At 35.8% G+C, this 144,179-nt stretch overlaps 1 pseudogene; it reads left to right on the forward strand.

Annotated features, from left to right (window-relative positions):
* The first annotated feature begins 12,527 nt into the window (after window positions 1-12,527).
* LOC118983244 (elongation factor 1-gamma-like) lies at window positions 12,528-107,970 on the forward strand (annotated as a pseudogene).
* Window positions 107,971-144,179: the final 36,209 nt, after the last annotated feature.

Here is a 144,179-nt window from a genome sequence, read left to right on the forward strand (position 1 = left end):
GGGGTAAAATATTCTGTAAATAACAAGTCCATTTTGTCCAGAATGTTATTCAATGACATAATATCTTTGTTGAATCTTTGTTTGGAAGATCTATCCATTTTTGACAGTGAGTGTTAAAATACCCTATGACGACTGGATTGCTGTTGATCTTGTTCTTGAAGTTGTCCAATATTTTCCTTATATATTTAGTGCTGCTATGTTGGGTGCATATATGTTTACAAAAGTTACATCCTGTTGTTGGAACACTCTGTTAAGTATTACATAGTGACCTTCTTTCTATCTTGTTATGACACTTTTTTGAAGTCCATTTTGTCTGATATAAGTATTGCTCCCCCAGCTTTTTTTTTTAAGATTTTATTTATTTATCTTTAGAGGGGAAGGGAAGGAGAGAAGTATCAATGTATGGTTGCCTCTCGTGAGTCCCCTGCTGGGAACTGGCCTGTAACCCAGGCATGTGCCCTGACCGGGAATCAAACCGAGATTGTGTGGTTCGCAGGCCCGCGCTCAATCCACTGAACTACGCCAGCCAGGGCTCTGGCTGGCTTTTCCCAGCTTTTTTTTCCCTGTCCATTTGCTTGGATTTTTTTTTTCATTCCATCACTTTCAAGATATAAAGGTCTTTTGTTTTGAAGTGGGCACATAGAATATATGTGGGTCATGTTTTCTTATCCATTCAGCTACCCTATGTATTTTGATTGGAGCATTTAATCCATTTATATTTAAGGTTATTATTGATAGCTATTCACTCATTACCATTTTTACCCTTTGTACCCATGTTACCCACCTCTCTCTTTTTTTTCATCTTCTTAAAGCAGTCACTTTAGCATCTCTTGTGATGCTGGTTTTGGTACAGATGCACTCTTTCAGTCTTTTTTGAGGGGCAGCTGTCTGGGAAGCACTTTATTTCACCTTCTATTTTAAAACACAGCCCTGCTGGTAGAGTTGCCTTGGTTGCAGGCCTTTGCTTCTCATTGTTTGGAATATATTGTACCATTCTTTTCTGGCTTATTGAGTTTCTGTTGAGAAATAAGCTCATGGCCTTATCAAAGCTCCCTTGTATGTTATTATCTGTTTCTTCCTTATTGCCTTTAAGATTCTTTCTTTGTCTTTAAATTTGTCAATTTAATTATGATGTGTCTTGGAATGGGTCTCTTTGGGTTCATCTTGGTTGGGACATCGCATGCTTCCTGAACTTGTATGATTTTGTCCCTCACCAGGTTAGGGAAGTTTTCTCTCATTATTGTTTCAAACAGGTTTTCTACCCCTTTCAGTTTTTCTTTATCTTCTGATATTACTATGATGCAAATTTTGTTGCGTTTCATGTGTCCTATATGTCTCTTAAGCTATCTTCATTCTTTTGTGCCATTTTTTTATGTTGTTGTTCTGCCTGGGTGCTTTTCCCTATCTTGTCTTCTAGTGAGTAACAACAGTGTTAAATGTATTAATTTTCACAATTCATTATTATGGGGTTTGTAATTATAACATTTTTATGTCACTTGTTTCTTTTCCTTGTCTCTCTATAAGGTTGTTTTTGTTACTAGAATTCATACAATTAAACAAATAACAATTAACAAACACATTTAAATTATATTTATAATACTTTTAGACCAATATTTTTACGAAAAGGCTCTCTTTTAAAATTTTTTTCTTACCATACAAGTATGAATTCAAAAGCTGAGAATAATTTTTATTTCAGAAGTTTGAGAAGAAAAATAATATCCATAATAAAGCATCATAAATAAGAATATAAAGAGTAGGGAGAAAATAAGGTATGCAAAAATACATATCTATTTTGTTCTCACTAGTCAAACTTCAAAACCATAGAATTTATAAGAAAGTTATTTTTTTGTTTTTTTAAAAGATTTATTTATTTATTTATTTTTAGAGGGGAAGGGAAGGAGAGAAGGAGAGAAGTCTCAATGTATGGTTGCCTCTCATGAGTCCCCTGCTGGGAACTGGCCTGCAACCCAGGCATGTGCCTTGACTGGGAATCGAACCGAGATCTTGTGGTTTGCAGGCCCACGCTCAATCCACTGAGCTACGCCAGCCAGGGCTATAAGAAAGTTTTTAAGATAACTCTGTAATTTTGACTCTCTGTAAGCTAAACATTTAAACAAAAACCTGACTAAAGTGATTACCAATGATTGCAAAATACCAAAATTTTAAGTGACAAATTTTAAGGTTTTCCAAAATTATAAATCTTAGTTACAAAGTTCTTTCTATATAATATATTAAGAAACAAGTTCTCCCTGACTTCTATTTTGTTGTTCCCTATGAACTTACTTATTTTATTAAGAAATTTTCTATTTTCAAAATAACAATTGGAAATGAAGAAATAACCAGAAGCCTCTTTCTACTTTGACAATACAGTGCATTATTGATTATTTCAAATATCCTTACCTAACAAGACATTTCTTCATGTCCATACAACTGATATTTAAAAATACTTATAGAATTAAAAATCAGTATGGAAAAAGAAATTCAGTTGCACTGATAGTGAAACCAAACATGGTAAAAGCTATAAGTGATTTAAATAAATCACATAGCATATTGTGTTTGCATTCTTCAGTTGTGTGATCAGACCTCAATGTCCACAGTATGCTGTAACAGAATCACAGAAAAATAATGGTCAACTTTCATCATTACTCTTCAGTTGAAGACAATCTCAGTGACACATAAGGGATTTTTGAACTGCTGTTTGATAGACTCAGAGAAAACATTAAAACAGTTTGGATTTTAATAATAATAATATTTATTGAGCAAAAGAAAGCCTTAATATCATATTTTTGCATAATAATATGTACCTAATTAACATATATATCTAATAATTTGTAGAGAAGGTAGTTCAAATCCAAGGTTAAAGAGTATTTTTATGTAATTCTTTGTAGCTCCAAGGACATGCAGAAAAATTAGAAAATGTGTATTTATAATGTAACTATATATAACATGTATATAAATGTATATGCATTTAACATATTTGTAGGTGAGATACATATCATATAAAATTGTGATACTGCATATTTAGTATATTTATATACCTTTATACACACACACACACACACATATACATGTACACACATATATGCAGGAAAAACATACACACATGTATTTATATATTAATGAAGGCAATAGTTGAAAATTGGATCAGTAAATATTTATAAATTATCTCCTTTAAGCATATCTCTGTTGTTTTAGTAATACAGATCACATTACATTAAATACACACCTTTGGTCTTAATGTATATTTTAACATTCACCTTCGAAATTATTTATTTCTACATCTTTTTTTATGTAGATTTACTTTAATATTAGATATGTTCAGTATTTTTTATCTACCACAACATGACTTCTTTCAGTAGCATTCTGTATAATGAGGTATCTGAAAGTATACGTTTAATTGAATTTTTATATTAATAGACATATAGCCATGCTTCTATAGCTGTATCTATCAGCTGGTGTTTGAAAGTAAAATTTATGTTATTACCAGGTGGGTGCATGCCTATTTATTATACATTTTTAATTAATTACTTGGGTAACTTCAAAAACATCTTTTTATTTATTACTACTTTCTACTTCCTAAATAGAAAAATAAACCATTTTTTAGAGTCAAGGTAAATATTATCTTAGATTAGCAACCTTAAATAACAAAATATAGGATTTATTCCACTACTACATGTATTTTCTAAGTTAATTATATATTATCTTACCTAACTCAGTCATGATCTCTCCTTGATCACATAATAGAATGCCATTTTGATTGAGCCTCAGTGACTTTTTCTGAAGTTCCAAGAACATGCAGAAATATTAGAAAATATATGTGTAATGTAACTATATATAACCATATACAAATTTACTTTTGTTTCTTTATTTTTATATTTCAAGTTGTCAAAAAACAGTTATTATAACTCAGGATTATACCTAGAGTCTTCAGACATGTGTTCCTTCTTAGTACCTGTTCCCGTGCCCAAAAAGAGTAATGGTAGACTTCTCTGGGAAACTTATAAACAAATCTACTTTCATTAGCACCACAAAATAGCTGAATTCATAACTAATTACTCGATCGGTTTAGTTGTGCCCGACATATTCATTTAGAGGGAGTCTGTTTGACCTCAGTGGGCACCCAGGCATTTCCCCATGCTCTGAGTAAATGTAAAACCTAAATTCTGACAACAGAACGTTCTCTGTTCAAAGTGAAAATTCAAAAAAAAAATTGTTTTTAACTGTCTCCAAAAGAAAAAAAAAGGTAAAAACATTAGGTTTTTCTTTTTCTGCTTATTTTTCAAAAGCCTATTTATTAGGAGGAAAATTAAAAAATGGGTTTTGATTTCTATATTAAGGCAATGGAATAACCAACATTATATTTGCAGGACCCTTGAAACTGAATATTTTTAGTTATTATGTAGAGTAATATATAATTTAATTTATAGAGTCAAGTTTTTATTTCCATTTTGATTATGCTATCTTCTATAAAAAATCCTATAATTTAAATACAAAAAATAAAAGTTACTTAAAGTTTTCAAATTATTCATGTTGTCTGTTTTCTTTCAATCTAATAATTGTATGAAATGCACAATATCTAGAGAATTCTAAAAAATATCCTGTATTCTAATGTTCTTGACAAATTGCTACAAAGTAAAAATAATAACATTATATTTAGGAATTAAAATCTAACAGAATACTTATATAGTAATAAATACTACTTTCTTATATTGATATCTGAGTCTTCATGAATTCCCACAAATATCTCTTTGATCTCCACCAAATCCTGTGTGGTAAGATGATATATGAGAGGGGACCCCACAAAAACAGAATTATCTTCTGGAGTGTGGGCCCCTTGTAGTACAGGCTCCCCCAGTAGGTGAAGGTTCTAAGAACCCATTTGTAGCTGTGTACCAGCTGGTGGTGTTGTGAGAGGCTGTGTTTGGCTTCAGTGAAGTTTTTTTTTTGAAGACTTTTTCAAAGATGGGCGATTTAGGAGTGCATCTGCCCACACAAGGCTGTGTTCAGCAGTTTTTGACCAAAAATGGCATGACCTCCATGTTCTACCCTCCCTATTGACCTGATTACACCCCAAACAACTTCTTTTTTTCCTGGATTGAAAAAGCCCTCAAAGGGAAACATTTTGCTGGTGTGAATGAGGTGAAACAAAAAACAGCAGATGCACTAAAAAGCATCAAAATCAATGGATTCAAAAACTATTTTAAGCAATGTAAAAAACATTTCACTAGGTGTATTGCATCAAATGGAGAATACTTTGAAGATGGCTGAAGTTTAAATATGTAGGAATAAATATAATTTTTTTATAAATAGATTCTCTTTTTGGGGGTTTCCCCTCATACAAGTGAGCAAAATGTTAGGTAACACACCCCGCTCTTAAATCCGAGAATACTGGGCTTCCTAAGGTCCTGCTCTTACAAATACTGCAAACACCTTCCAAGAGGTTTACCTTCTCCTAGAGGTAAAGGTTTGATTTCAAAATACATTCCGGAAAATTTAGGTAACCCCCACAGATTTTCATCTTGAAGTTTTGAAAACTTCTTAAAAAAATAGCAACAGATTTGCTAATATAAATAAGGATGAAACCTTTACATTTAATCTACTCCAAAAACCATAGTTTTGTAAAGTTGTGTAGGATGTTATCTAATACATGCCCTTGCCTTCAATTTAGATGGTATCATGACTAGTCATCCTTCCAATTATGGGATAGATATATATCCATAAGCTTAATCATACACACACACACACACACACACACACACACACACACATATAGCAATATCATATAGCCAATAGGGATAGGTAAGATTTACTAAATATACTAAATAGGCTCCAGGCTAACAGGAGTTCTGAAAAGTTTTACAAAGGAGTTGGTATGTCTAAAAGAGAATAGAGGTAGTCTTTAATTGTTCTGTTTCATTTTTTTTTTTTAGTGTTACCATTCCAAAGCTTGAAAAACAAATACATATATAAATGGTGATCTTGGAGCACACCAAGCCCTATTATTCTTTATAATCTTTCTAGCAACTGAGATGGATTTGCACCAATTTGTTTATTATTATAGTCTTGGTCCCATTTGTTTATAGCTCAGTTGTCTAGGTTAGATATCTGTGGTATCCTTTGTATAATATGTTTTTTATTTATTTGATTAATTTAAAATTATAACAAAATATATGGGAAAATAATCAATGAATGGATCTTTACATTCAGATCTATGCTCTACTGTTATATTTCGAGAAGCATTCACTCTAAATTAATATGGCCTTTCATTCCTCAGCTCCATATAATTGTATTTGGTTAAAAACATTTATCTGACATAATATATATTCTTAATTTAAAAAAAAATTTGTACAGCATCTGTTTTCTCAACTAAACTGTAAATCCCCTATGGACAACTTTGCTTCTTTTCTTTGTTCCTCTATCAGCACTTAAAATGACATTTGTTGGATCATGGGAATTCAGTAAGTATAGAAGAAATAGATAAATAGAAATTTATGTAGTTCTCTTCACATCATTCTTTAACCAATTTCTTTATCAAACCAAGGTTAACCATTTGTTGTATACCCTGCCATGATTTCTGCCTTTGGATACACTGTTGTTGTTTTTAGTTCTTTGGTTTTTAAGGGCATAATTCTGTTACAGTAGTTAGTTAGCAAGTTAGAAATTAACCAAAAGGGAGGGAGGGAACCAGTCAGAAGCAGATATTGTTTAATCCTGATTAAACTGTACAGTCCACCCCTGTGGAATCTGCCCTGAAAATAGGAGGAAGAAGATGAAGCACTAAGCCCACTATCAGTAGCTACCCAAAGGTTGATTACAAAAAGAAGGAGACAAACCTGGTAAAATCTGTCAACAAGAGCTGATAGTATAAGCACGGGAGCTCAGGAAAGAGCTTGGACGGTTTGAAAGAAAGCTTGCTCTCTCCCCAGGCCCAAGGAAACACAAGGAAGCTTAACAAAAGGCCCAGTCTCTTTTTAGCAACCTCTAGACCAACCCGCAGCACAGATTAAGGGCAAGACAGAAATGGAGACTAAGCTAGACTCCTAGAACGCCACTTGGCAGGGTAATCGCCAGGCAGCTCTGGGCTGTGGCCCTTTTCCTGGGCTTGGTGGGGACAAGTGTGGACCTGCAGGCCTGGAAGCTGGATTTCCCCACTCAGTGAGACTGACTAAACTACCACGGATAGATGATGTATAAGGTGTGGTGTAACTCAAGGCGGGAACCGACCGACCAGCTGAGCGCCAGGGAAGTGCTTCATTGAATGAGGCAGCCTTTTCAAGGGCACGCTAATAAATCTTGTCACTGTTGCTTAAATTCATCCTTTGTGACTATCGCTCAACTTCCATTCTTGGGACTATTTCCAGATGGTGCTGGGACAAGCTGTATACTCATTTAGTTAAATATATCTACGAATTCCTTTTATACTTACTAAGGTATAAATGTCCAAGGTGAAATTTCTGGGTGAACATGAGCTGTTAATTTTAATACATGTTGATACATTACTATTAAAACTGTGGCATTTTATGTTTCCAAGAGCAATTTATGATAATATTTCACCACAGTGCCTTCTTTGAAATTATTTGTCTAACTGATACATGATAAACATTATGACAACAGGTTTTAAAGTCCTATTTCCTATCAACTGGTTACAATAAACTATTTTGTAGTGATCAGTGGATAACTGTCAAAGTTATTGATCCCACACAGAGGTTAGAACTATAACTTTGGCCCATCATCACCTACTTAAACTCAAAACAGATTACATAAGGTTTATTAATAAACTCTAGAAAGTTTACTTATGGCTATCTGAGATGCAAAAATAAGTGTACCCTAAAATGAATATATATTAAAATTAAGCATACTTTTCTCAAGTAAAATTAGAAGGTAAACAAGAATGACCACATTAATTTAATTATAACATGCTCTGCATATTCTTATTTGTACCAGTCAAAAAATTAGTTTCTATGTCTCAGACAGAAATATCCTTTCAACTAACATAAAATAGTTGAGAAAAATATTTAATTCCAAACTGTTTTCAGTAGCTGATATTTATCAAAGGTGTTAAATATAATCACAAGGTCATCTCCTGATAAGCTGTTTTAGGAAGCAAATCCCTTTTCTATTTTTTCTATCTGTAAGAGAATTTTTTGAGTGATTCATCCAGATGAAAACCCTTTTTCCCACTTCAGTCAAGAAAAATTGGACTTTCATAAGATTATTGATTATATCCTGCCTCCCAAATTGTGAATATTTTTCTTTTTATCATTAATCTATAATTTTTCAGTTTTTCTTCATAATAGCTTTACTCACAAATGTTTCAACTGTTCTTATTACCTATAGTGTTTGTCAGGTGTTTCATATTTCAGATACTTTTTGAGATGATTTTTAATCTTTAGTCTTATAGGTTCTCAGAGTTTGTAATTCATTTCCTCTTTTTTGGTGGGGTGGTTTCTGCTCTATCTAATGAACCAATCTTAATTAAAGGTTTCCGAGGGTGTGAAAGTTCACCTAATCTTTGTTATTCTATAGTCAACAGTTAGAATGTGCACAGTAAGGGGCTGTCAGATGATAAGGTGCTGGGAGATAACTTATAAGTGGCTTCTCTGCATAAATAGACTACTTTGGTTTTCCTTTTCTGAGTGGACTTGACTACTTGATTATTGTAGCAGTCCTTTTACTAATAAATATTATTTTAAAACATTTAAATGCTGTCATATTGTTCAGATATTTATGTTTTGTCTATTAGGATTATCTTTTAGAATGTTTATAAACTACTTATAAAAGTGTGAAACTGGATATTATAATTCATTCATTATAAGGACCTAAAATGGATATTATAATTCATTCATTATAAGTGCCTAAAATGGCTGCCCTGGCTGGTGTAGCTCAGTGGATTGAGCTAGGGCCTGCGAACCAGACGATCGCGGTTCAATTCCCAGTCAGGGCACATGCCTGGGTTGCAGGCCAGTTCCTGGCAGGGGCCAGTTCCCAGCAAGGGATGCATGAGAAGCAACCATACATTGATATTTCTCTTCCTCTCTCCTTCCCTTCCCCTCTAAAGATAAATAAATAAATATTACAAAAAATAAGTACCTAAAATGAGCCATTTTTATTTCTAAGAGGATACTATATTAAAGAACTGTAGATAAGTCATATTCATAGTTAAGACTTCAGATAATTGAGTTAAAGGTATTTAGATCAGATTCAATAAATAATATATTGAAATTTATTTCTGAAAAAATGTTAATATTTATTTTAATGTTAGTCACTTTGCAATGATCATGAGAAGTTGTGATATTTACATTCCAACTCTCCAGCTCTGGATACAGTTTGTGAAATGTAATATTGCAGTGTTTCCTAGTTCCTTTAAATTAGGTCTATACTTCAGTTGATTGTCAAGGGCCTGCAATATCTGGTCACCACTGTAGTCATTTGCTTCTCCCTCCTTCATCCTCCACACCCACGTATTCATAAAATTGGATCTTTCTCTCTCTTCTCCTTCTCTGCTGTTTCTCCCGAAATATAAATTACCTAATCTCCAAGTCTTGACAGATTTTGAAGGCTCGGTTCTAACCTGGAAGTGCCAGTTTCTCATCTCTCTAATTGGCCTTCTGTACCACTGAAGGATTGTCTAATGTTAAAATAACACTTTTTTCCATGTTACTTACATCCTATTATGAATTGGAACTTAACTAGCTTTCTGTGGTATTCTATTCCTGGAGATAATAAATTGTGGGGAAGGAAACTGGACGGAAAGAGGATGATCAGGGTCCATGCTATCTGGCTGAATGGAAACAACCTACATCTCTGGGCTATTTAATTGTTTATGCTGCTGTTAAGTTGCTAGGCTATATACCTTAAGATTGTTTAAAAATTATTCTGGGAAAGTATTATAAAAACACATGATTGAATATAATTTAATTTAGATAAACCCAGAAGCACAAACCATAATGTGGCCATTAATGGAATTTGAACTGTGCAGAAAACCAACACAAGCAATATGAGAGCCATTTTTACTTAATTGCTTCTGGCAGTAATAAATATTTGAAAACCTAAAAAATCAAAAAATGGTCAACATCAAACACTCATATTTTATTGCCAAATAAGAATTAAATGATTCCTTAAATAAAACACTTTAGCTGCTTAGCAAACATATCCTCATCAGACACTTATTAAATGTATAATTATGAAAAATTCTGTCCAATTATGGTATTAGAGTACTATATTTTCTTTACCTTCTAAAATGTTACAGTCAAATTGCCAAAGTTGGCATACACAAAGATACTATCAAAATGTATTGACCAAGTGCAAATACTAAATTAAAAATTAAATTAATAATTTTGTTTTATGGTTTTTAAAATTAGAACTAATGTGCATAAAAGAGAGCACAAGGCAGTAACAGAGAGAAAATAGAGGTAAAATATACCCCCTTTCAAAGTATGTTTACTTTGTTTTTAAAAGACAGGAAATAATTGTTCTTGCTAAAATATGTATGTACTCTTGGGCCTGCATTTATTTAAAAATCTGTGCCCTCTGTCTCTCAGTATTAACTTTTTCCAGTAGAAGCTCCTCTATCTCTCTCTCCCCTTTATCTTCCTTCTCTCCTTCCACCTGGAATTATTTTGTATAGTTTGAATTCCATGTTTCCTTGGTATTTCTTCTTGTTGTTAATACTGCTTTGTTCATCTTACTCTTATGTAGGCAATTGCTATATAACTTCTATTTTGACTGCTATAGAGCAGGAAAATTCTTCTAAAGTTTCCTTGCTGGCATGTCAGGGAACTTTCTAAGGCCTGTTAGACTTTTTTCTGATGTGTTGCTGAGGGGCTGGGTAAGATGTACCACTGACTTTCCTAAAAACGAGTGTTCAAGGAGGTAAGCTGAGCTTGTGCACTTAAACAAAAGTTTATTAAACACCTTATAAAAAGAATCATTAGGGAATAGTATCCGTGTGAGTAGAATATGCTGTTCTTTTTTTTATTTAATTCTTGTTCAAGTACAGTTTTCTGTCTTATATTCCCAGCCCTGCTCCCCCCAGTGCTCCCCACCTCCCTCACATTTCCACCCCCCACCTTAGTTATTGTCCATGTGGCCTCTATACTTGTTCATGTGAGAGTATGCTGTTCTGATTTTTGAAATTTGAGTCATGAGGCATTTTTATTTGTCTGTATATATAAATATATACATATTTATATATGTATATATATGTGTGTAGATATGTAGATATACATATATATCAGATACATATATATCATATATATATTCATATTCCCCATCCTTCATACTTCTCAGTACAAGGACCACATATCCATATGCCTGTATAATACTTATACCATAATGATGATTTAAGTATGTGTATGCTTTTTTGTATATCTAAAAATATTTTTGCACATACCTTATTGGAATAAGAAAAAAAGACTTTTGTGACTTACCTTCAGTCAACCATTTTTATCAAAAAGACAGCTGAAACTTTTCCAGCAGAGAGATTCTATTTGTTAGCCACACACACTTAAATCCTACTGCAAACAAATAAGTACAGTGGTACCTTGGCACTCATTGTCAATACACGTTGGAACTCACAGTAAGTACCAAAACAGAGGAGTAATGAGCAAATTTTCCCGTAAGAATAATGTAATTAGGCATAATTTGTGAAAGTTCCCCAGAACTTTCACATTTTACTGGGCTACAAGTAAACAATGGGTTTCTTTTGTAATACAGACCTTAAAACTAAGCAGACATGGATAAAACAGCAATTAATTACATACAATAAGATAAAATTGAACGTCACTTGTATAGGGAGGAGTCCGTGGCATAATGAGATGGTGGTGCTGCAGAGAAGGGGGAAGAGGAAAGGGGTTCATTGTGGGTCAGAGGAGGAGTCCTCTTCCAAGACAATTTCAGGCAATTTCCCGGGGGTTTCTTCTGTTTTCTGTTTCTTGGCTTCACTAAACATGTTGGAGACTCAGATTTAGGAAGTTTCCCTAAAAACCTATCGGGAGAAACTTGCTTCTTTCTATTTTTCAAGATGTGCTAAAATTGTATATTATCTATTGATTAAACAGCTCCACAGCTCAGCGTGATAGAGCTTTGTCTGGGTGATACTTTCCCACAAAGTTTGGAACTTTAACCTGTTTACCACACATTTCTTTTATCAGTGCAGTGGATGCTTCCTCCCTTCCCTCCTCCTCATCTGAAGAAATTGCCTCAGCCACTCTCTGTTGCTGCTCCTTTTGAAATTCCTGTACCTCATGAGAACTGAGCTCTGCTCTGTGCTTCTCCACTAACTCTTGGATATCTTCATCATTGACCTCCAAGCCCATGGACTTGCCCAGAGACAAAATATGCTCCATCATTGGACTACCAGGATCATCCTTAAAGTCTTCAAAGTCCCTTGGAGTTACAGTTTCTGGCCACAGTTTCTTCCAGGCAGAGTTCATGGTCTTGTAAGAGACTTCATGCCAGGCCTCATCTATGAGAGTAATAGAGTGGAGGACATTAAAATATTAATTTTAGTTAATTTAAGTTCTGGGATGCTCCCAGAACTGTCTGAGTGTCAACTGTGTATCCAAGGTTACTTCAAAACACCTCTAGAAAATAACATTCATATAGAGGCTTTTGAATTTGCAAATGACCTGCTGGTCCATGGGCTGGAGCAGAGAACTCGTGTAAGGGGGCAGGAACTTCACGGTTATGAAACTGAACTCCCAGTAAGTCATCCTCTGAGCCTGGAGGGCGAATAGGAGTATCGTCCATAATTAACAAAGCCCTCAGAGGCAGTTTGTTTTACTGCACATACTTTTTTTTAAAGATTTTATTTATTTATCTTTAGAGTGGAAAGGAAGGAGAGAAAGAGAGAAATATCAATGTATGGTTGCCTCTCGTGAGTCCCCTGCTGGGAACTGGCCTGCAACCCAGGCATGTGCCCTGACTGGGAATCGAACCGCGATTGTGTGGCTCACAGGCCCTCGCTCAATCCACTGAGCTACACCAGCCAGGGCTACTGCACATATTTTTTTTCACACCGGGGCCAAAACTCCATTCATTGACTGCAAAGAACTGCCTTGTCACCCTAGCTTTAGCACTGGCCCTCCACATCACACTTGCTTTTTATCACATTATCGCTCTTGAAAACTCATGGATTTTCACTGTGATACCCTAGTAGAAGCTTTAATTTTAAATCCCCAGTAGCTTCCCCACACAACAATAGAGTTAGCCTGCCTTTAATTGGCTAGTGCCCTAGCAATGCCTCCTCCTCTTGAGTGAGGTAGGTTCTGTTAGACATTTTCTTCCAGCACAAACCAGTCCCATCACAGTTAAGCACTTGTTGGGGGACAAAACTTTCAGCTGTACATAATCCTTAAACTCAGTGACATAGCTTCTGGCAGCTTCTTCGTTGGCACTGGCTGCCTTTCCATGCCTCACTACACTAGGAATGCCAGTTCTCTTTTTAAATTTAACAAACCATCCATGACTGGCTTTAGACACTTCAGTGCCCTCACCACTTATTCCAAGCTTATCTTTTAACAGGTCAGCATGCAATTGCCTAGATTTCTCACAAATTATTGCCTCAGAAATTCCGTCATCCACTATTTTCCATTAATCCAGATATAAAGCAATTTTCAACTTCTTCCAATATCTGCGATTGTTGCTTATTCACAGACTTGACTCCTTTAGCAACATTTCTTGCTTTAATTGTTTCCTTATTTCTCACTATTGTTGAGATTATTATTCTCAGCATCTTATACATAAGAGCAATATTGATATTAGTCACACCTGCACCACTCTCATACATTGCTACAATCATTTTTGAACACATGATTCTTTTCTTTTCTTTTCTTTTCTTTTCTTTTCTTTTCTTTTCTTTTCTTTTCTTTTCTTTCTTTTCTTTTCTTTTCGTTTCTTCTCTCTTTTCTTTTCTTTTCTTTTCTTTTCTTTTTTCTTTTCTTTTCTTTTCTTTTAGAGGAGATGGGAGAAAGGGGAAGAGAGAAACGAGTGTGTGGCTGCCTCTCGCTCACTCCCTTCTGGGGACCTGACCTAGCCTGCAACCCAGGCCTGTGCCCTGATTGGGAATCCCACCAGGGTGGGGGAGGGGGACCCTTTGGTTTGCAGGCTGGCACTCAATCCACTGAGCCACAGCAGCCCGGGCTCTTTCTTCTTTTTTGGTCGCCATTCTTACTAACTGCCTTTTAGACTTCGTGATATCACTCTGAACCTTTTTGTGACCCATTATTAACACTTACAATGCACAAAATTACAAGACAGTGATGATGAATATGTGGGGGTTCTCCACAGTTGTTGAGCTATGGTGAGACTGACATGTCAATCTCTGTTTCATTGCAAAAGAGGGGTGATGAGTGAAGAGCAAAGGATGAGCGACAAACTTTCTCTTGCTGGGCAGTGTTGTGCTATAACTCATACAAGTTATAGCAAGGTGCGACAAGTCCCTAGCAAACACTGAGTGCTGAAACACTTTTTTCTCATCAAAATGCAGTAAGCACAGGGTTTGATGAGTTCTGAAGCTAACGACTACTGAGTAATGACTATATATGGTATTTATTTTACTATGAATCTGTTGATAAAATTTAGAGTCATTTGGTAGAGCTAATGAATATAAAACAAGAATTCTAATATAAAATATATTTTAAACCAGTTATTAAGTAAACAAGCATACTATTTTAGCTGGAATATGTGATATTCAAACAGTATAACAACGTAAATACTTTGAATCCTATATCAGAAAATAATAAGAAGAAAATATCTGTCATGTATAGACATTATTTTAGTGGCAATCTTAATGTATTTTTATTAAAACTGCTTCATTTCAAATATTACATTTGGAAATATGGTTGAATCTACACAAGTTGAGATGAATCCGATGATTACTCCAAAAGTTGTGCATATTCAAGCCAAATGAAAATATATAATTAGCTTGGATATAATACCTAGATAAGAGATATAATTTAGCTTAGATAAAGATCAATGAAACTTCAGAAAAACTTGCAGTACAAACTATCTCCAATATAATTAGTTTATTGTTGTGGGCACTAGCAAATTTTAAAATAGAAATTTGGTAGCAAATCTTAACATCCATTTTATCTAGTGCTAAGGCATGGAATGAGATTTTCAGCTTTAAAATGACAGAAACTTCTGGAAGAATAAGGCATTTTGATTTATCCCTGAAAATCCTTGTCATTTTAATCACTGCCGTGTGACTGCTTTAATCTGATCCACATGTAGATTAGATGCAGCATAATGAGAGTCAGAGAGGCAGGATGGTGGCACTTTTTCCCTTTTCTTGCCAGGAGGTATATTATACAAGACCCTACAGCTCCAACAGGGCCCATACAAGGCTTACAGCATAATAGTGATTAAGTGAGGGCCCTGAACCACACATTCAGGCTTGATTTACTGCTTGGGCCAGACAACTCCTTTTAGAATGTCTAGAACAGCAGGCTGTCCAGTCATATGCATAGCAATGAGTTCTATTTTTAAAACCCTTGCTTCTCAGCAAGTGATAAGTATTGTGTCTCTACAGATTCACAAATGAAAGCATTGTCCTGATTAAAAAAACATAAGAAAAAAATCTTCACACATTGCTTTTGCATTAACTCACAAGCAAACTGAAGGGTTCGATGTAAAATGATAGAATTTTGTTTCAAAATTTACAACCATACATTAAAATTATTCTTAAAAATAAAAATGCAAGCTTTGATAACAAATGAATGATTGGTTTGTTTTTCCTGTTATGGACTACTTAAATACTTACACGATTAAAAGAGTGAAAACTCTTTAGTTGTACTGCATAAAGTTCTTTTATAGTCTTAGTGGATAGTGGTAGACACTACCTTTTATAATTAGTTGTCAAGACCCATCCTTTTGGGAAATTTTCATTATTAAACATCCCATGCCAAAAATAATCTCTCAACCTTGATAATGGTGTACGCCAAATTGCTGATGGAAGCAGTGGTCTGTATACAGTAGACACACACACACCAATGTATAAACACATGTAAATCTCAAATGTAGAGATGAGTTTATCATACCTTGATTTTTCAGGACAAGATTCATAGCTCTGGACTAAAAAAAGACCCTTAATTCTACTTTGATTCTTCTTTTTCTCCATCTCCCTATGCACCCACTTTTATATGATCAGTGATATGCAGTAATCATATAAAAGTAGGTTTATTTACTCTACACAAATTGTAGGGTCTTTCATCAAGATTGTTTTCTCTTCTTAGCTTTTACAACACAATAGTATCCTATAATAACCTATCCACTTTGTTATATGTCAGCAATAGCATCTCATATACCTCACCATTTATGGCATGGGCACCAAATAATCACAATTAATAGGGGCAGTGAACAGTAAGTGGAGCGCTTTATCTAGGTACCAACTGACCCAATAGCAAGTCTATTGAAAGAAAACAGTGTATAATTTCAGTAAAGATTGCCATATTTAATTACAGAAATTTGGTTTTATGTGTTGCAACTATCTTACCTCAGCTTTTAAATTATCTTCTCCATTCTGTAAAGAACCTGTTAATGAATAGAATTTCCTAATGGTTCTTAGTGGTTCCTTTATTATTTGCATTTTTATGTTTCATGTAGAAAATCTTCCCAACAATGAGGTTCTAAACATGGGACCCTTATCTTCTTTCAAAAAAATTGTAATTTTTGCTTTTCATATTTAAAACACAATCAATTATAAATTGATATGTGTATATGGTTTGAGAGTCTGATTTCAATTATTTTTCTTTGGCATTCACTGTAAAGTAAAAACTCTCCTCATTGATCTTCAACAATAGATCTATTATAAATACTTTCCCTTTATATGTGGTATTGTCCTGTCCTTCATGAGGGAACACCACTGATGCATCTCTGTAAGTATCATGCTTGCTGCTCTTGCTGAAGCTGCTGTTTAATGGTAAGCACTCTATGTAGACATAAAAGTTCTATTTATAGTTTGCTAAGAATTGTGGTTTTCTGCTGGCTACTGAATTTCATTATATACATTTCTATATATGCGACACAATCACATATATATTATCTTTAGTAAGAAAAAAAATGACTGTTTTTCTAATGTTAAACTTTCATCTCTGAAAACTAACTCATTCCCAACTTTGCCAAAACCCCTTATATATATGAAGTACGTCCAGAAAAAGTGTGTCCATTGTTAATATAATGAGAACAGTTTATACAACATTGATGTAACCTGGCAGCCAAGGAGAGTGGACTGGAATGGGCATGTGTGAACAATGACGACTTTATCTAAAGCCCAGATTTGACACCCTGGGACTTCTGGCTTTTCCCCAAACTAAAAGCACCTGTCCATCTGGTAAGTGCAAAGGAAACAGGTCTGGGAAGGGCAAAGACTCTAAGAAGGAGTGAGGATTGCCCGAGTTTTGAGGCTGTGAGCCAGGGTCTGGGTGATGATTGGCCGAGCTTTGGGAGCCATAGCTTTTGGACCACTGTTTCTGAGATTGGTTGGCAGAAAACTTGCTTGTGAGCATTTGTTTGGAATACCAGAGTTGTGGGTTTAAGTGTTGCTTAACAGTTTGCAGTTTGCCTGAATTTTTCAGGCCAATAGGGACTGTTCTGTGTTGGTTCCTGGAGAGAGCCCACTGGGTAGAATTTAGAAGACTGGAATATGTATAGCCGTTTCCAGTATCTTAGGAGATATTTGTTTATTATTGTAACACTGTGTGGCCTAATTTTCAACTGTGGGGGAAAGTGGCCTCTAAATAGTCCTCTGAGTTACTGTACCATCATGCAATTGGAACAGTATTGCCAACAGTTAGACAAATGGGACAGAATCCATTATGTCAATGCATTTATGCCATTGCATTACAGAGTTTCACCAGGGATGGAGAACCCCTTGGTGCAGAGAAGGAAAGTTGTCTCAAAACCAATCCCTGACGGTAAGACTCAGGAAGAAAAGGAAAACAAAGAAATGTCTTCTTAACGTCCTCAACCCAGGAGACGCAGGGTTAGTAGCAGGAAGACCTCCCCCATCAACACCACCTCCACTAGCTACCCCTGAAGCAAGACCCAAAGATTCAATGGATCCATCTCCATATGACAAGGAATGGGTCTCCCCATCAAAAATCCATCAGGGCCCCTAATTAACTGAGGGAACAGAAAGGCTCTGGAGTGAGACAGTTCCCTTTAAGGTAACATCCTAAATATGGAGTAAGTCAGGAGGGCCAGCCCACTGACTACTATTGGGCTCGTACTCCATTTTCCACCTCAGGCTTACCGAAGTGGAAGAATTCCAACTGCTTATATAGGGAGAATCCTCAGAAAATGACAGGTCTTGTTGCCTCTATTTTTACCACTCATTGTCCAAACTGGACAGATATACAGGCTCTCCTTAACACCCTGGTAAAGCAGATAAAAGATGGCTGGTTATAAATAAGGCTAATGAGGAGACTCAATGCCTCCACTACGAAAATCCCAATAGGACTCCAACTCAGCTGGGACAATCAGCTTGAAAAAGCCTGACTGGGACCAAAATAGTGGGAACCTAGGTCTCCTTAAACATTACAGAAAGTGCATTTTGAAAGGGCTTAAAAAAAGGGTATCCAAGCAAGACATTTGGATATGATATAGGCCCTTCAGAAAAAAACAAATGAAGACCCTTCTGAATTTTTAGGAAGGATCTATCAGGCCTATAGAAAGCATATGTAGACTGACCCACCGGCATCGGAAAATGTGCAGATGATGAATATGACTCTTATTGGGCTAAGCGCCCAGGATATCAGAAACTCCAGCATTAATACACGCCATTGGAAATAAATCCTTACTAATTGATGAACATAGCTTTTAAACTTTATATTGTCCAGGAAGCAAGGAAGTTAAAACAGGCCATGATGTTCTTAGAAACAGGGTGGGGATACCATAAGAAGAGGCAGTGCCCTAAAGGAACGAGGAAAAGCCCACTAGGTACCAATAAATGTGCCTATTGCAGAGGAAGACCACTGAAGCAGGGAATGCCAGAAACTCAAAAGGGAGAATGGAGACGATATAAACCCCCACCGAGGGTTATTCTGAAAAGGAGAGGGCAGCCTTGTGACAAATGAGGAAACCCAGGGGCTCCCTTCGACATTTCCTGACCTATTACTGTTTCCCCACGGAAGCTCTGAGCACAGCTGACTGTGGTGCACAAGCTAAATGATTTCCTCGTACATACGAGAGCTAGCTACTCAGTGGTAAATACAAAATTAACCCAGGAAAGTTCAGGTGCAGTAATGGTTACTGGAGTGACTGGACAATTATAAAAACAGGCATCCATCCCTTCCACCTTTCGAATTCCAGTTTGGGGATCAAAAGCTTATGCACTGTTTTTGCTACATGCCAGTCTGCCCTATTCTGTTGTGAGGCCAAGATTTTCTTTGTAAACCAAATGCACAAATAACTATTTCTACTGAAAAGCAGCAATTATGCATAGATGTACCCCTCTTTCTCCCCACATTTGAAGTTCTTCTGGCTGGCCTAATAATCAAATTAACAAAGACAGATTATCAGGAGAAAGTCAAAGTTTAATGCATGAATAGGGAGTTCACATAGACATGATAAATCCATGAATACTCCAAAGATAGTGAAGCAATATTGGTTATACAAAATATTTTGGACAAAGGAGAAAAGGGGGAAGTGTGATATTAGATTTCAGAAGGGAGAATAGATAACTGACAGGTAGTTGAGGAGGAGCAGAATGCACAGAGGATACGCCTTGCCCCGTGACTCAGAAACGTTGGGGCTAGTTAGAGGGTATCTGGTTAACTGGCACTCGCCTGAAACCCTCTTATTCTGACATACGTAATTCAAATTAGGCTAAGGCAGTGTCATAATATCTTCTTCCTAAAGCAGGTTCTCTGTCTAAGTCTTGGGCAGAAAAAGAGTGGGCGGATGGTCCAAGGCTATTTCTGAGTCTTTCACTTCTTAATAAGCAGCCAAAAAATCAATATCCCCAAAAGGAACACCAGGGTGGCAGAATTTTGGTCCTTTCACAAATTATATCACCTCGTCTAATCATTTAATACGTTTCACAAAATTGTGTCTAATAGTAAAAACAACAAAAAAAAAACAATATAATTTGTCCTCATGAAAACAAGGTGGTTTCCTGGTCTCCCAAATATCAGTTCAATGGGTCAAGATGTCAGGGCACTAAACGTGGTCTAACCTATAAAGCAAGCTTTGATGTTGGCCCGCTGTGGTATCATTAGACTAGTTCTGAGCTGGGGTTGCCCTGCCCCTCCTTGCATAGCCTGGGATGTCTAAGTTCTTGACTCACTCAGTGAAGAATTCGAGAATGAGTGCAAGTGAGAGTGAAACCAAATTTGGTTTAGGAAGGGAGGAAAAGAGGCCAGGACATGGGTTCCTGGAGACAGGACCAGGGGGTGAGCCTGGGCCTGGCTGCTGCCACCCCATCTTCCCTGCTTGCAGTTCTCACGGGCACCGTTGTGAAAGAAGCACAAGTCCACGTCTGAGTCTGCTCGGGCCGACTTGCAGGGAGTACACACCAAGAGAGTCAGCTCCCACAGCATTTTGTGTTTCAGGTTCTGAACTCTGTGGTGCCAAATTCCATCTCTGCCTTTGGGTTGGGAGGATCCTTGTCTTTGATACATGGCCCATTCTGGAACAATCTCTACTTGTGGTGTCAGTTTTCATCATAATGATGGTATAGTGAGCTTTGAGGTCAGTCTCTGGTCAATTTATGCCCCAATTCAGATGGGTCTGGTTGCAGCCAGTCTCCCTGTTCCGCTGAATTCTGCCAACTACACAGAAGTTTCCTGCCACCAGCTTTTTTCCTTCAATGAGGTGCTGAGGTGGGGACCTTGGTGAGAAGATACAGCAAGTTATCAGCCGGTGATGCCCCTACTTCTTCATCCCACTTGTCCGGCACTTTTTGCAAATTCTTTCTGTCCTTCAACACCATTGCTTGAAATTGCCGAGTTATACTAAATTATTTCAGAGAAGACTGTCAAATAGGATAGAAATCTCTAAATATAAATGAGGAAAATATTGAAACAATGTACAGAAAAAAAAGTTGACCCTGCAGAGATATGACAAATGGTTAAATACATAAATAATGGATAGACAGATATAAAGATAAAGAAAGATAGAGAGAGAGAAGGAGAGAAAGGAAAAGGAAATTTAGATGGATGGGTTAAAATGTGGGGAGCAAGAGAATGAATAATCTAGGAGTATAAAGTTGTTAAAATAAATACTGCCTATTTAGAATCCTGTTTGTTAGAGAAATTAGCAATAAACATATTTTACTATATCTTCTAAAATCTATGTCTATGTGTAGTTTTCTATCATAAGTATTCTAAAATAAAGAAGTCTATGTGTGTGTGTCTTTCAGCTATTTGCACGAAGCTTGGCATGTTAACATGTACACAATAGGGGATCAAGACATGTTTATAAGAAAATGCTAGAAAAATTGCCAAACATATTTAATCTTTTTACTAAAGTTTACCACTTCCTTCTCTTTATGTCCTTATTGAAAACATGTCTTTTTACTGAAGAAGGGCACTTTCTCCCACTTACTAAAATCAGATCTTATTTGTAGCACACAATGTGGAAAAATGAAAATCTCTTCCCATAATTCACCCCATCAATTGTCCATTATTCTCTGACCTTTTTATTCTTTGAAAAATTCTACACTTAACATTTTCCTCTACCCCAAACCTGCTCACACACATTTAGAAAGCAAATGCTACCTAAAGCCAGTCTCTGGAAGTTCTGTCATTTCTCTAATTCCAGTCCTGCTAAATTGGAGCTTCACTTGGCCAAAATCATTATAAAATAATTTATTTACCCCTCTAATCTCATCAAGAGCACTGAACTCTGATCATAACATCCTATATTTTATTTTTCAATTCTTCAATTTCAGTTAGATATTTCAACTATGATAGTGCTTTTTTTGGCTAGTATATCATCCCCTCCTGAATTCTATACTAGCTCAGATTCCATGACTGGTCATGAAATTGCTCTATAACAATCATATTTTGCTCTCTTATACCTCTATCCTTCTTTACATCTATTCATTAAAATTTCAAACCCCAAACCATTTTATCATTTATTCAATCAAATATTATACATTTTCCTCACACTGAATTTTATCTTTCTAAAGTTTAAAATTGCTCTTTTGAAACATCACCAAAATATATCTCACCAGTATGGTTTTTCACTTGGGCTCTATTTTTCTTTGGATGCGATTCCTACAACTTTTACCGCAAGAACTACCCAATTTTTAAGACTCAATCCAGGATTCATCTTGTTCAGAACGTCTTCCAAGATCATCTCTAGAGGGAAGACTTCCCTCATCTCTATTCCCATAAACATTTTTTTATAATTGCATTGTCTTATTTGAGTCTTTTCAGAAGCAGGTGCTCAGAATAGGATTCGAGGACAGTTTTTATATCTGGGAGGTAATCCCAGGAAACTCTGGTAGTAGGCTGATAAAGTGAGACAAGGAGGAAAGGAGTCAATAAAGGTATATTTTTCAAAAAGTTATCACTTTGTTGGCTGAAGATTAACTCTCCTTGGGAACCTTCAGTGTCAATTTACGACATACTGACCGAGTTATCCAACTCCCATCAGTTGTGGGCAGAGTGTTGCTGGGTGGAAACTATTAATTCCCCGGCAACTCTGACATGGCTATCACTCAGGTAACAGACTCCAGGACCCAGAGAGACACACTAGGCAACCATTTGAAAGTAACTAGTACAAATCAGGTACTGTAATGGAAGGGAGTTGCAAACTCTAAAGGGAATATGAGTTAAGAACCAATGGATCAGTTACAGGCTTTACATGACATTCTTTTTCATTATTTTAAAATTTATTATTATTGTTAGTGAATTTACTAGAGTGACATTTGTTATAAAATTACAAAGGGTTGGGTGTATAATTCTAAAATACATCACTGAGTAATGTATTGTGCGTTCACCACAAGTCAAGTGTCCTTCAGTTACCATTTATCTTCCCATTACCCTCTTTTACCTCTCCATCCCTCTTCCCTCTAGTGATCCTCACACTGCTGTCTGTGAGGGCTTTTATTATTTAATCCCCTAACCTTTGCCACCCAGCCTTCTAATTCCCCTCCCCTCTGAGAGCTGTCACTCTGTTCCCTTTCCCTATGAGTCTGTTTCTGTTTTGCCTGTTAGTTTATTTTGTTCATTAGATTCCACATGTGAGTGATATGGTACTTCTCCTTTTCTGACTGGCTTATTTAACTTAGCCTAATACTCTCCAGGTTGATCTATGCTGTCACAAAAGGTAACATTTCCTTCTTTCTTATAGCTGAGTAGTATTCTGTTGTGCAAATGTAGCACAGCTTTCATTCACTCATCTACTAGATGAACACTTGAGTTGTTCCCAAATATTCTGTTATAAATAACACAGCAATGAACATAGGGTGCGTATATTCTCTTGAAGTAGTGTTTCAGGCTTCCTCAAATATATTCCCAGAAGTAGAACGGCTGAGTTATAAGGCAGTTCCATTTTTAATTTTTTGAGGAAACTCCACACTGTTTTCCACAGTGACTGCACCAGTCTGCATTCCCACCAGCAGTGCACTAAGGTCCCATTTTCCACATATCCTCACCAATACTTTTTGTTTGATGATTTATTGACAATAACCATGCTGGAAGGTGTGATGTGAATATCTCATTGTATTTTTGATTTCCATATTTCTGATGAGTAGTGATGTTGAGCATTTTCTATATGTCTATTGGCCACCTGTACATCCTCTTTGGAGAAATGTATATTCGGGTCCTTTGTCTATTTTTGAATTGGATTGTTTATCTTCCTGGTGTTAAGTTGTATAAATTCTTTATTTTGGATATCAACTCCTAATTAGATGCATCATTGGTGAATATGTTCTACCATACAAAGGGGTACCCTTTTCATTTTGTCAGTGGTTTCTTTTGCTGTGCAGAAGTCTTTTAGTTTGATGTAGTCCTATTTGTTGTTGTTTTTTCTTTCTTTCCATTTCTCAGGGAGACATATCAGCAAAAATATTGCCCCAAGAGATGTCTGAGATTGTATTGCCCTTAGCTGTCTCTCCAAATGTCCTCCAATGATTTTAGTCTGTTCTACCTTCCCTCTGCTGAAGCCCAGGGTGAGTGGCTATAAATGAGATTTTGTGCATTGTCCCTTTCAGAGTGCCTGTGTCTCTAGCAGCCTCCAGCCTCTCACTAGCAGAGAGAATCCCACTGATTTTTGCAGCCATATGTTATGTGAGTGCCTCTCCCCAGCTCTGGTGCTCTGGGCTGGAGAGCCTAGTGTGGGGTCAAGACCCTACACTCATCAGGGGGAACCTTTGCTGCTGAGATATCCCCTGGAACCTCAGCCATCACCCATGGAAATGGGATCAAGTTTTGTCACATCTCCTTCTTTATGACCAGTCTCAATGTGGCCTCTTCTGTAAATCCTTGATGATAGGACTACTCTTGAGCTAGTCTTAAATTGGTTGTTTAGGTTTATCGTCCTATATTTTAGGTGTAATTCCCATTTGATTCTGGGATAAGGTGAGTGTAACATCTACTTATTCTGCCACTATCTTCACCTTATTTTAATATTATTTTTGTGTGCTTATCTTCTGACAAATTACAAAATTCCATGAAGGAAGGTGTGTGTTTGTGTGTCTGTATTGGTGCATATGTTTCTTACTGTGTATCTTTGCCTTTCTATCAGTTAGTTAGATAATAATGAAATAAGCGTCTGTCACACAATTAAAAACCAAAATTTTCAGAAACAATTGGAGTCATAGGTAGATATGATTTGCTTCCTCACACAACCAAAAGAAGGACAACAAATTTAAAAGCCAAAAACAATGAGAAATGCCAGAAAATCAAACCATATGGAAATCTGGCACTGAGGAGTTAAAGAGGAAACATTCATCTAGACTGGTAAGAGGAGCAGAGACATACAGCCAGGGCTCAGAAGGCATACAGCAAAGCAACAGACCAGACCAGGCAAGGTGGGCAAGGTGGCAAGGAGTGGACTGGGTGATCCCATATTCATGTGTGACTAAGCCAGGAGGAACAACCAGGGAGTGAAAAAGACAACATAACCCAGGGTTTCAGCATGAAAAACTAAAGCCTCAAAACCCCTGGCTGTAATAACCTGTGGGGGGTTGTAATGGTGGGAGAAACTCCCAACCACGTAGGAGAGTTTGTTGGAGAGACCCATAGGGTTCTAGAATGTATACAAGCCCACTGACTCAGGAATCAGCAACAAAAGAGCCCAATTTGCTTGTGGGTAACAGGGGAAAATGACTGATTGCCAAGAAAGTAACATTGTTCCCTCTCTGACTCCTCCCATACAGCACCACCACACAGCAAAGTGGATTGCCCAACCCTGGTGAATACCTAAGCTCCACCCCTTACATTGTAACAGGTGTACTGAGACAAAACAATATGACTCAAAAGAAAGAACAGATCAAAACTTCAGAAAAAAGAACTAAGCAATGAGGAGATAGCTGGCCTATCAGATACAAAGTTCAAAATACTGCTAAACAAGATGCTCACAGAAATAACTGAGTATGGAAACAAAATAGAGGAAGAAGTGAAGGCTATGAAAAGTGAAATAAATGAAAATATACAGGGAGCCAGCAGTGAAGGGAAGGAAACAGGGACTCAGATCAGTGATTTGGAACAAAAAGAGAAAACAAACATTCAACCAGAACAGAATGAAGAAACAAGAATTCAGAAAAAATGTGAAGCTTAGGAACCTCTGGGACAATTTTAAACCTTTCAACATATTGAATCATATTGGTACCAGAGGAGAAGAGGAAGAGGAAGAAATTGAAAACTTATTTAAAAAACTAGTGAAGAAAATCTCCCCCAGTCTGGCAAAGGAAATAGACTTCCAGGAAGTTCAGAAAGCTCAGAGAGTCCCAAAGAAATTGGACCCAAAGAGGAACACACCAAGGCACGTCATAATTACATTGCCCAAGGTTAAAGATAAGGAGAGTATCTTCAAAGCAGCAAGAGAAAGGGAGACAGCTAACTATGAAAAAGTTCCCATAAAACTATCAGCTGATTTCTCATAAAAAGCCTTACAGGCAAGAAGGGATTAGAAGGAAGTATTCAAAGTCATGAAAGGCAAGGACCTACATCCAAGATTACTCTATCCAGCAAAGCTATTATTTAGAATGGGAGGGCAGGCAAAGTGCTTCCCAGATAAGGTAAAGTTAAAGAAGTTCTTCATCACCAAGCCCTTATTATATGAAAGGAAAAAGAACTTACCTAAGAAAAAGAAGATCAAAACTATGAAGAGTAAAATGACAACAAATGCACAATGATCAAAAACAGAAGCTAAACAAAACAAAACAAAACAAAAAACTAAGCAAACAACAGGAACAGAATCACAGAAATGGAGATCACATGGAGAGCTATCAGTGAGGAGGAACAGGGGAAGAATGAGGAAAAAGGTACAGGAAATAAGAAGCATGATTTGTAGGTACAGTATAATCAGGGGACAATGAAGAACAGTCTAAGAAATGAAGAAGCCAGTGAACTTGTATGTATAATCCATGGCCATTAACTAAGGAGGGGAGGGGAGTTACAGAGTGAAGGGGGGTAAAGTGGAGGAAAAAATAGAACCACTGTAATAGCATAATCAATAAAATATACTTAAAATAAAATAAAAAACAAAATGTTCAACTCTTTACCTGCAAGTTTATTAAGAACGATACATTAAGAATTATTATTTTAAGAACCAATATTAATTAAAAATATCATGTTATAATGATAAGTATACCTAAGCAATAGTACAAAGATATTGGAAGATATCTGGAAATTTCACTCAATAGAAAAAAATATAAGGCTTTGATACTTTTTGCACCTTGGAAAGCAAAAAATATTGTTATTCCTAAAACTTGTTTCCTTTTTTTGGTCATTTTTATTTTCCTTTTTAAAAACTGAATTTATTAATGAGACATCGGCTGATAAAATTACACAGGTTTCAGGTGTACAATTTTATAATACAACATCTATATATTGTATTGTGTGTTTACCACCCCAAGTCAAGTTTCCTACTATAACCACTTCCTCTGGTAATCACTATACTGTTGTCTGTGTCTATAAAGGTTTTTTTTTTAATTAATCCAAATACCTTTTTAACCCAAACTCACAACTGTACTCCCCTCTGACAGCTCTCAGTCCGTTCTTTATCTAGAGTCCATTACTATTTTGTTAGTTTATTTTATTCATTATATTCCACATAATTGAAATCATATGTATTTTACTTTTATGATTGACTTATTTCACATAGTGTAATGGTTTACAGATCCATCCATTCTGTTGCAAAGGTAAGATATTTTCCCTTTTTATAGCCAAGTAGTATTCCATTGTATAAATGTACCACAGTTTTTTATCCACTCCTACCAATGAAGGCGTGAGCTGCTTCTAAATCTTGAGTATTGTATGAATAATGCTGAGATGAACACAGGGGTTCCTATAGTTTTTTGAAACAGTTTTTTCAGGTTTCTGTGGGTACCTCTCCAAAAGGGCCACTTGAAATGACAAATTAAAAAAATATATGGGTGATCTTCAAGTGATTCTACTAAAAAATATAAAATAGTTCACAGTTAAAGCAGATCTATCCCACATCATTTTGTCTAAAAATTATAAAGAAAAACTCTTGAAAAAATTTTAGTCAAATAATAGAAAGAAAATTTCCATTCTGATATAATGTTGGTACATGGTATATTGTGAATACAATGAAAGAACAAGAGTAAGAATGAGTGGGAAGGGGGGATGGCTTGGGTGCGGGAGTTTGGTGGGGGGGAAATGGATACAACTGTACTTGAACAACAATAAAAATAGTTACAAAGGGAGTAAGAATGAGAGAATGTATTAGGATGGTAAAACTATGAGTGGTGAAGGTTTCAACTCCACATTAGGAACCCACACTTTTAAGTCCTACACCTGAGCAATAAGTCCCTAAAACATATAAGTTTAAAAGCCAATGGGGCTCACATTCCAAGACTTATGAGAGTAATGATCTGAGAAGCATCTCTGAAAAGGCATGCACACCTACCTCAGCCTCACAACCTCACTCAGAAGCATTTGATTATGTCCAGACTTCAAGTGAATGAGGTCAACCTCCTTTTTAAAGTGACAGCTTGAAGGGTAGGCATTTAAGTTAAACATGCACAACTAGTAGCCTGTTAGAACACCCTCTGAGAATAGAGAATGGCATGTACCATATTCATGCTCCTCTTTGCCATACTCCCAAACACCACCATCTCCTGGAGAGGATCGTTTACATGGGTCTGATGTTCTACTTTTTGTGGCCATCACCAGGGGTTGCCTCTTGACTGCCTGGCTATGAAGTACATGGTCTCGTGGGATTGTAACATATCACCCAGAAAAGAAGCTTGTGTCCATATCTGGTTTCCTTATTTTGTGTCTGCTTCCAGGTGACACCTCTAAGTTGTTCAGGGCAGTTGGACAGTGGAGAATATTCTCATGGGTTCCACAGGACAGCAACCAATTGAGAAAGAATTACTTAAAAGCTACCACTCCCAGTTACAGCAAAAGGTCCGGGATACCTGTCTTTCTGTGAAGGATGCCTATTAGCTAAATTATGGTTTCCACCTGAGCTGCAAGTTTGTAATTAAATACGTATCTATGGTCTGACTATAATTCTCTCAAGAGACCTTGGGAGATAGGCACTACCTTCACACTCTTTCCCTGACATGATCCAGAATGCCAGTCTCCCCAGGAGAGGAGATTTATGTACATCTTTCATCATGGTATTTACATCTGGTGCCTCATTTCTTTTTCAGCTTCTTCTCAGGGGATGCCCCTGGGTTATTGGCTCTGGTGGCTACGAGATTTGTAGTGCTGGGTCCCCTGAAACTTTTGTGATTCAATGTTGCTCCTTGACAGGCTACCAGCCCAAATCTCTGTATGAACAAGAGATGGAGTCATACCCTTTAATATTTTTGTGGAGGACGATGTAGCCTGCTGTGTCTGGACTTCGACCCGAGAGGCAAGCTTTAGGTTTGGCAAAAATCCAGTGGCCTGTGGAGCTACTGTAAGAATGTGGGCTGTGGGTGCCATATTGGTGCTCTGCCTCTACTTCACTCCAGCTCACAAGTCTCTATGAGAGAAAACAGCTTATACAGTTGTGTGGAGCCCGGACTGCTTCCTACCTAGGGGACACCTCCAGAGCACCTGACACTGGTGACATGGAGGTTTAGGCTAGCAGTCTCACAGGACAGTCTATATTTTTATACATTTAAAAGCTGCTGCCTGAGGTCCAGTTTACAATCAGTTTGATTTTAGGTCCCTTTGGGCCACTGAAAGATCCTGACATATGTTTAAGTACTGAGAGCTGTTAAAAATATATAATAGGATGCTTGGACAAGCACAAAGCTTTCATAGTCAGTGAAGAGTTAGGGTAGTGTTGAAGGGCAAGTTTTACTTCCTCCATGAGGCCAACTTTTCAAGACTAGGAGAGCCGGTTATTTCATAAATTTCATAGAAATCAACATAGAGAGTTAAGAAAATGAAGAAACAAAGAAACATGTTCTAGAAACATTTATGTTCAAATGTTCAAAGAAACATTTATCTTGTTCTATCATTTAGAGCAAGATAAAACCTCGGGGCGGGGGAACACGTTAATGAAATGGAGAGAAGCAAAGTGTTCAAATAATGGTCATAAAAATGTTTACTGAAATTGGAAAAAGAAGAGATGAACACCGTGAAAATATCAACAGAGATGAAAATATAAGGAAATACTAAGTAGAAGTCATAAAGCTGAAGAAATTCAATAACTACACTGAAAAATACACTAGAGGAATTTAACAACAGAAAAATGAAGCAGAAGAAAGTTCAGTAAAGTCTTAAACGAGACAGGAGAATTTACCCAATCAGAGCAGCAAGCAGAACATAAAAAATGAATTGATGATAGCTTAAAAAGACTTATATGACAACAGCACACAGACTAATATTTGCATTATAGGGTTCCCAGAAAAATAACATAGAAAGGGGCAGATTTATTATATGAAGTAATAATGGCTCAAAACTTTCCTAACCTATGGAAAGAAGTAGATCCAAATCCAGGAAGCTCAGAGACCTACAATCAAGTTAAATTCATAGAGATTCACATCAATGCACCTTATAATTAAATGCAAAATATTAAAGAAAAGAAGAGAAGCATAAAAGCAGTAAGAGAAAGACATCTTGTTACATACAAGGGCATCCTATAAGACCATCAAATTTTTCAGTATAAAACTTGCAGGCTGTAGGGGAGTAGACTGATACATACAAATTAATGAAACAAACAAACAAAAAAATCCCAACCAGTACTGTACTTGACAAACTTGTCACTCAGAATTGAAGGAGAGACAAAGAGACTTAGGCAAGCAAAAATGAAAGAAATTCACCAGCACCAAATTGGTCTTAAAAGAATGCTAAAAGGATTTATTTAACCCCCCAAAAAAGCATGCTAACTGGTAACAAGTAAACATATGAAAAAATAAGAATATATCTCACTGGAAAGGTGAATAGATATTAAAGGTAATAGATTAATTACTTATAAAGTTAGAATGAAGGTTAAAAGACAAAAGCAGTAAAAATAACTGTTATTAGAATAATTAGTTAAGGTATATACAAGATACAAAGACATAAAATGTAATATCAAAACATTAAAATGTGAGGACAGGTAAAAATGTTGACCTTTAAAATGCAATCAAACTTAAGTTTTCATAAACCTAAAAGACTGTTCTAGATATAAGTTGTTATACAGGGTGGTACAAAAATGGGTTTACAGTTGTTCACCTAAAAATAATACAATAATTAATAAATAATAATACAAAAATAAAAAAACTGTGTTTTGCATACTCACTCCTGCGAGCCTACGTTTCCCCCACCCTGTGTATAAGTGTTATGGTGATCACAAAGACAAACCCATTATAGGTACACAAAAGATTAAGAGAAATGAATCTAAGCATACCACTAAAGAAGTCACCAAACCACAAAGAAAAAGAATAAGAGAAGTAAAAGAGAGTCACCACAAAAACAGTCAGAAAACAATGAACAAAATGGCAATAAGTGGAACATATTCAAATGGCAGTAAATGCAATGTGCCCAGCAACAATGTTTATTGTACTAGCCAAGACATCAAAACACCCAGAGTCCACTGATGGATAAATGGATTAAAAATTGTGGTATATGTGCCCTGGCTGGCGTGGCTCAGTTGGTTGGAGTGTTGACCCATGAACCCAAAGGTCATGGGTTCAATTCCCTGTTAAGGCACAAACCCTGCATGTGGGTTTTCATTCCCCAGTCAGTGTGTTTACAAGAAGCAACTGATCAGTGTTTCTCTCTCATACCAATGTTTCTCTCCCCCACCCCCTCGCTCCCTTGTATTCTCTATCTAAAATAAATAAGCATGTCCTAGGGTGAGGGCAAAATTTTGTGGTAAGTGTATAATGGAATATCACTTAGCCATAAAGATTGAAGCCTCACCGTTTGTGAGAACATGAATAAACCTGGAGGGAATTATGAGAGATGAAATAAATCAGAGAGACAGAGATGAAAAAGAAGTGATCTCTTTCATATGTGGAGTCTTTAGTATATGTGCTGCCGAAGCGAGCACTCATATGTGGAGTCTTTAAAAAATAAAGATAAAAACCAAACCCTAAGCTTATAAACAAAGACAACAGATTGGGTGTTGCCAGAGGTGGGAAGCAGGAGTGGGAGAATTTTAAATAGAAGAATAATGCTTTGATTCTGGTTTCTGTAAGTTTCCAACATCCTCTCAGTCAGTTTGACATTTATGCAGGAAACCTGATTCTCTAGTCCAGCCTAATATCATGCAAATTATAGAAAAATAAATTTTTAGAGTAAGTGAATGGATTTGGTATGTGTGAATTGACGTGTTAAGATTGGTTTAGTTTTGTTTCATTCATTAGTTCACTAACACTAATAATATTGTGAAAGTATGTCAATTTAGCCTTCGAATAAAGGTATCTTGCATTTTGGAATATTAGCATATATTGGGACAGTAAATAATTTGAACAAATGAATTAGTTGTCAAAATAAACTTCTATAGAATGCCAGATGGCCCTGATTCTTTTTCTAGCTAATGACTCTCAGTAACAAGATGATTTGAATGAAACAAATTTTTCCCTTTAAAAGGAAATTCATCCAACATATAAAAATAAACACGATTCAGTGTTTATTTGCCCAAACATATTTCCTGGCAAAGAAAAAATAATTTTATTCATGTACATAACCACAGTGGTAAGAGAGACATATGTTCATATTTAGATATTTGGGTGGAAATTTTGCATTAACATAGCTCATTCATTAACACTAAATGTTAAAATATACAAAGGAGAGCTGTTTGTTTGTTTTAATAAGAAATTTTATAAGCTACCAACTGAAATCATAATGGTTTCCTAAAATCTCAATTGAGTCCATTACTTCAGCTTGTGGGAATGCTATGGATGCACTGAAAAAGGCAAAGCAATAAAAATCGTTTCCAACATAGCAGGTATGCTTCAAACAGGAATACCTTCATAGCTGCACAGACAGGTGGAAAGTATGTTTCTCTGGAGTGTTAAGAATCAATCTTTTCACTAAACCCTTAGTTCAAAAATAAGTCTTTTAGATGGTGTGAATGCCCCTTTCTGTCTCTGCTGATGGCAGTTCCTCAGGGTACAACACAAAGAGCTCCCAACTGTGGTTCAGAGGACACAGCTTGTAGGCCTCATCGTGCAAGAGAAACACTGTGTTCTTGGGCAGGACTTTAAAAGTTCTGAAGTCTTTCTTTTAAAAAAATATGGAGTAATAATTTTGTCATGTCTATATTATTAGTTTGTTCTCCTAATTAAATAAAGTGATTGATATAAATACTTTATGCATAAGCAAATAATAGTTTTTAATAAAGATTTTATAACCTCCACTGAAGTACATAAAAAGATCTGAGTAATATATACCATGTTCACTTATTAGATGACAGAATATTTAAATATATTATTTCTCTGAACACTAATATCCACATTCAAGGAAATTTAATTATTTTTCAGGAATCTGACAATCTTTCCAAAAATTGTTTCAAAGGCTAAAGATCTGCTAAAGCTAAGTCATTTTAAAGAACAGTGTGCAACCTATGAGATTGTACTAGATTTTTGGAAAAGAAGAGAAAGTGTAGAACTAGGCAAAAGAAGAGAAAGTGTAGAACTAGACATGAAGGTAGACCTTCATCTTATCAAAGTTTCTATGTATAAACATGGTACACCATGCTGGGAAAAATGGAATAGAAAGCTGAACCTCTAGTTAACGTAAATCCCTGACAGATGAAAGAGCTAAATGTAAGCAGTAAAAACTCTAAATCAATGAAAATTTAGGGTAAAATCACTGTTAGCGAGGGAGGATGAGAATCCTTGGTAAGATGCCCATGCACTCACCAAAAGGCCAACCCTGGTTGACTTGACTCCTTCTGGCAAGAGTTTCCTTCCACTATTGTATGGTTCTGTTGCCTCAGCATCTGTGCTATTTGGCCAAGTGGGTTGCAATAACTTAACATTGAGTTAGTTCTCTCATGCAAGTGCATGCCCTAAATGGCTATATGCAAAGTCACAAGCAAACACAAGTTCCTGATGGAATTTCTTCCATGATCCTGTGACCAACTATCTCCTCTGGCTCCCAGTGCCTTCCCAAATGTGCTGCTTACACGAGTGCCGTGTGGGGCTTACCAAAACCTGCTCTTTCGGTTTGAATTGACCAGTCTGGCCTTAGCCTTGAGACTCTAAAGCAATCTACCCAAAGACCCTAATAAAGATGCACACCTCAGATCTTGCCTCACTGTCTTCATTCTCCCTTGACCTTCTGGTTTGGGCTTTCTATGCATACTTCCATAATGACCTATGAATAATAAACTTCTCGATTTCACTTTCTCTTGTGGTCTGTTCTTGAATGTAACTTATTATCTGGCATCTTCAGATTTACTTAATGTGTTCATTTGATAAGATCATAAGAACGTCACATTTTTATTTAATAAAACATACCATGATACAGGTAACAAACCTGAATGCAGTCTGGGAGAAGATATTTAAGATACTAAAACTAATACGGCATCATACATAAGAAACTACTGTGAATTAACAAAAACACATGAGAAAAAGCTGTAAAATGGAAAAGGAGTATGACTAGACTTTTCGCAGGATAGACAGCCCAAATTATTGTTCAACCTCATTAGGTGGTAAACACACTACAATAAATTAAATTATTAAGTTAAATTAAAACAGCAAAATATATACGTACACACACATGCACCTATCAGCATGGTGGAAAAGTAAGTATGATAGATAATAATGAGATTGTTAAAAATGAGGGGAGATCATTTATGTTATCAATTGCTGGTGAAACTAAAAATATATAGTCATTTCAGGAAAAAATAATTAATAAAATTACTGCTGATTATACTTTATACATCTATGATCCAAGCCATATAACAGCATAAAACCAAGTATTACATAATAGTTAAAAACTTATCTCTCAAGTCAGATGATTTAGGTTCACTCTAAATAGTAAATAGTTACTACTGAATAGTTTATTTAATTTTTCTGTGCCTCAGAAAAATTAAGACAAATAATATTTGATTTACAAGATTTTTTTAAGGACAAGGTGAGTTTATTGATGCAATATAGTTTGGAAGACATATAGTACCTTATAACTATGAAAAAATGAACTAGGGAACATGCATGAGTATGCCCATAAGGAGATTGTTGGAGCAGGAACTTGGGAGCACCCTAAGTAGCCATAATTAAGTGCATAAAAAAGCAATAGTGGCTGGTATATAGTATAAAATATTAGGCAGTTGATAAACTTAATAATCTTGGACAGCAATAATACATCTTAAATATTTGAAATGAGTTTACTTGAATTAAAACAAATACTGGATTTCCTGTTTCAGGTAAGACATGTAAAAACTTTGGAAACAATCATGCTCACCTTTAAAACAAGAAAAAAGCTGAAAAAATTGAAAATTAATAATTCTTTTTACATCCATTATCAACTAAGGCCATAAATTGAGAACTGAGGTCATAAAGTAAATCTCTGCTCCAAACTGAAGACAGAAGCAGCTATCAAGAATCACAGTTTCCTGGGAGCAAAAGCTTTCACTGGAGTTAATGCTGGTAAGACCATTATCCAAAATATGCAAACAACAACAAAAAACCCTCTTAACATTCAACAATAAGAAGATAACTCAAAGTGTGAACAGAAATATGAACAAAAACTTCACAAAAGAAGATATATAAAAGGCAAATAAAAATAGAAAGATATGCTTAGCATCACATGTCATTAGGGAATTGCAAAATCAAATAACATTGAGACACTAGCACATACCTACCAGTATGGCCCAAACCCAGAACACTGACAAGCACATGCTGGTGAGGGGGTAGAGCAAAAGGAACTCTCATTCATTGCTGATAGAAATGCAAACCAGCACAGCCACTCCGGAAGACAGCTTGGCAGTGTCTTATAAAACTAAACAAACTTTTACCATTCTATCCAGTGATCATGATCTTTGATACTTACCCAAGGATTTGAAACTTACGTCCAGACAAAATCCTGTGCATGCACATTTATGGCAGCTTTTTAAAAAATAATTGCTAAAACTTGGAAGCAATTGTCCTTCCACACACTCTTCATACATTCAGACAATAGAATATTATGCAACAATTTTTAAAAGAATAAGCTATCAAGTCACTGAAGCACAAGGAAGAAATGTGAATGCATATTATTAAGACAAGCCAGACTGAAAAGGCTACAAGCAGTTTTAGTCCAAGAATATAGCACCATGGAAAAGGCAAAACTGTGAAGACCCTAAAAAGACAGTGGTTGAGGGGAAAAGGAGGAGGAGGAGTGAAGTACAGGCATATGCAGAGTGGTTAAACTGTTGTATATCATATCCTGACCGTGTATACCTGACATTTATATTTCTTAAAACTACACAACCCAAAGAGTGAATCCTAATGGGCTTTAGTGAATGATGGATCAGACTTTGTTCCTCAATTGTAATAAATGTCCATACATAAAAAATTTTAATAATAGGAGAAACTGGGGGCAGGTATGTGTGAACTCAGTACTTTCTGCCCAATTTTGATATAAAATAAAACTGCTCTAATAAAGTCTATTAATTAAAACTTACCAATGCCTAGACTGGTGTGGCTCAGTTGGTGGGGCACCATCACACAAGGTGAAAGGTTGCCGGTTTGAGTCCCATTCAGGGCATATGCTTAGGTTTCAGCTTTGGTCCCTGGTGGGAGTATATAGGAGAGGCAACCGATCAATGTTTCTCTCTCACATTGATGTTTCTCTACCTTTATTTCTCCCTCCATCTCCTCATTCTAAAAATAAATTTAAATATAATTAAAAACACTTATCAATGAAACAACACTAATGAGGAAGGTTCTCTCTCCCACCCAAACAGAGTTATATTCTGGAGGGTAGGCCCCTTATTGTACAGGTTTCCCCCACTAGGTGAATGTTGTAGGAACCCATCTGTTTCAGTGTACCAGCTGGCATTATTGTGAGAGGCTGCATTTGGCTTCAGTGATTTTTTTTGAAAACTCTTTTGATGTGTTTGCGCATTTCATGGTGGGTGATTTATGAACATACCTGCCCACATGGCGCTGAGTGTTCAGCAGTTTTTGACCAAAACAAGCATGATTCCCATGTTTCATGCTCCCTATTCATCAGATCTGGCCCAGAGTGGCTTTTTTTCTACTTCTCCAAATGAAAAAAGTCCTCAAAGGGAAACAATTTGACAGTGTGGAAGAGGTGAAACAACAAACAGCAGAAGCACTGAAAGGCATAAACGTCGATACATTCAAAAACTGTTTTGAGCAGTGGGAAAATCATCTCAATAGGCGTATTGTATCAAATGGAGAGTACTTTGAAGGCAACAGAAGTTTCAACATGTAAGAATAAACACAATCTTTTATAAATAAATTTTCTTTGGGGGGGTTCCCCTTCTAAAGACATATATCAAACTTACTAGACTGGATGAGGCAGAAAACAGGAATCAGGAAGAAATATCAGAAAGGAAATAATGAGTTGAGTCATTGATGGCAAAACTAGCATAATAAAAACTGAAGAATGTATTAATAATGTTTCTTTCCAGAAGACCTCATATAGAAAAGAAAGCACTAAGAGTTTTCCTTTATACTTATATTGACAGCTTGAACATCAATTTTGACAAAAATTTATTTGGAAAGTGTTTAGTGACAAACAGCACAGCAAGAAGGTAGAGAGAGGGACAAATGGAGGAAATAGGCCAAGATCTCCTCTACCTCTAAGTAAGGGCTCTTTAATAAATGTAATAAATTTTCTGATCCAGAAAAACTGGTAAGAATACTGCTGGCTTCTGCAACTGACTAAGCAGCAGTGGTCATTGTGCCTGAAAGTTCCTTTATTTATTTTTTAAAGATTTTATGTATTTATCTTTAGACAGAGGAGAAGGGAGGGAGGAAAAAGAGAAGAAGAATTGATGTGTGGTTGCTTCTCACACCTTCCCTACTGGGGACCTGGCCCACAATCCAGGTATGTGCCCTGACTGGGAATTGAACCTGCAATATTTTGCTTTACAATCCAGTACTCAATACACTGAGCCACATCAGCTAGGGCCAAAACTTTCTTTAAAACACTTTAGTATTGATGCTGTGATACATATGTCAATTCCTCTTATCTTTGACTTATAGGAATGGTCAATTGAAGTAATCAAGATGCAAGCCTTTTGAAATCTCTATCTTGATCAACAACTAATGGTATGAAAATTAGCATACAATGAGGAAAATGACTTGTTAATTGTCATGATGAATGTAGGAAATGGACTCTCATTAGTAAAGATATTCAATATATGTAGATTAGCTGAAATATTTCAGAGACTCTCTCCCCACCTTTAATTACCTAGATACAAATATCCAACTATTCTTGAGATTGGCTTTATCCCAAAAAATAACAGCATTAAGGTGTTGTGTTACATTGTGTCCTGGCAGTGGTTTTCATTTCTGAATCCATACCTTAAAGAGGTGAGAGCAAGTGAAAGGGCAGAGAGCTGGAACTTTTTTTTTTGTCACCAGGACAGATGCTTGCTTTGTTGACAATATTTGTTTAATAAATATCTGTATGCAAGGCAGAATCTGACTGAGGCTTTGCTCATCAAATATTCTAAGGGAATATCAAATTGAGAGCATTTAAGTGGGCAAATGTGATAGAACACCATAACAATGAGTGCAATGTGAATTTAGTGTTCTTTGGATTTAGTGACAGGAGACTATGGGTAATGTTGTAAATGTAGTTTGAGTTTTTGAAAGTAAAAACAAGAAAGTAGAAAGAGCAAACCGGTTATTTTTACAAAAAATATCAATATAGTTCAAGTGATAAGTTTGTCTATCCTGGGTGTTGATTCTGTATCGCTTAGATAAGGAGCCAGCTGGCACACAGGGCCTACCCTCCACTCTTTCTCAGTGGGAGCAGCTGGATCCAAATTCAACTTCCCAGGGAAGCAGTGGGCTCCCTCACTCAAGCAGGGAAAGTCCCCTATGCCCTCAAGGACTCCAGGTGCTATACAGCTGGCATTCCCATGAAACTCCTGTTAATACACTAGAATCCAAATCTACATCGCCTGGTGCCAAGTAGTTTATGTACAAACTGACAAAAGTACTTACACCTGTATGCTAAAGATTAGGATAGGCTCAAACACACTTCTGCTATTATAGGAGAATGAGTGATTTGTGCCTTCTCTTTTCATGGGAACCCTAACCATGTACAAATTTGCTTTCCTAATAAAGGCGATACCTCCTCCCAGCCCGTGTTGTGACCTGGCTCCAGCATTCCCTGCCCCAGGGACGGCGAGGGAGGTTGCAGGGGATGGGGATGGGGGTATTGTAGGAGCAGTATAAAAGAGAAGCTGGGTCAAAAAGAATTTTGTAGTTGGAAGTAGTTTTATAGAGTAAAACAGCCTGGAAATATTTGAATGCTAAAGGGAAGTGATAAAGAGAGTGGAAGATGTCAAAGATCCTAAGACATATAGGATAATCAATGGATGAAAAGCCCTAAGAAAGGCAGAGGGCCCGCGACCCAGGGCACAGGTGCAGAGACACTCAGTAGTCCTGTGAACAGCTCTCCAGCTGCACCGAGAGCTGAGGCTAGTTACTGCAGATGATGGTTTGTAAGAGCTCTTTTCCTCCAGTTCTCATGAATTCTCAGGTGGTTTTTAGTGTTTTCTCTATCTGGGCCAGGTTAAGCCATAGGATTCTCCCAACCCTAAGTATCGTGATCAAGGAATATGCTCCTCACTGTTTGACCCAGGTCTGGCACCCATATCTGTCCCTGAACCAGACCCTCTGGCAAGGGGCACACATGCACACTTGCACTAGTCAGGGTAACACTAACTGCTCCACAAAATCACAGCTCACAACAAAATACACACTCCTAGGCAGCAAAGAGTTGAATGGGTCTTCTGTATTGCTGGAAGTCTCTCCTATGAATAATGATTTAGGGATTCCAGCTTTTCTATTCTTGGTTAAACTCTCTCCAATAGATGACTTACAGTATTGCCTTGAACATGTGATTTAAACTGGTAGAAAGAAAACAAAGATCAAAAACTGTAACAAGAGACAAAGAAGCCACAATGTAAGGTTACAGGGGTTGATTCACCAAGAGGATTCGGCAATGATTATATATGCACTTAATGTCAGAGCACCTAAATATATTAAGTAAGCATTTATGGCAGACCTGAATGGGAAAATAATCACTAATGCAGTAGTAGTAAGAGGCTTCAATACCTCACACTCAAAAATGAATACATATTTCAGACTCCCCCCAAAATCAATAAAGAAACACTGAACTTAAGCATACCTTAGATCAAATTAACCTAACAAACACACACAGAACATGGCATCATCTGACCGCAGCAAAACATACATTCCTGTCAACAGCACATAGAGTGTTCTCTAGGGTAGATTATCTGTTAGGTCACAAAAGAAGCCTTAGGAAAGGTGACAGGAACGAAGTTGTACCAAGTATCTTTAAAATCACAATGTCATAAAGTGAGAATTCAGTAACAGGAGGAAAATTGGGAAATTAACAAAAATGTGAAAACTAAACAACACTCCTGAATAATGAATAAGCCATAGAAGAAATAAAATTAAAAACCTTGAAACAAAAGCCAATGAAAACGCAACACACTAAAACTTATGGAATGCTGCAAAAGCTGTTCTAAAACAGAGTCTAATAGTGATAAAGGTCTATATTACAAAAGAAAAAAAGATGTCCAGTAAACCAAAGAGCTAGACAAAAAAGAATGAAATAAGCCCAAGTTTGCAGGAAAAAAGCAAATAAAGATTATAGCAAAAATGAATAAAATTGAGATGAGAAAAACAACAGAAAAATTCAATAAAACTGAGCACTGTTTTGAAAAGATAAACAGGAACATGAAACCTCAGATAGATTAACCAAAAGGGAGAGAAAACAAAATCATAAATAAAAGAAATTATAACTGGTACCATGGAAATATGATGTCTATAAGAGACTTAAAAATAATTATACATCAACTAATTGGATAACCTAGAATAAATGGACAAACTCCAGTAAATATATGACCCAAGATTAAATTGTAGAGAAATAGAAAATTTGAACAGACCAATAATGTTTTAGGAGATTAAATAATTAATTAAAAGCCTCCAGCAAAGGAAAGCCCAGGTTCACAGGGTTTGCTGATGACATCTACCAAACATTTTTTTAAATTAAAGCCAATTTTTTGCATACTTTCCCAAAAAATAAAAAAGGAGGGAAAGATTCTAAACTCCATTTTATGAGGCCCTCATTGCACTCATACAAAAACTAGGTGAGGACACTACCACAGTAGAAAACTACAGATTTACACCCTTGATGGACAGATGTAAAATTTTCAACAATACCCCAGAAAACTGAATTGAAACACACATCACAAGAATTGTGCATTCATGATCAAGTAAGATTTACTCCTGGGATGGAAGGATGGCTTCACATATGCAAAGTAATAAATGTGACACAACACCTTAACAGGATAAATCATAATATTAATATAATTATTTCCATGAAGGCAGAAAATTCATTGGACAAAAATTAAAATTTTAATGATAACTCTAAACAAATTTCATACAGAAGAGATATTTCTCAAAATAATAATAATAATAATTTCTCAAAATAATAATAATAAGATATATTTCTCAAAATATAATAATAATAATAAGAGATATTTCTCAAAATATAATAATAATATAATAATAATATAATAATAATAAGGTCTTACATAATAAAGCCATACTAATATCACACTCAATTGTAAAAAGTTAAAAGCTTCCCTGCTGTCCTGGGTGGTGTGGTTCAGTTGGTTGGAGCATTGTCCTATAACCAAAAGGTTGTGCGTTTGATACCCAGTCAGGCTGCATACCTAGGTTGTGGGTATCATCCCTGGTCCAGGCACATATAGAAGGCAACTAACGTGTGTTTCTCTTCCACATGGATGTATTTCCCTCAACTTTCCTCTCTCTCTGTCTCTTTAAAAGAAAAAAAAGAAAGAAAAAGAAAAAAATCCTCAGGTAAGGATAAAAATATTTTTTAATAAAAAAAAAACTTCCCTGCTAAGATAAAAAACATGACAATGTTGGCCATTCATCTGACTCTTTTTCAACGTACTGCTAGAAGTTTTAGCCAGAGAAATTAGGGGAAAAAATCAATAAAAAGTCTCTAAATAAGAAAGGAAAAAGTATCATTGTCTCTGTTTGCATATAACATGATGTTATAAAAACCTCTGAAAATCCACCAAAACATTTTTTAAAAATGTTTATTTATTTTAGAGAGAGAGGAAGCAGAGGGGGAGAGAAAAGAGAGAGAAAGAGAGAGAGGGAGAGAGAGAGAAGAAAACATGGACTGGCTGCAACCTAGGCATGTAAACAGGCCCTGAACAGGAATTGAACCCCTAACCTTTTGATGCATGGGAGATGCTCCAGTCAACTAAGCCACAATAGCCAAGGCAGAAAACTTTTAGGATTAATAAACAAATTCAGTACAGTTGTAAACTGAAAAATCAATATACAAAACTCACATTTCTATACACTTATAAAAATTATTTTTAAAGAAAGAGATAAAATAATCCTATGTACAATAGTACTAAAAATCATAAAATGCTTAGGAATAAATTCAGCCAAGGAGGTGAAAGACCTATAACGTAAAAACTGTAAGACACTAGTGAAAGAAACTGAAGAGGACACAAATAGATAGAAAGACATTTAGTGGTAAGGGAGCCAAGAGTACCCAATGGAGAAGACAATCTCTACAATAAGTGGTCTTGGAAAAATTAAATATATTCTCATGTAAAAGAATTAAAGCAGACCACTATCTTATAGCACTTAAAAAATCAACTAAAACTGATTAAAGACTTAAATGTGAGGCAAAAAACTATGAAACCACTAGAAGAAAACATTAGAAAAAAAGTTCCTTGACATGGGTTTTGGCAATAACTTTTTCAATATTTTTAACCTCGGACCAAGAAAGAGTTGTTAATTCTGAGTTCAGCAGTCTAAAATGATTGCAGTCAGTACCTTTTATCGGATCTCTCTCTCTCTCCTGTGGAATGTATGGACAATTTAAACATGTAGTCTCTCTAAAAGGACCCATTGGTTTTAAACTCAGTGTTTCTGACAAGGCTATATTTGAAAAGGAGAAACAAGAAACATCCATTACCATCATCAACATTAATAAAAAATATTTCTGACTATTTTCAGCCCAGAATAAATATTCATTTTTCTGAAGCTGAAAAATCTTATGGAACCCCTACCACATGAGATTACAAGGAATTGATAAAACATTTTCAAAAACTGTCTAAAGAATGCTCATAATCCTTAAAATTTATACTTATAATAAACCCGTTTTACATATATCTATACAAATTAAATTTTGGAATAAAATAGCTAGTATAAACAGTAGCAAAGAGTTACCTTTGAGCAATACAGACATAACTTTTGATGATTACAATGCATATATAAGCCTTGATATAAAAAATGAGACATCTACTATTGCTAGAGTAGGAAAGTATGGACAGAAATTTCTGGGGACTCAAAATCAAGAAGATAACAGAGACACAGAGCATGAATAAACAAGAAAATACTTTAAGACCCTCTGGCTAATGGTTTAAAATATTCATGAACAGGACTGTATAGTTTCCATGATGCTAAATTTTTATTTATAATAAATATGTATCATAGCATGTAGTTATATATTCTTGTCTTTATCAAGACTAGCTCAAAACTATAGTTTTACTATCTTGACTCTAGTTTTGAAATAATTTATAGTAAACATATATCTTTTAATGTCCAATTATATTTTAATATAAATTCTCACAAATTCTCTCTAATATTTAATATTCGAAGCGGTTCACCTTTTCTGAGGAACTGAATATATGTATATACTCAGGTTTCTAGTTATGTATCTCCAGGTTTCTTGTTTACTCTAACCTCTATAAAATTCTCCAATTCAAAGTTAGTATATGGGCACTCATATTTTGTTATAAATACATGTTCATCATTCTCATTGTTTTATTTTGCTCCTTTTATAAAAAGAGATAAATTTCCCTATTTTATTTTTTATGTAAACAATGAATAAACACTCTTCTGATGAGTTTACCTAGTAATTTGTATATAATTTGTTATTGTTCAGTGTTTTCTAATAAATTACTTTTTTTCTTCTAAAACCCTCCATTCAACCTTTCCCATTTCAGTTAATGGCAGTTCCATCCTACTACTTNAATATATGTATATACTCAGGTTTCTAGTTATGTATCTCCAGGTTTCTTGTTTACTCTAACCTCTATAAAATTCTCCAATTCAAAGTTAGTATATGGGCACTCATATTTTGTTATAAATACATGTTCATCATTCTCATTGTTTTATTTTGCTCCTTTTATAAAAAGAGATAAATTTCCCAATTTTATTTTTTATGTAAACAATGAATAAACACTATTCTGATGAGTTTACCTAGTAATTTGTATATAATTTGTTATTGTTCAGTGTTTTCTAATAAATTATTTTTTTCTTCAAAAACCCTCCATTCAACCTTTCCCATTTTAGTTAATGGCAGTTCCATCCTACTACTTATTTAACTCAATAACTGTGTAGCTAGCCTTGACTTATCCTTACCTCACACTTTCTAAAATATCCAACACATCCTGTCAGCCTTACCTTTAAAAGAGTCTAAAATCAAAATATGCCAACCTTTACCACTCACGGCCAACCCACCACCCTCCCTTGCTTAGACCACTCTATAGGTTTCATAACCAGTCTCCCTATTTCAAACCCTTGCATTTTCGTCTATTAGCAATAGGGTCTCTTTTCAACATGAAAATCACTGTAATCTCATCAAGAACTGTGATTACACACTGCCTCAAAATCCTCCAACGGCTTCCCTTCTCCCTCAACACGAATGGCAATATGCTTACAACAAATGGATCACAACGGCTACATTATCTGGCCCTCTTTTAGTTCTTTGACTTCACCTACTCTTCTCACATTGGGCATTCTGCCTCTAGGCCAGCCGGGTTCCTTGCTGCTCCTTGAAAAAAAAGTATCTATTACACCTCAAGGTGTTTATGTTTCCTGGTCTCTTTAAGAAATGGACATAACATCGAATCTATAAATTGCTTTGGTAGTATAGACATTTTGATGGTGTTAATTCTTACTATCCATGAACATGGTACATGCTTCCAGTTGTTTGTGTCTTCCTGGATTTCTTTCTTCAGTGTTGTGCAGTTTTCTGAGTACAGGTCTCTTACCTGGTTGGTTAGATTCATTCCTAGATACTTTATTTTTCTTGTTGCTATATCAAATGGGATTTTTTCCTGATTTCTGTTTCTGATATTTCATTGTTGGTATACAAAAAATACCATATGATCTCACCTTTAAGTAGAACCTAATCAACAAATCAAACAAGCAAGCAAAATATAACCAGAGACATTGAAATTAAGCATAATCTGACAATAACCAGAGGAGAGGTGGAAGGTGATGACGGGGGAAGGAGGAAGGGTTTTCAGGAACAACTGTAAAGGACACATAGAAAAAACCAAGGTGGGATGGAATCAGGAGAGGGAGGTGGGGGTGGCTGCGGTGAGTGGGGGAGAGTGGTGAGGAATAAATGTAGACAACTGTACTTGAACAACAATAAAATAATTTTTAAAAAGAAATGGACATATAATGACTATATAGTGTAACTTTCCCATGAGTGGTACTTAAGAGTTTCGGTAACTGCATTTCCTAATGCACATTTAGCATGCCAGTCTTTTTAATTTTAGTTATTCTTATGGTTATGTAATGGTATATTATTGTGGTTTAAATGATTTTTTCTAATGATAATGCTGCTCGTCATTGTTTAATTTGCTTTACTGATATATGTATATTATCTTTGATAAGGTATCTGTTCAAATATTTTATCTACTTCTAACTTGTTGGTTTTAAAAAGTTCCTTATAAGTTAGAGTTATAGATTAGAGAGATTCCTTCTATAGCAGATATATGATTTGCAAAGAATTCCATGTCATGTGTGAAAAAGTATCATTTTGTTCCAACCTGGATGCATTTTATTATTTTCTTGTCTGATTATTGTCTTGTCTTGTATTTTCACACACACATACATATACATTCTGTTTCAGAAATAAATGGTGCTTTTGCAACTTTTTATTTGCTGCTTTCTTTATGAACAAAAACTTTACCAATTGTAGCAGACGAAGCACTTTAAGCGTGCGGGAGAGAGGGTGTTTAGCATTTTGCTAGGACACCGTATTCACATCTTCCATAACAAGGGCAGTAATTGTGTGCCTCCTGGTGCAGAGCATCAGAAACACTGCCCGTTACTTCTCAGCGGGCCACAGAATTAACTCTCCCCGTCTTCATCATCTATTTCGAGCAGCTCATCTGACAAGCTGACCTATACTGTAATCAACTAAATTGTATACTTTTGCTATATTTGCATTTTATTTCCAGTTTTCTCACACATGCACACTTCTCATTCATTCTCTGAAATGCCTTGCTTGTAAGTTAAGACTCAGTAAATGAATTTTCTCCTCTCAATTTTCAGTTTAATTTTTAAAAAATATGTAACATTTCTAAATATTAAAAGTCTCAATATATTTAATACATTTTTAGATTTCGGTGAAACATATCTTCATAATCTATACTTCCTATAGTAAAGACAGAGTCGTCTAAACTATTCCTTTAGTATTTACATTGTTTGAAGTACATTTTTTTAAATATTTTATTTATTTATCTTTAGAGGGGAAGGGAAGGAGAGAGGAAGAGAAACATCAATGTATGGTTGCGTCTCGTGCATCCCCTGCTGGGAACTGGCCCCTGCCAGGAACTGGCCTGCAACCCAGGCACGTGCCCTGACTGGGAATCGAACCGCGATCAATCCACTGAGCTACACCATCCAGGGCCTGTTTGAAGTACATTTTTACTGATTAAAGTCAAGCCCTCAAATTATTACTTTTTAAATATATAACCTTTATTATATTTTCCATTATCATTTAGTCCCCTTATATCCTCCTCTTCCCAGCAATCACCACCTATCACCCATGCCTATGAGTCCTTTTTCCTTTTTGCTCTATCCCTCCACCCACTAACATCCCCCCCACTAGCTGTCATCGTGCTCTCCATCTATGAGTCTGTCTCTGTTTTACTGTTAGGTAGGTTTGTTCATTAGATTTCACATAGGATTGAAATCATACAATATTTGTCTTTCTCTGACTGGCTTATTTCCCTTAGCACAATGTTCTCCAGGTCCATCCATACTGCTGCAAATTATTTTTGGTAACACATTTCAGTGCCATAGAGTATTCAGTTTAGGATTATGAGGTATTATTTTTTAATTCATGGTAAGCCTGTTGTCTTAGAGGCTTAGCAATCATTGTATTTTATAAAAGTATCCAAACCTTCTTTACCTTTTTGTGATTATTTATAAAGTAAACATAAAAGTCTCAAATTCTAAGGAGTGTTAACAGTGATCATTTGATGTTTGTGAAGTTTTAGCATAGTGTTTAACAACACATAAGTGGTGAATAAATGGCCATTATAACAACTTCATATTTTAGTTGAGGAACATCCTGTACACAATGGCAAAAGCAGGTTAATAATTATAAATACGAGTACAGTAATTAACAAATAATTATATAAATAGACTCTGTGATTTGTGTACTCCTAATGGCAAAGCTGCCTTTGCCCACCCCTATATTTTACCTCCCCAACTCTTATCAGCAGGTGGATTGAAACTAAAACCCTGCCTTTTGAAAGTGTGTGTGAGAGTATAGCTGTGTAAAAATTATATGTACGTGTAGAATTTCATAATAAAAGTTTACTGCTTTTTCATAGCCATGTATTTCCTTACAGCTGACATGGTGTTGAATGTTTTAATGATATCCTTTGAAACCTGTAAGGAGTTTCTAGAACAGTTCTGACTTTCATGCTTAAAATAAGGCTACTTACTGTGGCTGACTTTAATCACCCTCAACAGCATACTAGGCTCTGCTACTGAGGTGACTAATATACTTGCAGAAATATTTCTTTCAAATCATCCCAGGTCTTCTAAGGTGAAATACTCTAAATAAATAATGTAGGTACACAGTAGTTGGTACTTTTTTAACCGGAAGCACGTCACTGCAGATGCTATTTGTTTCCTACTTTAAAATCTCGGAGTGTCAGAATGCTCAGATTATAGCTGATCCTGAAACAGTAACTGCAAACTCCAGCCTTCTATGCAAGAAGTGTAGCCTGGTTAAGAGCTGTGACCATTGAGATGAATGTGTTGTGTATCAGCACTTACAAAATTTTATGAAAGGTCCCTTTCTCCTTTTTTTTCTTCCTACCCACTGCCTGGTATGAATAAATGATGTATGGAGTTTCTCTTTTCAGGTTGGACTTTGAATCATTATATTTTAGAAATCAGAACACAGAAAAGAAGCAAAAGAAAAAAGAATCCATGGATCTTGTAGAATCACCATATTCTCTTGGTCTACTTGAATGTCGACTTCTTGTCACTCACAAATAAGCTTTGCTCTTGCGTAAGCACCCCTGCACTGAATTTTATACAGCATAGAGGCAAACCAGACATAACTGCTATCATGATACACCTTCATTTTTCTGTAACTTGTTTTCCTGAGAGAATTTTGGCAGGCAACCTTTAAATTTCAGTGGCATAGTATTTATTTTACTGTTGGATGAGTAAATTCTAAAGCATGTTTCCATTATGAATAATTTGATTATTATAAATAGTAGTTAGGCTAAAATTCCAAAGAATGGCCATATCAAGTGTTAGTGAGGATGGGGAGTAAATAAAACTTGCATACACTACTGGTAGAAATGAAAAATGCACCTCTACTCTGTTAAACAGCTTGCTCATTTTTCAAAAAGTAACATACAAATATTATGATTTAGCTCTATTTCTTTTAGTATCTATCCCAAGGAAACAAAAGCAAAAGTTCACTAAAAAAGCTGTGCACAAATGTTGGGAGCAACTTTATTTGTAAAATAAATTTTAAAATGTTGTAGAACTTAAAAGCAGAAAAAAACAAATATCCATTATCTAATTAACAGATAAATAATGGTATACCTATGAAATGGAATACTATTCAGTAATGTAAAGGAATGAACTATTGGTATGAATGACATTGGAAAATCTTAAAATAATCATGCTAAATAAAAGAAGTGAAAAATAATATATACAGAATGATTTTATATATATATAAACTTCTAGGAGATTATAAAATAATTTACAGTGACAAATGCAGGTCAGTCATTTTCCTGGGACAGACATGTGTTAGTGAAAGACAAGTTTTATAAAGAAAGCTCATGAGTCAATTTGGAGGGTGGAAGTATATGTTCATTACCTTGATTTTAGTAATTTTTATTGACAATTACATGAATATATACATATCAAAATATATACCTTAAATAGGCACTGTATGTCACTCATAACTGTACTATAACAAGTAGTTATTCATTAGTGCATCCCTTCCATTCCAGGAACATTGTGGGAGAATTCCTATACATTCTTTCAGGTAAGGATTTCATATTCTCTATAATAGAGACAAAGTAAGGGAAAGCCAAATGCTAGCAAGGTGGTTTATATTGATTATCTCACAAAATCCTTATGGCAATATTATAGGATAAGAAGTCTTTTAAATTTACACATTAGAAAAAGTTGACCAGTTTTCCAGGTTTGAAACCATGTTTCAGAGCCTCTAAGAAAGAAAAAAATTTGCCCTGGCTGGTGTGGCTCAGTGTATTGAGCAAGGGCCTTCAAACTAAATGGTCCCTGGTTCAACTCCCAGTCAGAGCACATGCCTGGGTTTTGGGCCAGGTTCCCAGTGGGGACACGAGGAAGGCAACCGCACATTTATGTTTCTCTCCCTCTCTTTCTCCTTCTCTTCCTATATCTCTAATAAATAAAGAAATAAATAAAGAAATTAATTAAATAAAATATTTTAAAAATAAAAGAAAGAAAAAAATCTCTCTGGACGAAACAAGGTCAGGACATTGGAAAGGAACTCAGCCGAATCACGCCCCCTGCAGTTACTCAGAATGTGGACCAAAATTATTGAAAATGACAAAACTATATACTAACTATGCAATCGATGGAAAGTAACTCTACCTATCTGAATAACCATTTCATCACTGAAAAATGAAAGAATAGACTAAGTGATCAGAAATTTTCTTTTAGTTCCAGAGTTACATGTTTCTATGAATGATGGGCAAAGTGAATGCTGGGCATGGTTAGGAACAGAATGAAACACTGAGGTGATCCATCCAGGAAAGGTGTACCATCTCAGTCAAAGCAAAAACTGATAAACTTTGATCATTGCTCCACAGTCAGGACTCCGTTAGAGGCATTAATGTCTCTGGAGCTTGTCTTGTCTTCTGCGAGTCCATGACTGTGACTAGAAATTTTTTCTGAATCATACTACACGTTACAAGTTCTTAATTAAGGGAGGAACATTTCACACAAAATTGGATTTATTTCACAGTAGGTTTTAAATGCAGTTTATAATGTATGATTTAGTTTTAATTAGAGGCCATCTGTTATAACTCAGCCTATTAATGCATTAGCCTTTCATGTCTGGGAACTGGCTCCACATTCAATAGTCTGCAAGCCTGAAATCATCTTAGCTGTATATGATCCACCGGGGGCATATTTAACAACCAAAAATAGTTGTTGGGTAAAAAAAAACCTTATATTCCTATTTACTAATTTAACAGACCATTACTTGTGAAGAGTTCATATTTTCTTTATAAAATAAAAACCAGGTGATTTTGTTTCTCTAGTCTGAATACATAATCAGAATTATACTCCTAATAAATATTCTTGCCATTATTATATTATAAGCATTAATTAAAACAGCTTATATTAAATTTGGTTATGTACACTAACTGAATTTAAAATTTACTATAAATGTTTCTCTAAAATATTTTAATTTTACTATGAAGTTTGGAGGGTTTTAAAAATCCTCTAATCCTCTCTGAGGCAGCATGGCTCGGTGACTCAGAGTGCAACCAAAACTTGAAATTCCAATCTTAGTTATTAGTTCATCTACTGGGTGATTTAGAGCAAGGCACTTAAATTCACCGATTCTTCACGGGTAAAATTGGGTTGGTGGAAGCATGCCTCTAAAGAACTGTGGATAAATATAAGTAGCTATTGAAGAATAAATTCCAGTTTTATTCCATAAAAATCAAAACAATCAAATCATTATTGTTTAGCAGAAAACATCAAACCTGAGGCAAATAGCTCATAGAATTATTGTGAGTCATGGACCCATTGTGAGCCTTTGAAACTCACTAATGTGACACAAAACCGAGGAATTAAATAAAAATCTTCATTGGTTAAAAACAGATTATGTGGTTCAAGTTGAATTTAATATTAAGACAGAACATAAATTCCAAAACATCAAGAACATTACAGTACATAATTCATATGTGTGCTTCTGATGACTGCTACAGATACAGTTTGATGGTCCTTGTTCTTAGCTGGGTTGAGGCAAAGTAATTAAGTGTATGTAATACATCATATCATTATCAATCTATGCTGACACCAGAGAAAAATGAAATTTAATCTCTTTGCCCCCCAAAATAAGAAAACAAAGAAAAAATACATATTCCCTGAAGACCACCCTTTCTGATGAGAGCCCAGTGAGGGCGTGGCTGGGGTCCAAGGGAAGAGAGAAGTGGGGTTCAAGGGCTTTAACGCAAAGAGGCATCAGCACCGTCCTGCTCCTCGCAGGCGTTTGCACTGTTGGGAAGAATCATGAGCCTGAATTAGGTACTTTTTAGTACCTAAACGTCAAAGAACATCAAAATAGTGTCCCAAACAAAAAGTGGCTTAATTCATGACTTTGAATTTTAACTCCTTATAATTTATTGTTATTTAATGTAATATTCTAACATTCTCATATCACATAAGAAAAGCACAGGATTTAGTGATGAGAAGGCTACGTGACCAGATCATGAGTGTTTTAGTGTTGCAGACCACTCTGCCTGGTTCTAGGAATTGTATCTCGACCCTCTGTGGCTAAGGGCGAGGGACAACCTTTGGAATGCGAGCCGCAGGAGACAAAGCTTGTCTGGTGGGAAACGCTGCCTCACTTTTCTCTCTCTACCCCCAAAACTTGGTCAGAAGTCAATGATGGGTAAAACCCCTCACAGCGGGGGGCAACGTAAGCCAGACACGATCACTTGGGAGGCCTTCATGGAAGGACACAGGGGGCTGCAACAAAGAGCAATGGACTCTTGCCCCCCCAGCTTTGACATAGCCCGGGTCCCCATGTTCTCTGGGAGAAGTGCTTCCTGGCTCTAATCCTCTTAAGCCTGAATACCTATTGGGGAGAGGTACAGCTCCTTGCCTTGCTAGAGCCTGTCCTGGGGAAAAATATGGCACCACAAAGATTTCCTAATAAACCTGTGAAATCTGCTCTGCTAAGAGTGTTTTCATTCATATGTTAAGGGTTCGAACAGGAAACCCTAAAACTTCTCTGTTCCTGACAGACACTGACTCAGTAAGTCCTCAGACCTCTTTGAAATGTTATCTACTGTTTGATCCTTGCTGCCCTGTATTCCTGTGTATTAGAACCCAATAAAAGGCCCTAGAGGAGGGATCTCGAGGCCTTCTTCTCCTCAGAGAAACTGGCCGCTGCTGGTCTTTGTCTCCCCTGAGAAACTGGCCACTGCTCATGGCCTTTTTCCTCCAGGAAAATGGCCACTTCTCCTCCCCAAGCAGATCACTTCATGTCTCAGTCATATTTACTCTCATCCATGGTGGCCAGGGGAACTTGCGAGGAAAGTTGCCCCCACGTTTTAGAGATTCCTTCTATGTTTCTTTGTAAACATTTTTAGTAAGATATTGATGTATGTTGGAAAAAAGTATATCTTTTTTCTCATAACTAAAGAAGCCAGAATTCATACTGGTATAAATCCAGCAATTCCTCGGTTTGCAAATGATAAAATACCTAACTCTCTGTATTTTCTACCATTTCCTATCACACTGGCCTTGATCTCCTGTTGGAAGATACAGGTTTTAGCCGCAGCATTGCTGGTTGTAAGTTAACAAGTGAGAGAGATCGTGATGCGTCAGTAAAATTCCACCAAGACTTCAGCCTAGGACTTGGGTAGCCAATCAGACCTTCTCTGTTGCCATCCTCAGGGATAGCAACTAGAGCCTAGTCCAGGGTCTCCTGTCATTGAAGACAAGCAGCAGTACATCAGAGTACGCTATCTTGAAGAGTGTTTCTATCCTCTTTATTAGATAGGCCTTTAATTCTAGATATGCAAAAGAACATAAATCCTTAACCAAATTAGAATGTTTTTGAGATTTTTTTTCCCCAAAAGAAACAAACAAACAAGTCACCACTGGGATGTAAAATCAACCAAAACAAACATTATTTTTTTCCTTTTTATTGAATTTGTTGGGGTGAAACTGGTTAACAGATTTTTTAGGTTCCAGGTGCACAATTCTACAACACATCATCTGTACAGTGTATTATGCACTCACCACGCCAACTCAAGCCTCTGCCCATTATCATTTATTCCATCTCTACTCTCTTCCACTTTCCTCTGCTTCTCTCACCCCAGAAATCTCTGCTGTTCCTGTTCATGAACTCTCTCTTGTTTTCTTTTGCTCCATCCCTCCACACCCACCACACAGCTCCACCAACCCCGTGACTGTCATCTTGATCTCCATCTGAGTCACTATTCTGCTTGTCAGTTCAGATGTTCATTAGATTCCACATATGAGGGAAATCATACAGTACTTGTCTTTTATCTCAAATTCCATTTAAGAAAGTTGAGGCACATTTTGTGACACAACAAAGTAAAAAATTTTCTTTCCTTTTTTTAATTGTGTTTGAGGTTAAAAATATATTCACACCACTGATGTCTTTGTATCTTATATGGTTTGCTTTATATTTATTGAGCATCTATACATTTCCCTTCTATAGATTTTTCTTTCTTTATACTCAGAAAAGTATGCTTATATTATTAATCAAAATGGGAGCTAAAAATACTGTGCACATATAGCTCACCAACATAGGAATCTTAATACATTAAAAAATTATCGCCTGTGAAATTATAATCATCATATTTATAAACTTTGGTTTTAAAATCATCTTAAAATCTAATATATTAGTTCTTTGATATCTTATGCTCTGGTTAAGGAAAAACATCAGCATGAACTTGATTGCAGCAAAACTTAATTATTTTTCTTGATATTAATTGCACACCTGTGTATTTTCTTTCAAGAGCAGCTTAAAATCTATGGTCTTCATGAATAAGAGATTGATGATAAAATTAACCTAATGAATTATTTAAAGCAAATCATGAACTCAGTAAACACTAATCTGTGTTTATTCAATAAAATAAAAAGAGACATGAGCTTTAAGGTTCCATAGAAGTGTCTTCAAATTTGAACCTCTCCATGACTTATCACCTGACTTAAACTTTAGAGTTTTAGTAAAATATAGAGATAAAAATACAAATCATCTAGTTCAGAATTCGTCCTATAGAAGGCACTGAAGAGACGTTAACTCATGTTCTTACAATTAGTACATAACTAGATGTTCATCTAATAAGTTTTGCTTAAGTTCTTCAGTGGGCTGCTAAGGTAGAGAGTGTATGAATACATGTAACTGTGAATTCTCTTGGCCAGCTGGGGGTGTCTAGACACAGGTATTGATTAATTACCAAGAAGGTCCCCGGTTAGCCTGAGGGCAAAGTCCATTCTCGAGAGCACCCTGGACATTATTGTTTTCCCATGACATGGAGAAAGTCTTTAGCAAAAGAGAATGGAGTCACTCCCTGGAGAAAGACAGATGCCTCTGTGTGTGTATGCATGTGTGTGGACGAAACGTAGACTACCCCGAGTATCTGGGCCACTTGCACATTTATGCCTGCAGTTCTTTTAGTTTAACTGCTTGCTTAACCTAAGTTAGGAATTTGGGTTTCTGCTAGTTGTAAAAAAATGAAAAAAGAAAGAAAAATGACAAAATTTTCTATTAAATCTGACACATGCACTCAGAGAAAACCAACATTTAAGTACTGACTCAGTTTTCACCAGGTATCTGAGACAAGGGAAGTCGTGGCCTCTTGAAATCTCACGTTTTGCACCTATAAATTGGGGACAATTAATTATATCTGTCTCCCAGCACTGTGCTTTGTCAAAACCAGGCACTTTCATTGTTATAATCTCTACTAATAGTAAGTTTTAATCACTCTTTTCTCCAGTTATCTTACATGCATATAGCTAGAAAACCATTTATTTTTAATGTGGGGAAAGACTGAAAATAGTTAACAAAGCAAAACCCACTGAGCTAACTCGAGGTGATGGCCAGGATCTTTGGGCGCTAACTGTGCTTCGCTGTATTATTGTGAGCACCCTTCAGCCTAACTGTCTGCTCCTATATGATGTATGTAGGCTCAATTTGATCTCTCCATGGATACTATCATACAATGCCTCATAAATACTTTAGTAGTTTGTTCAGACATATTTCTCTTGATTAGCTGTAAACTACTAAATTTGAAGATATTAAACCTACTTGCAATAATAGATTTAAATAATATATTTTCCTCAGATTTATCAGGGTCTCTTCTCCTTTCATATCCTTGAATTTTCTTATGCATGGGAATAATTGTCAAAAGTTATCAGTAATTCAAGATAAGACTGGATGAAGAGTACTACCTTTTCAAATTCAAAAATCTATCTTAAGGAAAATTCAGATTTGTTATGAAGATTTATGGACAGGATACTCACTGTTGAATCATTGTGAAGTAAGACAAAAATTTACACAGTTGTAAATTAAAGGAATGTTTTTTCTTCTCAACATATCCATTTCTCCCTTTAAGAGACTACCACCTACTTCCACTTTGCCTCTGACTTTGCAAGTGATCTATCTGCCTCACTAACTTACAGCACATTTCCTGTTCTTTAAAAAGATTACATCATATGCACTGTACTGCACCTTTATATCTCACATATCCAATCAAATTTACTTCAGTACTCCTAATGATTTCATAAAATCTCACCGCTCATTTAATAGCTCCCAGTGGTTCCCAATGGTAGGTATTTTAAGTTTCCAGTTTTATGATGTTATAAGAAATATTTCAATTACGTTTTTGAGGATACATCAATGTGAAATTATTTTCAAATACTTGTTATATATTATGTTTTACAGAGCATAGGAAAAATCACAATTGGAAATCTTGACTTATTAGCCACTTGAAGTATATTTTTCATTTCCATTCCTAAACTCACAATGGACAGTGGCATCTCATTCCAGGCTGACCCCCTGAACCTGTCTCCAAAGGCCCCTTTTCTTGGCCTTCCTAGTGAGCTAACACTGCCTAGCCTGGGCTCTGTTGTTGCTTCTTCTATGATAAGCCCTTCTTTGTTTCACTGTCCCCGGTTTTAATAAAATTACCCTTGTAGTCACCTGGACTGGTGCTGTGAGTACTCTCCAGCAGGAACTCAAGAACCCACACACTACTGCCTGGTCCCAGGCAGACCCACGAAGGGCCAGGTACCCTGTCCAGTAACAGTTGGAGCCACAAAAATAAAGACAAAATTGAAATTAAGACAAGCGTGATCATGAGTTTTTGGTGCAAAGCATTAACATTTCAGAATATTATACATTTTTAATCCCCTTGCATAGTGAGAGTTTTTACACACAGCAATTTTTTAAAAACTGGGTTCTCTTCTTTTCTTTCATATTAAATGATGTTTTTACTCAAGAATCAGCTTAATGACATTACAAAGTTAGTAAGATATTGACAACTTAACAATGTATTTTTCTACATTGTCTATCAAAGATCTGTTGGCTGGTTCAGGAAAATATTTGATTCAGAAAAAGGTTTTCCATGTCAAAATAGATCTTTAATGTCCCCACAAACACTTTGCATTAAGTTGTCATATGTCTACCTACTAAGAAAAGAATAATTTGATTATATAGATCTTGGTAGCTGACCTTTATCCACTCAGTAGCTGAAAAAGTGGACTTGGGAACATAAAGCAGAGCTTCAGCTATGGCACATGGGCAAAGGATTGGCTTTTCAAGCTTTCTTTCTTTCATGGGCAAACTACGAGTACTACAAGTGTGTTTACAAAAAAAAAAAAAAACACGTATGGCCCTGGCTGGTGTAGCTCAGTGGATTGAGCGCGGGCCTGCGAACCAGAGGATCGCGGTTCGATTCCCAGTCAGGGCACATGCCTGGGTTGCAGGTCAGTTCCCTGCAGGCCAACTCCCAGCAGGGGACGCACGAAAGGCAACCATACATTGATGTTTCTCTCCCTCTCTCTTTTCCTTCTAAAGATAAATAAATAAATAAAATCTTAAAAAAAAAACACGTATGGATTGAATGTGATAATGGATGTATAGAAGTTTGCACAGTTCCTAACAAAATATTATGTTTAATAAAATATTCATATACAGTTGGTCCTCTGTTGCTGTGAGTTCTGCATTCATATATTCATCGTGCCACAGATTGAAAACACTTGGAAAAAAGAAAACAGTACATTGTTGCTGAAGAGCACTATGTATTTAGGTCTACAATGGACACTATCTGTAAAACATGTACAAACATTTTTCTTGCTATAATTCCTTATGCAATATAGAATAACAACTATTTGTATAGCATTTAGATTGTATTAGGTATTATCAGTCATCTAAAGATGGCTTAAGTATAGTGAAGGATGTGGGTATTTGTATGCAAATACTACTCTATTTCATGTAAGGAACTTGAACATCTGTAGATTTGGGTACCTGTGGGTGTTCTGGAAAGAATCTCTGTGGATTCTGAGGAATGAATGCAGATCTATTTTTCCTATTAATTATTGCGTTATTATTAAATCCATATTCTAAGTGTATTCTAAACATAAAAATCATTCATAAGCTTTGTGATTCTATTCCTATTAGTTATGTATTATATGTAATGCCTCCCGATCAAACAAAACACACTAACATACTATGAAGCCTCCCAAAGATGTGTTTAAATTCCAGAACAAACACTTGGACCAGAATAGAGGTATCCTGATTCCTGGGCCAGGGTTTACATTTCATTATCTCTTTAATATTTTTCTTTTTGTACTCAAAGTTTTACGGTTTTGGTGAGCAGCTTCCAGACATCCCTGCAGGTAAAACCTGTAAGCAGATACCTAGCCCAGTGCTCCAACTGCAGTTCCTAGACCAATAGTATGGAGTTCACCTTGAAACTTGTTAGAAGTATAAATATCATGGCCACAGTCCAGACCGACGGAATAAGACATTTAGGGATAGGGCCCAGCAATCTGTTTACTTTTTTAAAAGATTTTATCTATTTATTCTTACAGAGATGGGAAGGGAAGGAGAAAGAGAGAGAAGCATTGATGATGTAAGAGAGAAACATGGATTGGTTGCCCTTTGCATGCCTCCAACCAGGCACCAACCCACGACCTAGGCACATGCCCTAACTGGGAATGAAAAGGACGACCTTTCACTTTGAGAGACAACACCAACTAACTGAGCCACACCAGTCTAGAGAGCAATCTGTTTTTAAATAGCCCCCCCCCCCGATATTTTAGATGCACACTCCAGTTTGAGAGCCACTGAATGTTTAGGGTGTTATTAACCCCCAAATCCCCCAATCTGACAAAAGGTAGTTGTGAATGCTCAACTCTTTGAGAAAATTCCTAGGCCTCAGTTTCTTCACATATAGGAAAAACATCACTTATTCCACACCAGCAGGGACAACCTACCAACCCCCAGTAAGGAATGACCCCAGAGAAAAGTGAGAAGGGAGATATTGCTCTCAGGAGTAACACCAAACACCAAACGAATCAAAGCAAAAACAAATATATTTTAAACAACAAGTGAGTGAGCCAAATTGGCTGATAAAAATATAATACATTTCTAGAAAGATGAGTCAACAAACAACACTTCTACTGACACTTTTTCCCCAAATATAATAATTTTGAGTGGCAGTGTTTTGAAGAAATTTTAAAAGTTGGTTAAAATTTTTTAAAGAAATTTGTTTTTCTGTTACAAAAAATAACCTTCCTTGATTTGTAAAGTCATATAAAATGAATAGTGTTTTGATTCCCTGTACTGTGCAATATAGTAGCCACCAGCCACATGCGAGCATTTCAATAAAATTTTATAATGACTTATAAATAAAATATAAAATTTAGTTTTTCAGTTGTAGTGATGATATTTCAAGTACTTGATAGCTGTATGTGTCCAGTGGCTACCATACCAGACAATACATTTCTAGAATATTTTCACCATTACTTAAAATTTTGCTCAATATCACTGATTCAGACAAACTAATGTCATGATTCGTACTTTATGTAAATGCTTCAGATGACAGACACTTTGCTCATTTATTTATTTATTGGCCTAATTAGAAAATTATTTATTTGTTCATAAATAGTTTTATGCAACAAACTGTGACACAATTAAAATATAAGTACCTGAAGTGATAAAAAATAATATAATTATGAAAAAGATAAGATGAAACACAAGATAAAATTAGTACACAAAATCCTGAACATTTTTATAGGTAAAATTAGAATTTATTATCTCTAGCAGCCAATTCCAAGAGAAGGCAGAAAAATGTTAAAAGACTTGAGAAGTTCCCAAAAGAGAAACTAACAGGTACCCCATACTCCCCAGAGAGGCACCATTATTTAAGTTCTAAGACTTACCAGATATTTATTTTGTGGTTTCTCACAAAAAGAACATGTATTAAGCAGAATAAAGTATGGTCTTATCACAAATTTCATCGAGCTATTTCACATAATGTCCATCTGTCATGTCAGCTGGAATCACAGCAATGCTCATTTAGTATAACACATTTTATGGGGTAACAAATTAATAGTAGCAGTTAGCATTCAGATGGAGGGTCTAACTTCAGAAAACTATGTTAGAAGAACCAGCTTTATAGAACTTCTTTATGAGACATGATGCACATATGATTTTGAGAATTATTATAGGCATGATTACTCAGAAATGAATGTTCACATAAATTTCCATACAGTAGGGGGTTCATATGACTTGCATATATATGTGAACACTTCAATTTTTATTATCTATGTAATGGAGGCTACTAAGAATTGTACATTTTTTAGAACATATCCCACAGAGAATAATTCTCATTCACTTCCTATTTGGTTTGAATAGATGTAATATGTCAATGAGCTCAAGATTACATTCCTTAAAAAGTCCCAGAACATTGAGTTGTTGGTTTTGGTTAAAACCAAAAAGTTATATATTTTATATGTCAAACAGGAGAGAGATTGCAATGAGCTATTGTTTTGAAACCAGATGAGACTGAAAATTACATGTACCTATGTAGAAAATCAGCCTACTTCTCAATATAAGGAAGCCAAGGGTGCACCTGTGGACTGCAACATTTGCAAACACTCAATAAATACATGTTTGCTACTATCACTGACAGCATTAGCAACCAGTGGTCTGAATGACAACTAGCTTTTAAAGATAATTAATTAATGGTGCAATGTCAGGCGTGATGGAAGGGTCTTGAGGTATGCCCCAAATCTCTGGTTTGACCCTCTCAATTTCAATGGTTAATACTTGCAACACATTTGCAGAGGACACAACTATAGGATAGATGTGACTAACTGGCTGACATTAAAATGTATAAATGTGCTATTATGCATCAAGATGTTAAACTTCACTAAATGTGCAAGGGAGGACTTTTGCCTTCACAGCAACTGTTTTATGGATTTTGTTTGAAGGCCATTTATTATGAGCCATAAATGATATGGGCTACTACAAAGTCTAATGTCATTTTTTTGCTATAGTGACAGAAGCCTGATGTAAAATGCAAGGAAGTAGTAAGAAATTATCATTGAGCTCTGCACGGGTATTCTGTTTGATTCTGAGCAGCACATTTTAAAATAGACACTGACAAGTTACTGATGTATGAAAATGTATACTAAGATTGATAAAGTTCTGTAAACTACATCAGCTGAGATGATGATCCAAATGAGAACTGCTGGAGGGAGCTCGTTCTGGCGAGCCGGATGGATTGGATTGTTATTTGGAAATGGTGGGACACGGAGTAAGGAATCCAGGATCAGTCAGGTAACCAGGGCTTATGGTAGAAAGCGGTCATCACAGAGAAGGGCAGCTGCTCTGCAGCTAAAGGTGGCGGACTTGTCAAGAGAAGGCAAAGTCCCATTTCTACAGGGAATGTTTTTCAGAGTACTTTGTAGTTTTCAGAGGCAGATGGTCAGGCAGACCATGACAAAGACTGAAAAAACTGAATATTTAAGACTAGGTAGAAATCTCCAGTTTAGAACTGAGGTGCCAAGGAAGAGCTAGACAAATCCTCTAAAGGATAAATATATGAACAACTTAAACAATTTTGAAGTAAGTTTAGACGATGATTTCTATTTGTCATAGTAATTAAGTGACAACGGAACCACAGTTTTACCCTCTTGCATCCTTGGCAGAAACTGTTCTTAGGACACTCTGAATAAGCACATGACCTCAAAATGATTTTATTTTTAAAACACAGCTTCAGGTTAACGGTACAGAAGAATTAGCAGGTAAGACGAACCACGGAAGCTGGGTACATTGCGTTCACAGATGGCTACGAAGATTAGAAACAACAATATAAGGGTGGCTTTGGGCCCTCTTTGGAGGTGCCGGTCAGGGGCAGCCATCACTTGTGTTTTGCCCAGGGCCACCGAGTGTGATCCACAAAGTGGTCTGTACATGGCTGCCACTGGTGCCGGGCCTGGAGGTGACCAGGAGAGGCTAAGCTGCAGGTTGACTTCAGCTAGGGCTGGGCCTGGGGCCGCTAGTGAGAGTTACAGGGCATGCTGAGGCCAGGTGCTGATTTTTGAGAGATTTTAGGACATGAGCCAAGACGGGCCATTTCTGTGGAAAAGCCACTGGAAACAGCTTGGGACCTCAAGCTGGATGGGGCAGGGTCTCGGGTGATCACCAGGGCTGGTCAAACTATGTAAGCTGGTTGGATGGTGACTCAGATATGGGGGATGGCCCACCTGGGAGAAAGTTGCAGGCAATTCACTTCCTCCCCATATGTTACTTGTGTGTTTTCAGCACGCTCTCTCTCTCTCTCTCTCTAATCAATATATTTTTAAAAGCCAGGGACTCCAGAGGCCCCCTGTCTCACTTGGCCATAATCCTTGCTGGTGTTCCCAGCACTGAAACACTGGGCTAAAAAGCCTGGTGCGAGGTTGCTACCTCTCATGTTTCCAGGGTGACCTCTGTAGTCCAGATAGCCCTTCTGGTGTTTAACCACCACTCATGACTGTGAGATCAGCCAGTTCTATGTCTCTGCTCCCAATATTAGTCTTTTTTTTACTTCTTTATTAAATTTACTGAGGTCACACTGGTTAATAAAATTATATAGGTTTCAAGTGTACAATGATATATACATCATCTGTATATTGTATTATGTATTCACCACCCAAGTCGAGTCTCCTTACAACACCATGTATCCCCCCTTTACCCTCTTCTACCTCCCCTCACCCCTTTTTCCCTCTGGTGATCACCATACAGCTGCCTGTGTCTAGGAAATTTTTTAGTCCCTTTATCTTTCTCACCCAGCTCTCCAACTACCCTCCCCTCTGACAGCTGTCACTCTCTTCTCCATCTATAAGCCTGTTTTTATGCTGTTTTCAAGTTTAATTCCACATATCAGTGAAATCATATGGTACTTACCTTCCTCTGACTGATTTATTTTATTTAGCATAATGCTCTCCACGTCCATCCATGCTAATGCAAAGGGTGAATGTCCTTTTTTTTTACAGATGAGGAATATCCCATTGTGTAGATGTACCACAGCTTTTTTATCCATTCTCCCACCAGTGGACACTTGGCCTGTTTCCAAACCTTTGCTCTTGTAAATAATTCTGTAATAAACATAAGTCTGCATATATTCTTTTTAGTTAGTGTTTCAGGTTTCTTTGGACATATTCCCAAATGTGGAATTGCTGGGTCATGAGGCAGTCCATTTAAAGTTTTGAGGTAAGTTCATACTGCTTTCCACAGTGGCTGCACCAATCTGTATTCTTGCCAACAGCGCACAAGGGTTCCCTTTTCTCCACATCCTGGCCAACATGTCATTTGTTCATTTCTTGATGATAGCCATTCTGCCAGGTGTGAGTGATATCTTAATTTGGCTTTAATTTACATTTCTCTGATGATTAGTGAGGCTGAGAGTATTTTCATGTATCTATTGGCCATCTGTGTCCTCTTTGGAGAAGTGTCTATTCAGGTCCTTTGATCATTTTAAAATAAGATTGTTGTATGTTTTTGTGTCGAAATTTATAAGTTCTTTTTTAATTTTGGATATTAACTCCTTATCAGATATCATTGACAAATGTGTTCTTCTATTCAGTGGATCGTCATTTCACATGTAGATGGATCCTTTTGCTGTGCAAAAACTCTTTATTTTGATGTAGTCTCATTTATTTTTTTCTTTGTTTCTCTTTCCTGAGGATATATATAAGAACGAATATTGCTATGGGAAACGTTCAAGATTTTACTGCCTGTGATTTCTTCTAGGATTTTTATGGTTTTGAGTCTAACATTTAAGTCTTTAATCTGTATTTTGTTTATTCTTGTGTATGGTATAAGAAGGTGATCTAGTTTCATTATTTTACCTGTACCTCTCCAATTTTGCCAACATTATTTATTGAATAGATTACTTTTAGTCCATCGTGTATTTTTGCCTTCTTTGTCAAATATCAATTGACCATAAAGACTTGTGCTAATTTCTGGGTTCTCTATTTTGTTCCATTGATTTATATGCTTATTTTTATGCTAGTACCATGGTGTTTTGATTACTATGGCCTTGTGGTATAGTGTGACATTAGGTAATGTGATTCCTTCAACTTTGTTCTTCTTTTTCAAGATTGCTGAGGATATTCAGGGTCTTTTGTGGTTCCATATACATATTTGTAATGGTTGTTTTATTTCTGTGAAATATTTCATCGGTATTTTGACAGGATTTGCACTCAATCTATACACTGCTTTGTGTATGTATTGTGGTCATTTAATGATGTTAATTCTTCCTATCCATGAACACAGTATATGCTTCCACTAATTCTTATCTTCAATTTCTTTCTTCAGTGTGTTAAATTTTTCAAATATAGGTCTTTTGTATCTTTGGTTATATTTATCCCTAGGTATTTTATTTTTGATACAATTGTAAATGGGATTGTTTTTTAGTTTCTTTTGCTAATAGTTTATTATGGTTATATAAAAATGCAACTGATTCCTGGATATTAATTTTGTATCCTGTTTCTTTACTGAATTCATTTATCAGTTTTAGTAGTTTTTGGGTGGAATCTTTAGGGTTTTCTATACACAGTATCATGTCATCTGCAAATGATGACAGTTTTTCTTCTTTCCAATTTGAATGACTTTTATTTCTTCTTGTCTGATTGCTATGGCTAGGACTTCCAGTACTATGTTGAATAAGAGTTGTGAAAGTGGACATCTTGTCCTGTTCCTGATTTTAAGAAAAATGCTCCCTCCTACCAGTCTTTTGTTAAGATTTTATTTACTTATCTTTAGAGGGGAAGGGAAGGAGAGAGGGAGAGAAATATCAATGTATGGTTGCCTCTCATGGGTCCTCTGCCGGGAACTGACCTGCAACCCAGGCATGTGCCCTGACTGGGAATTGAACTACTATCCTCTGGTTCACAGGCTGGTGCTCCATCCACTGAGCCACACCAGCCAGGGCTCCCTCCTACCAGTCTTGATGTGGCTTCTTCATTATATCCTTGTTGTAGGACTTCCGTTCAGCAAGAATATAGGAATTCTATGTGATGGTTGTATGTAGTGTAGTTGCAATTTTGATGTGGTTGTGGGAGAATTCAAGTACCACATTTACCTATGTCACCATCTTGGTTACAACAAGTAATGAGTTTAAACATATGCATCAGTAATAGCACTGTCTGGCACAAAGTATAAATTCTAGACACATCAGCTATTATTATTATATATGTTTGAAAGTACTGTAAAAGTCTTATGCAAGGCAAGATAGTAAAATATCACAAGTCTGGAGTGACACTGAGCTTCACTGGATTCTGGCTCTGCCATCTATTAGTGGGGTGATTTTAGTCAATTTAAACCTCAGTCTCCTCACTTGTTACATGTCACTGAGTCCTCTCTGACTCTGGTGACCCTATGATGAGTGATGTCTACAATGTCCTGTGTTTACCTGTCCTGCTCAGTTCCTGTAGACTCATGCCTATAGCTTCTTTTGGGTCAATTCATCTCATATTTTCCTGCCGCCTCCTATTTTTTACTAAATTATTATCTTTTCCAAATAATCTTGCCTTCTCATGCTGTACCTGAAGTAGGACATTCATTTTGTTCTACTTCATTTTGTCATTTTTGCCTCCAGGGACATTGCAGGCTTTATTTGCTCTACAGCCCACTTGTTTATTTTTATCTTTTGGCAATCCAGGTTATCCATGAAGCTCTCCTCCACACCGTATTTCAAATGAAACAATGTTTTTCCCATCAAACTTCACTTTCTAATGTTTGAATTTTTACATAGTATTTAGAAATACAAAGTGTACATGATCTTAGCCTTGGCCTCTAATAACACGTTTGCTCTTAGTGATCTCTCCCAATTCTTTCCTTTCTCTTTTTCAGAGTCTCAGCCTTCTCTTGATTTCTTAGATACAGTCTCCACTTCAATTTATGACTGAACCAAAGTAAGCAAAATCTTTTACACTGTTAAAGTATTTACTGCCTAGGTTAAAGTTTCTTCTGTAGTCATGAATTTTTTCTTCTTGATTATTATTTATGTCTTTTTGGCATTACAGAAAAAATCCTACTTATCTTATAATTTGGTGTGAGGTTTAAGTACAATAAACATACACATACTTATAAAAATAATTTATACTAAAGCAGAGTCTTTTTGTTAAATTTTTTGGGATAGCCTTGATTAATAACATTATATAAATTTCAGATGTACAACTTTATTGCATCTGTTCCCCCTATTGTGTGTTCAGAATCTTGATAAATGAGGGATATTAGGACCAGTGTTATTAATTCAAGTAATAAACTTTAGTCAGCTCACTGTTACATGATTAATCACTTCAAACCTTTCTTAAATAAAATAAAAATCAAGTTTAAAGTGAAATAAACTTCATATCAAATTGAATTCCTTGTCACATTCACAAAACTTTTGACTTTGTCAGAAATAATGTAATGTATTTTGCTCTTTTTTCAGGAAAAAAAGGGGAGTTATGAACAACGGCATATATATATTTGAAATTGAATTTCAAAATGTCCAAACAAAAGTTTTAAAGGAATAACTGTGGGAATCTTATCATTATTATTATTTAGGGATATCTTCTCAAACTTATCTAAAAACCTTGGCTTTTAAAACTTTCCAGGGTAACATCCAAAGCTAAAAATAAGAACACATGATCAAAGGAATGCTTTTAATTGCATTGCTTTGGCTTTTCTAACTTGGAGCATGAGATTTAATAACCTCAAGCACTAGATGAGTCTATCAAAATGTCAATAAAATGCCTACTAAAACAGAGATTAAACAGAGTGCAGATACTATACCAAGTGTAGCCTGATCCTGCTAAGTGCTAATAAAATTTAATGGAACACATTCACATTAAATTTTATCTAAAAATCTCAGTGACTTTTTGTAATACTAATTTAGATCCAGTTCCTATTTTGAGGATGTTTTGAGAGTATTGCTCTATCTAAAACAAAAGGACATGAAAAATAAAATCTTTACACATCAAGCATGTTGACTGGAAAAAAATAATGGCTAAAAACATGAATCCAGCTATCAAAGGAAAAAATAAAATAGCACCTGAAGATTCACAGAACAAACCCTGAAATGTATACTGAACCGCTTGGAAGTCTGATGTGTGATTTTCTGTATCACCAGCATTGAAATGGCTGGGGAAAAAGAGGGTGGCCCGTGTGAGATTCAAGCCTGAAGACTCTAGAGCCACTTTGAGTATTCTTGGAAGAAGAGTTGTATACTTTTAAATAAAACATACAGGGATTTGCTTCAAAAGAGTTGTGACATAGAGTATGTTTTAACATTTCCCTTTTCTGTAAGTCTTTCTTCTTGGCCTCCAAATACACTCTTCAGGAGTTCTTACCCCCAACATCCTCTTCCTTAGTCAAGTTTCCCAGGCCACTCTCTGCATGCACAGCTAAATGGTCGTATGGAGAACATGTGGTGCAAGTAATGAAACTATGACCTCATATAAAAAAACTTGAGTTTTTATCAGACATTTCTATTATTTTGATGAACTTGGGGGAAATCTCTTAACTTTAGTAATCTTTATAAAATAAAGAGCTTGTGTTAATTTTTTTTGAATTTCTTCTGTTACTGTTATTTCAACCAGATGACATTAAGGCACATAAATATTCACAGGCCCAGCATACTGTTGTAAAGGTCACTCGAGAAAAAAGCTTTGTGATTTTCAGATAGTGTAAAATATTGGCATGACAAATTTTACCAGTAGAGATTCTTCTTTTTATAGAGAAAAATATATTATATTCCATAGATAATACCTACCCAATACTTTTGTAGGTAACCATCTCTATCTTTAGCCAGAATAGGTTAAATTGTGCTGTTATAAGATTTGGGCTTCAACAACAACAACAACAAAAATGTTTATTTCTTAGGTGGCTAGTGCGGGTTGACAGTGTAGGACTCTACTCATTACTATAACTCACAAAATCAGGCTGTTTAGGGCTTCATTTCAGTATTTGTCTCATTATTACTCTAGCTTTGACCACCAAAACTAAGATGTGTGGTCCAGAAATGACATATTTCCTTCACTCACACATTACCAGCCAAAAATAATCACATACAATCTCAGTGGGTATGGAGTGTACATTGTTAATATTCAATATTGGCCATGGTTTTTAAGTTGATTATTTTCATAAAATATATCTAATTGTGCATCTATCCGTGTTTATTTGCACAGCGAATTGCATTGAATATCTTTTTCTTTGAATAGTTTCAACAACATTGATAGCATTCTCTAAACCTGGACTCAGTCAACCCTTGAGAGACAGAAGCATTACAGTGCATTGTGGGGATCGGTGAACACAGGAGAATGTTGACTATGAAGCTGGTGTTTCATTTTGGAAACTTCAGAACTTGCCAGGGGAGTAAGGACCCTGGGGTACTATAATTCACAATCCATGCCCCCAAATTCCGTGCCTATTGAACCAGAACTCAACAATAAAAAGAGATCTAATAGCTCACACTAGAGATATTTTCTAATTATTTAAGATTAATCATTCATGAGCTTAGGTTTATTTAGACATACCGTTGGGATGAAAGAGTCTATGATGCTTTGTAAATATAAGATGCTATACCTCAAAAACAAAGATTAAAGTGGACACATTTTCCCTTTTCAAAATGAACTTACAAATATATTAAAAAATTTATACTTCTACTTTGAAATTATATTTCTATTTTTTTTGTTTGTTTCTGAAGAACTTTTAATGCCATGGGAAAATAGCTATGATATTACATAATTTAAAATCACGATTATTGTATACACTGATGAATATTTACATCTATTTAATGATGTATCTACCTGCCTATTGATGTATCTATCCATCAATATACCTTAATTTCCTTTGGCTGGTGTAAAAAAATTACCACAAATTTGGTGGCTTAAATCACTCTCTCAGGTAGAATTTGTTGAAAGCATATAAAGGCAAATGCTAAATAGACTTCACGAATGTTTTCTTACACTGTAAAATAAAAAGGATAAAATAAAGGCAAATACTACCCACAAGCACCTGAGGCAGGAGACAGTGGAAGGGACATCCACATGCTATAGGTGGGCCACTTGCCCATCCCTGAGGTAGGAGAGTCTCACTTTCAACGAGACTGAGACTTCCCAAGTTGGGCTACTCGTTGTGACTAGGTCTGTTTCGCTGGTATGCCCACCACCCTGATGTCTCTAAGTTAGAAGGGTCTCATGCAGATGAAGAGGTGTCCAGGCCCAAGTTGCTGGCTGTGACTGAGTCCCTTTTATCCTGTTCCCTTCTTGCCACCCTCCTACTGCTGCAGACCCCAGTGCCTCTAAGAGGAGAGGAGAATTTCAGGCCCCCAGGGACAAATAGGCTTGCCATGTGCTACTGTGTGCTGTAATAAGGCCCCTTCTTTCCCTCTTTGACCCACCAGTCTCAGTGTTTCCAGGTGTGGAAGAAATTCAGAGCCACTAGGATAAAGAAGCTTCCAGCACCAGGCCCCCTGTTGCAAATGGATTCAGTATTTCAAAATATTGAAATTATATTTCAAATTCATCAGATGAAACCTGAAGAGGCTACTATAAATTATGCTTTCTTTCTCATTTAAATATTATTTTAAATCATATTATAATGAGTAGACTCATTTTATATAACACAGGCGGCTCAGTTAAAAAGGAAACCCACGGCCTTGCTCTTGCAGTTGTAAATGCCAGGACTTTAAGGCATCATTTATTTTGCCACAACAGCAACCACGCTAAACACATTATCCTGAGTGAAGACCTATCTCTTTGGAGGATTTAGAATGCTTCACTACACAGGTAGTATTACACCATTTTATATTAGAAATATAAATAAAGTGTTTAAAAGAATCATCTTTTGCTTCCAAGAAAAGCAGTATTTAGTTTAGTTAGGTAAAAAAATGGTTTATAGACAGGTTTTGTTATAAAATTTTATTTGTAAGTCTGCTAGTTGGGATTCAAAACATGTTTTCTCAAAGGTGCAATAGAATGTTATGTCTAGTAGTTACTTTCATTTGACCCATATTTTATCTGAGCCAAATTACTGGCATAGCTCCTCTGAATCCTAGGTATAATATAAAATGCACCAAAAGATTCGTGGGGGCGAGGAGAGAGCAATGGAGTCTCTTAGCTACTGAAATAAGAACTGTCTGTCCTCAGCATCTTCCAGCATGGTTTTCTGTGCACCAGTCCGACTGCTCCCCCGCCCCAGGCACCCATGTGGTACCCTCATGCCACGTTAGCCTTCTGGGCTGTGTGCATCACGGTGCTTCAGAATTAGTGCTTTAAACAGAAACATGGAAGTTAATCCAAATAAGTTTTCCACGTTTTTCCTGGTCACAGATTTCATGGAGATAAAAGTATACTGAACATAACTTGCATTGACACATGTGTATTTATGACCTATACGTGTAACATATCTCAATAGGAGACTTTAGAGACAATTCCAAATAGAGAAACAGAGTTCTGGGCTCTGTTGAAGAAAAATTTATGTTAATAGCCTTAATATTCAGAAGTGTTTTGGGGAGTGTGTACTTTCATTTAGCTCTACTCATGCATTCGAGTTTTTCATAGCTTTAATTCTTTATCTATATTTTAATCTATAGATTATATTAAAATATATGCATTTCATAGTTATAAATTTATGGTAATGGTTACATTTATAGCCTCTATATATCATTAATTAATAATCTAGAATTACAGTATTATTTTCATGAGCAGTACAAAACTTATTATTAGAGATTATAGATTCATTAAATTCTTCACATTTAATTTATAGTTATTATTTATTTAGTATTATGATTGACATAGATAATTAAATCACCTGGTAAAATGTTATTTTTTTTATTTCACTCTGTAAACTCAAGAACCTTTCTAATTAACATCATTTATAAGCTTGATAGAAAAACAATAGGAAATTTAAATTTATAAGTTAAACCATGCAAAAGATCTGATAGTGCCTACAAATCCATATCATAATTAAAATGTCATTAAAGACATACCTCAAATTTAAAATACGCACTATGTTCTATGTAGTGTGATAGAGGGTGATGGCATGCATTGTGCCTTTTTGCTAAACAACAAGCCAGGTCATACAGATGTACCCGGCACAGGCCCCAAAAGAAAGTGGATAAAAAACAAATCTGAGAAAATATGTTAACAATCATATAAATTAGAAAAGATTTATATTCACAATTAATAAATAAGTAAAGGACAATAAAAAATATAAGGAAGTATATGAATCAATATGGAAAAGCCAAGCATCATAAAGAACATCTGATAATTGCCTTCGTTTTTAAAATAGCTTCAAATCTTTATTAGATTTTGAACCTTTAAAATGAAATTACTTTGTCTATTACTTTAATCTATTTCCATTTATCAAACATTGTTTCTTTTCTCCAAAGAAGATCTCCAGGCAGCTTCCTAATCTATCAGAACTGAGTGCTGTTCACTGCCTGATGCACTCATGTAAAGAGCAAATGGCGTGGCAACTAAGATCAGAGAAGCTGGAGTAACCATGGGGAGCTCTCATTCCCTGAGGCAGGTCTCACAGCTGTAGAAGTAGAGGGGACAAGAAGGAGAGGGTAAGAGGTCCCTTAGACTGCAGCAGAGTATTAAAAGAGCATTGCTAGACCCATGGGGAATCCTGTGGTCAAAGCACCCTCTTATAGGAATCCCATATCCCACAGACAGAGACCACAATGGTCCTCGGCTTGGAGCTGTTCTGGGAAGCATGGCCTTGGGGGGATCGCAACGGTGCATCCACACGAGGTGGCAGTGGGAGCCATCGACGCACTGTGCTCCCTGCCGGTGGAAATATGAAGTGCACAGGTTGGAGGCTGCCACAGCCTGTATCACAAGTCAATAATTACCAATAAGTTCAACACACAACCAATAAATACCTGAACTGTTTCCTTCAGCTGACGATTAACTTTTCTTACGATGATTGTCGTGTAGGGAAAGATACAGTCATTACATCATGGATCATTTTTTGTAAATGAGAAAAATAGAATAAATAATAAAATAAATTACAAATAATACCATAATTCAAAGTAAAATGTAAAGTCAAATTTAATTCATTTTTATTAATTAGAAAGCCAGATAAATTAGGTAAATTAGGAAATAAAATACAACCCAGTTGAAATTTAAAATTCATATTGCTGATGGTGGAATAGGAACTTGATATAGGATAAGCAATGATTTGTTAGAATGTTAAAATATATTTGTGGTTTGTCAGAACTATAGCATAATCAGGACCACAGTAAAAAAATTAAATGATACTTAACAAAGTTTATTCATGTAGGTATATTTTAATAGGGAATAATGACATTGAGATTTACTTAGGAACCACAAATTGTTAACATATGAAGCAGTAAAGTAGGCCACTTTCTCCAAGTCAAACTCACAGGATGATATGTAAGATTCTTATCCAGTGAACTTTAACAGTGAAATTTATTTTTGAGTCCCTACAGTTTTAGGGATGGAAAGAGTATCGCCAGTTGCATTTGGCACTTTGGGTTTGTGTGAAATGTGCAAGCCTCTTCCCTGATTTATTTTTTCAAAATAATAGTTATATTTCAATACCAGTAGTCCTTTGAAAAACCATAAAAATCTTTTGAAAACAGATCTGACAATCATAAACAAATCAACAAAATAGGAAAGTAACAAGAAAATGTTACCATAGACATGGAAGCCAAACACATTTTTACTTTACTCAAGGTCTTTAATTAATTGCCTGAAAACACAGTAAACACACCCTCAAGTACCAAAATCTTTCTCTTTGATGATATTTTTTTCCCGTAAGTAGTGGCATCCCAATGAGGACCCAGCCAATAATTCAGACTTAACACAGATAGCGAATTCTCAAAGCTTAACAAAGTTTATTAGGGTCTATTTTTATTAACAACATATATGAAAGTATAGAAAAATAAGACTGATTGAGCACAGAGAAAGGTGCTTCTCTGCATTCTCAGCAAAGGTCTCAGCCACAGCCTTGGTGAAACCCTTGCATACCGGGCACTTCAGAGTTATTTGGACTTGGGCAGAGGGTCTCTCTCATTACTCCCATTCTGCTAATCGCCCATTGGATGCAGCCTGCTTCAGGAAGAGCTCCTACCCTTGTGCAAAGCCACTTGCTTCAGCCAGTGCCAACCCCAAAGAGGTCTGGCAGTCGAAGGCTGGCTGCCAGCAGCTCTCCAAGCAGCTCTAAGAATAAGTTTCTGCTATCCTGAAATAGTACCATGGTAGTATGCCATCGCCTGCACTGTACCTGTAAGGGAAATCTTTCCCTGGACACTAAAGGAAATACACACCCATGCACGTACAATCAACTGACCTTTGACAAGGGAACAAAGGGGATGCAGTGAAGAAAACAGTATTTTCAACAAATGGTGCTGGACACCCACATGCACCAAAACAAATCTAGAAACACGCATTCCACCCTTCACTAAATTTTTTGCAAAATTCATCATGGACCTACATCTTAAGTGCAAAGCTATAACATTCCTACAATATAACGTAGAGAAAAATCTACATGACCATGGGTGGTAGCTTTGTGGATAAAACACCAAAGGCACAATCCATAAAGAAATAATTAACATGCTTGATTTCATTAAAATTTAAATCACCTGCTCTGTAAAAGACACTCAAGAGAGTAAGAAGATGAGAGATTGAGAGAAAATATTTTTAAAAGACACACCTAATAAAGGACTATTATCCAAATATACAAAGAAGCCTTAAACTCAACAATGAGAAAATGAACAACACAATTAAAAATGGGCAAAAGACCTGAATAGACATCTCACCAAAAAAGTTCTACAGATGGCAAATAAGCACATGGAAATATCCTCTCCACCCTATGTCATCAGGAAATGCAATTTAAAACAACAATGAGATGCACACCTTTCAGAACAACCAAAAACCAAAACACTGACCATACCAAATGCTGCCCAGGATGTGGGCAACAGGGACTTGCATGAATTTCTAGGGGAGATGAAAACTTGTACAATCACACTGGGAGACAGTTTGGTAGTTTCTTAGAAAACTAAGCATACTATTGCCATACAATCTAGTAGTTGCACTCCTTGCATTTGCCAACAGAGTTAAAAACATACATCCATGCCAATACCTACACACACATTTACAGCAGTTTTATAAATAGTTGCCAAAAGTTGGAAGCAACCAAGATGTCATTTTGTAGGTCAATTGATAAATAAACTCCGGTACACCCAGGTGATGAGATATTATTCAGTTCTAGAAAGGAATGAGTTATCAAGCTATAAAAAAATACAGAGGAAACTTAAATTCATACTACTAAGTGATAAGAAGTCAATCTGATAAGGCCACCTACTAATGATTCCAACTATAAGACATTCTGGATAAAACTGCGAAGACTGTAAAAGGATCAGTGGTTGCCCGGATTGAGGAGGAGAGGGAGAGATGGATGAGCAGAGCACAAATATTTTTAGTATACTCAAGCTATTTATCACAGTAGGACACTGTAACAGTAGATGCATGTCACTGTACATATGTCAAAACACAGGATGCACAATGACAAGAGCGAACCCTAGGGCAAACTACAGACTTTGAGTAATAATGATGTGTCAGTGTAGGTTCATCAGCTGTAACAAATGTACCACTGCGGTGTGGGATGTCTACAGTGGGGGAAGCTGGGGTGTGTATATGGGGAGTTTCTGGACCTTCTGCTCAATTTGCTGCAAACACCAAATTACTTTCAATAGTAGTCTATTTTAAAAAAGAAATACACAGACACAGATGGAGTATTCTCTGAGACAGAAGTCAGACATAGGGGAGGGCAGGAGGGTAGGATGAGAAAATGTGGTTAATTATCTAGTCAGATCCACACCAGAGGGTACTTATTTTGATGAAAATAAGTTCTTTTCCAGAATCTGTTTCTCCATCTGAAGCTCAATTGTATCTGTTTCAAGAATTAATGAAATGCTATAAATTATTTATACACAGAGCCTGATACACAGATATCTGTAAAAGGATGTTATATGAAGACTAAACTATTGCATTCATCTGAAGCAGCCACTGTCTACTTGTAGGCAAACTGTCTGAGAAGTCAAATTATCCAAATCATTCTTGAGGATCATGGAATTCAAATTAAAAAGTGGATGATTTTTATGCTATTCTTCACAATGTGAAACACTGATGGAAAACATCCTGTGTTTGCTGGGAAGGACTGCTGAGCATCATCCGGTAGGTGCTCGTCCTCTTGTCTCCTCTTCTGAGGCTGACCTGTCCTTCCGAATGACGCCATGCTCTGGGTCACACACCAACATCCCCATCCATTTACTGTGAAGGGTTGCAAGATGAAACCATTCTGTCTGCTCCAGCTCTGATCAGTTATACGCTGACATTTTACCTTTCACTTCTCTGGGTAAGAATAGTTCACTCACAAGAGAAACTTGCCACTGCCCGCAGAGAACATACACTTAATAACTTATTCTGATTATACATGTATCTACACATATATGTATATGTATGCATGTGCATAACTTGTGGCCACTAGTAACTCATTATGATTGTTGATGTGTGTGTTTTATGGTAGAATTGTAAATATAGATGAAGAAAGGTAGTTTTATTTGGTCATTTGCTTTGATCTGCCAGGTACGTTCACTAATTCAACACACTTTTATTGACCATACACAGTGCCTATAACCTTGCAAGGCCCTGGGGAAATAACAGCAAACCAGAATCTGTTTCCAAAAGAAAACATTTGATCTGATCTCTATAGAAGGCATGTCTTGGTGAGCTCTTTGTCATTCATTTTATTATGGAAGGTAAACAACCACGTGTGACTGTTTCTTTATAAAAACAGGTTAGTTTTACTCAGGCTTTAGTATTCTAATTGCTTTTTTTTAACTACCAAATAATTTGTCCTGGAGCATCAAGAGCCAGGTTCATCTCTTTTAACCTTATTTGTCCCAAAGAAATATAATTATATATGTTAGCATAATTCCTGTCTTAATTTGTTATAATTTTAATTTGGTTCTTATTGGTGGAATAAATTAATTTTCCGTCCAGAAATATGGGCTGTTAATTTTCTAGTTACATTGTCAAAATGAAAAGGACTGCAGTAATACTCCTAATTGGTCTGATAAATAATTTTTCTGTCACTCGGTATCCTAATAATTTGTGGCAACACAATTTAATATTTGGTACTTTATAAAACATAAGGTTTTGCCCTAGATGGTGTGGCTCAGTGGATTGAGCAGCAGCCTGCAAACTAAAGGGTCACTGGTTTGATTCCAAGTCAGGGCACATGCCTGGGTTTCAGGTCAGGTCCCCAGTGGGGGGGTGCGTGAGAAGCAAGGGCACATTGATGTTTCTCTCACTCTCTTTCTCCCTCCCTTCCCCTCTCTCTAAAAATAACTAAATAAACAATCTTTTTAAAAAGCATAAGGTTTTATGATAAAAATTTAAAATTCAAATATGCTTTTAAGATCCGTGACTTGTGGGCATTGCTAGCCTTATATAAGTTCTGTGAGCTATAACCTAATTATGACCATTATCAAGTGGATAAAATGGTGACCTGAAATATTAGCAGGAAAGTAAGAATTGTTGCAAACTGTACAAGAATCTAAATCAGATTTACTTTAAAATTATACTAGTTGAAAAGTCACTAAGGAGTTGTATACAATAAAAAATTATTTATCAAATAAATTTACATAAGCATACATTTAACCAAAGTGAACAGATTTTTGCTAAACAATTTCTCTGAAATTTTATTATGTTAACATGAAATTTAAAATTTTTAGATAAGACTTTAATAAACTGCTTTTCATCTCTGTTATAATTATTATTCTTTTCTGCAAGATGTTTAAAAAAGCTGTGTGATGAACTTTAGACAAAATCTTTTAAAGGACTATTAAAAATGTAATGTATTTAATGTATTCTGTCTCATACTTATCAGACTTTCATATTTTTAAAAAAATCTGATAATGTAATTGCATTTAAATAATGGAAGATACAGGTATAAAGTTTATTTCTAACTTACCATTCTCATTGTTTTAAAAACAATCAAGATAAAATTGAGCACAACTCAAGGAGAGAACCCAAGGTGTTTGAGGGATCATCCAGGACCATGAAAAATACCTGGGCTAAGTTTTAAAAAAATGTATAATCACACAAAACCAGTTTATGAATAAATCAGAAGGAGGGAAGAAGTATAGTAATCAGTAAAATTAGGGAGGCAATGGTTAGAGTCAGTACATGTGGCAAACCAATGAGGAGGCAAAAGCATAATTAAAAAGTGTTGGATATATAATTTGAAAAAATAAAAAATAGAACTTATTGGAGTACAGAGAGAAGGAATGTGAGTTTTGTCAAATATTGAGAGATGAGTTGTACAGGCCTGTTATCTAATGCAAATCATTTAGTTGGACAACAAAATCTTTCTGCCCACCCATCCAGGTTTCACTGTGATGGCGCTGCAGAGTGCATGAAGGGCTGCAGGAAAATGGGTGTGGCTTTGCCATCTCAATATATACATGAAACCAATATTTTAAATTTTAATAAATTTCCATAAGATGCAGTAGGCAATCATTTCTTGAAAAACATTACTCTTGTTATTGGATTACTGAAATATTTATCAAGTTTAAAGTTATAGTAATTTGCATAGGTGAGTACTCTTAATTGCATTTGCATATATGTCATTATAATTTTTCAACTTGCATATAAATTGAATGTATTATATTACTTGAAAACTTCAGGAGAACTGTAAAATAATGACAGCATTTTGCAGAAAAGCACATTTTGACCTGCAAGTACATGTATTCTTTTAAAATTCATTTTGTTATGAGCCCTGACTGGTATGGTTCAGTGGTTGAGTGCCAGCCTGAGATGCAAAGGTTCCCAGGTTCAATTTCCAGTCAGCACACATGCCTGGGTTGTGGGCCAGGTCCCCAATAGGGGGCATGCAAGAGGCAACCACACGTTGATGTTTCCCCTTCTCCCTCCCTTCCCCTTTCTCTAAAAATAATTAAATAAATTATTTAAAAATAGACTTCCGCCAAGATGGAGGCATAGGTGGAAACATTGTGCCTTCTCCCACAACCAAGTTTGAATACAACAAAGGTTTGGAGAAACAAAGACACAACCAAAGGACAGAAAATTGAATTATACGGAAGTCCGACTACATCTAACCGTTCAACGGGGACGGTAAGAGGGGCGGAGCCAGCAGCGAGCAGGGTCAGGCAGGACAGGTCCCCCCCGACCCAGGCACGCAGGGAGCCCGGAACCAGTTGGGGTGCAGGGCAGAGTGACCGCGGTAGCACATTCGCACACAGTGAGACAGACCACGCAGGCCCCAGGGGGCGAGGGCTGACGGCAGTGGAACACTCACGTGCAGTGGAACGAAACGCGTGGGCCCGGTGACGGCAGCAACTATGGCACCAGTGAGGGCCGCGGTGGCGGGCGGCAGACAGGACGCCATAGTCCCTCCTTGACCCCGCCCCCACATATAGCATCACAACCCAGCGACTTAGTTGCCCTGTTCTAGTGAACACTTTAGGACTCTGATCCTGCTATAGAACAGGCCCGAACAGCCCAAAAGGCGGTGCAAGAAGAACTCAAAGTCCCAGAGCCAATAACTCTAAGTGACCGAGAAATTGCCAGCCTCTCAGAAGCACAATTCAAGACACTATTTATCAGCATGCTCACAGAACTGGTAGATTATAGTCACGAATTAGAGGAACATTGTCACAAATTAGAGGAACATATGAAGGCTAAACTAATTGAAATGAAGGGAGATGCACAGGAAACCAATAGTGATGGAAAGGAAACTGGGACTCAAATCAATGGAATGGACCAGAAGGAAGAACAAAACATCCCACCAGAAAGGAATGAAGAAATGAGAATTCAAAAAAATGAGGAGAGGCTTAGGAACCTCCAGGACATCTTTAAACGTTCCAACATCCGGATTATAGGGGTACCAGAAGGGGGAAAGAAACAGCCATGAGTGGAAAACTTATTTGAACAAATAATGAAGGAGAACTTCCCCAGTCTGGCAAAGGAAATAGACTTCCAGGAAATCTAGGAAGCTCACAGAGTGCCAAAGAAGTTGGACCTAAGAAGGAACACACCAAGGCACATCATAATTACATTAGCCAAGACCAAAATGAAGGAGAGAATCCTAGAAGCAGCAAGAGATAAGGGGACAGTCACCTACAAAGGAGTACCCATCAGACTGTCAGCGGATTTCTCAAAAGAGACCTTACAGGCAAGAAGGGGCTGGAAAGAAGTATTCCAAGTCATGAAATCCAAAGACCTACAGCCAAGATTGCTTTATCCAGTAAAACTTTCATTTAGAATGGAAGGACAGATAAAGTGCTTCTCAGACAAGGTCAAGTTCAAGGAGTTCATCATCACCAAGCCCTTATTATATGAAATGCTAAAGGGACTTATATAAGAAAAAGAAGATGAAAAATATTAACAGTGAAAGGACAGCAAACACACAGTTATTAACAACCACACCTAAAACAAAAGCAAAGCAAGAAGACAGCTAGATCAGGAGTGGAACCATAGAAATGAAGAACACATGGAGGGTTGAAACAGGGGGGTGGGAGGAGGAGAAGGGGGGAGAAGGCACAGAAAATAGCATAGATGGTAGATAGAAAATAGATAGCGGGGAGGGGGAGAATAGTGGGGGAAATATAGACTCTAAAGAACTTGAGACACGTGGTTATAAACTAAGGGGGGGAGAATGGTGGGGGAGGGAGTGTGCGGGTGGAGGGGAATGAAGGGGGGGAATAGAACAACTGTAATGGTATAATCAATAAAATATATTAAAAAAATAAAAAATAAAAATAAAAATAAATAAATAAGCCCTAACTGGTATAGCTCAGTGGATTGAGCACGGGCCTATGAAGCAAAGGGTCGCTAGTTCGATTCCCAGTCAGGGCACATGCCTGGGTTGCATGCCAGGTCCCCAGTGGTGGACTATATGAGAGGCAACCATACATCGATGTTTCTCTAACTCTCTCCTTCCCTTCCCCTCTCTCTAAAAATAATAAATAAATAAAATCTTTAAAAATATTTTATTATGAATTATATTATACAAATATGTAAAGAATATTTTGAATTTAAAAGAATTATAAAATAAACACCCTTAACTTAATGCACAGATTGGCAAATAAAATATTACCATTATCTTTGTGCTTTATCCAAATGCATCCTTATTCTTCAAGAAAATGCCAACCTGTAACCTGAATTTTCATCTATTTTCATTGTGAAATAATTATACCTAGAGAATACACACAGAGAGAAAAATAAATAAAACAAAAATGTAAATTCAATAATTTATCACAAAGCAAAACACATGTAATATCCACGGGGGGAAAGAAATTAAATTGTCAATAATATTGTGATATTGTGGGTACTGGAAAGATGGGGAGAACGCTTTGTAAAGCACCTGCTTTTCTAACCACTATGCCGTGCACCTGAAATTAATGCAAAATAATACTACATGTCAGCTGTTAAGAGAAAAATTAAAATTAAAAGAAAAAAAGCATGCCCTGTTTGGTATGGCTCAGTGGGTTGAGCATCAAAGTTTCCAGTTTGATTCCCAGTTAGGGCACATACCTGGGTTGCAGGCCAGGCCCCTGTTTGGGGGCATGTGAGAGGCAACTGATTGATGTTTCTCTGATACATTGATGTTTCTCTCCCTCTCTTTCTCCCTCCCTTCCCATCTCTCTAAAAATAAATAAATCCAAAAATCTTTTAAAATAAACAAATAAAATCATGTAAAAATATGCTTCTGGTATGTTAATTACATACCAATAAAACTGCTGAAACACATTAAGATATCAAAAAATATTACTGGAAGCATCAGAGCCACTCTTGAGCCCATTCGCCATCATTGCGCCCCCTTACAAAAGCTTACAGTATGCTGACTTGTATGGGAATCACGTCCACTCATTGTTTTAGAATTTTACCACCTCAGCAGGAGTCCTTTAAGACTTTGGCTTAGTTTTGGTAACTTTTGAAGTTCATGTTAATGGAATCAATAAAACATATGCTGTTTTGGACCTGGATTTCTTTGCCTCAGTATATGCTTCTTAAATTTATCCATGTTACCGTGTACAGCTGTATTTCTTTGTTTCAATATAGAATGCCACCATACGATTATATCACAAGGTATCCATTGTAAGTATACATTTGGAATATTATAAGTTTTCGTTCATTAAGTAACACAGCTATGGCCATTCTTGTACAATTGCTTAGTGCACATAAGTAATAAGTTATTTTGTCTATATGTAGGTGTGAAATTGTGAGGTCATATGGCATATGAATCAGTACTACAAAAGAATAGAAATCTAGTTTTTAAAGTGGTTATACAAATGACCACTAACCAGGAAAAAAAAGCCCTCAGAAATACATAAAATTTCCTATCCATATCCTCACCAATACAAGTTAAACTTGATAAATCTTGTGGCCTTATAATACTATATCACCTTTTTAACTGTATTTTATCTACAATATTTATTTATTTATTTATTTATATTTATTTATTTTAGGGGGGGAGGGAGGGAGGGAGAAAGAAGGAGAGAAACATCAATGTGTGGTTGCCTCTCACATGGTCCCCACTGGGGGCCTGGCCTGCAACCCAGGCATGTGCCCTGATAGGGAATGGAATCAGTGACCCTTTTGTTCACAGCCCTCACTCAATCCACTGAGCTATGCCAGCCAGGGCGTATAATCTTTAATTTAAAAATTTTGTACTGTAGTTTTTAATGTTTTTAAAGTCTCTTCTATATAGAAATACGTATACAGCTCAATGAATTTTTACAAACTAATAATACATTCACGAAAACAAAAGTCAGATCATGGAACAGAAAGTTGCTGGCATCCCCGCCATCCCAGAAGCAGTCTGTACTCCGCCCCATCACTTCTACTGGCAACTGTTATATCGATATTTAACTCTGCAGGTTATTTTTGCCTGCAGGCAACCATATTTTCCTCTTTCCTGTATTTACATTTTTATCTGGTAGTTTTTCAGTACTCTTTCACTCTAGATTTGGCTTGGCTCTAAAACCTACAGGGGGTTAGTAACAAAAATGATTTGTATAGTCCTGAAGAACATTTTCCTCATTGAGCTTACCATTGTTTTTGCTCTCAGCCATCGACATGAAAACCAGCCAGAGGTTACTTGACAGAAAATGAGATACACCTGAAAAAAGAGCAGGGTTGCCCAATATTCCCAGGTGAGGCTACTGATACCTGGTCTTGCTTTGTTATTTCCTTTTTTCTTCTACTTTTGAGTTTAATTTGGCTTATTTTTCAAGATTCTTGAAGTGGATACTTAGATCAGCTTTTCAGAAATATTCTTCACTAATGTATGCATGTTAGGAAACAAACCTTTCCCTAAATACTGTTGAGGTACATCCCGTAAATGTTGACACATCATAACTAAATGTTAATTAACTCAAAGCGGATTTAAATTCCCCTTGTGGCTTTTTTTTTCTTTGTCCACAACCTATTTAGTTAGGGGTTTTTTATTTAGCATTTTTTTTATTTCTACTTAATTCCACTGGAGTTCAAGAAAATATTTCTATAATTTAAATTTAATGAAATTGATATTAAGTTTATTTTATGACTCACTACATGGAACATTTTTTTAAGTTTGCAGGTTTGGTCCCTAGACAGGGCATGTTCAAGAGGCAAACAACCAAAGTTGAATGTTTCAGGGTATATTCTTAGGGTATAATTCCAACCATGGAATCGCCAGGTAGATCCAGTGGTTATAGGTGGGAAAGTGGTATTTATACTTTCTTTGAGAGAGCAGGTGTAGGAAGTTTTATAGTATTTGTAATTAAGAAAAAGCACTTTATAAATAAGATACAAATGGTGTACCAAGGAGAATTATAAGTAATTGACTTCAGACCTGCATAGCTATTGGACAGATAGATGTATGAAGATACTTTTAACAAAGGTGAGAGTGAGAGATTTTTGTTTTAAAAAATGGATGCTTTGAAAAGCCATAACTAACTTAGTTCTTGTTTCTCATCACAGTGTATTCCACAATACAGGATAGAATAACATATTATGAAATCAACTGCATAATGAATAATTAAAATTTCAGATAAAATTTTCATGACTAAGGTTTTCAACAATAAAATATTCTACAATAAAGGTAGGAACATGGATGTCATCGCCATCATCTCTGTCATCATCACCATTAGGACTCACCCCAGAATGCACATTTTCCTGGATCTCAGAGGTGCACGCCTTCTACCCTCCACCAAAAACCATCACATCAGGACCCTATTCACATGCAGTCTTTTCCCGATCTCCTTATCTCCAGCTCTATTAGTTTCCTGTCATTGCTGTAACAAACTACCCAAAACATGGTGGTTTAAAACAACAGAAATGTATTCTCTCCCCATTTTTAGACCCAGAATATAAAAAGCAATGTTTCAGTTGGTCCCTCCGCAGTCTCCTCCTGCTTCTGGTGACTGTCTGCCTTCTCTGGCCTCCTCGGCTGGCTCTCCGTCACACTCCTTCACTCTCTGTCTCCCTCTTTGACCTGCCTTCTCTGTGTGTCTTCTCCTCTTCTGTCTTGTGTAAGGGCACTAGTCGTTGCAATTTAGACACACCTTGATAATCCAGGATGAGTTTATGTCAAGATTCTTAATTTAATTACATTTCTAAAGGCCCCACCTCCTTGCCAAAAAGGGACCGTTCATTCACAGCTTCTGGGGATTAGGACATAACAATATCTTTTGGGCATCCTCCCCTGAAGTCCTTACACCACCCTTCCTTCAGGTGCTGCCTTCTACATAACAATGGAGAAGTGTGGGGTTTTAGGAAAGTTAGGCAAATCTTTAAATATAATAAAAATTGCCTTCCTTTTAACTCAGCATTAGATGATGTACAACGAAAGATAAACCAAGATATCATCCCACAAGATTGATATATAAAGAGCCACTGTCAATTCCAATTAATCTGCGTTCTTCCATGCATCCGTCATACCCATCGGCTTACTCATTTTCCAGGCCAGCAGAGTTTCTCTCATTCATNGGTGCTGCCTTCTACATAACAATGGAGAAGTGTGGGGTTTTAGGAAAGTTAGGCAAATCTTTAAATATAATAAAAATTGCCTTCCTTTTAACTCAGCATTAGATGATGTACAACGAAAGATAAACCAAGATATCATCCCACAAGATTGATATATAAAGAGCCACTGCCAATTCCAATTAACCTGCGTTCTTCCATGCATCCGTCATACCCATCGGCTTACTCATTTTCCAGGCCAGCAGAGTTTCTCTCATTCATGAGTATCAGTAGAGTGTGATTTAAAAAACTAAGGGTGGGGGTGGCAAGGGGAGGGGGGCGGGGAGCATGGGGCCGGGGGCGGGCAGGGTTGGGAATATAAGACAGAAACCTGTACTTGAACAAGAATTAAATAAAAATTATATTAAAAAAATTATGAACTATACATCATGAAACTCGATCCCAGATTTTTATGAGTACTTGTCTATTGCTCAGAATTTTGTTATGAGTTTTTATCTTCGATGCTTTTTTCACTGGTACTTTAGTGAAAAGTTAGAAAACATACTGAAAATAGACAGCTAGCAGCTACTTTAAATAAGGTAGCCATTCCATAACTAGGTGAATGAGCGATTTTTATTTATTAACAGTGCTTTGTTTTATATCACTAGTAATTTTAATAATCAATTAATTTTTGGTGAATTCAGAAAAAGTAATATCTAACAATAAAAAGAAACCAGAAAAGTTTTAGCAGCTCTTCAAGTTGTGTTTCCTTGTCTTTTTGTGTTTTAAAAAATTATACCTTATTCCAGATGTTGTTTCTGTAGTAGATTGTAAATATTCAATACTGCTTTTCTTATTAAGCCATTTTCCTGGAAACCATGAATCATACTAAATATTAATGCTTCAACAATGTAATATTTTAATTTGGTTATCATTAACCATTTGTCTATTTTATTGCAGTAGAACTTGTGTAATTTCTTTGCCCTGAAGTACAATGCTTAGCAAAGTAAAATAGCACATTTTTTTCCTTATTAATTTAGAAATATATATGGCTAATGTCCCTGGGTTTTTAATATATTCATCTTTTTCTAATGCTCTCTCTAAGTCATAAAGTAGGTTAAGATATATCACACTACCATGAGAAAGCAGGAATATAGTTATGCAGAATTGAATACTGTCCACCTTTAATGCTTTGATGCCATTTTATATCTGCATCTTTATTAATATTATAAACATTAGGTTGAAAATGCAACTGCATATCCTAATATATCAAGTTTATGATCAGCCTAGCTCTATCAAAATGTTTCTATGGTTGATGGTATTAGATATTCACTCTGTATTTTCTAACTGCCTAAGAAGGGACAATTAGGTAAATAATATAGTTTCCAAAATTATTTTTCTGAGCATTTAGAGTGTAATATGAAATCAATTTTTCAGACTTGGCTTATTATAGTGTTCATGGATGCCATGGGAGTGTTTCTGATAGCTATTATGCCGCCATAAAAAATACAAAGAAATTTTGACTCAGACTGCATACAAATGAATTAAACAATCTGATTTGTTTCCATAGAAATAAAGACAAAGAAATTAAGGTTATAGTGTTTCATTACATTGAGCAATACATACCAAAAAACTCTCAATACAGTGAATAAATAAATGAAAAAATGACATTTCCACAAAATGCATGATATCAGAGATGCTTTGAGCAGCTCCAAGCACAAATGGATATTTTTGAAGAAATGCAGAGGGTGCCATAAATTTGATCCACATTATTAGCATAGCACACATCACCAATTTGACACGCAGCCTCATTGTTACTGTGAAGGAAGGTTGGTCTCTGATCTTTAATGGGTCCCTGAGAGCAAGTTAGAGACTCTAAATTTCTAATATTATGCAATTCACAAAATGGAACACTAGAGTTGTGCAAGAGTCAGGGGATCTACAAGCAGTCTCTCCCTCACTCCTCAAATAATCTTTGGTGTTCTGGAAAAGTCCAGACACACATTCATCAAATACCAGGGACTATCTTAACTTCTGCTGTGCGTCACAAAGGATGCTAATACTGCCTTTGTTATCACCAAGTTTAAAGTAATAGTGGCCTTAGAAATAAACACTTTTCTATTCTAATTTCTCTTCTGCTTCCTCCTAGTTATATCACTTCTCTGTACATCCAAGTTGTCCATATCACTGTACAAGTTTGATCAGGCTTTATCTTGTATAATATCAAAGTATGTAGGGGGGAAGTAAAAATCAGTCTGATACATTTAGTATGGGGTTGCATCAGCATGGAATAAATATGTATGTTATTCATGCCAGAAACATCTAAAAGAATATATATCTTATACACACACACACACACACATATATATATATATATGATAGATGTGATATATGGTAAATATATGTGTATAGTTTTATTTTTTATTTTCATCTTTACTTTAACATACTTTTAATTTACCATATTTTTAATGTATTGCATTTTTCTATTACCATCTACACATCTTACACCTTTTCACTTCCACTCTACCCACCACCTCCCCTCACAATCAACACACTGTTGTCCATGTTCATGAATTATTTTTCTTTTTTCTAAGTTCCTGAACTCCACAAACTTCCTATACCCAGAGCTATTGGCCTGCTTTCTATCTGTAAGTCTGTCTCTATTTTGTTCATTAGTTCAGTTTGTTCATTAGATTCCACATATGAGTGAAACCATATGGCATTTGTCTTTCTCTGACTGGCTTATTTCACTTAGCATAATGTTCTCCAGGTCCATCCATTCTGTTGGAAAGGGTTTAATTTTCTTGTTTTTTATGACTGAATATGTAGCAGGAAACCTGCTTAGACAAGCCCAGACAAGTCAGAAGGACACGGTCCCTTTGCTCAGCCACTAAGATAAGGAAGGGTGAGCAACTAAGTAACTAAGAAGTAAGAACAAAAGATCATTGTATGACCCTATCAGCAACCCTGCTTTCTTGCTTCTGTAAACCTGCTTCTGCCACATAGGCTTAGTAAAATTGCTTCTGCATGCCAACTATATAAACAAGCCCCTGCCCAAGCTCGGGGCCCAGAATTTGGAGACTGCCTCCTCTGGGTCCACGCGGGCAAATAATGTTCCACTCCATACACCCCGAAGTAGCTGAGTTGTTTTCTGTAACAGGTACTATTCTACTCCATAGATGTACTGAAATTGTTCTATTCACTCATCTGCTGATGGACACTTGGGCTGCTTCCAAGTCTTGTCCATTCTAAATAACTCTGCCATGAACAGAGGTGTGCATATATTTCTTCAAATTAGTGATTTGGATTTCTTTGGATAAATTCCCAAAAGTGGAATTACTGGGTCATAAGGAAGTTCCATTTTTAATTTCTTGAAGTTACTCCATTTGAATTCCACGATGTCTGCACCAGTCTGTAATCCCACCAACAGTGCATTAGGGTTCCCCTTTCACAACTTCCTTGCCAATACTTGTTTTCAGTTGATCTATTGATGATAACCATGCTGACAGGTATGAAATGACATCTCATTGTGCTCTTAATTTGTATTTCTCTGATGATCAGTGATGTTGAACGTATTTTCACATATCAACTGGCCAGCTGTATGTCCTTCTGAAGAAATGTCTACTTAGGTCTATTGCTCATTTTTTAAAAATTGGGTTTTGTGTTTTGGTGTTGAGTTTACTAAGTTCTTTATAAATTTTTGGTATTAACACCTTATCAGATGTACCAGAGAATATGTTCCCTCATTCTGTGGGTTATATTTTCATTTTGTTGATGGTTTGCTTTGCTGTGCAAAACTTTTTAAGTAGATGTAGTCCCATTTGTTTGTTTTTTCTTTTGTCCCTTTGCCTGAGGAGACATGTAAGAACAAATATTGCTACAAATAATGTACAAGATTTTACTGCCTATATGTTCTTCTAAGATTTTTATGGTTTCAAGTCTAACATTTAAGCCTTTAACCCATTTTTAATTTATGCTAGTGTGTGGTATAAGAAGGTTGTCTAATTTCATTTTTTGGTAGCCATCTGTCCAATTTTCCCAACACCATTTATTGAATAAAGTGTATTTATTGTATGTTTTTGTCTTCTTTGTCAAATACTAATTGACTATAAAGCCATGGGTTTATTTCTGAGCTCTCTATTCTGTTATATTGATCTATATGTTTGTTTTTTTATGCCAGTACCATGATGTCTTGATTACTATGAACTTACAGTATAGTTTGAAACTAGGTAGCATGATTCCTCCAACTTTGTTCTTCTTTGTCAAGATCACTCTTGCTATTCAGGGTCTTTTGTGGTTCTATGCAAATTTTTGAAATACTTGTTTTAGTTCTGTGAAGTACATCATTAGTATTTTGATAGGAATTGCATTGAATTTATAGATTGCTTTGGGTAGTATAGGCATTCGAATGATGTTAATTTTTTCCTATCCATGAACATGGTGTGTGCTTCTATCATTTGTATCTTCTTCAATTTCTTTTTTTTAAATTAAATTAAATTAAATTTTATTATATTTTATTTTTTTATTTTCTTCTCCCATGTTCTTTTATTTTATTTTATTTTATTTTATTTTATTTTATTTATCTTTCGAGAGGAAGGGAAGGGGAGAGAAGGAGAGAAACATTAATGTATGGTTGCCTCTTGTGAGTCCCATTCTGGGAATTGCCCTGCAACCCAGGCATGTGCCCTGACTGGGAATCGAACTGCCATTGTGTGGTTCACAGACCCACGCTCAATCCACTGAGCTACAACAGCCAGGGCTCAATTTCTTCCTTCAGTGTCTTAGACTTTTCTTAGTGAAGATCTTTTATAGTCTTGGTTAAATGTATTCTTAGTAATTTAATTCTTTTTGAAGTAGTCATGAATTGTTTCATAATTTCCCTTTCTCATAGTTCATTATTGACATAAAAATGCAACTGATCTGGATATTAATTTTGTATCCTGCTATGTTACTGAATTCCCTTATCAGCTCCACTAGTTTCTTGGTGGAATCATTACAGAACTTTATTTACAGCATCATATCTTTAGCTAATAATGACAATTTTGCCTCTTCTTTTCCAATTTGGAGACCTTATATTTCCTCTTTTTGTCTGAAATGTGGTGGTTAGGACTTCCACTACTGTGTTGAATAAGGGAGGTGAAACTGAGCTCTGCCAGATTTTGATGTTGGATATTCCAGCTTCCAAATTGTAAGATAATGCACTTCTTTGTGTAAGCCATCCAGCCTATGATATTTTGTTTCAGTAGCCCAAGCTAAGATAGACTTTGGTACTAAGAAGTAGGTGCTGCTGTAATAAATACCTAAAATTTTGTAAAGAGTTTTAGAACTGGGTGACAAACAGGCTGGAAGAGTTTTGAGGTACATGTTAGAAATATGAATGTTAATGTTAAATGTGACTCTGGTGAAGACTCAGCAAAAAATAAGAGGAGAGCTGGATAGAAAGACTCTACTTGCTTAAAGAATTCATAAATATTCTCAAGAAGATTTTTGGTAGAAATATGGATTTACAGGCCAATTCAGTTTGCTTTCAGACAGAAATGAGGAAATGCCATTGGAAAGTAGCAAATGCCAGTGAAGAGGTGGTCCTTATTATAAAGTGGCCAAGAATGTGTTTGAATTGTGTTTATCTTCTAGCATTTTGTATAAAGTAGAACTTGCAAATAAAATTGGAATTTTAGCTGAGAGGTGTTCTATGCAATGTGTTGACAGAGCAGCTTGGTTCATCCTGAATGCTCATGATAAAATGAGAGAAGAAAGAAACAAAGTCAAGAAAGAATTGTTAAGCAGAAAGGAACCAGAACCTAAATATAAAGATTTAGGAAATCCTCAGCTTGTTTATGTTACAAAATATAAGAAATATGTTCAGAAGACAGCACCAAGTGTGTGACTGGGCTATAGATTAATAAGGAGATTATGGGCTCACACAAACAGAAACATTGCCAGTTTGTGTGAAGGAGATGAAGATGGGATAAAATGAGGAAGGCTGTTGAAATTCTTAAGGCCTGCAGCACCTCACAATAGAGCTTCTTAGCTGCAAACATGCACTATTCTTAAAGACAAGAGATTAACCTCACAGGTGATTCAGAGATCGTTAGAGCTGCCTCCTCACTTTCAAAGGGTGAGTAGGACTCACCTTGATTTAGATGATGGCTAGTTGGAGTATGTGCAAGCATGAACATAGTTATACGAAAATATAGTTCTTGTATTTGAAGATCCTGCCAAATATTCCAAACTGGTCCTAACACTCTACCAGAGCTATCCAGCATTTTCATGTCTCTAGGCCACACTGGGGGAAGAAGAGTTGTCTTGGGTCACACATTAAAGACATTGCAACATATAATCACAAAAAAAAAACCCTCACAATGTTATAAGTAAATTTATGATTCTGTGTTGGGCAGCATTCATAGCCAAGTTGTGGCCTGTGGGTCATGGGTTGGACACCCTGTCTAGACTATAACTGATGAGGATCTTTAAGGACTTTTATTTAAGGCAATATATCAATGTGCTCAAATCCTATATTATCAGTATAAAAAATGCAATACTTTCCTTTACTGATGTTTGCAGCTTTTGCTTTATCAGTTCACTACTTTAGCAATGTTTGAATTTCTTGTTGCATATTGTCATTACTTTTCTTTAGAAAAAGACAAATAGAAACATGGAGTTATTCCACTTTGAACACTGTTCTACAAAAATAAATTATTGGTTATTTATATGACTAAAATTTGGCTACATAGTTAATTTGCTGCTTACACTGAAATGCTGAGAGAAGGCAAATGGCATATAATGGTTGATAGTTGGCTCCAGTCCTCTGTATTATTAACATTCTCAAGAGAAAATAAGTGAGTGAATGTTTGTCCTTTGTGTGTGGGGAGGAATTCTGTTAGGAAATGAATGCCTTCTGATCACTGAGTGCTTTCTTAGTTCAGAGTCATTTACTTCTGTGCAGTATAGCTTTCCTTGTTTTGTGATAATAAAAAAGAACTATATACTACTGCTTGTTAGTAAGTTTTCAACAACGCAATTCCAATCTTCCATGATTTAATTTTTAGACACCATTTACTATGCTTTAACAAGATTAATTAAATCCTGTTCCTAACTCCCCATACCAACCAAGCAAAATACTACTTAGAAGTTAATACAGAGGACTTCTCAATAAGCTGTTATTTATGATGAAATAATTGTGAGGGGAAAAACCTTCATGTCCAGAGAAGCATAATGCAGCAGCGAGGGGTGGAGATAATATAAGGCAACTGAGGGATGATTATACTTTGACTGTGATGCTTTTCTGCAGACATAATACAGAAAAACCGTGGCCAATAGCAGTAAGTATCACATTATTCATCACCAACTACCCTGACTGGGACCTTGAAGAGATTTTCCCGGGGATTACAAGTGAGAAAAAGTAGAGGATGGGATATCGAAACTCCTTACCTTCCCACGCCCATGTTATGCTCACTTTCACCACATGAATCTCTTTCATTATCTTGTCATAGTGCTCCTGTCGCCTAACGTGCAGTCCTTCTTACCTTTCCCTCTTTCAAAGTCCATGGTACTGAGCGGTTTCACCTGAACTGTACAAATAGAGTCATTTTTTCTAAACCTCAATTATTTTACAATATTTTACCACAGTCATATATTTTTGCTTTTTCCTTTTAATTGAAAAGCCACAGAAGCAGGAAGTTTTAGTTGCTTTCTACAATGCACCCTTCATCTTAGTTACTAACCTCGACATAATCTCTTTCTCAGACAAATCTGTTCCCTCTGCCTTTTGCTAAAGAATTTTACTCTCTTTTCACAATGAAACTTAAAGCAACCATTGGGCTAAGGTGACAGGGAAATCACTAACATGAAACCAAAGGAAAGACAAAGAGACAGAAACTTAACAACTTTTGTCTGTATGGAAATCTCAGGAAAACATCCTAGGATTAATATAGCTCCCCTAGCACTAGGAAGGGAGTCACAAAATTTCTAAGAAGGTCTTTTGCATGAGACCCAGAAATATTGTACTTTCCTAAGATGGAGCAAATGAGAACAAGAGATAACACCTCTTCCCAGATCTCTGCCCCACACTGATAGGTTGGCAAGTCTTCAGAAACAAGTAATATCAGTTCACTACTGGTGCAAGTCAAAATGTAAAACTTCTCTAAGGTGCATGCAAAGGCACAGACCTAAAACTGAATGTGAAGCAGACATTGAGTAGAGACCCCCCAGCAAACTAACTCACACCCTAATCCTAGAGGAATCTGAAAGATGGGGTGCAAGGGAATTAAACATAGCAAAAGCAACCCCCTAAATCATACTGATTCCTAATAAGACTTACTCACCCTTTCACATTAGAGCCAAGCAAAAAAGAAATGTCTATTTTCAATACAAACAATATATACCTCAGTGTCTACTGCAGTATACAATAAATTTAGGTTTTATACAAAAATTAAGGGATGCTAAAGAAATCACTGTTAAGAGATAAATTAATCAACAGAATGAAAGTCAGATATATTCCAGAAATTATAACCATCAAATAAGAAATTTAAATTAATTATAATTAATGTGTTAAAAGTACAAGTGGAAAAGTTCAACATCATGCATAAACAGAAAGAGAATTTCAACTGAGAGAAAAATCTAAGAAAGAATTAGAATAAAATTCTAAAAATGAAAAACATAGTAACAGACATATAGAATGTTGACACTGGTCAACATTGCAATGGTCATTGACAAAAGTCAATGGTCTTAGAAATTAATAAAAACTACCCACAGTAAAAGAGAAGGAAAAGAACCTTTTGAAACCAAAACAAAATACATTTCATCCAAGGTTTGTAGAAAAATATTATTATCTAATAGATGTATATTTGTAGTACAAGAAAAAAGAGTTAGTACTAGAGGAAAAATGTCAAAGAACTCATGTTTTAGGATTTTCTAAAGTTAATTTAAAAGGACAAATTGAAGACCTAAAGAGTTTAGAAAACATAAAACAAGATATTGCAAACCACAAAAACCACCCACACCCACACACATACACACCCCTGGAACATAATATCCAAACTGTTAAACCCCAGTTATAGAAACAAGGTATTTGAAGGCAACTAGAATAAACAACACAACACATAAGGAGGTACAACGTTAAGAACTACAGCTAGAAGACTTTCCAATAGAAACTATGGGAGCCAGGTGACAAGAAATAGAAGTCAGTGGAGTATACACTACAAGGAGTGAGTTTTGCTGCATGTAAATTGTACCTTTTAAAAATGAATGGCACCCCTAAAGATTTCTCTTGCCAAATATCATAATTTTGAATGTTCCAACAAAATTATTAGTAGTATTTTATCAATATTAATTAGAATATAATAACCAGTTACTACTACATAAGGCAAAATAAGATCATCAAAACATATTGGAAAGAAAAGCAGAAAAAAAAGAAAATCACCCTTCTCTATGGTAACATAATACATATTTTATTTTCCTCTTCCCATTCTTCTAAAAATTAAAATAAAATAATAATGAGTACATTATAATTGTAAAAAAATGTTCTTCTACCACTTTAATATAATTGATATGGGCTTGTGATAAAATACATTTTATTTAATCAATAACTCTAGTCTTGGAATTCAATTTTCATGCTAAATCTCTTTATTTTCCACAATAGCTTTCAACAAAATATTCTTATAATATCTTGACATTGCATTCATGTTTTTAAGGGATTCTCTGAGCTTGTGTAACACAAGTTAAAGCTTTAGGTTTATACAATGNACTTTAATATAATTGATATGGGCTTGTGATAAAATACATTTTATTTAATCAATAACTCTAGTCTTGGAATTCAATTTTCATGCTAAATCTCTTTATTTTCCACAATAGCTTTCAACAAAATATTCTTATAATATCTTGACATTGCATTCATGTTTTTAAAGGGATTCTCTGAGCTTGTGTAACACAAGTTAAAGCTTTAGGTTTATACAATGCCAATTAGGATTCTATAGAGAATAATTCAGCTGAGTTAAAGGAAAAAACTTTATAGAACATAAGTCACTTAATTCATAAACAGAAGGAAATATTGGAAACAAGAATAAAGCAGGTTAGAATTACAACAGGAATTATGTTCATGGGTATTGCATGAAATACATTGTTCAGAATGTCATTACTTCCCAGATATACCATTGGCGCCAATCATGAAGCACTCCAGACTGCTGACATAGGCATTAGTTGTTTCCGCTAATGAAATATATATCGCAGTTTCTACTGCGATATATATTTCTAAAGTTGTCTGTGTTTCTCCGTGTGTCCTCTTCAAAATTCAACATACTGAACATGGGGTTATGATTAGGTTACATGCCTTTCACTGGTATCCTAAAGTCCTTCTGTCTTCAGTTGATTTCTGTTCCAATCCACCAGACCCTAAGTAATTTCACTTAAGTAAAACAATTTGTGGGCAGTCTTCTACTTACATTGATTTATTACCGTAATTCTGAACTTCCTACTGAATGGAGTACAAAATCGTTTTTATTGCATTCCAAAAACTCCATGATCTGGACACTGCCTACATCTCTTCTGTTGAAGGATCTCTCACATCTCACATTTTACTGACCTTGAAAATCCTCAGGTATACTTTGCAATCCCTCTAAATATAACTTGAGTTTTTACATGTCTGCATTTAAACTGATGCGGTGTTATCTAACCGAAATGTCATCCTTTGTCCAACACCACCAACTGCTTTCGTACCCATTTCGATGTCACTCAAGATGCAACTGCTATTTTTTTTTAATTAACTAGTAGCCAAATGAATCCCAATTTCCTTTTGCTATTTCTGTATCTTGTATAAGTTACTATAATTGCACTCCTCTCACTCTGTTTTAATTCTTTAAAAAATGTATTAATGAGAAAGAGAGACAGACAGACAGACAGAATGATTTCTTGTTCTACTTCTTATTTATTCATTGGTTGGGTCTTGTATGTGCCCTGACAGGGGATGGGATCCACAACCGTGGTGTATGGGGATGATGCTTCAACTAACTGAACTACATAGTCACGGCTGTTTTAATTCTTTATTTCTGTATGACTCTTGACTGACTTTGAATTCTGTAAGAGCAAGTTCTTTTTTTAAAGTTCAAATTTGCATTTTTTGTACCTAATAAAGTCCTTGGCACATAAGAGTTTAGAAGAAGATCCTGTTCTAATTTAAAATAGAGTAGGAGAGAAAAACATATTTACATAGAAAATTTTAGGACTGATTGGAAAATGTTTATACTATTTCGCAGGTACAGATAAAATGTCATGGGATTTCAGAGGCAGAAAGATTATTTCTGGCTTGAGGAAAAAGTATTTAAACAGGTGTTCAAACTAGTAAACATAACATCAAACACACACTGAGACATTTTGAAAGAAGATATGAAAAACCCACAAAGTTATAGTTGTCTCTTATGGATTTAGCTAAATAAAATATAGTTAGAGGCCAGGATAAAATTACTGATAATGTGACAGAGGTAGAAAAAACTCAATAGACTTACTGAGAGTTGAAGCTAAATGCTATTGACTGAGAATCAAGGAGGAAAAAGCAATGAAACAATTGCTTATGATCATGACAAATAAATACTATTTTTTAAGTGACAAATATTACAATGTTAAAACTTAAAGTTCTATAGGTATGCTAAAATAAATTGTTGACTTAATCTACAAGGATATTAAAGAGACAGGACATAAGCATGTCTAGAGAGAAAGTTAATGGTTTACTAGTACTTCCAGAAGCCTGTTGTGATCAAGAGTTAAATTTCAGTGAATTTGCTATGTAAAGTCTATCTCATTTTGTTTTAAAGGCCGAAAGATTTTCTCATCAAGTGAAATTGCACAGATATTTAATTTGCTACTTATCTATTCTCACCTATAATGCCTAAATGATGTTACTTAGGTAATGAAATGGTTATTAAGCAAGCTGCATTCTTTTCTCTTGAGCTGGCACTCTGTCAGCTTCGGACAATATGAGGTATGAGAAAAAATGTGTACTCTTTCCTGTTTAGTCATTGGTCCTGTCAGCATCGTGTCTGCAGCAGGCAGAGACAACTGCTTAGTTTGCAGTCTGTTTCCATTCTCCGAACCAGGGTCCACACACCCTCTACAAAGTACCAGCACAGCATCTCCTCCCCTTTTCTCTGCACCTCATCTGGAAGCTTGCAGAGCTGAATAACCCACACTGCTTCCCTTTTGCCCCTCCGCCCAGCATCAATACCTGCTTCCTGCAGTTACTCTGCTGCTTATTTTCCATTTTTGTCCTTTTCACCCTCTTATACTTTTTAACTAACTTCTTTCTTTAAATTTTGTCTGTTCAAATAACTAATATGGTTCCGATTATCCTGAATGGCTCTTAACTGTGAAAGATATCTTCTATCTTGACTTAATAAACTTGATGAAATTATTTGAGGTTTCACTGCATAAAATGGGATATGGCCATTTAGCAATTAACTGAACAACTTTGCCAAGAGGTATAAATTAATGGATCTTTAGGGGATTCACACAGAATTTTAGGATTATAATCGATAACTTTTATTCATTTTTTAAAAGTTTCAATATGATACCATTGACTATTTTTAGTGTTATCACTAACAAATCAATAATTACAAATGGCAGTGCTTACACAATTATTGCTAATGTTAAACAGAAGTTAAATGAATGGTTTCCAAGGAATGTGAAAGGAATTACTTAGTCGAGTAGATAGTTGGTCTGGATGTTCAATAAAGAGCACTTAAACCTTTAAACCTAATGAACAGTGTGAATTTGCCTCTCTCATTTAGAGATTAAATAGATAAATATATTTTTTCAATTTATATATAAAATTTAGCCTGGTTAGACATTGGGAAGTGGCTGATAAAAACCTTAATATATCAAATACAATCATTTAACTATATAGATGTAGACAAAAGCTGGTCACATATTAAAGTTAATGTTAGACTGGCATAATTGTGTGTGTTTTTTGTTCCCCTGGGTACTAAACATAAACTGGAGCAGCAGTTCTTCATTAAATTAACTAGAATATTAAAATTGAAGCCCTTTTATTTTTTTCTGGGACTTTGGCCAAAGGGGAGAAATCCACAGACTATCTCCTTTTCCACTTTCAACTGGAGTAAACTTTCCACCATCCATGAGAATCAAATTAATTTGCAGTAAAAACATCTAAATCGGTAGACATTTCAGAAATTCTACAACTATTATAAGTCTTTTTTTTCTGTTGGAAACTTTTTCTTTCTTAAAATCAACATACCACCCTCTCTACCTTCATCTACTCCTGGTCTGGTGTTGTGGATGTTGTTCTGGGCCCAGTAATTCCTGACTAGACATAGAAGCAAAAGACATGATGAAGTGATAGTGAATTTTTCTGTTGCTTAAGGCAGCTTATATACTACAAAATTATAGGAAGATTTGAAACTTTTTGCTTATTATAGTCAACCATTCTATCTTCCTTAGGAAGTCAGTGTGTGAACAAGAGTCATTGATGCTGCATTTATCAATTAATTATAAAAATTAACATCTCATCTCATGTCTCAAATGCAAGTGTGACAGAGACAGCAAAATGTCCAGTAAAATTCATGTTCCCACATCTTAATCACAAACTTGTAGTGGACAAGAGGCTGAGTGGTCTGCAACTAAATACTTCAGCCTTCTTCCCATCTGGGCGGAGTCACATGACAAAATCTTGCCAAGAAAATATAAGGGGAAGTGCGATACATATGTGTGTATTGTGCCTATTACATATTTACCTTCTTGGCCTAAGTGATTAAAAAGAGAGAGTGCCTTTTCCATTTTTTTCTTTTCTTTGAATTTTTACAAAGGAGCACAGAAACTTGGAAGTGCATGGCAGAGCCAGGTGATGGAGAGAACACAGGAGTTAGAGATCCCCGCTGTGTGAAGAGGAGTCTCCCTATCAGAACATCCCTTTGGGGCTCCACAAAATTATAAACCAATTTTGGTTATTGGGGAAACATTATATATTTTATATATGTGTGTGTTTTTTAAAATAGTTACAGCTATAGCAATGGTATTAAATGTATACCCTTATTTTTGCAACAGTGCTTTGGGCAGATTTTATATAACTTCATTTTTTTCTTTTTTAATATTTTATTTTTTTCAATCACCCTTTATCTCCCCCACATAGGCTCCTATTATTTTACTTTATGTATGCTCAGGGACTTTGAAATAAGATGTGTAGAGAGGACATGAGAAGAACTACATAAGGTTTCTCTTACTTAATTTGGACCTAGTCTAAGTACAAGCCAAGAATTACACAGTGACATTCCTGAAATGCAAAAATCTCTGAAAATCATGATTTTTTGTTTTGTTTTGTTATTGTTTTGTAATTTATTTGCTGGAGAAACTTAAGCTGACCTGAACTCAATTAGTATCTGACCTAAATATGTGCCAGTATATACTGTGCTAAAAGTTGATATATTTGCTACTATAAATGTGTCTGCTTATAATATAATGTAATGTAATGTAATGAAGGGTATTTCCACTTTATTTCTTTCAATGATTCTGAAATATTGTGATTTCCAAAGTAATTCTAAACCCGGTTATTTCAGGTAAGAATTTGTGGACCTCCTTTTTGTAATTTTCTCATGGCAATCTCAGAACGGCATGGGCCACATCACAAAAATAATGAATGAATGAATGAATGAATGAATGAATGGGAAATGATAGATAATAGATAATAGATAGATAGTAAGCTAGATAATAGGTAGATAATGAATGGGATTAGACATTATTTCACAGGCTGGTATAGTCAAAGATCTATGCCTTTGCCTTCTGTTCCCCATACCTTCTTTATAGCACTTAGCATAGCAAAATCTTCTATCTTTTGAAGTGATTTCTGAAGGTTAGAAACTTTGTCTCCACTTTGACGTTTTATGACAAATTAGTTTAAGAGGCAGCTTTTTGGCTTTTCTTGAAATTTCTGCTATTATTCCCAAACTTCTGGCTTTACTAGTGAAGTGATGATTGTTTGAAAGTTCTTTTTCACTTGGCAAAGGTGGGGTAATATTTTCAACAGAACGTCTCCAGCTCTATGGCTCAGTATTTAAGGAGCGATGTTATAATGTGAACTAGAACATCAGAACAACAGACTCAGTGTTATCTCTGGCTATTTCATAGGTGCATAAATTAGTCATAATTCCACATAATATACTCTCTTCTGTTTATTTTAAATTTGAATTGGAGTCAAAGTTTACATATTTGTCTATAATTTGGTATTATACATTAAATAAGCATTTCTATATGAAGGTAAGCTTATTGTATTAAGTGGGTCTCCATTTTGTCTAGCTCCATAGAGGTTTGTAAAAATAAGGTATTATAGCTACAATTTTTATACCACAGATGGCACATAATTTAAAGATAGGTGAGTGGCATGTAATAGAACCAGCACAATTTCAGAATAGAATGGGATATATATTTACATGTCAAATATATTTAGTATAGAGTGACCAATAGTAATATAATCTATTCTTGAGAATCCTATGGAGTCAAATTTACCTATTTAACATGAGCTTGAATGGTTGATCAAGTTTCTCTGACTAAGCAATCAATTCCTCTAAGTCCAGTTCCCTTATATAAAACTATCTTGAAGGTTTAAACTGCCTTGAGATCTCAACTGAAAAAAGTTGTGAAATATGTTCAATGTTAATGAAAACAATGGTTTTAGTTATCCAGATCTTGACTTATTTAGAACTGGCAGCTGATCCAATGAGTAGCATTCGATTAAATTTGATATTTATGAAGAACAGTATTGTAGTATATTGTAGCTAAATGTTATTCAACCAAAGACTCCTAAGAAACATTCAACCAGTGTTAGTACAACCACAACTTTAATGACTATTGATCTTTCCTGAATTGTATATCTGTAGCAATAAAACAGAATCAAGCCTGGCAAAGGAACTACCTAATAGAAACAGCATTACCTTTTGTGTTCTTAGTAATTGTATAATGGTCAAGGAAGTTAAACAGACAAAAACCTCTATAGCTAAAGTTATTTTATCTTTCAGGATGTTCAAAGCAAATTTTGAAACTAACCATAAGAACTTTTAACAGTTATCTCTCTGGTTTGACTTGAGCTTCTCATTTTTGTCTTGGCTTCACTGAAGTGGAGGGAGTTATCTCTACGACATAAAAGAGGGTTAAATGGATGTTTCTGACACCTGTCTTGAATATACTGCCTTTTAATCACAGGGAAAACAAATTCTAAAGCAGTAGGAATGTACAGCAGCTAAGCTATATTGTAATAAGCAAACACAAATTCATCAGACAGGTGTGCAGGCTGGTTAGAGCAATACAATTTTTTGTTGAATTTTAACTAACATAAAAGAATTATTCTTGCTGACAAATCTACAGCCTATCCTAGGATTATAAATATTTGGAAACGTAAGTATATTCATTTGAAGAGACCAGGAAGATACTTACTTCTTCTCTATATACCATATAGATTCTAAGTGTCTCTCTGTCTCTCTCTCTCTCTATGTGTATACACAATTTATTCTATATATATTCTTATTGGTATGATACCTGTTGACCATATTATTTCATAAGTGCTTTTGATAGACAACTTTTCAAGTATTTTGTCTTTGTAATGTTGATTTTTTAATTTTTTCTATCTTGTTCAGCAGCAGTATGAATTCATTACTCAAATCAGTAACTCTTTTTTGTACCATAACTAATTATAAACACCAAAATTTTCATGATAAAGCCTGATTTCTTTCAGAACTTTTTATTTAAATAATTTTAAATGGCTTTTACATATATATAAACATAATACAAAGTTTATATTATTTAAGGGTTTGAATCAATCTCATTTTGAATATCAGTTTTTCCCACTTACATTGTATATAAATATAACCAAGTTTCTAGACACCACTGTGATGCATAGTTTTCATCCATGTAGTAAGAATAATCTTTGGGGTTTTTCTACAGATTAAAATAAATCATATGAAGTCCCTATGCTACCTGGAACACAGTAAAAACTTAATAAATGCTGGATGTTGTTATTGGAGTAGCACGGTGATACTTTTACTCATCAGAGATGTAGGACATGATGCAAAGGTGTTATTGATCTTACAGAGCCACTGGCCAATGAGCCAAGCAGTTAGAGAAGAAGACTGCTTCTCGAAGTGGCCAATAGCATCAGCATCACCTGGTAACTTGCTAGAAATGAAAGCTTTCTGATCAGACCTGCTGAATCAGAAATTTGTATACACATTTGTATAACTAATACACATCTTTGTATTAGTTTATTTTGAACAGAAGAAAATTAAGAACATATGCATTCAACATTAAAATACCAAACTGGGATAATTCAACTTACTTGAGAACAAGATTACATAAGCTGTTCACACTTGTTCTGCCCTTTATCAGGATAGTCTGGTCATCAAAACTCAAATGCAATAACCATCCAAACAATTAATTTATAGCCATAATAAAGGCATTATTTTCTGCTACTTTTTACAATATGAGATTTATAATGTTATTTTCACAATTCAGTGCTGTTATTCCCATGTCCACCTTACATGAGCACCTTCCACCTGCCAGGTAGCATGCTAAAAACTTAGCACATAAAATAGGTTATTTTTCCTATCCACCAAAATTGTTACTTTTTTATTAATCGATTAGCATTCCAAATTTTCTCTTTGCCTGTTCTAGTGCAAAAGAAACTTCTCAGTGATAAGGACTTATGATTGCTCAGAAAATCTCTTGCAAGTAATTCTGGACCTTATGATACTCACAAAGAGATCTAATAAATACAGTTATGATTTTTTAGGGTTCCAGTGAATAAACCTGGAATTTTACACATTTAACGTTGAGAAACTACCTCAGGCAACACAAATATGTAACTGAAATACTGAAGAAAATTCTGAATATGTGGTGAGCCATTTATATTTGTATATAATATAAGTGCCTAGATATGTATAAGATACAAACCTTTGATCACTAAAGATGGCTATCTACACAGCAGTTTGCAGAAAGATCCTTTTGTCACTACTCCTACTATTTATGCTTAGAAATAATTAACTTGCGAATTTTTCTGTTGTGCAGATTTAGTAATTCTGTATCATTTCTGTTTGTTTTGGGTGAAATTTCACTTTTTATGATATTTTTCTTACTTTTCCTGAGCTAGTTTTTTTATTATTTCTAGTATATTCTTAAAATGGTATTTATTTATTTTAATTGATTATAGCATTTCAAAAATGGTCATTTAAAATATTCCTCTTGTCTAAGAAAACACACACCAACACAGGTGGGCTACCTAAGAGGAAGGAACATGTTTTAATTGAAAACGGTTATAAGGATTTGCATTGGGATGGATTGTGCAATGTTTATCATTCAAAAGTGGTATTAAAAACATAAGTGTCTTATATACATTATATTTGCTTCTTTCTGAATTTTGTCTCAAAAGAAGATTAAGAAAGTGCTAAATATTGGAAATCAATAGCTGAAAAATGCATTCTGTTTCCAATGTCCTGTGAATATTTAAGAAATATGTAGTACAAGAAGGGAAATGTAAAAGAAAAATCAATTTCACCCACTTATTTCACCATATAAAGAAATCCATTTGATAAATGTTCACCCCCAATTGATTTCTCATGTATTATATTGCCTTTTATTAGACCAGTGAATACAAGTCCATGAATTCATAGTCTGTGCATTGCACCACTGCTGCAAAATTAATTGTATGCTCACATACCCATATTCACATCAAGACGATATGTTTCATAAGTCCTCATAACAAACACAACTTGGCTTATTGCTTTTACCTCTGCAGCAGTAGCCTGAAACCTGATTTTCCCTCTTTAAAAAATTACTAAAATTATACAGAGGATCCATGGACAAGGACAATGGGAAAGGGGTTGTCTTCATAGAGAGGGTCATCTTTGGGAATGGGGTGGGGTAGGGTAGAGCAATAGGGGGAAAATGGGGACAACTATAACTGAGCAATAAAAAATAAAAATGATTTCAATGTGAAAGCATTTCTACCCTCCCATAAAATTGTTAGGTTACAATTGATTATTTAATAAAACTATTTGATAAGGCCCTGAGAAGATTATTTAAGATCATTTAGCTTCATGTGGGCAATCAAACTTGCAGTGAAGAGCAGTAAAAAACTAAAATGACCATAACAGGAGTTCCGGCGTTCTTTCATGACCTAGTTATTACCATTTGCTGGCCTCACTGTAGTTCTGATACTGCAAAAGGTATTACTAACATTTTCATGAGTGCACTAAATTTATTTTTAAAAAAATACTCAATACTCAATGTAAAGGTTTTTAAGAGATTGTTTAATTTACTCTTAAAGTTATCAAAACATTTACTTTTAAACAAGTGTGTGTTTAATCTTAGTTTGGTTTTTCTACATCATCTTTACATAAGTTTTATATGGATTTTATATATATATATATATATATATATATATATATATATATGTAATTACCTTAATTGACTTTTTAAATAGAAAATAATGTATCAATCAGAAATGAAATACATGTAGATTAATAAAGCACAATATAAAAGAGCCATAATATGAATGGAGTCCATTTCATAGAAATGCATTATTTTACAATCAGAAAGAAATCATAAATTTAAGTCCACAGTGTCTCCTCTTTTGCTGTAAAATAATCCTCATGAATAGTACCGATAGCCAATTAAGCCTTCTCATGAGCATATTCTAGTTTAGTCAAAACATAAAGATATTTAAGGTGGAGAAAAACACATCATTAATTTAAAATTCTAGCAGCAATTAAGAAGATACCAGAATGCGTCCATGATTGAACAAGACTGGAATGAAGCACCTAGCTTTAACTCTGTATCTTTCTCTGTCATGCAAAAGAGCACAGTGGATTTCAAGAAAGTGAGACTACATTAATTTCATGAGAATGGCATTTTTAAAAAATCATAAAGAAAATATAGTTGTTTTATTTTCAAATGCTGGTATTTATATTAGGATATATTGTGATTCATCACTATGTCATAAAAACTATTGTTAATTACTCCAAGTGTCTACACAGCACTAACATTTTTGAACACCTCATTTAATTCAGGCATCTTCCATGTGTTAAGACACTTCATTGTCACAAAACCCCCTTGAAGGGAATGTCTGGTGGAGACTCTTCTACATCCATTCTTTTTTTACCGGTTACCACAAAATTCTTTCTTTGAGAGCCCATCTCTACTATTATTAGCCAGGTGGTTTGTGTGGAAGATTGGCCCTCACTCCAACTCCAAAGATGGGTTCAGCTTCAGGGAAGGTTTAATCTAATCAGCTTGTTCCATTTCCTAGACATAGTGATTTCTTCAGAGAGTGAATTAAAATGAATTAAGGCTAAAGAAAGGTGAGAATGTTAATACAGGGACTTAAGGAAGTATCTTAAGTGAAGTATCTTCTCTTCTTTAGGACTCATGGCAAAAGTGTGTGAGACCCAGTTCTATTTCATCCTTACTGCCCTACAGGAGTCCCTATGAAAATACAGGCAAGGAAGACCAAGAAGTATAGATAAACAGAGCCTGATTTAATATTTTTTAATCTACTGGATCAAAACATGCTTAGAGGTCAAGTCAACACAAAGACTGTCAGTTCCATAGCCAGTGAATTGCCCTTCTCCCTTCCTTCCTTCCTGGTTTCTTGATGTCTTTCCTTTCTTCTTTCATTCTTTTCTTCCTCCTTTCCCTTTCTAGTTCCCTCTCTTACTTTTCCGTACACCCTCCTCTTTTCCTTTTTTAAATTAAATGTAGTTTAAATCGAAGATTTTTTTAACAATTATAAATTTTTAAATGTGCATATCTTTGTCTCCATACTGAACTTCATAAAGTTTATGTAATTTGGCTAATAGAACTATTTCAAATTCTTCTCCAAATGACCCCAAAATATAAGTTTATTTCTTTATACCGTGTAGACCTGTTGCTGTTAACAGAGTCTCACAATAGCAGAACAGGGGAAGAAACCTAAGTCTTCAGGTGACTAATCCAAGTATTTTCACAACACCAAACCTGATAAGATTTTATGATAATAAAATTAAAACATATGAGACCCATATGTAGCCAGTCTAACAGATGTTTATCTTTTATCTTTTCTCTTTAATCATTTTGCATTTTTACTCTTTTATGTACATGCCTAAAGATATTCCAATGTGCTTTGATAGAATATCACCTTTTAAAATAAAAATATTCCCATATTTAGATTAAAGGAACAGATGGTAGGGGTAATTTAGTTTCTATTGCTTTTTAAATAAAGCATTCTATGTTGTTGCAATTCAATCTCATTTTTTTTTCTTCTGATATAGATACAGTTGACCCTTGAACAACAAGAGTTTAAACTTCCTGGATCCACTTACACATGGATTGTTTTCAGTAAGTAAGCAATTGGCCCTCGGCATCCCTGGGCTTTGCATCTGAGGATTCAGCTGAGCATGGACTAAAAACAGTACACTGGATCCACAGTTGGGGACCAGCAGAGGCTGAGGGCCAATGACATGCATTGTTCTCTGCCATTTTATGTAAGGTACTTGAACATCCATGGGCTATGGTATTCATGAGGGGGTCTTAGAACCAATCCCCTATGGATGTCAATGAAATGACTGTAGTTAAGTTTTGTGAGGAGTCCAAAGTTATATGTAGATTTTTAACCGCAAGAGAGATGGCTGGCATGTTGTTCAAATATCTATATTTGAAATAAGACAGTGCTTGAGTCTGGCAGGATAAACAATGTAACATCCTGAATCACAAGCATCTATGATAATAATCAAACAAAATTGATTATTTTAAGCTTGAGTTAACTAAAGAAATTTGCCAGAGCCTATAACAATTTAAGCTACTTTAACTTCTGACTGTCAATATTAAACTTTTGCTAATACCAAATAAGCCATTGCCTTCAAAAAGGTAGTGTATGCTTCCAATTTATTTTAGTATGGTAATTATAGAATATCAAAAATATTTGAAAAGTACTTGGCTAATTTATGAGCTAGAAAGAGTTTTGCTCAAGCATTGGTTGTTCACAAACTATTCAGAAATCTTTTATTTTTTTCACTATAGTAACATGGTGAAAAAATAGTTGGTAAATTATGCAACATATATTGCAAAGATATATTGAAATTAAGTATATTGCAATTAAAACTAACTTCCTACCCCTTTCTCTGTGGAATCACTGCAGTGCCTGAGGCCCTGTACACATATCCTGAAAACTGAGGGGCCTTCAAGGCCCTCATTGCAGCTTAGTACAGCAGATCTCAGGTCTGAGTGATCTCTATACCACCCCACTTCCACTTTGACCAAACTGTACCCCTCAATTTCTCTGCAAACTTCCTGTAAGCAAGGTCTCAGCATTTGAAGGTAAAGATGTTTTTTGTGCGTTAGAAAGCAATACTGTCTCCTACTACTTGAGCAATGAGGAGCTACTGGGAAGAAGTCCAGAGACAGCGGCCCAGGTGGTACAGCGGCTGAACTTTGCTGACAGTGACATAGGGCCCCCAGCCAGTCCTTGGGTGTTCCCCACCATGGGCATCAGACATACAGTATCACAGAGAATGCAAAGGAGGAGGTGAGGAGAATTCTAGGGCTGCTGAATGCTTACTTAGAAACACAGGCATTTCTGGTGGGCAAACACGGGACACTGAGTTGTCTGCAGCCTGCTGTGGCTCCATAAACATGTCCCGGAACCTCCTTTCCACTGGGCCCTCCTCAACAGCAACCACTGGTCCTCACCTGTGTTAACCAGTCCCAGTTCCACTGTCTCTTGGGGGAGATGAAACTCCCTGAGAAGATGGGCCAGTCTGTGGCTGAAACGTCTGCAGTAAGTCAGCCTAAAAAGGACACACCTCAGAGAGAAAAGGGATTTCAGGAGAAGCAGAAACCTCAGGCTGAGTGGAAAGAGGAGAAGGCAGCCGACCCTGCTCCTGGATGATGAATGTGAGCCGGTGCTGGCCGCAGAGCCAAAGGCTAAGGATCCTCCTTTGCTCACCTTCCCAAGAGTACCTTTGTGTTGTATGAATTTAAGGGCAAGTACTCCAATGAGGACACTCTTTCTGTGGTGCTACCATATTTGGGGGAGCACTTTGATAAAGATGGCTGGTCCCCATGGTGCCACTTCCCTGCAGAACTCATCCAGACCACTGGGCATGCTGAGGAAGAATACCTTTGTCAGTGTCATCTTCTTTGGAACCAATCACAGCAGCTCTATTTCTGGAGTCTGGGTCTTCTGAAGACAGGAACTTGCCTTTCCCCTGAGTCTAGACTGGCAGTCATATAGGAGGCAAAAACTGGATCCTGGCAGCAAGACCCAGATGCTGATTCAAGAGTACTTTTGCCCTTTAACATTTCATATAAAAAAGGTCTATCTCAGTGGTGATGAACTCCTTTACCTTGGCCCTATCAGGTAAGCACTTTATCTGCCCTTCCATTCTAAATGATAGCTTTGCTTGATAGAGTAAACTTGGGTGTAGGTCCTTGCCTTTCATGGCTTTGAATACTTCTTTCCAGCTCCTTCTTGAGTAACCACCTGATGGTCTTGTGGGAACTCCTTTGTAGGTAACTCTCTCCTTTTTTCTTCCTATTTTTAACATTCTCTCCTTATCTTTAATCTTCGGTAATGTAATTATGATGTGCCTTGGTGTGTGCTTGGGTCCAACTTTTTGGGGACTCTGAGCTTCCTGGACTTTCTGGAAGTCCATTTCCTTTGCCAGATTGAAGAAGTTCTCCTTCATTATTTTTCCAAACAAATTTTTAATTTCTTGCTCTTTGTCTTCTCCTGGCACCCCTATAATTTAGATGTTGGAACATTTAAAGTTGTCCTGGAGGTTCCTAAGATGCTCCTCATTTTTTAAAATTCTTGTTTTTTCATTCTATTCTGGTTGAATGTTTATTTCTTTGTTCTGCTCCAAATCATTGATTTGAGTCTCAGTTTCCTTCGAGTGACAGTTGGTTTTTTTGTACATTTTCTTTTATTTCACTTTGCATAGACTTCACTTCTTTTTCTATTTTGCACTCATACTCAACAAAACCCTTATTATATGAAATGTTAAAGGAACTTATCTAAGAAAAAAACATCATAAAAAATATGAACAATAAAATGACAATAAACTCACAACTATCAACAACCAAACCTAAAAAAAGCAAAAACAAAAACTAAGTAAGCAAACAAAGAGAACAGGAACAGATTCACAGAAATGGAGATCACTTGGAAAGTTATCAGTGGGGAGGAGGAGGAGGGAGAATAGGGGAAAAGTTACAGGTAATAAGAAGGATAAATAGTAGATACCAAATTGACAGGGGGGAGGTTAAGAATAGTATGGGAAATGGAGAAGCCAAAGAACTTATATGTACTACCCATGGACATATACTAAGGAGGGGTAATGCTGGTGGGAGAGGGGTGTACAGGGATGAGGGGAATAAAGGGTGGGAAATAGGACAACTATAATAGCATAATCAATAAAATGTATTTTTTTAAAAAAGAGTACTTTTTCTGGGAGGGGGCCTTGCAGCATGTGAGCAAAGACTTCTATCTTCAAGTGAACATATCTCGCCATCACATAGCTGGCTGCACCTGTCCTTCAGGGAGATGGGGGTCATTAAACAAAACTGAACTTTGAAAAAATACCTTCCTAAAAAATTAAATAGATGAAGTGAGAACAAATGGTAGGAATGACAGCAAAATATTCCAAGGTAGAGCTATATCTGCAAAGTTTAACTAGTAGTACAAAGCCACTAATACATATAAAACAGTAACGTCTGAGAGATTTGCACCCCCCAAAAAAGAGAAGAAGGAATCTTACAGTTATGGTCAGAATTTGCATATAGTCTTTAAGAAATTCCTTACACACACACAAAAAAACCTGTCTCTTCAGTTATTTTATGATTAACAAAAAAAAAGACAGTTCCTTTTTCCCTGAATTCCAGAGGCTCTTATAATATTTTGACATGTGATAAATTTATAGCTTAAAGAATTCTGTTTCATATCTTATGAAATCCCTAAAAATAATTTTTTTAAGTGCAGTTCTTGGCCTGTATGGCTCAGTTGGTTGGAGCATAGTTCCATACCGAAAGCTGCTGATTTAATTCTCGGTCAGGACACAGGCCTGGGTTGCAGGTTTGACCCCTGGTCCAGGCTGTACATCCCCAGTCCTGGTGCTCCTGGTGTGTGTGGGAGGCAACCAACCAAAGCTTGCCTCTTGCATCAATGTTTCTCTCTCTCCCTTCCTCTCTAAAAGCAATGAAAATACATCCTTGGGTGGGTATTTAATATATAAATAAATAACACAGAGAATTGCTAAATTTACTATTTTTCACATACAGCAGTTAATTTTTTACTATCAGAACAGATAGTTCTGATAGTAGAGTCTAGGTCATTACCAAAAAAAATTATATATGTATGGATTTAATTTTGAATATTAAAATATCTATAAAATGAATATTTCTACTTGTATTTTATTGGATTCTAAAATATACAAATATGTATTTTAACAAAAAATCACAATAAAATACAATTAAACTCATGATTTTCTCCTTCCTTTTAGTGTAATTTTATAATTGTAAGAAAATAAAATATTTAATTCAAGGTTGAACTATTATATCTTAGTAGATAAGAAAATCAGCCCTGTCTGGCGTAGCTCAGTGGATTGAGCGCGGGCCTGCAAACCAGATGATCATGGTTTGATTCCCAGTCAGGGCACATGCCTGGGTTGCAGGCCAGTTCCCAGCAGGGGATGCAGGAGAAGTAACCATACATTGATGTTTCTCTTCCTCTCTCCTTCCCTTCCCCTCTAAAGATAAATAAATAAAATTAAAAAAAAAAGAAAATCAAACACATAAAGATTTTAAATTATGTTTAGGCAAAATATTAATAATGATAAAATTTACATTTTTAAATGTATATTTTAAAATGTATTTTATATGGTATTATAGTGGCATAATTTATATGGTATTATATAAATAATTGAATATGTTAAATTTTTTAACAATCGCAATACACTCTATGACTCAAATGATATAGAAAGTTATAGACTATAGTAATTTCATGCCATTATATGTGAAGCTATGAGAAAATTTATTATTTCATTTCCTCAATTAGTTAAACCGAACCACAGGTAGATTGAATCAAATATTCAGTCAACTTGAGTGATATTTGCTTCAGAAAGGCCAGATATTAAACAAAAATTTTAGCCCTGGCTGGTATGGCTCAATGAATTGAGGCTGGCTTGTGAATCAAAGTGCTGTTGGTTTGATTCCCAGTCAGGGCACATGCCTGGGTTGTAGGCCAGGTCCCCAGTAGGGGGTGTGTGAGAGGCAACCACACATTTTTTCTCTCTCTTTCTCCTTCTCTTCCCCTCTCTCTAAAAATAAATAAATACAATCTTTAAAAGATATATGTACATAATAGTAAAAATCTAACTGTCCTGACTTTCAGATGTGACCCATTTTCCAAGGCAGAGTAGGACCTTTCTAAGGATTTCCTCACCCACATTTTCGTTTTGCAAAATACTCTTGTCTCTTCCAGGGTTAGTGCCTGTTTTTGCAACAGTGAAATTCAGAAAGAAAATACAAATGATTAAACTTATTGTCTTTTTATTTTAAATAAAAATTATTTTATTGAGGGGAGTTCCACATTGAAATAAACATATATTCTCACAACTTAAATTCACTAAAAATATAGGATATGGTCAATTTTAAAATGAGTATCTTTAAACACATGAAAAGATGCTCGACTTCACTGGTAATCAGAGAAACTCAAACTAACACATGAAGGGACATCCTATACTGTCAAATTGGCAAAAAAAAAAAAAGGAAGAAGGAAAAGCTTTATTTTCAGGAAGTGGTCCACACCCAGAGACACAGGGCAGCTAATACTCAAAGACATGGCTCCCTATACCTTTCAAGGGATGGGTTATATAAGGGAAAATCATTAATCATGGTGACTACAGGAGTTAAGGCTGTGATCTGTACTGGTTGGTTGGCACTAGGGATGGTGGTAGTTTAGCAGTTCATCTGATCCTGATGTCAGCCTCAAGGCCTTGCTTCACCTAGTTTCACTGACTTTCTGGAACTGGACCTGAAATGCAACTGAGATCTAGATACTATCTCTCATTTGACCAAAGCTCTGTCTTTGTGATCAATGAACCCAAGGTTTTGTTTCTAAGATTTGGTGCCCACCAGAACCTCACTGTTCTGAGGACTTAATAATTAAGGGAATAGTGGTATAAAAAAAAAGCAAGTGGGTGAATCAGAGTGCTGATGGGAAAAGTATGAATCAAAAGGAAAGAAAGGAGAAGAAGGCATATCAAAGAAAGAAAGTATGTGATTACAGAAGCTGAAACAAGACATAACCCAAACTTAACAGGTCTAAATTTACACTTCTGACCTTGCCCTCTAAACATGCTCCAAAATCTTATTGAATGACAACTTCTAGTTGCTTCAAGTTCAGATATCTTCCTCTTATCCCAAATGTAGTTCTTTAGGAAATTGCGCCACCATCCTATCAAATCCATACCTAGATTCTGATCACTTCTCACCAACCCATGGACACCACACTGACCCAAGTCTGGATTATTTCATCTGCTCCTATCTAGACCCTACCTACTCATTCTCAATACAACAGGCAGGGCAATCCGCTTACGTTAAATGTTGAATGATGCCATTGCTATTAATGAGTTTCTTTCATAGCTCCCCATTGTATTTAATCTAAAAGGCAAAAACTATATTTATGGTTTGTCTTATTCCTCTTTCTTCCAATTACTTACTTGTAGGTGGTAGAACTGTCTAGAAAAAATTCTGTTTGAGAGCTTTTCCTCTAACTCAAAAGCTCTTTTCAAAATACTCTGACTTACATTATAACAAAAATTATATTAAATTTAGAAATAAGGTAAAATAATTTTAAAGTTGAGTGTTATGCCCTTGCAATGTCATTTGGGAGCACTTTTTAATAAGCCCACCCATGGGTTATTTAATGTGATGCAGTTGGTTTGATTTGGTGTTTACAACTGAATTATCAACTATGGGCTAATAAAGATTTAGTGAAGCTGTACATTGACTTGAAGATCTTTGGTCAGCAAAGATGCATATAAATGTCCCCAACAGGAAGGGAAAAAAAGGCCTCACAGCTTATGCTTATAGTTCAAAAGACATTAATCAGTTTTGTATCTAACCTGTCAAGTTTATTCAATTTTCTATTAAATCACCCATAAATCCAGAGCTCTGCAAAATGTTGTTTGACAAGCTCATCTTACTGATCTCCTCATTAATTAATGATTGAAATAACATCTTCAGTATGTACATATTTTATTATTTGTATAAGAGCCATGTTTTAGCTTAAAAATTATACTTTCATAACAGATTATTTATTTCAAGTATTGGTGTGAAAATTGCCTCCGCAGTGACTCCTATCCTATCCTTCTTATTTTAAGAATTGCTATGTACCCCGTCCCCAGCACTTCCTGTTTTATTTTGTTTATTTTCTTTCTTTCTCCTGATAGAATATAAACTTATAAGCATACTTAATCTTTCCCTTTTGCTCACTAATGTACAGTTAGTTCTGCTATAATACAATGTATGTGTTAAAATAGACCACATTATGAAAAATTACACAATGAAAATCAGACTTTTTGGGAGAAATGAGGTTAAATGCACAAAACTCAAACACTTTATTAGTGATGTTAAATGAATAATAAATGAATGAACACATGTTAAATGACTATGACATACATAGGTACTATAATAAATGTGGCACTTCACCTTGAAGAAACCTTAAGCATGCTTGCAGAACTGGCCTTGAGAAGCTGCCTCTGCTGTGTTATCATGAAGTAGTGGAAGGAGGTGTATGTACATTGGTTGCATATTATCGTACCAAATGTGATTGTGTGTGTCTGAGAATGTGTGTGATGAACTGAGTTGTGTGTGTGTGTATGTGCATGTGTGTGTTGTGCATGCCTATGAGATTTGGTTCATGGTCCTCCACTGGGGGCTAAAGAGGGGAATGTTCAAGAGAGAGATTAATTAGGTGTATCTTCCATTCCTAGTGCAGACTTGAACTTTCCAAATATTTGAAAATAAGGAACCTCACCAGAAAGTGCGTGGATGGAAAATAAGCCCATGAAAAAGTGATCAGCATCAGTATTCATCGGGAAAAAGCAAATTGAATCATACACTACACTGTTTAGTTTGGAAAACTTAAAAAAAACACCTGATATTAATGGTTGGCAAATATCATAACAACTAGAATTCACATACTTTGCTTGTGAGGATGCTAAATAATACAAACATGTAGAAAAACAGATTGACAGTTTTGTATAAAGGTAAAAATTCACTTCATATGGCCAGAATTCCCATTTTTAGATACCTGTCCAAGACACATTGTAAGTAAATTTCACATAAAAATTTATACAGTAAATTATAATAATTTCACATGAAAACTTGTACAGTAAATGATACAAGTTAAGTGATCTGCATGTAAAACTATAAACACATTGTGGTACATTGATATGGTAGATTACTACTGAGAAATAGAAAAACGATCAGCTGGTATGGACTGCAATACTGATGAATCTCAAATTTCTTATGAAGTGAAAGAAGCCATACTCACAGGCTTATACTTATGATTCATTTATAAGATGATATCATTGGTATGATATTCTGGATATAGGCATAGAGAACAGACAAATGGTTATCAATGGCTGGGAGTGAAAAAGACAGACTAGAAATGGCATGAGGAAACTTTTGGGTTAATAAAACATTTAATGCCTTTATAGTTGTGATGCTTAATAATTACATGGTTTTTGTTAAAAATCACAGAACTCTATGTTAAAAAAGGATTCATTTTATTGACTGTAAATTTATCTAAATGAGCCTGCCTTTAAAAATGATTAACAGTTACCAATTTATAGTAGCTTGAGAGCTATTATGAATTTTGGATTCATTTACATGCATATGTTAAGTGACAGCCATCAATTTATTGCCTCTTATGTTTAATATATTCTTCAAATTAAAATGCAGACATTAACTTACCTTCAAAATAATCTTACAAGGAAGGTACTACAGTTGTTATCATTTCGTATTTGGACAAACTAGGCTCAAGAGGTTATATAACTCTCCCAAAGTCATTGAATCTGTCAATGACAATGTAGGAATTTAAATGTAGAATATCTGGGGTCAGAATTCAAACTATAGTCTCATTACAAAATCATATGGCTATGTGTACTTATACATAAAATATATAATTTATATAGCCATATATAGTGATATATATGTAAAGTTACATATTTTATGCTATTGTCATTCATTGAACGATAATTTTAGAAAATAAGATGCTCGTGATATAATATAACTAACAGTAAGACATCAAGAGTGGAAAGTATACGGAGATAAAAATATACATGCATATATATGTGTCTATATGTAGCCTTGTTATTTGTGGTAGTTTTATCCTATAAAACTGCCACAAACATGGAATTAGCGAATGTTGAATTCTTGTTCCTAGCAGAAATACGAGTTAGGTGCCTGTGAACTTCTGGTCATGACATTTCTGTCAACAGGTCCATAATTAGCATTGTTTTGGGTGTGTTTCTGTTTGAAATCACTTCGTGTCATATGTGTTGTTGATTTGTTGGTATTGAATTCACAGCCTGCAGCAGTAGGACTGCCCAAACAGAACATCACATTTCTTCTGTAAGACACATCATAGTGTTCTTGCACTTATAAAACTCTACACAGCACTTCAGCACTATGCTCAAGGGCCATTTTAAACATCAAAATCACCAACCAAAATCACAAATTTAGAAAAATATGGTGCCAAATACATAGTGATTATGACACTTGTCTACAGAGTGAACATTGGCACAAGAAATCAGAGCTTTACCTGATCAACCTCAGCTGGGAGGTTTGACTGGAGCAGCTCAACGTCTTTTGCCCCTCTGCATATGCACTTGTCAGAAACAACTGAGAAAGCATTTCAAGTATTGGTGGTCACAAATACTTTCTAGCAAGTTCATTGGCATACAAGGATTCCACTAGTAATGAATCCACTAATAACGAGGGTGGACTGTGTGTGTGTGTGTAATCTCCATAAACAACTATATTTTTCTTTATTTCTTAATATTAAAGCATTTCCAAAATCACTTAAGTTCATTCTTTGGAATTGCTATATTTGGTATATCGCATATAGCATATTACATATGATCAATCAATTAATTAGATATTTTTAAATATTGAGATTTTTGTACTCCTTTGGTATTATACATTTTTTCAAGGAACAATTTCTCTTTTTTTCTAATTTATCTTCCACTAGAAGATTACATGTGTCATGTACTTACAAATATTTACCGTTTTGTTCACTGTTAGATCCTCTTTTTCTAGGATAATTCTTAGAGCATAATAGATGTTTGATTAATATTCAAATGAATAAATTAATACTTTTAAATTTCTATGGGATGAGGCAATCTGCATCCACTAATTTTTATTCTTAGGAAGAAAAGAAAAAAAATCTTCCATACTTTCAAGATATGTGTCAGTCCTAAGAGTTAAAAAAATCTGTCAAAATAAATCTTTATTTCAACTATCCATCTCAGAGCAAAATATATCCAAGCAAAATATATCCAAAGCAAAATATATCCAAGCAAAATATATCCAAGCAAAATAAAGTATTTCTATTTTTACATACTTGAAAGGTGACTAGGTTTTTGGTCAATGAAATAATACATTTTTAGAAATGATGTAAAGTAATACCTTCTACATTCAAAGTTATGTTCGAAGTTATGTATAGTTTAATGTCAATATGTCAACATAATTTTTTCCATATCTGAGTAAAAACAATTTTAAAAAGTTTTCTATAGGTACAGAAGAAACCTGTAGTGGATGTGAATACTCTAAGTATTCTGTTATATAAATAATCTAGAATGGTACACAGTAATGGTAAGTATAATTATTTGAACTTCAGATTTAGAAAAAAACCGGATTGAGCAAAACAATCACTAAATGCATGTTTGAATAATTTGAATGTCTTTTATAGCCAACTAAGTTTGACCTCAACAACTTATTAGCAAGGACAGTTTTCACATGGATAGAATCTGCTATTGCAGTTTCCTCTCAAACGATAAACTCTGTGAATGCCAGTTTCCTAAGAAAATAAGTCAGTATTATCAACAATATTTGAGTGAAACAGAAAAATACAGTGGTGCCTATTAATAGAAGGAATGGCTTTGTTTTACTTTGAGAAAAGTACAAATCCTTGTTAATTTTTTAACAACTTTCTGAATTCCAGCTCAAATCTCAACCTCTAGAAACACTATACTATTAAAGTTTTAATAGGAAGAAATTCAGGTAAAAAGCAGGATATTCCATAGACTGATGCAGACACGAGAATAGTCATCTGCTTCAATAGAGGCACAGTTTACAATCTCTCTCTGAAATGTCTTCTGTCACTAAGAGGATAAATCTAATAAATTTTCAATTGTGATATTAACATGGGTGATTAGTACATCATTAGTAAAAAAAAACATCTTGGAAAGGAAGATGGTTTTCAACAATGCTATTTTAAGGTATTTTTATTGAAATGATGAATAACAAAGACATTTCACTTCATGTATGTGTTCTAGAGAGACAATTATCTATAGATAACCTTCATACTTTTGCACAGTTGGGACTTTGTGGGCCAAGGGCAAAGATTAAAAGATGCTTGAATAGCAAGTATGCCTTGAAATTAGTGATGGTGAATTACTCTAGAGATTTAAGGACATGTCTCCCCAGGGTCAGTTGCTTACATTCCAGGATGGCAAAGGTAAAGAGTGTGTCTTCTCCTTTCTCTTCCCATCCCAGACATCATTTTGTCATATTACAGAGTCATCTCCCTCTCTCTCTCCCCTCAAACCTCAGAAAGAAAAGGCAAACCCAACTCATTATCATCTCCGAGTCTCATAATCTCAGCATTGGTCTCCTGGGTTGCACTTCATTGCATTTGCAGGGTAACGGAGGGTTCTCACATCCAGTGAAGATCGGGCCTCTGGGAACTGGCACTGAGATTCTCCGTGAAGAACAAACTATCTGTTCTCTGATGCAAGGACATCATGTTTCCTGTCAGAATATAATTGCAAAGAACAATTAGGTTTCTTGCCAAAGGACACCAGAGGGAAGGACTCAAAACTGGCTCTCAAATTTTGCTCAATGAAAATCTTGCTTCTTAATGAAAGTATCGTTCTATAAAAATTCAAAGCAATGTTTCTTTTTTGATTGATTTTTCTCGTGTTTTGTAAAGGTATATCCAGGATATTTCCATTTGTGAGCTGCCTCACCTCCACCCCCTGATATCATCTAGTTTAAGTGCTATATATACTCTACCACTTCTAAGGCTGGAAACTATGTGAATACATCTTACATAATTGTTTTTTGAAATCAAGAAAAAGTAAATGCCCTTCTGAAGCTACTAAAAAGTACCTTTCCTTGGGTTTTGCTTGGATTCTTGGATGTTATATTTTACTCCCTTCTCAGAATATTCTTTCTCAAAATGTTTCTGTTACCCGCTGTGTTTCTAGAGGTAGACACACCCACTGCTCCTGTGTCATTATTATACACCCTCTTGGTAAGTGAATTGATTTCTGTCTCCAGTTCTGCCACATTCTTGACAATAGCAGTTGACAAAGCTTTCATTAAAATAGTTTTAACCTACAGATGAAGTGGGTGCTTTGGTTAGTGGTCATCAAGAAAAAATATACATAGTGCAGAGTGTATCATAAAGTAGGGCACTTAAAAGTAAATCTAACGGTTATAATGAGGTTCACACCAAACTATAACAATACATATTTTGATATTATAATAAGGAAAATGAAATATTTTAATAATTTCAAATAGGAAACTATTTTTATAAATCTAATCTTCACTTAAATATTTTAGGATATAAATACAAATTACCACTCAATTTTGACTTGATTAAGTTGACTGCAACACTTTAGAACTTCTTAGCACAGACCTCACTAATCATAGGTTCCTGAAGTATTGGTGACATGAATAAAACTGACAGATACTATTTTCAATATTCACTAATGCTGTCACCATGTCGGCAGAGTGGTTTTGCGGGCTTAAATGGCCCTTATTGTTTCCGGGTGTGAGGCTTTCTTAATATTATTACTACAGTACTTTCATGAGCCATGTTACAAGTCTCACCCTCAAAAGAGTAAATAAACATTTCTTATTATGCTGTTTGGAACTTCATATGAGTTCATACCTGCTCAGAGTACAAATAGTGAGTTTGAAAGTCTAAACTTTCAACCTAACACTACAAATGTCATAGAAGTAAATAATTTCATTGTGTTTATGAAATACAGGAAGGATGACTGAGAAAGGAAGAAAATCTGAGAAGGGAAGTAAAAATAAGGCTGATTTTAGATTGTAAATATGGCAGGATGAGTCCTAAGATTTGGGTTCTCATGGCTGTAAACTGTAATCCCATGGAGAAATCATTTTTTAATCCATCCCTAAATAGCCTACCTCCTGTGCTTTGGTAGCCACATACCATGAATTGTTGAAGGTATTACATTCAAAGAAAAAAGCTAAGATAGTAAGAATAGCAGCAACTGCATTGTAGAATGTGAGGAGCAGCTTCCTACCTGTGCCAGTACTGAGACCCCGGTTCTGGTCATCCTCGGGAAACTCCTATCAGTCAAAGGCTCAGGCCTGTGCTGCAATGCACAATGAAATGATTTGTGTTATCCAAATCTCTTTAAAAACTTTTTAGTATGAAAAAGAAAAAAATGTGCCTTTGTCACTTAAAAAAAGTATTTCAAAATTATTTAGATGTGTTAACATATCAATCATTTTATCTTTGTTGCCCTGCCAAGTTGTAAGATAGATATTATTAATAAATGGTGTATCAATGAAGGTTGATGATAATATTGTAGGGTGATCGCTGTGAAATGTCCTTTAAATCAGACACACAGGCTGAGCACTTAGAGCCTGAGAAAACCTACAGTCTTTTTATTTTTTAACAATCACAGATAACATTTCTTGAGACTTTGTAAGTAGTACTAAGTACACATATCTTTTTTTTTACATTCAGTGGTATTTTGCGTTTGTTTCAGGTGTACCACATAGTGTTTAGATGATCATATACTTTATAAAGCATTGCCCAGGTATTTCCAGTACTCACCTTGGACTGTACATAGTTATTGCAACATTATTGACAAGTTCCCTATTTGTCTGCTTCACCCACAGCCTAGTCTCCAGCCAGGTCTGTTTCCAGGCGTCAGTTTTTTGTTACACCATAGACAGCTCCATGTGACACCTTTTACTCCTGCTTCTTCTACTTTCTTTTATCAATCTTCCTTTTAGATACTACATTCACATTTATATACGAAGCCTAAAAATAGAGTGACTGGATTTATATAAAACACTGGGTGCTGCATAAGCAGAAGAAAGAGTAAGACTTCTGTGCTCATCATAAAAAACAGGAAGAAATCTTAGTATGAATAGGATATGCACATAAGGATTGTTCTCCTGCAGGTCAGTAACATTTTACTACGTATTATGGGTGAAGGTTAGAAGTGTGAGCATTAAAGCCGTCTCACCTGCTCGGGATGATCCTGTCAATATATATCCACAGGGCTTACTGGAGGGGATGAGGATGAACTAACTATTAAATGGAAACTCCGAATCAGACCTGAAGTTTAGCTCCTCTTTTATTCGATGTCTCATCAGTATCATTACCAGATACTGATGTTGGCAGTTTACAAATTTGTACATAATCTTGCCTGAGTTCATTTTATTCCATTTCTTCTCTATTGAGACTGATTGTTGTATCTGCAATATCAATTGATGGTGATATTTTAAATTCTTGGTCCATCTGAACTAACGCTTTTGCTCTGGGTGGTGAATGTGGTCCAGTTTGCTGTACTTCTTAAGGCAGTTATATTGTTCAGTACTTTTGACCTGTGAGTTCGTTTTCCCCAGGAATGTGTCTATTCAGGCTGTTGCTTTAATTGAAAGGAGGAGGGGTGCAGGCCCTAATCTCTGAATTGAAGTGGCGGAAGGGCAGTATCAGATCCTACAGAGACACTAGACAGCACTCTTATTTGCTAATTCTCCTCTGGCCAGGATCTCAGCTTTATAAACCGAGGCTCTAGCAGCTTTATAAATACCAGGTCGTATTTGACAGTTAACAATCTCTTGTGGGGAGGGAGACTGCAGGAAGGCCAACAGATGTCAAAGGGCATTGATTCTTCTTCCATGAGGATTGGGCTGCTATTAGTCTATGGACCCCATGCCACAGGCTGGCCAGGCTGCTGCCATGACTCTTCATCCTGAGGGTGCAGGTAATGATGATCTCAAGGTCCTGTGATCTAAATGGCAGCGTGTCATTTTAAATAAGGGTTGTTCCTCTCTTTCCAGCCCTTCCAGTCAGGTGTTCAAGGTTGCCTTCAGTCACTTTAGGGTTTCCTAATGTTTGTACTTTCTTCAGAAAGCTGGCGGTAGTTCTAAAAGCATTACTTGAAACCATAACTTTTCCCTGAGGTACCTGATTTCTTCTAAGACTTGCCCCCCGAGTCATGCCAATGGGGAGAGATTCATGATAGTCTCAGAACCTAAAATCAATATAACCTTTGCAAAAAAAAATCTGTAACCAATGAGTACTCACAGAATTCCAAAAACAGTAAACCTGTTCAAGAGGAACCAAAGGCAAGGTACCTCAAACCTCCCATTTTCAGAATGAGAAAACTAAAAGTTTAGAAAAGTCACACCTGTAACTTCCTAGTAGAATTAGAATTATGACCTAATTCTTGACTCCTAGTCAAGTATTTTTTCCCCAAAATGTTCCTTAAATTCTAATTTCTTTGTGATATCAACTTTATGACAATAACATAAATGTATGTTCTTGTAAAGAAAATAATTATTTTCCCCTCTTGTCTCTAAAGAAGATACAGTAGAATCACATACTTCTCTAAAAGCATGAAATAATTTGATGGTATGAAGAGATATGCACAGTCTGATACTAACAAAATTTACCCCTCAATAGTGAATACTTTTCAGAAAAAAAATAACATTCTGATTCCATTTTTAATGTTTGTGTGATTTTCTTCCTTCATTCTATAAAAATGACTTGCTATTACAAGAGCAGGTAGATAATCAGACACATTTTTAAAGTTGTATCTGGCTCTACACATGATGCCGATTTTCCTTGCAGGGAGCAAGATGGTACACTCAACAAGGTAGTTTTAAAAGATGTGATGCATGTAAAGAAAGGGCTATTTGCAGTGGTAAGGTCAAGGTTAAAGGAGCTAAAGTAGATGAAGCACCCAGATCCAACAATATCCAAAGACACTACTTTTCTTTTGCCTGATGTGACAAAAAGAGGCAGATGATGACAGAACCTGACAAGAAGCAAAGGCTGGGATCACAGCAACAAGAACACTCAGCAGGATCTGAGATCTGAGGTTATAGGCAGAAGACTGTAGCCAGTGCTGAGGCTCAGCAGGAAGGGAAGGAAATATTACACACTCTGACCAGTCCTTTCAAAGATCAGTTTCCTACCAGTACCTCCAATTGGCTAAACCCAACCAGACTCTAGAGAAGAAAGGAGGTGAAGCAAAACAGTCTGTCTGGGTCAATCCTACTGATCCCAGAGCAAGGGGAAGATTCAAGGATAAAAGACCTAGATGAACAATCAAAAGATAATCAATAGAGTCACTATTATCAGTATAGTGTTTTAAGCAGCTGAATGGAATCTAACTGACATGTCCTCACTAACACAGTGGGACAAACACCATGTGCAAGTTATGACCAAATTACTCAGTGGGCAAGAAAGCAATTAATAACTCTGTCAGTTTGAGTTTAATAATAGTTCAGATAGTATTATAAAAACTGGATGCTGGAAAGAGAAAAATAACAAGCAGAGAGACATTCAGAGCATTATTAAAAATAATTTAGTTTTCTTTGAACATATGATTAATGAAGTAAAGGGTTAGTTAGGAAAAGAAATTTTTAGGCTATGTGGCCAACAGAATATGTTAAGATTACATTTCTAACAGTTTGGGGTTAACTCTGTTATTAATAAGGGGTTGAATAAGAGAATAGAGAGACCAAACATTAAGGGATATTATGATCATATGAGATGTAGTGAGTGAACATGGCCTTATGTAAATAAAACATACTGATGTCTTAAAGAAATTATGTAAAATTCAATTCATTTCATTCATTCTTGTACTCATGAAGATGTAGTATATTTTGTTGCATGGTAGGCACTCAATTCTCATTAGAACAGAGATAAGTCCAGATTTTGTGAGGCATGTTTGTAATTTTGGAAACTGTATTTAAGAAAAACAATGAAAACAAATAATTTTACATAATTTGCTGTAATTACAATAAATTACAACTTATTATAAAATATTTACATATATTTACATAAAATACATGTAAAATTTTCATGTACAAAATTTTAGAAGTGGTCATGCAGTTAATTGTCCCTGAAGTATAAGTCTTATTACTGTCCCAGTAAACTTGCCTCTGCTTTGGATTGGATAAATAGATGCTGTCATATGTAAAAAAAACTACAATAAAAGTTAATTTTATAATAGAGAAAATTCTTTATAAGCAAAAATGAAAACATCAGAATAAAATAAAAGCATCAATATTTTTCATATTGCTGCAGTAAGTGGAAGAGTGTAAAATGGTTGTTGAAATTTTTAAATCAATGGTAGGCTGCTTGTTAATTCATTGATTCCAAAAATATTTATGAGTGTACTCAATGCACCAGGAATTAGGCTAGAAAATATGTATGGGAAGACATATAATCAGTGCCTTCTAGATAGCACATTATCATGGTAGAAACAAGAAACTTAAGTTGAATGCTGTGGTCAACACGTGAAAATGGTGCTGGGAGGGACAGAGAATGATTATCTTCATCAGTCTTGATTCTCGTTGTTGGAAGTAAAATAAGCCATCAAATGGGAGGTGTAAGCCAGAGCTCTATCAACAGGGGACTGGTCTGATCACACTTCCGTTTTGAAAAAGCATTTTTGTTGCAAAATGGATGATGGACTGATGATAAGATATGCAGGGAAGCACATGCAGAACAAGGGTTGCAGGTGATGTTGGAAAGGAAATAATTAATGACAGGTGGAACTCCAACGTGGGCAATATGTCCTGAGGAAGAAAGAAATTTAGTAGAAAGAAAAAATACAACTTCATTTTAGACAGCTGGACAATTGTATATCCGGAAGAAAGAAAAGGAGTGATGCCTAGTTTTTGGATAACTGGGTGTTTGGCGATGCCTTTACCAAAGTCAAAATATAAAAAGATTAGATTGTGGAAATGTTAATGAGTTTGGGTTGAGATATGTGTGTTGCATCTGATCTTCCCATGAGACAGGAAAGTAAAGATCATCAGCACACAGTTAAAGGTACAAATCTGCAGCTCATGGGCAAGATCCAGGTTCAAGATGGGGGTATGGGCAATGGATAGACACACGATGAACATAGCTACAAGCATGAGAAAGACCATGAGTAAAATCCGGGATACCTTCAACTATAAATAAGGAGCAAAACACAACCCTGAGTAAGAATGGCTTAAACATGACTAACAACTACTTACATTTTTATGTAAGTAGCCATCCATTAGCAGGGGTGTCAAACTCATTTTCACTGGGGGCCACATCAGCCTTGTGGTTGCCTTCAAAGGGCAGAATGTAAATTTAGGACTGTATAAATGTAACTACTCCTCAACTAGGGGCAAAGGACTCAGCGATTCCACCAGGTAGAAACAACGTTCTGGGCCTATAAAACAAGGTGGAGGGCCAGATTGGGCCAGAGGGCCTTGTGTTTGCCACCTGTGCATTAGAGGTTGTGTGTAACAGCACTAATTCACAAATTCCCATTCATCCAGAGTTTCCATTTATCTCACTCTGTTACATAATTACCAAAAAATGCAGTGGCACAGAAGCAAACAAACATTTATTTCACTCAGGTTGTATGGGTGAAGAATTTGGGTGGGTCACAGTGAGGGTGCTATGTCGAGAGTATGGGCTGGAAAATTAGAAGGCTGGGCTAGATTCATCTGAACACTTGTTTAGTTATAAATCTAGTGGTTTTAATAAATGTAGATTTATTTTAGAATAGAAAAAGAAGTTAACACTCAACTGAAAATAAATTTATTAGACACAGATATTTTCTCTTTTCATCACCCCTGTTATTCCATTTATCTGAAGCATTATATAGAAATTCAATTAAATAGCATTCTATAATTTTTCTCTTTCCTATAAGACTGTTGCAAAAGTCCATTAAAACTCCTTTCATCAAAATGAAAGTTTTTGTAAAGCACCTTGATGGAATAAGTTTGCACACAATGAAAGCTACTTTTCCTGACTTTCACCATTTGTGTGGATTTTTGCCAGGACAATTAAGAAGAGAAATAGTGACTGTAATATAAATGCAGTTGAGAAAGTCTATATACTTGAGGCAGAAAGTCACTACCTTAATAAATGAACAAAGAGCTACTGCCAAAACAGAAATCCAAAGGTCTCTGCAGTAAATAAATTATACCCCATATCAGGAAGCAGCCATAGTGGCATGGGACTTGGGGCCATGTGGAAAGTAGATCAGCAAGTGTGGATAGAAAGTGTCAGTAAATTAATACAACAAAGAAGGGGATTCAAGATTAGATTGCCCTGTGCTAGCTAAAGGGTGGGGAGTTTGCTGGTGGGAACAAGAATTAATAATTTCACCAACATGTAGGAACACAGGTTGTATAAGTTAACACTAAGCACGATTATTGTATGATTACATATTAGTTGCATGAACTATAAGAAAACTCATTATATGGTCAATTTGCAGTAGTTACGTTCATTAAAATCACAGGCAACACTGGAATAGAAAATACCACATTACTGCTCTTAGGGGAAATACAGATTTAAATTCCTCCCGGCCTATGGTCAACTGACTAATACATAACTTTTTAAATGTTTGTAGCTATTTAAAGACAACTTATTTGATATAGACTGCTGATTTATTCAACAGTATATATATATATATTCATTATATATATAATGAATATATATATATATATATATATTCATTCACCTCTGAACTCAGCCAGTAGCACTGTAATTCATGCCTGAGCAAAGCTTATCGAACACACTTGTATTTTCTTTAAAAGGCACATCACAGTTGTCTTCTGCTTCAGGACATGGCCAGCACTTCAGCATTATGTTTGAGGGCCATTTGAAGCAGCAAAGTTGCTAACAAAAATACACAAAAAAGGAGAAAAACATGACAAAAATATATTGGAAAAAACACTTGTTTATAGTATGAGAACTGAAGCAAGAAGACAAGTTGTCTCTGTCTTTAACTTCAAATAATCAAGTCTTCCCCCTTGGGGAGACTCGATTGTTTAGTCTTCTCTGCATGCCTGTGTCTGCAAAATGGCTGTGTCAGTGTCACAAAGATGGATTTGAAGGTTACAAATAAATTTTAGCCAGTAGGCAAATTTTCAGACACAGAATCTGCAAATGAGGATCAAGTGTTCCATAGTGTAGGTTTAATTCTCATTATGAACTTAGTCATCTTAAGAAGAGTATGTTTTTTCTAGAAGAAGGCATCTGAATAGGGCAGATAGACCTTACCTGTGAGGGACACACATTCCCTCACAAAAATCAAGCAGACCCCTGGCTTTTTCGGCCTTGCTGGACTTACATAGTCCAGGCAATATATCCACCAGAAAGGGGGCTACTTTGGGGTAGGACCTGGTCCGTTCTCATTAGTTGCGTTGTGAGGCTTAGCACCGCTTCTGGCACAATGAAGATTTACAAAGATTGTTAAAAACAGGAATTTAATAAATATTACCCTCCTCATAATATTTAATAAATATTACCCAGTACCGTTTGTGTTTTTATTGCCCAAATTTTCTTTTTAAGCTTCTTCCATCATTCTCTAGTATTTTTACAAAATCTTTGTCATTGAAATAATCTTATCTTGAATTAGCTTTTTAAATTTTGTTTTTCTAAATTATATTTTGTTTCCTTAGTCTTATACTTGGACTATAATAGTTTCTAACATTGTTATGTTCACCATCATCCACGTGCTCAGTAACACCCATTCTTTGTTTTATTGAGTATTAGATCAAGTTGAGCAGTTCACGTTGCTTATTCAAGTTGCTAAGAGAAAACCAACTCACCAAAGCAATTCATTTCTAATATACCTGTTACATAACTCACAGAAATTTAATTCATTAAAAAAATAATAATTTTGTGTATTTAAGAGACTGAGTTTCTCCAATTCCACTCTGTCCCAGGAATTGCCTTAAAACGTGTGGGGAAAACATTATGTCCTCTATTTGGCTAGGAGACACTAAGTACACACCCCACAGATCACTGTTGTTTGTCCTTTTCTCCCTTCTTCACTCCTCCTTAATATCTGACTGCTTGCTTACCATCCCTAAATGTTTTATGCACATTGCTCTTCACCCCATAAAAAGGCAGACACAGTACATTAAATGCTGCACATATTTCTGCCAGCCTCCTTGTTTCTCTCTTTCCATATATAACCTTCACTATTTCAGAGTCTGAATCCATGGTAACTTAGATGCTAAAATCTATACCTCATTCCAATGAATTATAACCTACTGGGAGTGCACAGCTAAACTTAGTAAAACAATATAATGAAGTTGCTAAATTCTTATATTTTAAGCCTGACAATTAAGCACACTCATATAATCTTTTTTTCTTGAAAGTAACAGAAACTTCTTTAAAAATCGCTTTAACAAGAAGTATAACTTTTCTGTTAGGATAAAGTGTAATTTTTTATTTAAGATGCAGAATGAGCACATATATTTATTTTCTCTAACCTCTTGAAACCCCAATATAATCTATAATAAAGGAAGTTTAGGGAAATAACACCATGATAAAGAAGAAAACAAGAGGGGAGCTCTTGATGGGACTTACTGATAAGATGGTTGATAAGGATGAATATCATATTCCTTGCTCAAAAATGGTGGAAATAACTAAACTATACAGGGCCATCCCCTAAGTGTGCAAGTTGCAGGGAAACTTATTTTTCAGAGCTCCTGGCACTCTTTTGCCAAATATTACTTTATTAGCATGACTTCAGGTGAAAAATACTGAGAAAGTTTCAAAAAAGGGATAAACACATACATTTATAATAACAAAAATAGTAGTAATATAAAGGCATACTTCATTAAGAACACAAAGAGAATGATAATAGACATATATAGGATAATATATTTCTATAATGTTATGATAAATAATTATCTCTAGTTAGACAAAAAACTGTAGTGTCAGTAAAGAAAATATGTAAATTAAACATAAATGACTAATTAAAAATAAAACATAAAAAAGTCATGAGTTCAAAAATAAAAAATTTAAATAATATAGCTTCCTGTTTATATATTTGAGGGGGATATTACCTTGATAAAAATCATATTACTGTTAATTACCTCTGGAAAGCAATATGCCCTTCACAGCATTAACTGATTAATTCAGTTATTAAAAAATGAGTAATTACAGCTATTAGACTAATGGGCCTCTAAGTCCACAAAAAGGCCATTGCTACAGAATATCTTTTCAAGTGTGATCCATGGTGCATCAATATCAAAATATGTGTGTGCATGCAGTCTTCTGTCTTATAGCTCCATGGTCAATGACATGAACAAAGAATGGAACAAATTAATAATATAAGATATGGCTATAAGGCATAATCTAAGGATATTAGAGGGAGGAAAGAAGCATTTGATATTTCAGTTTGGAAAAATGTGTTACAATACAACAAAATTTAGTCAAAGTCAGAAAAGTGATGCAAAATGCAGGAACACTAAATATTGTGGAAATGATATAACTATCCTTACTTGTTAAATTCCCCTGCTATGAATTATAAAAGACTGTAACTGGCTATCAGATCATCAGCATTATCACTATTAAATGTAATCAATCACTATGCAAAGTGTAGCCTTAACTTTTAACAATAAAATAACACAGTGACTGTTAAGAGCTAAAATGATAGACGAAGGCCATTATTTGCTTTTCTAGAATAAAACAGACAAACAGGGCAATATTGAAAATCAGATAGATGATGATAACTTACTACATTTTAAATAAACAAAAGGGCATGCCAATTGTCATATATTAAGTGAATGTTTCCAAAGAATAAAAACTATATGATGAAAAGCTATTAATTATACAGATTTAGAATTAGAGAGAGGGATATCTCATTAGTTATGACCCTTTACACCTCACACAGTGAGCTTGGCTAAAACTAGTAAACATTATTTGAAAACATACCCAATATGAAGAAACTGTGTTGAAGAAACACATACAAATTTATTTTCCTTTTAGTTACTCTTTGTTCCAAGTTAAGATTTTTTTCCTACTAGAAGCCTTTCATGATTTTTAAGTAAATTTATAATTGTGTCAACTTTATAAGTAAAGTCTAATGTTTTCAAAAGAGCATGTCTCAGACCCTAAATAACAAAGTGATAACTTTTAACATAGAAAATGTATATATTTCTATGGAGAAAAAAAGATAAAATTTCTTATTTTTACATTTATCTGAGTGGAGATAGGGTGATGAGTTGGATGATCCCTCAGGGAAAGAAGTAGTATTTGAACTGACTTTGAAGAATGAAGAATGTTTTATATAAACATTCTAGAAAAAAAACAGCATGAGTAAAAATATTCACTGTGCAGAAAGCCATAAACTGTAAAAATCTTTGACCTTGGTGATTAAGATACTGACAGCCAGTTTTATTGTTTTTTTTAACCCTGTCTTTGTATTATCAATCCACCTTTCCAGCTGCATCAGAGCTAGTCTTGACCAGGTCTTAAATCAGTGCTATGTAAATATTAACAACCCTTTTCTGATGCCTAACTGGAACCTAGGATTAGCATATTATCTCACTTTTGTTGTATGTTTTGCTTGAGTGCAAGGAGGCAGCCAGATGCTGACCGAGCAATGAGTTCCTTACTATTTATCACCTCACGTACCCAGTTGTCACAACTAGTCTTCTGTTTTTCTTTGCAGTGTGACTCTGATCCCAATCGGAGATGTTTTAGAATGCATCATTACATTTTAACATGCTCTTTAAAGAGATTGTTCACTTTAAAACTAGATAACTTCTGATAATTAGCTCAGCCTGTTTGATTTGATTTGCAGTGAACACATAATAAACATGTTTACTTTTGAAGGAATGCTATTCTTATAATTCATCTGACAGTTTAACCATAAAACTGAAAAATAATACTTTTATTACTTGAATGGTTAATTTTTTATTTGTGTACTTAAATTACTTCATCGGTCACTTCTCTGTTAAATGGTACTGTGTTTCACAACTACGTTGTCATAGCTCAGTGCTGTGAGCACATCAGGACTTCTGTCCTCACAGCACTGGTCCTTCAGGGTGACAGAAACATCTTCACTTTTTTGAAGCATCTCTTAACCAAACTCTAATGGCCTCACATTCTTATTAAGGCATGTATTACCCATTCATAGAACTCTTTTTTTTTTACTAGCATGTCCTCTTCACCTTGAGAAAAAAGACATTTGTTTCGATACCCATTCCCTGATTCATCCGGAAAGCATACAGGAGAGCAGTACTCTTTTGAAAATACTTGGAGCTCACATTGTACGAAGCACTAAACACCAAACACTACTATAATCGATGCAGTATATCTGTATTTCTACTGCACCCAAATGCATATTTACATTATAATTAAATATGTACTGTTGAATGCAAATCTGTCTAGGGAGACTACAAATGAACTGCTCAAAGGATAATTTTAAATGAATATTTTGCATTTCAGTCCCTGTCATATCCAAGGATAATGCAAAAATCCATCAGGACATTCACAAATACAGAAAATAAGTGTAATTTGTCTTCATTTAGTTTAAACCATAGATTTGTTTAACATTTGAGATTTTTAAATGGGGATTTAAATGCATTCCTAAAGCAAACTCCAGCAAGTGTTACTTAAAATATGTGCTGAATTTTAGTTCATATACCTAAGGTTTGGTTAAACAATTTATAGTGATTTTTTATCTTTTTACTATGTTTCCTATGAATTCTTATTCGTAAACCCCTGGTTAAAAATAACAAAAACCCTTTGAATTCACTATGCTACTCTACAAAAAAAGGTTAAAAATTAGTAGGTATTTTTATATAGTAAGAATCAGGTAAGAAAAAGACATGCCTTTCGTATTCCACAAATACAAAAGCAATTTAGAGGAAATAAATCTTCCCTGAATAATGGATTGGTTATATGTAAAATATAAAGTATGCCAATGTAACTTTACAAGTGTAGCATTATATCTCGTGAATTAAAACACAGTACTTAAAAATAATGACTGGGTGACTGACAAGATGAGAGCCCTGTGAAGGGGCAGCAGGTCAGCACAGACATGAGCTGCTCAGTTAGATGTTGATGAGTTCCAGGCCCATGGGGCACCTTCCAATGGACATGACAGGGTGAAGACCAGTTAGATGATACTGAGATTACAAGCATTTGTTTACCCATGAAATTCACATGCAGATTTTACTGAAACTTTCCAAATATGTTTGGACCTATGAAGCATTTGCGCAGTTAACACTGGACATATAAGTGTCAGTCCCTGTAGATTACTACATAACTAAATCAGATTCTGTGGCAACTCCTAGTTATCAATAAAGCTCTGCTACTGACTGTGTTTCTCATTCAGCATATATGAATGCAAATGAGTAAGAATGACATTGAAGAGGGACCCTTAAATTCTCTCTAATTTACTTTTAAGTTGATGATTTTTTACCATATGTAGTACAACAATAAAGACTCTAAGACCTCATATTCCACTTCAAATACTTTTGAAAAGGAGAGTTTTTTGCATATTCTGTATATATTGGAGTTCTACCATATTCTTGTTTTTTATACTGTCTGTAGTATTTAGTTTATCATTTCTTTACCTTGAATTATTTTTTTAGTTATCTTTAGTGGTACTTTAAAAATTTCACAGTGTCCCAGTTCCCTATATGGTAATTTTTCATTGAAGGCTGAAAGTCCTTGTCTCGGAACCGGCAGTCTATTTGTTTTTATTGTCGTTCTGGCTGCAGACAGATTTGAAAGTACTCGTGACTCTTGGGTGGTTTTCAGCACCAGGGCTCTTCACTTTCCTCTCTTCCTTTTGAATTTATTTATACCGTCTTGTTCTGCATTATTTATCATATTTTTTGTCTTTTATCCTTTCTAATAGTAGGCTGTCTTTCATTCATCTCCCGCCCCTTGATTGCTTTAGAATAGTATTCATTTTGATCCTTTCAGTAATGTTAAGTGACAGCATGCTTCTTTGGCCTCAAATAATGTAAAGTTACCGCTAGTTCTGGTGCCCTTCTCTAGTAAGTTTGGATTTAAAGATGCTTTAACTCTGCCGCTTCACCCCAACCTTTCTTTCATGTTATCAGTTACTGTAGTATTTGGGTTTGGTTTCAAAGTACTTGTTTCTGGCATCTGAAGATAATTAAATATCTTATTTAAACCTCTGTAAATGTATTGTTAGTCATTAAGATTGATAAATTATATGGAATATGTAAATTATTTATATATTACTGAGCTTGTCTGGAAAGTATCCATCCACTTAATATGAAAAATTGATACATTTATTAAAGAAGATACAAGATACGTTATACACTGGACAGTGATGCCTGGGTCCCCTTCAAAGGTATGATTTTCTTGAAGAAATCTGGTTCATTGGTAGAGATTTGAGTTGTCATCAGCAACTGTAGCACCATGTGACTTCTGCTCTGGTAGCAGAAACAGCAGCATGAGTTCTGCTACCACACGTTTCATGCCAAGATCCTGTGTCAAAATCTCAGACACAGCAGTGTTTGGAATCCCTGGATCAGCTTCTCGTTCTCCCATCATCAATCACCGATCTTCGTTGATTGCAGCCCATACACATTCAGCATTCGTAGGTGCTCTGCTTGTTGCAGGCCTTCCAGAACATGAGCACTTTCAACAGATGCTCAACCATCTTTGAAGCGTTTGTACCACACTTTTATTTACCCTCCACTCATTGCATCATCCCCAAAAGCCTTCTGAATCACCTGAATATTTTCCACAGAGGAATGTTCAAGCTTAATTCAAACTTTGATGCAGATTTGTTACTCTACTCAGTCATTTTGAATGTGACAGCCACACAGGACACATGCTCACTCAATGGCATCTACCACCCCCACTGTCTAGTACAGTGAAGTCATAATCACTGACACATATGAATTCCAGCCCACTTTCCTTGGCTGCCAGGTTACGTAGATGTCACTCCAATCTCATTATATTGACAATGGCTGGACTCTTTCCAGACAGATCTCGTGGTGTGTGTGTGTGTGTGTGTGTATACATGTACATGTTGTGACCCTTCAAGGCCAGGCAGGTCCATGGTATTTGTGCAGTTGGAAAAATATTCATGGAGCCATCGGGATGCCTGGCATGCTTTATTCCCAGGTGGGTGAGCCACACATGATGCACGCAGCATGTCTATCTGCATGTCTCATGTCAAGGCCCCTGCTCCCCAGCATGGCACCCTTTGTGGTACCTGTTCCCTTGCGTGTCTCTCATTATCACTGCCCCCAGCAGGGAGTCCCTACCTGTTTAAGGACTAGAGGGGAACAAAGCCAGCAGGATGCCAGAAACATAACATAACATAATTGTTCACACTCAAGCCCACTTTGTGTTATGGGGACGGTTTATGGACCCAGTCTCAAGGTTATGAGAACACTGGTTATCAGGCCCCTCCAAGGCTATGGGAACGTTGCTTCCCTCAGCTGCCCAGTCACCTGGGTGGGGAAGCCAGACTGCCTCCACTTACCCTACAATGTATACATGTATATACACACACATATATGGCAAACATTATTACTATTCTTTGATAATTATAAATATTGTATGTCATTACACATTTATTAAAAAAATAAGAAAATGGCAATCTTAAAAGGTATAACAAACAATCTCAAAATATGGATACAACCAAAATTTTCAAAGCCACAATCATCACAAGAGACTTAACAACTAACTTAAAATTGATAGATCAATTAGACATTTAAGTTACACGTTGAAAAAAATAAAAATACAAAAAAAGAAAATACTTATTTTTATTAAATAAATATATAATTTTTTCAAAAGTATTTTTCCAAATTTCAGTAAAAAACTAAGAACCAATAGTATACAACCCATATTGATTGAGTCAAGTATTAAAATACAAATAAAAAACTGTCTGAGACATATGTTTCTATGGTAGTCTGAATTTCTGCTGATCAGTGGAACTGTGGCAGATAACTAGAAAAGCCACATAAAATCTAAAATCACATGTTTCAGCTATAGAACAGCTGCTGAGTCAAGCCAGACTTGAAAGGAAAACAATTGTAGAGAAGGCAATAAAGTGCAGCTTCTAACAAACTCAGAATATTTGGTTATTCTGGCTACAGGACCCAAAATTGAAGATATACTCAAAAGACCCAGGCCCAAGGTCACTACTAAGGCTGGGGAGCCTGGCAAGCTTTTGGCATCCTCATGTGGATTGACAAAAAAACAATTAATAGAAGCTAGAGAAGTCAGGAAATTACTGCATGGAACTATATTTGTGAAGATTCTCCTAGGGGGTGTTAATCCCCTGGTACTTCTGGTTCTCCACAGACCCAGTAAACGGTACCTGTCAGCACCGAGATGCTGATCCTGGCAGGCAAGAGTTGAGCTGAAAGGCTGGACATATGGATGGGCCCCTGAAAAGATCTGCTATGACAGCTGATAACATGAACTTACATGTGCCAGACACTGTATTACTTAAATTTTTAAATCTGGTGTATTGATAACCTAAATGGGAACACAAACTTCAAATTATCTGTAATAACCAATACAACAAATTTACACCATCAATTTAGTAAAGATCTAAATCAAGATGCCAAAATTACAAACCATCGGCAAAGTCATAGCCAGTTTCACTGTATTAAAGCTGAAATATTTCTAAGGTAAAGGACAACAAAGACAGACTGAAGGCAAACCTCATACTAAGAGAGGAGGCATGAAACAAAATAATTACTGTATGAAGTATATAAATAATTCCTACAATTAAATAGATGAATATTTATTCATCTATTCACAGAAAAATATGCAAAGATCGTGAGTGAGTACAAAATCCTCTACAGATTTATGTCAGAGGTAGGAATTAATTCAGGTCAAAACCCTCATACAGTCCTTTGAGCAATGCAAATAGGTTTTATTTATCATACCAGTCCATCCTGTAGTCCTACTTTGATATATGGCAAAGGCCATTTCACTGGGTCACATACATCTACTCAGCACACAATATGGCAACAGCATGGTGATTATTCAGACATAAAGCTTGTCTTCAACAATACCCTGCAGTCTCCTCAGGCTTGTTCAGCCGCGTCCATGTTTGTTCCTGAGCTGCAGACTGTCAGGTCACATAGTTCTGGGAGAAACGCTAGTAAATCCTAAGGTAAAATGTATGATTCACCCTGAAAGGAGCATTTTATATAAAAGAAGACACAAATTGTCAATATTTGCATTCAAAGATGCTCAACTTTACCAGTAATCAGAGAATTGAAAATTACAATAACATAATTTCACACCTATTATTCCAGTAACTAAAAAATGTCAATATGTCAATGATAATTATACAGGTCGTGATTATGGAGTTGTTAATTAAGCATTGGATAACGGTATGCTTGTTCATTCAATAAAGCATTAGATCATAAAAAACTCTATGAATTAGAGATTGTTACAATTCTCTTTCAATAGATAACAAAACTGAGGCTCAGTTAGGTTAAAATGATAATTTTGTCAATTGTCCTATTGCAAATAAATGTCAGAGCCGAGATTAGAACTCTGGGGCATATGCTGTTACTCATTGCTTATACTGCCAACATCAAATGTCAGTGTGGATGGAGGAAAGGGGCTATTTTAGATGTTGTAGAAAATGGCATAATGCATGTGAGCACTATAAAAATGGTTTTAAGTATATCTAACAAACTTCAAAGTATCTATACCATATCAAATGCCATATGATCTCACCTTTAACAGGAACCTAAACAACAAAACAAACAAGCAAGCAAAATATGACCCAAGACACTGAAATAGAGAACAGGCTGACAAGGACCAGACGGGAGAGGGGAGAGAATTTCAGGGGAAAGGGGGAAGGATTCACAAGAACTAGTATGAAGGACAGGCTGACAGGGACCGGAGGGGAGAGGGGAAAGAATGACAGGAACGTGTGCTCCCTTGAGGGCGGGCACTCCACCTCCCCCTGAGGCCTGAAAAGGAGGATTTAGCCTTCCAAGGCGCTTTTGCCTGGGTAGACAGGAACAATGAACAGAGCTTGCTTAAGGCGAAAATCAACTTTGTTAGAGGCTTAGGTCCTGACTACAGACCGTGGCCCGCCCAGTTAAGAATGTATGGTCAGACCACCCCACGAGTTTGCTTTCGGCACAGATTTACTACAAAGCCCCTTTGTGTCCACACACTTTAAAATGCTAAATATGTTTTGGGCTTAGGTAGGAGGTCATGGCTTTTGGCACACTTTTCTGCGTACTTTTCTGCTTGTTGGAAATATTCTGTGTAAAAATGATGCTAGCAGATAGGAATACCAAAGCACAAGCAATGTTGTGGTGGTGATAAACCAATGGAAACTAAACAGGATACACGTTGTGCCAAAATGGCACTTGGGAACCACTGGGTTTAGGTAAGGGTTGATTTGGCGGGAGAAAATTCCAAAGAGCAAGTGATAAGAGTTTGGCAATGATATAGAGGAAGGAAAATGAACACCGAAATAATGAAAGAAAAAATTTTGAGGAGAAAATGATTCATGATATATGTCAACATACAAAATGTCCAAACCTGCAGAAAACTTTCATAGGGTTAATTGTCCTGGAGGTATTTACAATTTATATCTGTCCTTGATGAGTCAAGTTCCAAATGGCCTTCTCACTTTAAACACAAGAAGGAGGTATTTAAAAGAAATATACTGTCATTTTTAATATCTCACAGAATTGGGTTGACACCTAAGGAACATTATATGTTGATTTATTTACCTATACCTTTTTACATAGTTTCATTTAACTTAGGGAGAGGAGCTTTTTAAATTTTGAGACAGTCTCTAATAGCTTCCTTTTCTTTATTTCCTTCATTTTGTCTAATTTTATAACAAGCTATTTCTAATAGTGCATGCAAAAGATTAATTTAAAGGTATCCAAGGACCATCCCATTGGCCCTCCTAGTACTGATGTGAGGCTGGCGCCTCATATGGCTTGTCAGCCTGCGAAGCACACTTACCCACATTTAGTGTGAGATCTGCAATCTGAACAAACTTCTGGTGAAACCAACCTGTACCTGCACATCTCCAGGTGAACTTAATGCAGTGATTATGCCGATAGCAGTGGCCCCTGACTTTTTTGGCAGCAGGGACTGGTTTCATGGAAGACAGTTTTTCCAGGGGGGAGACAGGAGGCAGAGCTCAGGTGGTAATGAGAGCAGAGCTTGGCTCCCTCACCTGCTGCCCACCTCCTGCTATGCAGCCTGGTTCCTGGCAGGCCACTAACCGGTGTGGTCCAGCCAAGGCCCAGGGGTTGGGGTCTCCTTTCTTATAGGACTCCTTTATATCCTGGAGGAAATTTTTCCTCAGGTTGTTCCTAGACAGGATCTGTTCCGAAGTGGGTCTGCCTCGGGCTGGCCTGTAATGTGTGGATTCTTGACTTCATCTGGAAAGATTTCACAACATGAGTCAAGGTGATTTTGGCAGTATGTGTATTAAAGCTCTGGACAGCAAAACAAAGTGTAACCGAATCAGGTCTGGCTGACTACTGCTTCTGAAGCCCATACTCAAGAGACAGGGGCTGGTAAAAGAAAAGCAGTTAATTCAGATGACAGGCATCTAAAAGACAGGGGGACTCGAGTCTCAAAGGCCATCTCTACATCTCAGTGGTTTTTATAAGGAGGAAGAGGGGAGAGAACAAGGGCAGATCAAGGGCAGGGGTTGGAAAGTTCTCTACGTGCAGATCAGCGCAGTCCATTCCAATAAGGCCAGCGATGGTCCGGGTGCGTCATCCTGGTTTAGTCATCCTGGCTTCACGCCATCCTGCCTCCATGCTTGAAGGTGAGCAAACCTTCCAGAGCTGGGTTGCCTGAAGATTGGAGTCTGTTTCTTTTGAAGTTATTTACTAGGATCCTTATAAAAACATACTGTTTATCTACAAGCTACATATTAGTTGTAGTCAGCACGTACACAAACGATGTCAGAAGAATAGTGAGGTGGGTTAGGATTCCCACTGTTAGAGAAGGGCTTAAGGCAGAAGAAGCAACAGGGGAAAGAGAAAAAGGGGGACTTGAAGACAGGTTCAAGAGATAAGTCCAGGACAAGCTGCCACTGCCCACGGCTCCCTTGGTTGCAGGTCTTGTGGGGTCCCTCAGATTTAGGAGAAACAGCAGAGATACAAGGCATGGACATGCTCTATTGAGACTGTGCCATGGATCCTTTGTATTGATATTTTTTATCTTTCTTTAGCTGGCCCGAATTCTTGGGGAAGTCTCAGGAGAGGGTCTTTGTTGATTGCTCAGCTGGTCGACTCAGTTTCCTCATCCCACTTGAGGGGGGATTTTTCTAGTTTCTTAACTAACCTACCTGAAACCTATTCCAGGGTGCCTTGTTCTCCCTGCGGGTTCCACCAGCTTTTCCAGGATTGGCTCCATTACCCCACTGGATGACTCCCTGTGCCCATTATTGACATCTGTTTAGATTCAGGGATCTCAACAACTGTCTTCACTCCATTGGCTAATGGTTTGGGGAATCAAATGTCATTCCTCTTTCAGAGCTAAGAAAGTTCTGTCTCTCTTTAAACCAGCATTACCTTTGTTCAGACCTTCAGTAAGCAATCCGATTAAAAAGCCAAAATTAAAAGCAGGAATCCATTTGTTTCCCCTTTCCCTGAGTTATCTTGCCCTTTATTCACCTTGAGGATTTTCAAAAGATAGCTCAAATAAAGTCATGGTCTGCTACTTAACGCAAGGAGGCCTGGACTTTTGAGAGAAAACTCATCCAAGTTGGCCAGATACAAAGTGGGGAGCCGGTGGGGCACGGTGGGCCACTGCTGATATACAACACCAAGCCCAGGCCCACAGGATGGTTCTGAGTGGGCTTTTTGCAACCCTATCACACTAGGCCAAGTAAATGCCAATGTAAAAAATATTCAAACCTCTACAGAATTTATATGAGTTTATTTGAGCCAAACTGTAAACACATACCAGGGAGCAAAATATCAAATGCTTTGGAGAATATGAGTTTTCAGCTTTAAAAAAATCATTTGGAATCAAGGAAGGAACCTGAGAAAGACTAATGGAGGTGGGAGAAAGCAGGGCAGGGATTGGATTAGAGGGCAGTTACCAAGATTAGGTAACATTCTCTCATGGGTGGTTATGCTTTATTTCAGAGTGTGTTAAAGTAGATGCACAGAGACAATGGACGGGGCTTGCTTAGGGCAAAGACAGGCCTTTTAGTTAAGAAGTTATGCCTTGAGCATAGAACCCCCTTTTTAAATCCACGTATCAAATATAGGAAGGAGGTCCAATATAACTCGAATTTAAAAATAGCTATTCAATTTGTTGAATAAGAAGTTCACTAATTAGCTTCAGCAACATGGTGGGCTGGAACCACTATTGTAATAAGTTAATAAATCCACAGAAAATAACAAATTTGAGAGGGCATATGCAAATATCTGTGGTGTAATAAATATATTTGGTTTTTGTTTCCAGTTTCTAGCATAGAGCTAGTAAAAGCCTTGGAATTTCCTGATTGATAGCAGTGTATTTTGTTAGTCATATGAAGTCCCTTTAACTCACAACTGAGTTTATGCTAACAAGTTGACTTGGGGTGTGTCCCCTAGCTAGCTTCAGAATGATACTGTTCTACAGAAATCCCCAATACTTTGTGACTGGAGGGTATGAGTTATCAGCCCACCCTTGAGGCACAAGGCTGGGGACTGGGTTGTAAAAACTCTTGAAAAATTTACCCTGGCTGATGTGGCTCAGTTGACTGAGTTCCAACCTGCTAATCAAAAGCTTGCTGGTTTGATTTCCTGTCACGGCACTTGCCTGGGTTGTGGGCCATGTCTCCTGATGGGGGTGTGCAAGAAGCAACAGATTGGTGTTTCTCTCAGACATTGATATTTCTCTCCTTCTCTTTCTCCCTCCCTTCCTCTTTTTCTAAAAATAAACAAAAAATAAAACTTTAAAAAAATACCTCTTGAACAATAATGTTTGGGGAGTTTCTGGGCTGACCCTATAGGAACAGAAGCTCTTATCCTCAAGAATTTTCCAGACCTGGCCTTAATGTATCTCTTCCTCTGGCCGCTCACTTGTGTCCTTTAAAATAAATTATTAAATGTCAGTAAAGTAGTAACTATCAGTAAACTGATTTCCTATGTTTTATAAGTCATTCTAACAAATTATCAAACCTGAGGACAAGGTCATGGGAACCCCTAAATTTTCAGTCATAATTATGACTGAACTGAGAGTTACGACTGGTGTGTAAAGTTGAGGCAGTCTTCTGGAACTGAGCCCTTAATCTGTGGGGTCTGTCCTAACTCCAGGTAGCTAGTATCATAAAAAAATTAAATTACTGGCCATGCACCTGATGCCAGAGAATTGGCTGGTGTCAGAAAGCTCACCATACTATCCCCTCCACAAAGTTTGCCTGAGATCAAGTGAAGGGAGACCTTTCAGTAACTGAGGATACAGAAAAGTTTTTAAATTAATTAATTTACTTATAGAGATGTTTGAAACTATAGGTTAAGGAGTGCTTAGGAGAAAGGAGACAAAGTTAATTAGGAGATAACTGATAAAATTAGATCACTCAGGATGTGGAAGTAGAGAGAAAGTCAGTCAAGAGTAGGCTGGGAAGATGTAACCCTGGACACGGAGTGGGAACGAGAAGAAAGTGATTGTTGTTAGCTTTTTTGTTATTTTAAGAAGAGAGAACAGAGTCGCCTCAGTACATCTCTGATTGCTTAATTTTTTTCTGTAAAGGAGGAAGTGAAGTTTTCATTGGAGAAAGGAGAAAGCTGGTTAAGAGAAATGGAGTTTATACAGACATTCAGGAAATGAGACAGATGACGGGGAAAGAAAATAATTGAATAAAATCTCTTTTTTTCACATCTTTTCTAGTCCATACAGCTGAAAATAACATGTCTGAAAGAACAGCAGAAATTTGTTTTACCATAGATTCTCTAAGGAAAGAGCTCACCTGTTCATCAACATCACAGAATGTCAAAAGGGGAAGTGGCAGTTGACATGGGCATGATGGAAAAATATCTCGCTGACATTAGCTAATAGTTCTATTTTGGCCCAATTGGAGATTTTAAGTATCTTTTTCTACTACAGCAAAGTTTCTACTAAATTTCAGTGTATTTTAATTTGATTTTGGATTTCATTATTTTGAAATTATTTTTATTTTAATTGATTTTTATATATTATATGAAATGTATAGGTTCTAATCAACATTACATAAATATATCAAAGAATGCAGTAATAGTCAGTCTTTACAATGTGGACAGAAATACATATCTTTAGAGAAAAGTCACTAATATGTATTTTTAAATAAATGAATGTATCTTTAATACATTCATTTATTTATAAGTTTTGGGAGATATACTATTTTAAAGGGTGTGCAAACTATATACTATGTATTTTTTACATAATGTAAATTAATTTGAAACATTGATTTCAGAAAAAATTTTTTCTTAAATTACATTTTAAAATACTGTGTAAGCATTATTTGCATAATTATATCCATAGCTTGAACTGACGTATGCTTAAAAAAGATTCCATAAAATTTAATTACTTATAAAAAGTATCTGCCATACACTTTTTATTATACTCTTAACATAATAATTCAGTTTATTTTTCCACTTACACAGAGTATAAATTATTTTAGTATTTTCATAGTTCAACAGTATTTTAATTTTTTGTCTTTTTTTTAATGATTCCACTTTTATCTCTGCTGTTTGATTTTACTATGTATTTATCTTCACTCTGAAAGAAGATGACCTTCAAAGAGATTAAAAATTTAAATTAAAAATGCTTTAATTTCCATTAGCTTTTAATTAGAGCACTCTACATATTATTTTTCAAACTTAGGTTTTTCATATAAACTACTATAGAGGCCTTCTTACTCAATAATTGATTTTATGCTTCATTATTAGTTTAAATTAATAAGAAAATACCAGAAAATAGATTATTTGAAGAAAGTGCATCTTTATGAGATGTGGCAAATAAACATCATTAACATTTACACTATTAGTGAATCTTTTAAGTGAATTAAAATTTTTGTTCCACCAAAGAGAGATCGAAATAAGGTTACTCACTTTTAATCTATAGGAGTTCCAAATTAATCAACTTCAAATTGATATTTAATTATAAGAATGCAGAGTTAAGTGGTTAAACATACATATTAAGTCTAAGTGCCTGAGAAATAAAGCCATAGTGTGGTGTGTGGACATGAGGAATACTACTGAGGCAGGTGCAGACATATATGCTAGTGTTTCAGTTACGTATGCATATGCATAAGCATGTGTGCGCGTTTCAATTATCCAGTGTTCCTTATGGTGACAAGATTACCTTACCCTTGGCAAACTTGGAAAACTTACTTATAAAAACTGAATACTATCAAATCAGATAATTCTGGAAGAAATGCCTTTTTTCATAAAAATATCCTATAAATTTGAACAAAAGGCAGGTACTTGAACCCTAATTCAGACCCACTGAGTCAGCAACTCAGGAAAACCAGGCATTTTTAGAATCTTCTACAGTTAAAAAAAGTCAAGATAATTGTCCACATACAACAGATTCTCCATGTATGTCTCAAATCACCACAAATGGTATAAAGAACATTAAAAATTAAATCAATCCATAATCATGGTGGAGAAACAAAAAAATTTACAGTTGATCAAAATTACAAACGGTCCTTGAAAGAAAGAATGCAAAATGGATGAGATGGAAAATTAAACTGAATATGAAAATAGAATTCACAAACCTGATACTACTATAATTTAACATTGACTAAAGTTTAAATAAATTATAGGTAATGAAGGTGATTGAGAAAATGTCCATAGAGAGGAACCCTGCCATGTCAGCACCTTGAACCTGCTAAGCGAGTCATCAGAGCAAGGATGGTGAGTGTCAGAGAGCACTGCTCTTGCAGACGGTCTGCACTTTGATGCCCTGTAATCCGTGGAAACCAAAAGGCCAAACATAGAAGGAAAAGGTTTTCTTAAAAAGTAAATTTTATACAGAAATTTTTGCAGTGAAAAAAAAGAAAGGTTTCTGAGATACTCACTGATACTTCCTGAGCTATTCAACAAAGACTTTTTTACTAGAAGAATCATTCTATGTGAAGGCAAAGCTGCTACATAAACAGTATAGAAAAAAATCTGCACTGCATTTGCTCACTTAATTTGTAATTGGTATGTTTCATTAAGATTCATTTTATATTCATTGTCTAGATTTTTAGGTATGTTTTCACCCATGACATCTAGGTAACAAAAATAAAAACCATGGCAAAAGTACATTCAGAATCCAACACCGTAAAAAGCCTTGTTTACCTGATATCAGAGATCAGTGTTGCACAAGGGAGTACTGATTTGAAACTGAACACAGATAATGCCAAACACAAAAGGTAGCCAATAAGCAACAGGACTGTTAGCTGGGTCCCCACAGCGTGGACAGATAGATGTTCACACTTTTTCCATGGACTGGGCTACGTATGACCTAGACATCTCTTTCTCTAGGATAATACGTGTGGTAAATTGGGCAGAGGGAGAAGAGGCTGCCTTGAGTGAATGGCAACACATGGGCGGTAGGGGCGGCCTTCATCTATACATAAAGGGGTTGGCCAGTGTTCTGCCTTAGCAATAGTCTAGCCCTCCTGCAGTCTTCCTGAAAGCAGCTGGTGTGGATACCACAGGAAAATTCCCAGTCCCATTCTGCGAAGAGACTGTTACAGTGTAACAGGAAGTAAAAACCAAAAATTCAAGAACCCAGTTAAGAACTAGCTAATTGAGCCCTGGCTGGTGTAGCTCAGTGGATTGAGCATGGGCCAGCAAACCACACGATTGTGGTTCAATTCCCAGTCAGGGCACATGCCTGGGTTGCAGACCAGTTCCCAGCAGGGGACTCACGAGAGGCAACCATATATTGATATTTCTCTCCTTCTCTCCTTCCTTTCCCCTCTAAAGATAAATAAGTAAAATTTAAAAATAAAAATAAAAAAGAACTAGCTAATTGACTGTAAACTAATGCTGTGATGAAAGAAAAAACAACAAATAAATACACATATCTTTTGTCAACTTTGACCTCAGAAGAATATAAATCTGAAGGAGGAGTCAGCCCTTGGGAAGACAGACAAGAGCACAAAAGTATGCTGGGGCTACTAGAAATGAACAACAGGTTTCCAGGTACCCTGAAGTGTGTGTGGTCCAGAAGTAGGTGTGGTCCCTAAGTAGGCAGGTGGACCCCTCTTTTTGTGTGGAGACATGTCTCAGGGAGAGGTTTAGTAGGGACCTTGAGAGTGTGGGGAGTACAGCAGTAGCTCTTGCTCAGGCCCAATGTTTTTACTACTTCAGATCACCACTCAAGTGGGAAGAGTGTTCCTCAGATTCAGAAGTCCCAGTTAGTGTTAAAGAGGTTAATTACAATAAATCTACACATGAATATGTCTCAAAACATCACATAGCAATAACAAAAAGAAAATAATGCAAATTTCCAGAGGAAAAATAAATTTTATTACCTAAAAAGGAATAACAGTCAAATAAAACATGAGCAATTCCCACCAAAAGCCTCTATTTTTTAAAAGATTTTATTTATTTGTTCTTAGAGAGAGGAGAATGGAAGGAGAAAGAGAGGGAGAAAAACATCAATGTGTGGTTACCTCTTGGGTGCCCCCCACTGGGGGCCTGGCCTGCAACCCAGGCATGTGGCCTGACTGGGAATCAAACCAGTGACCCTTTGGTTTGTAGGTCAGCACTCAGTCCACCGAACCACATCAGCCAAGGCCAAAAGCCTCTATTTTTGTGGCACCCAGGAGATTTCCTCAGTGTGAACAAGTTTCCGGAGTTCAGAAACAAACTCAGATATAAAATGCAATGTCTATTATTTCTGCCTCTATTACAAACTGTACTTAGCAAGTACTATAACAATTAAGAAATAAAAAAATAAAATGTGTAAGGCTAAGGTAGCTTTGTCAGGTGATATGTCTTCTATGTCTTTATGTAGAAAAGACCAAGAAATGTGCAAATTATTAGAATTAATGAAAGGACCAATAAGGTTAAATAAGGGAGCAATAGTATACAAACTACTAGACACGTAATAAACAACTCTATACCAACCAATATATATAAATACCTGGCTGAAATAGATATCTTAGAAATATATATATATATATTCTGAAACAGTGCAAAATAAATTAAGAAATTGGATTGATCACTGTTTTAAATCAATTTAAATTATAGTAAATTTCTTTCAAGAACTATATCTCTAAATTCAGACAGCTCTATAGATAAGCTCTATCAAGTTTCACTTGAAAAATTAATTTTTTGCCAGATTAAGACATGTGTTGGGAAAAGCTATATGTAAAAAATTATTCAGCTTTTGAAAATGTGATAGTTTTTGTGCAAAATTCATATTCATGGATTAGAGGTTAAAAGAGAGAGAGAAAGGTAAGGAATTCCTGGGATATTTTCTGCTTGAATTTAAATACTATTCAACAGGCATCTATTGTCAACCTTACATTTTCCTCCAAATAAT

The sequence above is a fragment of the Sturnira hondurensis genome, unplaced genomic scaffold (assembly GCF_014824575.4).
Source record: "Sturnira hondurensis isolate 20B ecotype Veracruz unplaced genomic scaffold, ASM1482457v3 Scaffold0000396, whole genome shotgun sequence".
Classification (NCBI taxonomy): Eukaryota; Metazoa; Chordata; class Mammalia; order Chiroptera; family Phyllostomidae; genus Sturnira; species Sturnira hondurensis.